The sequence below is a fragment of the Eublepharis macularius genome, chromosome 1 (assembly GCF_028583425.1).
Source record: "Eublepharis macularius isolate TG4126 chromosome 1, MPM_Emac_v1.0, whole genome shotgun sequence".
Lineage (NCBI taxonomy): Eukaryota > Metazoa > Chordata > Lepidosauria > Squamata > Eublepharidae > Eublepharis > Eublepharis macularius.
The window spans coordinates 111202831-111331769 of record NC_072790.1 but is presented as its reverse complement, the minus strand read 5'-3'; the positions used below and the strand labels follow the sequence as shown (position 1 = coordinate 111331769).

Here is a 128939-nt window from a genome sequence, read left to right as displayed (position 1 = left end):
AGGCAGCAGCCAGACTGCTGGGGCTGGCTTTCTAAAGAAGAGTAAGCTGCTTTGATTTAACTTGCTTTACTTTCAGTTGTGGCTCTTGAGTGAGTGAGAGAGAGAGAGAGAGAGAGAGAGCTCGCAAGCAGGGCTGCTAGTCTAAAGAAGGGCAAACTGCTTTGATTTAACTTGCTTTACTTTCAGTCGTGGCACTTGAGCGAGTGCGAGAGAAAAAGAGAGAGAGAGTGCTTGCAAGCAGGGCTGCTGGTCTAAAGAAGGGCAATCTGCTTTGATTTAACTTGCTTTACTTTCATTCGTGGCTCCTGAGTGAGTGAGAGAGAGAGAGAGAGAGAGAGAGAGAGAGGTTAATTATCTGGGACAACTGTATGAGTTGTTTTTTCTTAACTAAAACCTCAGTATTCAGGTTTAATTGCAGTGCTGGCACTTTGAAATAAATAAGTTGGTTTTGTGTTGCAGTTTCGGCATTCGGGCTCAAAAAGGTTTACCATCACTGGCTTAGGTGATATAGCTAAATGTTTTACTCAGTGTTGTATGTAGGCAAGAGAGTTTGTCTGTTAGGATCTTTGTGCTGCACCAGGGTCATAGGGTTACACATCATGGAAGAGGATGTTCCCGTAGACCAATATTATTATTCGTTTATTGGGTCTAGCTCCTCTTTTCTCAGGAGATATTACCCATTTATAGTTGATTACTGTTTCACTAAACCTGCTGCATATAAAAATCAGTGTTCTCTCTCTCTCTCTCTCTCTCTCTCTCTCTCTGTCTCTCTCTCTCTCACACACACACACCTTTGCAATTCAGATAGCAAATACTCTTAGGTACAAGTGCCATCTACAAATTTATTCAGTTTAAGAGTTGTAATTCTGGACTTTGCAAACAAATAATTAATGTGAACTATATTGGAAAATAAATGCACATAATAGTGATAACTGAAGGACACCCTGATAGAGAATTTTGTGCTTGTGTGTGTCACTTGTCTAAGTTTAGCTCATCAACCTAGCTTAGAGCCAGCAGTCTGCTAGCAATTTACTATACTATATAATTTCTGCAGGTATAGGAGTTTTTTTTTTTACTCCAAAGGTTAGTAGGACTGTCCATCAAAAAGCCTTGCAGAGATAATTGATTTTATTACTCATTATCTCAAGCCTCTGCTGAAATATTTATTGGCTCTGCTCGTGTGCCTTTAACAGCAACCTAGCACCCAGATTTTTAATAAATCAAGCTTTTTGGGGCTTTCACAAAAGTGGTAGGAAGAGATTTATCTATTGAATTCATGTATATTAGTTTGCTATGAAACAGACAGGATTAGGACCAGTAAAAAAGGGTGGCAACCTATAACAGCCTGATTGGTAAATGTCAAAGGAGACAGAGGAGCTGTGGTAGAGCACTAGAGAACCAGAAGGAGAGAGGGAGGGGGTCTCTTGGTGACACAACAGAGGCTTGGGCAGAGGTGCCCCTTTGGGAACATTGGGGCTCTTAGCCATGTAGAAATGTGCTCGTATGTTAAAAAACTCTTTTCATTCCTAATTTATTTTATAGCTCTGTGGAATCTGTTCTGATTCTTGCTGTGGGTAGGGCAGGAGAACCCTGAATGCAGAATCCTAAGTGTCATAGAAATGGAACAGGCCGCTCTTCACAGAATGGACATCATTTGAACTGAACAAGTAAACTGGTTTTTAATAAAAATGCACTTGTTGATCTAACTGGTACAATTGCTAATTTTCACAGCCTGTTTTGTATATAACTCAATCCTGTTACATTTGCTCTCTTTTACTTAAAGAGGATCTTCCCCTTATTAATAGGGTTGATATAATGAAAAGTATTCATTCCACTGGCCTATTTATACAATAGAGAGCCAGTTTGGTGTAGTGGTTAAAAGTGGCAGGACTCTAATCTGGAAAACCAGGTGTGATTCCCCACTCCTCCACTTCAAGCCAGCTGGGTGACCTTTGGTCAGTTACAGCTTAACGGAGCTCTCTCCACCCTACCCACCTCACAGGGTTTTTGTTGTAAGGATAATAACATACTTTGTAGGGCGTTAAATTGTCCTGAAGGGTGGTATATAAACCAAATATTATTATTATGTTGTTATTATTCATTCCACTGTCCTATTCATACAACCAACATGGTGGTTCCACCCTTCTCACAACAAGCCTTTCATTAGATTCAACTGCTTTAGCATACCAAGCGTCAGCCTAGTCTGCCCACTTCTCTTCAACAGAGCCCACAATAAGAGCTATATTTAATAATGTATATATTTGGTGGTGGTGGAGAGTGCCCTCAAGTCATAGCTGACTTATGGCGACCCTGGTGGGATTTTCATGGCAAGAGACTAACAGAGGAGGTTTGCCATTGCCTGCCTCTGCAACCCTGGTCTTCGTTGGAGGTCTCCCATCCAATTACTAACCAAGGTCGACCCTGCTTAACTTCTGAGATCTGACGAGATCAGGTACACCTGGGCTATTCAGATCAGGGCAATGTATATATTCATTATTTCATATTTTCACATTTCGTATTTAATGAATATTAAATATACCTCAACTATGGAGTTTGTGTTAATCTATCATCAGAATTAGCCTTTAATAGAAATAATCTCCATGCATTTGTATGATCCTTAAAAAAATCAAAATACATGGTTAAAATAGAGATTATACAGTTTTCACAAATGAGACATTTTCTTACAATGCCACTTTCCTCAAGTCAAGAACCTCATGTCCATATGATCGCACTAACAAATTTGTTTACAATATCAAAGGAGTAGTGTTTCAAATGCTTCTGCGCCTACACAATTGGTGGAGTTCATCATGGCACTGATCCGAACAGTAGCTTTTGGCCCATGCTAATCATTTTCTGGTTTGCTACATATTATATATGCCCAAGGGGTCATCACAGGTAGGTCATCCATCATTTTAAAATCAGCTTCTTTTGGAGCATATGCGCTGCTTTTGCGCCTGTTCAGTCGATGGTATTCATAATACTGGTTTATGCACAGAAATCACTGGATCAAACTACAATTCTTAAGCAGAAGTGCAGAAACTAGAGAAACAAGTCATGCAACTCCTCTCCATTACCTCACCCTCACCCCAGAAGATTCAATGCCTCTTCTTTGTAAGCTGTTTTCAGTCAGATAGAAAAAGGCATTTTAAAAAAACAACAACTTAATCTCAATTATTACATATTTGCATCCATCGAAGAAATCCATGATTGTGATTTTTATTTTTCATTTAAATGGAAGAAGGAGTGAATGCTTCAATTAGGAATATAAATCTTAAAACCTTGTCTGGAAATATCTGCTAGTTAACACTTTGCATCTCTAGTGACAAGAGACCCTTGATGAGTCAGGAGGAGCTGTCAAGGCCTATTCACACAGAGTAAATCAGTCAGACGAGCACCTGAGCCTTGCTTTTTAAGAGTCACCCATTTCAGTCACAATTTTATATGCTTCAGAACCAAAGGCGATTTAGGCCAATCCACTTGCTGAAAATTCCTGCAGCTCTTGTTTTTAAAGGGATAGCATAGTATGTTACCATGACAATAACATTTTGCCAGTGATAAGGTTATAATTAAAAATGAAAAACAGCTGTGGCTGCTTCGGAGATTGTTTTCAGGGAGGACTCAAGCCCTCTGTCTCTTTGTTATGTTGACTTCAGGGAACTAATTAGGGTGCATCTATGCATATGTAGTACAGCGCACAAAGGGACACCGAGCCTTCATTAGGTTTCCCATTTATTATGGCAAATGAATATATCATAAATAATTCATCCTTGGAATCGACAGGAATGGACTGCTGTCAATTAGGCAGCTCTCTAGTGAGGTGTAGTCATCTTGTTTTATACCTCCTCTACCCTACTTCTATGCCAATCCAGCAGAATGATGAAGGCTGACGATGGCAGCACTAAGGTATTGTTCCAAGGGCGTAAAGTCCCTGTACACCTTTCTCATATGTACATAAGCCACATATCAAGGGGATGTGGAACATGGAATGTTACTGTGATCATGATGATCACAAACTAGCATCAGATTTATTGTTTCCTCGTTTACTTGGTGCCCTCAGCTGCTGTTGGTGGCTTTTGCAGTTGAGGTAAAATTATAAACGCAGCTTCTTTCAAGCCATCAAGAATAGGCTAGTTAAATGCAGTATTACTTTACTAATCAAGATCTGATCTGAAGCATACCCGTTGGTAGATAATCATAAATGCACAATAATAAAGAACAAACACATACACTCACACTTGAGAGATGTGATGATCAGTTTGATTCTCCAGTCCTCCACTTGAAGGCAGCTGGGTGACCTTGGGTCAGTTACAGCTTCTAGGAGCTCTTTCAGCTCCACCCACCTCACAGGGTGTTTTGTTGTGGGGATAATAGTAGCATACTTTGTAAACCACTCTGAGTGGGCATTAACTTGTCCTGAAGGTCGGTATATAAATCGAGTGTTAAAAGAATGTTAAAATATCAGTATGCAAAAAAGAACTCTGGATTTGGCATCTGGGGGCTTGCAAACATGTTAATATGGTCTGAATGATCATGTGTAAAGCATAGACATGCACATTTTAAAAAAAATGGAGCATGCTGGCAAGAGAAGGTAAACCTATCTGCCCTGTATCTTGCTCCATTTAGCTATTTAAGCCACATTTCTTCTAGCCAGGTTCCAAAACTCAAAGAAAATATGATATTAAAAAAATTCTGAAAGGACCAGAGTATAATGGAGTAGAACAAAGAGGGTTCAGGGTTTAAAAATAGACACATAAACACCACTTGCCACTTGAGCATGCCCAAGGAAAGAAAAACAAATACAACTGTAGATTTGTACAGAATGATGTTAACAATTGTGTAGATTGTGTTACAGTTTCACTTATCTCCAGGTCTTTTGGGATTCTGTATATGAGACTTTCCATGAGTATCTCTTAATGGTGCCCTGCCACCACCTAGAAATTTTAAGTAAATTACTTAGGCTGCTTTGGTGGTGGTGGAGTATACCCTCAAGTCATAGCAACCCCTAGTGGGGTTTTCATGGCAAGAGACTAACAGAGGTGGTTTGCCATTGCCTCCATCTGCAACTCCGGCCTTCATTGGAGGTCTCCCATCCAATTACTAACCAAGGCCAACCCTGCTTAGCTTCTGAGATCTGACCAGATCAGGCTCACCTGGGCTATCCAGGCTGCAGTTGGTCAGCTTATAATTCTCCTTGTGATTGCAGTCTACATTTATATGTGAAAAAAGAAAGATTCCATCTCCTTTTTTTCCTTCTTTAGTTCGGTAGCTTGAGCATACAGCAACCAGCATGAGGAAATAACTCAGAAAGTTAGAAGTTAACGGACAAATTGCAAAACAATTTTATTCTGTGCCTAGACTCAAATAACTTGATGGGGAAATCTAAAATGTGAAGCTACAGAATACAGAAAGCAAAAAACCAGTACCATTTCTTGCTTCCCAAAATGGAAAAAGATTTCGGATACCTCTCCTTGGAGAAGGAGTCACTTTCCCTGTAGCAACTACTGAGTTAGACAAAAATGACAGACTGACAAAAGCTCACCCCTTTCTCTTTCTGTAGTTAAAGAGGTTCTTCAGAAGCAGTGAGTTCCTTTTTGGTTCAATTAGAAAGGGGGGTGTTCATTCAAACTTCCCACTAAAGGGGGGGCGGATATGACCAATGAAGTATTTTCTTAGAACCATAGTCTGCTTTGCATTGTCTGTGTGGTGATTCTCACCCCACCCCACCCCAATATAGGATGGTGATGTACTTTGCTCATCTCTGTGTAATGGATTTTGTGATTCAACTGAACACTTACATGAAACTTCAGTCTCTTTTCTACCCAAAACATAAAGGTATTCACACTATGCACCCAGTGGCGTAGCATGGGTTAGCGGCGCCTGGGGCAGGAGGTGGTGCCCTTGCCCCTGTGCACATGCATGAAGTGCACACGCGCTCCAGGCCCTGTGTCATGATGTCACTTCCATAACATCATCGTGCAGGGGCACTCCCCTGCCCGCCCAAGAGCACTCCTGTGGTTTAGGTGGCTTGCCTCACTGCCCCTTACCTCTTCGCCACAGCTGCCCACACCATTGCTGGGTGCCAAGCTGATGGCGGTGGCACAGGCAAAGAGGTAAGGGGTGGGGAGGCAAGAGCGTCTGGAACCACAGGAGCGCTCAGGGGGCTGGGAGGTGGGCCACCTGCTGCACTGCCTGTCATGCTGCTGGGACACCCAGCTCACTGGGTGCCAAGCTGGCAGCAGTGGCGTGGGTGGCTGCGGTGAAGAAGTGGGGAGGTGGGTCGCAGGGGCATGACTCCACCCCCCCAGAGCACTCCCACAGTTCAGGCTGCTTGCCTCACTGCCCTTTACCTCTTCGCCACAGCTGCCCGTGCTGCCACTGGGTACTGAGCTGACAGCAGCAGTGTGGGTGGCTGCGGCAAAGAGGTAAGGGGCAGGGAATGTCAGCAGCCTGAACTACGGGAGTGGGGAGTGTCAGGAGACGAGTGGGAAGGTGGGCCTCCTGCTGCACCACCTGCTGTGCTGCCAGGGTGTCTGGCTTGCTGGGTGCCGAGCTGGCAGCCACGTCGAAGGGGCAGGGATGCAGGCAGGGGCACTCCTGTCGGAGCTGTGGATGTGGCACCCCCTCAAAATTTTGTGCCTGGGATGGCCGCACCCCTGGCCCTCCCCATGCTATGCCACTGGACTGTGTCTGTGGCCCAATTACCAACATGTGCATGTTCTGCTGTGCATTTGTGGCAATCCTGTGCATATAATCAGCGCACAATACATTCCTCTCTACAGAATAATAGAATCATAGAATCATAGAGTTGGAAGGGGTCATACAGACCATCTAGTCCAACCTACTGCCCAGTGCAGGATCAGCCTAAAGCATCTCTGACAAATATTCATTCAGCTTCTTCTTGAAAACTGTCAGTGAAGGGGAGCTCACCACCTCCCTAGGCAGCTGATTCCACTTTTGAACTACTCTGACGGTGAAAAAGTTTTTCCTAATATCCAGCCATTACCTTTCTGCATGTAATTTAAGCCCGTTGCTTCGAATCCTATCCTCTGCTGCCAACTGGAACAGCTCCTTGCCCTCCTCCAAATGACAGCCTTTCAAATATTTAAAGAGAGAAATCATGTCCCCCCTCAATCTCCTCTTCTCCAAACTATACATTCCCAAGGCCCTCAGCCTTTCCTTCTAGGGCTCAGTCTCCAGACCCCTGATCATTCTCGTCACTCTCTTCTGCACCCTCTCGATTTTGTCCACATCCTTTTTGAAGTGATGGGCCATAGTGCTTTTTGAAGCTTTCCAAACTTCATGGAAGAGCTCATGCATGCACACTCAGAGACAACCACTGCAAATTTCATTCTCACAAGGGGTGGGAAGTGTTGCATCTGGACATTTATTTCCCATTAAAGCTGATGGAAACTACTATTAGATTAATGTCCTAATCCAATAAACTAACAACAAAGGATCTCAACCCAAGTTATAGAATTACAAAAGACCATGAGAATATGATCTAGTTCTGACCATCATCAAGTTTCATCCAGTGGAGAATGATAATTTGGAATGACCAAGTCTACATTAACAGTTCAATCCTAAGGGGGAGTGCCGAAAGCGCTCAGGGAGGGGACTAAGGGGTATGCCATTGTAAGTTGGACTTACGGGGGTGCAACTCCTCCCCTGCCGGCAGCCGGGCAAGGCACACCACCACCATGGCCCACTGGAGGCTTGAACGAGGCACAAGTCCCCGCACTGGCGCTGGGGGGGGGGGATCCAGGGGCCAGGCTGTGAGTTAGTTGACTTCCTAAGCAATTTTGTGCCCAGACACACACCCTACACTGGCAGAAAGTTACATCACAAAAAACGGGAACAGGAAAACTCGGCTCCCCTCCTAGCACCCAGCCCCACCCACGCAGCCCAGCCGAGCATAGGATGCAGACTGCCATGGCAACCAATCTGTGCATGCCCCTGCAGCAGATGAGCCCCCTCTCTGGCAGCCAATCAGTCCCCTGCCCATTCTACATAACATCTGGCTGGAATGGCCTGAGCCCCAAGTAAGTGGTGATGTGGCTGGAGGCTCTGCCCTAGAGCTCCCTGCTGTGGAGACTTAAAGTGCAAGGCAGGAGAGAGTGCATGGCAGGAGTGCACCAGGGGGACTTTGCAAATTTTGGGGAGTGCTTAGCACACTCTCAGGGCAGGAGAGCTGGGTCTTGAATGTCTACTTAACTACTTTCACTCAAGTTCTCTTGCCGGTTATCCAACTATTGATTTCTGGCCCACGAAGGGCTGAGGGCACTGACAGGTAAGAAGGAGCTGGGGAGCTGGCTGCCTGGCTTTCTCTGCCATCAGCTCCCCCTCTTTCCTTGCAGGCACCCCACCTCTGCAGGTGAGGCTCACCAGGGAGGGTGCACAGCCCCTGCATGGTCCATGCCTGCCAAGGAGGCATAACCCAAGGAACTGTACTTGGCACAGCTGTTACATGGTGGGTGGATTCTGGCAGCCCATGCTGGGCCTCCAATCCAACAACCTCAGCTGAGCTCCCCTCTCAGGCAGGGGAGAGAGAGCTGCTGCAGGTCGGGGTGGCTGGGTGCTTGTTCTTGTAATTGCCTGTTGATTGCAGGTGCACAGCTCCTTGTCTGTCTACCTCACAGGAGCAAAACCACAAGCAGCCGCAAGAGCAGACCATCCAGATACAGATGTGGAGTACTGTCCCACCAGAGGGGCCTGCATCATCTTGTTGCTGACAGCACCTGTGATAGTGGAGCAGCTGCCACTGCTCCCAGCCAGGGATATCCTCTCAGAATGTGGCAGACTGGGTTGGGGCTTGGACAAGGCTGGACCCCTTGCCAAACGTGTCTGTTTCCTTTTCAGGTGGATTGCAGTCCAACAGGAAGGCCACGGAGCATAGCTGTTCCAGCCCCCAGCAATCCCCCTCGACTGCCATTCAAGTCCAGCCCAGGGAGTGGTTCCCTAGGCAGCCCACATCTCAACCTCGCTCCTGTGAGGGCAGCACGAGGAATGGATCTCACGGTTCTGACAGCTGTGCAGGCTGGCTTTGCTCCCTTCCTGGCCTGTTGACATTGGGTAGATGCATGGCCAGACACGATCTTCACTTTTTGCAGTTCAATAAAATTTGTTTTGAACACCCCACCCCCGTTTGCTTGCCTTTGGATTTCAGTAGCCCCCCCACTTCACTTCCCTGAAGAGCTGCCATTCCTCACTTAGAAGCAGATGGTCTCTGACTGTGGACTGGGACCAGTGGGATGGTTCCAATGAGAATTTAGGTGGCTGCATGCCTTTGTATAGCTGTGCAAGCCAAAACAGCAGGTGTCCAGTTGCACCTTGGAGACTCTGGCCCTGGCCAGCTTCCCTCCCCCTTCCCTCCGCTCAGGTTCACAGCATGCAGCAGGTTGGGATTTGGAGTGTAGCCTGTGTGTGTCTGGTGGGGGGGGGTGCCACAGAGGTCCCCCATTCTCCAACTGTTCTCCTGGTGTCTAATAAGCCAGGCAGAGGGCCTCTGCATGTGGGGAGTGAAGCTGTTGTGGGGGGCGGGGAATATGGAGTGACGTCCTGGGATCTCGGGGGCTTTCCCCCTGTGAGGCTAGACATCCCTCCTATTTGCCCTTTGTGGAGGCAGGAATGTACTTCAATGGCAGCCCTCGGAGCAGGTTGTCTGATCCCACAGGCCATCATTCCATTCTGGGGGTGTCATCCCAGGACTGGAGCATGGCTCCTGAGGTCCACTCCACAGTCTCCTTGCACCTTTTTGATGCGGTGACGTGTAACGGAGCTGCTGCAAGTTAATGGGCTTTGGTTGCATCCATGACATCCAATGGTCCTTCCAATTTTCCTGACGGTTTCCAATGGGCATCCCTGTCAGTTGTTGCTGTACCCACCCCCATTCACCTCTACATAGCTGCTTCTCCTTGACCTTAGGAGGACTGCTCCTGGGTGCCAGGTCCCTCTTCGCTTTTCACATCCTTTCTGGTCCCACTTTTCAGGGAGGGGGAACACATTTCTCAGGGTGGTGGTAACGAGTTGGGGGTGTTTGCAAGCGAGAAGCTCCAGCCACCAGCCTGGCTCTCATCAGAAATTGCAGTTGGGTGGGCAAGAGGGTGGGTGCTCTGTCTGCACCTTCAGTGTAACCTTCCACCCACCCCCTGCTCCGGCAAGGATGGGGAGTCCCACGTGAAAAGTTGTATTGCTTGAAATCTGTGGTGTGTGTGTGTTTTGACTGATTGATTTCGCATGGTGACTGGTTCACACAAATGGCCGTTCATATGAAAGTAGGGTGACCACCATGTGAATAAACACAAATCAACTATTGATTTCTATATGTAGGTATTTAAATGTCCTTTGTCAGTGCTTCTGCTGCTTATCAGGTTACCAAGTAAGTTTCCCCCATATTCAGACATGCCCCCCAAATGTCTTTCTTCAGCACCATTCTTCGCTACTCTTTCATTTCTCTTCATGATAACAAGATTTTGCTACCTACCCAAGGCAATTACTAATCAGCGGATTCTGCCTTCTGTTATATCTTACTACTTAATTAACAAATGCAGTGTTGAGAACTAGCAGCCATCATAACTGACAATGTGATAGTCAGCGTAGCTTGCAAAGGAACATTTTTGCACTTTATTTCAAAAACTGCAAATGTTAATCATTATTGTTTCACACCAAGGCAACTACTTCTTCACCTCCCTACCATTCCAAATGTGAGCAATATAAATCACATGCTGAATGTGAAGTGTGGGCACAAATGACTGTATATTCAGTTCTCTGAAGTTTTTTTTTCATTTTAGCAAAAGAGGGTAAGCAATTTGTCTTCATTGTAATCTCTACACATTAATACTGAGCTGAAGGACATGTTACCAGCAGTCAGCTTGCTTTGTTTCTGCTGATGTTGGTGCCACAAGGCATTGTGACTTGCTGAAGCCATGTTGGGCTATTTTCAAGAGGAGACCAAAAGAATATGTGACAGTAGACGTCAATTGATCTCCAGCATAGCCATTATGGATGCCAATGCCATAGATACTGAAGCACGGTATGGGGAAATGATGGAAAGAAATCTTTAGGTTGGAGTCAAGTGGCAGGGGTATTTTTCAGACTTGGGGATTATAAGAGAGAAATATTGTTACTCATATTTTAAAATCCTATTTGAGTATTGATAATATTGGAACAAAATAAATAAGCATGTACACTGCGTGAACCTTGTTATTGCACTTTGAATTCTTAAAAACTATTGTCTTTGACAAAACTGTGACATTCTGAATTTAACTCTTGATGAAAAAATCAAAACACAGAGCTCTCCCTCTCACAACTTGAAGCATTTCATATAAGGAGTATGGGCTGTTCAGCTTTTCTTCTCTGAAGCTTAAAGTTGAAATTGATTTGCCCAGTTTGCAGTGGCATCATTATAGGCAATTTTCCACCTAAACCTTGATCCTGGGGAATTAGTGCAAGTGAAAAAATCAGATGAAGCTCTGCCACAGTGCTTGTTTCTGTGCATAATGTAAACTGAGCAGTGCAAACCAAAATCCAACCATAGAATTGGTTTGGCAGACTAGATGTATGAAAGACTGAACTATTAGGGTGTGAATGAGAATTGCAAACATTTGAACTGACCCACAACTTTGCCTTTAACAGTATATTGATCTACAGGAATAGAAGTGATAAACATTTATAACATTTGAAAGCTTTTCTTGCTAATTTCTGCAAACCAAGACATGGTTAAAGGGCCAGTTTAAAATTAACCTCTCTCTCCTCTCAACTTGCCTCCCAATTTCCAGTGGCAGTTTGTTCAGGATCTGCCATTTGGATTGGCAATAGAGATGGGAACAAACAGAAATACAAACCAAAATTCATGACGAACCAGGCTGGTTCGTGGTTTGTGAACCAGCAGTTCATCAGATCCCATTTCTGATGAACCATCATGAACTTTAGCCTGGTTCATTTGGCTCATTTTTTCAGTTCATCACTGCAGACAGCCTGGCACCGATCAATCAGTTTCCTAGGCAAACAGGGGATGGACTTCTTGCAGATCTTCTGCTAGCCTAGAAGTGACCTTCTGCTGACCCGGAAGTGGGTATTTGCTGGCCCGGAAGTGACATTTTCAACCGAACCAAAATGAACTGATTCGTGAACTGGGGCAGGTTCATGAAAATTCGTGGTTCGTGAAATGTGACGAACCACGAACCGCATGGTTCTTTTTTTTCTGGTTCATGCTCATCTCTAATTGGCAAAGATAAGCACAAAGGTTATTATGATACCTAAGCCACTTGCTGGTGAAAGAGTACACGAGGCACCCCCAAATTCTCTTGCTTCAAAGTATACGTTGTCTCTTAATTTTATGTAGTCCATGCACAAATGTATATATTTAGTAAAGTGGCCTTCATTTATTAAATAGCACATTTCTAAAGAACAGAATCCTTTCCCTCTTTTTACAAAGTAGGTTGTGTGGTTGTATTTAAAAGAGAAAAGAAAAACATCAATAGTGCAAATGGCAGTGTATTTTTGTGGTCTGTTTTCGCTGTTCTTTATTAACTCAGCTTTTGTTTTCCTACAAATATGATTTGTCAGCCACAGGAAGTTTGGAAATGTAGATTTAAGTTACACAGTTAGAAAAAGCTAGAACAGCACATGTTGTATGATCAAGGTTCAGACCTGAAAATATTGTGCTGTCCTGCAGATAAGAACACTGCACAGCTTAGCGCCATCGTCCTTCAGAAGAAGAGCTTCCAATGTGTTTACTTTTGCTTCATTTCCCCCCTCCCCCTCCCCACCACAGTGTTTGCTTTCAGAACTCCTCTAGCCCCCTCCAGTCTGGAGTTTCTTACATGAATCCCTGGAACCATTGGTTAGAATGTTCTGATAGGATATGAGTATAAAACAGATTCCCACTGCCCTTTCTGAGATTTCTCCCTTCTCTTACAATTTATGTAGCATGAACAATTATGCACATAGAGATATTGTGCCACTGTGGTTGCCAGGTCCCCTGGAGCCCAATCTAGGGGATGGGGGGCATGGGGACATTCAGGGGGTACTTACATCAAATCAGCCCCCCCCCAGGGGCCTTCCCTTCCTTGTCATGCCAGGAATGATGTCATTCCTGGTGCAACAAAGAAGACCTCTGGAGCACGCAGGAGCACACTCCGGAGCTCTTGGGCCCATTCCCCATGCTTTCCCCCTCACCAGCTAGGTGAGTGGTGGTGAGGGGCAGAGGCTAGGAGTGGAGGATCCCCCACTCCCACTGCGGGACTGGTAACCTTATGTGCCACTGACTTAGATGTCTTTTGTTTCATAAACAATAGATCAAAATACTTTACAAAGGAAAAGACAGCTTTTCCTGTACAGATATTCAATATATTGCTATACCTTATACCATATTGATAATTATATACAAAACTTTTAAATTGCCTCTTAGAGATGCATGGAAGCATATAATATAACAGTTGAAAATATCCCATTTAAAGTTTAAAAAACCCTTGGCTCATGTCAGTCTGTTGACTAAACTGTGACTGCATGAAGAATATAATAGAACCTATTTGGAATGTTGTTTAAGATTTAGGTGTAACAGATAATATTGTTCATTTGTGGCTTAAATGGGGAATACCGGCCCCGGGGATCTGGTGGAAATAGCAGCAGCAAAAGTTTTGAACAGTGGTGTAAGGCAATTAGTGTACAGTGCTGATGGTGATTGTGTGCAGCTTTTGCTGTTTATCCTGCGCTCTTCTTTTCTTCATCTGCATTTTACTTTTGTTTTCCCGCTGTTCTTGGTTTTGTCTTCTGGATTCTTCACCTCTGTTTTCAAGTCTGATTTCCTTGCTTTCCTCTCTCTTTAGATTTTTTCTTCTTTCTTCTCTGTTTCTTCTTCCTGAAATTAAAAGCAAGATACATTAACATTTCTTTAGAATTTGTTGATATTTTGTTCTTTAACCAGGTATTACCAAACTTTGCATTTCTAAATGGAGGGGAGTGGCTGGCATGGCTTTCTTCCTCAGACTACATGATGCTTTGAGCCCAGAACAACTGTAAGGGTACATAGCTTCCATCTTGTATCTTGATCATGACAATTTTGTTACTGCAGTATTACAAAACGGCTCTTTAAAATTATCCAAAAGACATTTCCTTCCTTCCATTTTACTATACCTGCAACTTTTGTAAATTTTTGGTAATAATTCATGTACAGATAAACTACCAGTTTTATGCAATTAATGCTATTGTTAACAGACCTGACCTGTGAATCAATACAAAATAATGACACAAATTAAATGGCATTGTAGCACTAAATATATATAAACATTGTTTTCTTTATTTGGATCAACAAAGTTACATACATTTAACTATTGGCAGTGCCTCATGATGATATTAAATGTTTTGCTACTGACAGATAGGAAAGGAAAGTGCAATCCAGCTAATGTCAAACAGATTGTAGTATGAAGTGTGCACATTTGGAGATTCAGCTATACACAGCGAAAAAAGAAGTCTGCAAAAATGAACATATTGGCTTTGAAAGTTAAAGGAATTCCTTACAATACATCAATTAAGATGGATTAGATAACATACGGCCATTGAAGAAAATGTCATCACTAAAATACAGACTCTTCTATGAAAAGAGGAAACAAACCATGACAAAATTAAACCATTGCTCTGAAGATTACACTGTTTTAGTGAACTGTCAATAAGAATCCACAAAGGGGCACCATTGAGCTTTTGAAGACCATCATTTCTATTCTGTTCAAATAAATTAGGATTCTTATGCAAGGTGAAAGGGGGAAAAACACTCTCTCTGATTTACTAGAAAGCCCTACAATTGAAACAGAAGGACAATGTGGAGTAGCTTCTTTGGCCAAAATCTACATTTGTTGCATCCTATTCTGTGTAGATGTTTCTCCTTTCAAAATGTTGTTGCTCCCTGGGCCAGTCTGAAAGGCTATAAGGAGGGAAGTATGCAAGACTATCAGTATTTTACAGTCGTTTGTGGCATTCAATTGCAGAAATGTTCTAACATACACACGAATTATTGTGTCCTATTCATTAAAAGGAAGAAGAATGGCAATAAATAGATGTCTTTCTCAACATTTGCAAACCAGAGGTGCAGAGGGTGGGGAAACTGGAAAAAAATTCTGCTCTGGGCAAAGTGACACATTGATTGAGAGATCTGTGCCTTCACATATGAAGTTCTGTGTTTATTCTGACTACTCATCTATGTACAATGAATGTCACATCAGAATATAGAAGGAGACTCTCTTAAAGCCAAGGAACAGAGTGGGGTCCTAAGCAGAGTTACACTTAAGCCCATTATTTAAATGGACTTAGAAGGGTGTTGCTATGCTTAAGATTGCACTGCAGAAGCCCTGTGAATGATATTCAGCTAACCGAGGCTTTTACTTCAGTTGAACTCCACTTAGAATGGCAGACCCAGAGTTTAAGTTATGTAGACCAGAGGGAAGTCTTGCTGCATTGCATATATCACATAGGACATGCATTGCCTACCTGCCATAAAAAAACCATTCAATATAGCTCATTAAAAAGGGAGAAATATATATAATTCCAGTTAACAACCCCTGATGGGGAAAACACACTGGAAGAGCCAACTTCTGAAAACCACTGATGGAATTCTTCTTTGCTCCTGGGTCAGCTTGAAGTCACCTATACTCCATTACTGCAGTGTTACATAAGTTCTTAGTTCAATTCTCATTTCCAAGAAGCATGACCAATTCTTTGGAGAAGGGCCAGCTTTCAAATACACTCAGACTGAACTCCACAAATGTCTGCCAAAAACATAATTTTAAGGACTCCTCTCCCAAAGCTCCTATCCACTGCAAAAGAAATCACATTTTCATCCTTGCCAATCTTTGTTCATTCAAGGAACAACAACACCATCCCATATTTAAGGCACCCAATGACCCTGTGCCTTTTAGGGCTGTCAGCCTCCCTGGGGGGCCTGGAGATGTTCTGGAATTATGACTGATCTCCAGACTACAGTTCCCCTGGCTGCTTCATTGGGTTGACTGCATGTCATCAGATCCCTGCTGAGCTCCCGCCCCTCCCCAAGCTCCACCCCCAAATTTCCAGGAATTTTCCAACCTGGTGTTGGCAACTCTAGTACTACTGCTGAAGGAGAAAGGTGAATGCCTAACTGGTTGCCTCTAATAAAGTTTTCACTGTAAAATGTTTTGTTGGATGGAAAGGGACCTATCACAGTACAGTCCCATCCAAAATCAACAGCACAATGGATGAAGCCATTAAAACATGTGCCCCCCTAGTTTCTCTCAGCAAGTGTTTGTTTCCGACTTTTTTTTCTTTAAAAGAAGAAATGAACAGCAGCAGATTCCCTGCACACACCCCAAGCTATATCCCTGTAGCAAGACTTTGCTTGCCTCTCCCTCCTAGTCAGTTTATAAAGCATAGACTGGTAATTGTTCTGTTCTGTGAGGAATAGTGCTAAGAAAAAAATATTAGTGGGACATGTATTCAGTAACTAGTGAATCACTGGGGAAAACTCATACATTTATAGGAGATGTTTCTTTAAAACTAGGCCTATCTTGGCAGTTGGAGATATTTCTTACAACATCAAAAATCTATCCCAAAGAAGTTTAAGGATATTAGTAGAAATACCTGTATCTGAAAATGCTTGTTTGGGTCTTCAACAATACCATTAGATTCCCTCCCATTAGATTCCTTGGAGGTCATGCATATTGTTCTTTTTAAAGACTTTAGGTTCAGCTGGCGCAGGCATTTGAGCAAAGCAGAAATACAAAAGTGATGCTGTATTATGTCAGAACTGCATGTTTAGTCTGCCTTTCGAGAAATAATCAGGAAAAGTTATACATGATAAGAGACAGATGCTTCTACCCTAGCAATATCTGAACTCTTTCTACTACAATATTATAACAGTGGAAAAGCAACAAAAGGAATGAATTGTGTTCATGTTAAATGGATTTGAGCCATGGGTGATGGTGGTGATTCTCTTCAAACTCTCCCTTAAGACTGCCTTAAACAAACCAAATTTTTCAGATTTTTTGTTATGTCAAACAGGCTTTTCTTATGCCAGTAAGGCTTTATTTTTCACCTTCTCACATATTGTAATGTCCAACACTCCTTATACATGGTAGAACCAAAACCATGTATAATTCCCCCTTTCTTTCTCACCCCTAGCTTAGCTAACATAATGTGGGGGTCCATATATTCTGTGCAGAAACAAGGAATCAATAACCTACTGTAGCAAGGGAGCAGATGGTTCCCACTTGCAGAGCAGATGGTTCACACTGATTCAAGAAAGAAAACTGCCCTGGACCCAGGAGATCTCAGTAACTATTGACCAGTCTCAAATGTCCCATTCTGGAGCAAGGTGATTGAATGGGTGGTGGCTGAACAACTTCAAGCCTTCTTGGATTCAGGAGATTGTTTGGATTCTTACTAGCTTGAATTTAGGCTTGATTATGAGGCTGAAATAGCCTTAGTCGACCTGCTGGGTGACCTGCACCAGGAGATGGAAAGGAGGAGTGTAATTACATTCATTCTACTGGACCCCTCAGCAGTATGGTATCCTTTTGGACTGACTTTTTGCGCTGGGATTGGGAGACACTGTTTTGCAGTGGTTCCAGTCCTACTTGGAGGGTAGACTCCTTCTGGGCAGGAGACCTGGAACTTACCTGCATGCACGCACTCCCAGGGCTATGCAATGATGTCACTTCTGGGAAGTGACATCATCGCACAGGCCACGTGATGCCAGGAGTGCTCCCGGGCTCTGCAGCAGCCCAATTCAGGCCCAATTTGGGCAGAATTAGGCCTACTACAGCGTGCAGGAGTGCACCATGCTACCAGGGAGTGAGCCCCTTTCCCCTCTGCTGGCCAGGTAAGTGGGGGTGGGGGTGGAGGATGGGAGTGGGGGATCCCCAGCCCCCAGTGGGGGACTAGCAACTGAATTTCAGAATAATGCTAGGAGACTTGGCCTTCAGCCTGTGGGGTCTGACAAGATTCCATCTTATCTCCTATGCTTTTCAACATGAGAGCCAGTTTGGTGTAGTGGTTAAGAGTTCAGGACTCTAATCTGGAGAACCGGGTTTGATTCCTCACTCCTCCACTTGAAACCGGCTGGGTGACCTTGGGTCAGTCACAGCTTCTAGCTCTCTCAGCCCCACCCACCTCACAGGGTGTTTTGCTGTGGGGATAATAATGGCATACTTTGTAAACCGCTCTGAGTGGGTGTTAAGTCATCCTGAAGGGTGGTATATAAATAGAATGTTATCATTATTATTACATGAAACCACACAGTGAGGTCATCCAGAGATTTAGGCTGGGTTATTAGCAAATTGCGGATGATTCTCAGCTATATATTGCATTTCCAGCCAATCCCAGGGAGGCTACAGGGGTTATATTCTCCTTGAAGTAACAGGCCCAGAGTCTGCAGTGCACTTGAACCCAGGCCTACTGCTGGATAACTAGTGACATGGGCACAAATCAAAATAAAAATCAAATTTCATGATGAATTGGGCCAATTTGTGTTTTGAGAAATGCGGTTCATGGGGCTGTGGTTTTCATGAAATTCACAACTTTTTAGGCTGATTCATTCAATTCGTGAATGATTCGTCATGCCAGACAGGCTGGCGCCGATCCATTGATTCCCTAGGCAACATAGGCCCGGAATGTCTGCAGACCTTTTGTTGCCATTGGAAACCCCAATCTTAGCCCACATAACTTTGATAAGCAGCTCTCCCTGCCAACTGGAGAGCTTCCATTCTGCCCTATACAGCAAGGAGCAAGGGGGTTAATCCCCTAGGCAACTGAGGAGATGGGCCTTCTGTAGCCATGGGAACACCAATCTCATCCCTCCAAACCCTGTTAGGCAGGTCTGTCTGCCAACCAGAGACCTCCTGTTCTGCTCTATGTGAGCATTTCTTATATAAGGCACAGCTCTTTGCCTCATGCTTTTCAGTTCCAGTAGACAGAGGGAGAGGGAGGACCTGTTGCTGGGATTTGGAGTGAGAGAGTGGAACTGGGAGCTTTGGGCTGGATTTGCTGCTGCTTTAAAAGAGATTGAAAAGCCTCTTTATTATTTTCAGCTCTTAGCCTTGCTGGGAAGGTTGTTGGGTGATAGGGTTGCCAGCTCCAAGTTGGGAAATTCCTGGAGATTCGGGGGATGAAACCTGGAGAAACCTGGAGAAAGTGGGGTTTGGGGAGGGAAAGGACCTTGGCATGGCATAATTCCATAGAGTCCACCCCCCAAAGTAGCCATTTCCTCCAGGTGAACTGATCTCTGTGGCCTGGAGACCAGTTGTAATTCTGGGAGATCTCCAGCAACTACCTGGAGGCTGGCAACCCTATTGGGTGAGGGTGCCTTCTTTCCTACATCCCACCCAACCCCAGTCTCAGAGCACTGCCTGGCTCTGGGGCCTAGCTTGACTGAGCCCTACCCCTTTCCCTTTAATTTTCTTTGCTTATATTTTTATTTAGAGCATTTGTTCTTGCTGGCTTGTGGGGTGAGGGTGGGTGGAAGAGAGCCTGCTGAAGTCTCCCTACGAGTTTGGCATCTCTGGGTATGAAGGGGGCTACTGAAGTGTCCTGAGTTCTGACCAATCATGAAACTAATTAATTGTTTTGCGAAACGGGACAATTTTGTGAAAGTTCATGATTCGTGATTCATGGAATGAGACAAAACATGAAACGCTCATTCCCCCACCCCCATTTCATGCCCATCTCTAATAACTAGGTGGCAGCTTTAGCCAGGAATGCCTTTTACCAGCTTCAACTAGTTAATTGGTACAGCGTTTCCTGGGCAGAAAAGATCTAGCCCCTGTGGTGCATGCCTTGGTTATATATATATTAGATTATTGCAATGCAATCTATGTGGGGCTTCCCTTGAAAAGTGTTTGGAAACTTCAGTTGGTTAAGAATGCAGCAGGCAGGATGTTGACCGTTGTGGGTCACAGGGACCATATCATGTCAGTTTTGGCCTATTTACAGCGGCTCTCAATCTGTTTCTGGGTACAACTCAAGGTGCTGATGTTAGTCTTTAAACCTATATATGATTTGGGGACAACATGTTTTTGTATGTGTATTTTAGCACTAGTGTAAATTATTTTAATGATGCGTTTTTGTTGATTTTAATAGTTTTAAGATGAGGTTTTATTATGTAAGCTTTTAATTTGTTAGCTACCTTGGTGGCTCTTATGAGGGCAGAAAGGTGGGGTATAAATTTTATAAAATAAATAATTAATACTGGGTCAGATCAGTGGTCCATCAAGTTCAGTATTATCTACTCAGACTAGCAGCAGTTCTTCAGTATCACCTGATCCTTTAATAATAAATGGGGGTGTCAGGAATTAAACAGAAACCTTCTGCATGCTAAACAGATGCTCAGCCACTGAGCAATAGTCCCATATGAACATCAAGATGATGGTAACAGTTAATATTTCGAATCATATTGCTTTTAAGGTTTATTTTACCAAAAATGTATTTATCCATCTATGTGTTTCTTTTCTAATTTATTCAATTAGTATAGGTAGTGAGGTTGTTTGCATGTTCTGTTGAAGGCATTGAGAAAATAGAATAACTACAGCTTTGCTTTGGTCATCAGCAGCATATTGTGCTAACACTGTGTGTGCACCATAATGTTAATTTATATATTTAAAAAATGTTCATGTACTTATGGAGATCAAAAATAATGAGCATGTGCTTGGGAAAGGGTGATGATCCTGTTAAGAGCCTGTTTTACTGCCTCCCGAAAGAGGCAGTAAAAGTGAATGAGAGAATAGCTGGCATCATTTCTGAATTAAAATCTTGCATGCTGAAAAAAGGATGTGCTTATTGTTATGGGTCTGTATTGTCCAGCTATCTGTAATAAGTGAAGTGACTCAGCTCCGCCATTGTTCTTTCTGCTTCTGTACTTTCTACTAACTACTGTCCTGCCGTATGCTCTAATGAGATAGTCTTCTTGTCTTATATGCAATCTTTCCTTATAGCTATAATTGCAGCTAGTGTTAAACATCAGCAAAAGCACCCAGAGTCATGTTCCATATCATACTGATTTCATTCTGCATTTTGCCAGTATTCTCTTGGAGATAAAAATCATGAGACCATGAATAAGATTTGTTTGCTCTGGTGAAAGCCCACAACCTCAAATGAGCCTTTATGTGAATTTCTTAAATGTTAGTTTGAGCCTGTTGGGCTTAGCAAAATATAGTAAGTTTATTCTTTTTAAATCCCCCAAAGAAGAACAGTGAATTTATGGTTGTTTGTAGTACCACAGCTTTTGCACAAGTTGAAATTAGCAGCCAGCTTTTATAAATAGACAAAGGGTGGATGTGAAGGATTAACATTCTGATTCATCTACATGGTGTCATAGGTGATCTCACCATTCTCTTCAACAGTACCACTTTGTGGAGTTTTAACAGTATGTTTACTAACATATTATCGAGTCTTGCACTTAGAGGAGTCTCTAAACATCATCTTTTCATTTAATATTTCATTAAATAATGCATTTATTTCCATATTACTTTACATAAAACTCAGTGAAGTTTCCTATGTTCATTACTTAATGTCTGCATCTTCAAATGATAATGTGCCAGTATAAATAGGCCACCATAAGTAAATCCCACAGACAGAATCTTCATCTGTCCTCTCGTTACTTCCAACACAATGTAATCTTTATGTGAACTTAGTCTTAAGCTAGTAATAATCTATCAACACCACTTAGTGAGGATATGGATACCAAATACAGCAGGAGTGAGCTTCTGTATGAGGTCTTCTAAAAAACTAGAATTTCCAAGAGTCCACAAAATGTGTTTTAAATTGATGAAGTAAAAGAACAAACAACAGTTAAGTCCTCAAAACAGTTAAGGCATGTCTTGCTTAAAAACATCAGGCTGAATAAGCCAAGTTCCATCATGTCTAGCATACTTTGCAAGAATTTTGCCAACCAGCAGGTACTGGTACTTCATTGGATAATGGGCAATTGTTCACAGGTGGACCTTGTACACCCCTCAAATGGGGGCACAGAGGAATACATACTAACACAGAAGATAGTTGGGCTGTTTTGACCAATGGTTGAAAACTTGCAAAATCACTTTTTTATTGTAGCTGAAGAATGATCCCATACAAATTGGTGCAGAGCTCTTTTCTGTGGTGCAGAAGGGTTGCCAACTCCAGGTAATGAAATACTTGGAGATTTGGGGGTGGAGCTTGGAGAGGGCAGGGTTTGGGGATGGGTTGAAGCTCAGCAGATCATAACCCCACTAGCAACAAAGCCTGTTGTGGCAAAAAAATAAATCAATGGGCTCTAGAAAGGGCCAGGGGCCGGACTGGGCATTTCCCCCTCCCCAGTGCCCCGATATGGGCAGGAGAAGGAGGGCAAGGTGGTCGGGTCAAGCATTGTCCCCTCCCCAGCACCCCAATCTGGGGTGGGGGAGGAGGGCAGAGCGGCCATCTCCCAGAGGATCTCCACTGCTATTGTATTTTCATATTATCCATCTGTCCCAAACACTTGCCAGTTACAGGTGTTACTTATGTTTCATTATTAGTATGATTAGTACAAGCTGACTGGCATTCCAATTTTCCCTTTACCCTCCATCGACAGAATCAACAAGGGGTTGATTCAGTAAATTAGGCTCTGGATTGAAATGCAGAAGAACTTAATGCTATTTTTTGACTCTTCCATTACCCTGATACATGGTGGTATGTACTATATCTGGAAAACAGAGATAATTGAATGTGAAATGCTTCTATTTGCAAAAGGTTTTAATTCTGCAGTTCACAGATACTATATAATGTAGTGCATACATAAGTCCATTGGAAGGCTTCAGTAAATTCTTGCACTATGTTCCATTTACTGGAAGTGAAAAAACGGCAGGAAGGGAACTTTTTCTGCATTAAGTTGCACATATTACAGTTTTGAGCACCTATTTGCAAATGTCACCCCCGTTCCGAGTCATCTACCCAGCATATGAAAACAATTTCTTACAGTTTTAACTAAATCCTTCTGGTTTTGCAATACACACCTCTGCTTAGGCAACAAACATCTGTCACCTCCCATTCATTAATATTAATTATAAATGTTTATTAGCTCAAAAGATCCAAGATCAGCAGCTGAGATTTTTCCTCAGTCTGATCTTGTTGAACTTTGTATAGACAGTGTTCTATTAAGAGGAAACCTTAAGCCCTACAACAAACAATAACCTGAGGTTGCAGGATGTAGCACAGAACCAGTATCATCAGTAACAGTGATGGAAAACCAGGGGGAGAATGGAAAGGAAGTGGGAAGAAAATGAAGCCCTAGAGGAGGCTCCCTTAAATGTTTAAACATTTTAGCCTTTTGTGTTGACATAAAAACAAGAAGAGGCATTGTCCATAATGATAGTGTGCCATCAATTACACGTTACTGTAAATGAAAGGTTGTGTGAATTAAAGGTTGTTCATCTCATGTTTCAGGAATGTACCAGTTTCATGTCTGAAGCCTGTGTTTGTTTTAAACTAAATCCCACAGATGATGACAAATAGTAAAGACAATTTGCAAGCAAACTGGCTAAAGTAATTGTAAGCTGAAGACCAGAGCAAAGGGACTGACGGAGCTGTAAATCTTCATACTGAGACTGCTGTTTTCCATAAACTTAGGAGGATTATATTTTGACCAATTAATTGTCAATTTCTTTCCTTTTTTATCACCATCTGGTAAAAGTTCCTTTGTTAATTATTTAATCTGCTGAAAAGGAAAAAGGAATCATATCATATGAATGGAGAATAAAAATGCTGCTAGCAATACTATGATTAAAATATGTTCTATATATAACTTTTTGCTAGATACTTCAGTTGAATAGTTGTGATCCACACATTCCAACCCTATTGATGCTTACTTAGAATTAAGTCCCAGTGAGAGTGAAAGTCTACATACTTAAAAAAAGAAGAAAAAGCAGTGAAGTCACACTTGAAAGCACATAATTGTATACAATTCAAACAAGCAGGGGACCCATAAGGACTTGCAGTGGGTATGTCATTTCCCCCTCCCCCACTGTGTCCTCTTTCTTTTCCTTGAAAGCCCCATAGCCTCCCCCCTTTTTTGAGTCCTTCTTACTTTCTATCTGCCAGCCAACCTACCTTTATTTGCCCCCCCCCACCCATCTTCAGCTCTCCCTCCTTCTCTTTCCATGGCAGCATCTACATGGGAAAGCTATGACCCAGTTGTGCGATGCCAGCCACTGATCTATGTCCAGTTGTTTGGTTGGGAACCCCCAAGGACTTGTAGGAGAGCACCTCAGTTTCCCCTGCATTTTGTCTCCACGCTATTTTCTTGTTTCCTCCTCCATACCCTTACATTATTTTCCTCTCCATTTTATCATCATAACAACCCTGTGAGGTAAATTACATTGTGAATGTGTAACCGGCCCAAGGTTATCCAGTAAGCTTCCACAGAAGAGTGGGAATTTGAACCTGGGCATCTCAGATTCTACTCTGAAACTCTAACCCCTATACTACACTGGTTTTTGTGGGTTTGGGCAGCTGTCGAACAAATAGCAAGCAGCCAGTCCTGGATGAATCATGCAAGTTGAATAGTAGCCAGGCCTGGCCTTAGAGGCCAAAAAACCCCTAGAAAGGGCCCTGCCCCCTCCCCTGACATTTACTGACAGAAGCAAAGGCTTGAAGGCTAGCAGTGGCTTAGCAATAGTCATCAAGGTCATCTATTTCTTATAGCTACAGGTGCTGCTTTTATTATTTGCAGGGGGGGGGGAGAGTTAATCTCCCAATATTTTTTTCCAGATTTTTCTGCAAACCTGAGGAAGACAGCTTTGACTCTTAAAAGCTTATACTCTGAAAATCTTGTTGGTCTTTAACAGGGGTGTGCATCTAGAAAGTTTCCATTTCAGTTTCTGTTCCGTCTCATTACCAGTTCTGGCTGGGGCAGTGCTGGCTTGGAACTGATCCGTTTGGGTTCTTTTGTTTCATGAATTTCAGCCCCTTGACTAGACATGGGCCCGATCCAAAAAAAAATTCTGATTCAGCTGTTCGTGGATCTGTGCTGCCGCCAAACGCAGGCCACCAATTCTAAACGATCAACTCTCGTTTCCGGTCCGGAATCGGGAATCGGGGAGGCCAGCGCCCAGGGCAACCGTAGTCAGGCTCTTGCACGCGTGCGCGCACTCCTGAGTCGCCCCTGCCCACGCAGCAAGCCAGCTGTCCCGGTGCGCTGCGGAGCTGGCGGCAGCGCGAGTGGCTCGGAGGCTGCCCGCGCCGTTCACCTGCCCTGCAAGACAACGGGCGGCCGGCTTGCCCATGCGCCCCTTGTCCTGGGGAAAGGTGAATGGCGCAGGTGGCCTCCCAGCCACCCGCACTGCTTTTTGCCTTTCCCCAGGACAAGGGGTGGCCGGCTTGCCCACGCGCCCCTTGTCCTGGGGAAAGGCGAACGGCGCAGGCAGCCTCCCAGCCACCCGCACTGCCTTTTGCCTTTCCCCAGGACAAGGGGTGGCCGGCTTGCCCACGCGCCCCTTGTCCTGGGGAAAGGCAAACGGTGCAGGCGGCCTCCCAGCCACCCGCACTGCCTTTTGCCTTTTGCCTTTCCCCAGGACAAGGGGCAGCTGGCTTGCCCACGTGCCCTTTGTCCTGGGGAAAGGCGAACGGCGTAGGTGGCCTCCCAGCCACCCACACTGCCTTTTGCCTTTTGCCTTTCCCCAGGACAAGGGGCGGCCGGCTTGCCCACACGCTCCTTGTCCTGGGGAAAGACGAACAGCGCAGGCGGCCTCCCAGCCACCTGCACTGCCTTTTGCCTTTCCCCAGGACAAGGAGCGGCCGGCTTGCCCACGCACTCCTTGTCCTGGGGAAAGGCAAATGGCAGAGGCGGCCTCCCAGCCTCCCACATTGCCTTCTGCCTTTCCTTTGTGCCCACCTCCTTCCCCCTCCCTCCTGTGGGTTGCTGCTCCATGGTTGGAAGGAAGCCTGCTAATCAAGGAAAGCTGGGCTTCCATTTGTGTTTCGGGGGTGACAGAAGGAGGGCAAACACAGCTCATTTCCCTGACTCCGTTGCCCCGGGAATAAATTACTAGCGCAAGAGTGTCTGCAATTCCAAACAGAAACTGACCCATCCGATCAAGTCCTGAACAAGCAAACTCCTGACCGCTGGATCGGTTACCATGGACAGAACCGATTAGCTGAGTCACGATGGCGAAAACGCCAAAATCGGGTTTTTTTTTAAATCGTAATTCAGATCGTACCCATCTCTACTCTTGACACACGTGTGCTTTATAAGGGGGCGAGGCTCTGGGGCAGCTGTTTTTGCATGCAGTGGCACCAAAAACGCACTCTAAACTATCAACCCACCAAGTTTGAGAACATGCAACAATGGGGGAATAGGAAAGGCGTCAAGGTGTTGGACAGTTGCGCATACAAGCACACACTGTTCTTTTCGCATTGTCCCCAAACCCGTAGGTCCAATGAGTTTCTCCTCAAGCACATGAAAACTCACACAACAATGGACCCTAAAAAAGTGAGTGTTGGTGGTGGCCAAGTGCACACTATGGCGGGAGACAACTGGCGCCATCACAGCACACAAGCAGGAAAGTGCTTCGTTGCCAACCAGTACTGTATAGCACAGCAATTTTCTTTAAAACATTCCTGCTTTAGTGACAAAGGCAGATTTTACCTTTCAGTCCTGCAGTTATGCTACGTTTCCCTGTGCCTTATAGTTTCATTTTCACAATGAGTGGCCTTTTGGGCGAAACCTCCTCCCTAATCTTCTGCAGGAGCCCATGCTGGGTTGGAACTCCCTGTTTAAACCTGCTGGTTGCTGTCTAGTCCTGGCACTGTGCGTAAAAGCACACAGGAAGGGAGGGCCAGGGTTTTTCCTTAACGGGAAGGGAGACAGAGGGATGATGACCCTATTTTCCCCCTCTTTTTCCCTAGTAAAAGTGGGATAAACAGAGTCGGACTTACCTGTAACTGCTGTTCATCTAGGTCTTCGTGCAGGCACACATTAAGGTAGCAGGAGTGTGCACTGCCCATACAAGCACGGACTCCTAAGTCATTCCAGATCAGTATTTCACATGGAAGCACTAATCTTGGGGATTTATTTAGTTCTGCCTGACACTTTTCTTCTTCTTCAATTAATTCAAGGTTAATAGTTTTAGTCGGAAAGGGAGACAGGCAGCTAGCAACCTGTCCAGTTCATCGACGGTCTTCAGTGTAGTCCCACATTGGGACTGCACTTGTGCAGGCCAGCTGCTCGTAACAGGATTTTTTCCTAGCTTTTAGGCTATTCGGGGGGGGCAACCTCCCCCTCGGACCGCTCTGAGCCGGTTTTTCCAGCTGAAATGGTCATGTAGTGTTAAGGTCACCCCCTTTCCCTCAGTTCTGTGCTGATGCAAGTCTACCCTAGTAAACTTTAGAAAGCTCACAGCAGGCCAGGAGGGAGGGAATGTGTGCCTACACAAAAACTAGGGTTGCCATCTCCAAGTTGGGAAATTCCTGGAGATCTAGGGGGGTGAAACCTGGAGAAACCTGGAAAATGTGGGGTTTGGGGAGGGAAAGGACCATGGCACAGCATACTTCCATAGAATCCACCCCACAAAGTAGCTATTTTCTCCAGGTGAACTGATGTCTGTGGCCTGGAGGCCAGTTTTAATTCCAGGAGATCTCCAGCCACTACCAGGAGGCTGGCAACTCTAACAAAGACCTAGATGAACAGCAGTTACAGGTAAGTGCTACTCTGTTTTCATCGACGGTCTTCAGTGCAGTCCCACATTGCTCCCAATAGCAAGCAACTCACCAAGGTGGTGGGGTGATGCTCTCAGGTGAATAGCAACTGTAGCACTGCTTGTCCCACTGCAGTCTCCTTACAAGAGAGTTGACATCCACTGCATAATGTTTTATGAATGTCTCTTCTGTCACCCAAGTTGCTGCTTTGCAGATATCATCCAGTGGCACTCCTTTCAAGAACGCTGCTGAAGCTGCTTGTCCTCGCGTTGAATGTGCTCTCACATTGAATGGACATGGGACTCTGGCTACTGTGTATCCCAACCTAATTGCCGACACCACCCAGCTTGCTATGGTCTGTGATGATGCAGCCTTGCCTTTATTCGGACCCAAATGACAAATAAAGAAGGTTTGACTCTGTCTGAAATACTTTGTCCTGTCCATGTAGAATAAAACAGCCCTTCTAACATCTAAGGTGTGAAGTGTGTGTTCTTGTTGTGAGATAGGGTTGGGAAAAACACTGAGAGGGACAAACTTTGTGAAATATGAAATCTAGAGACCATCTTTGGAAGAAATTGGAGGCTGGTCCGCATCACCACTCTATCTAGGAAGATTTGTGAAAAGGGTGAATCCACCCTTAATGCTTACAACTCACTGACCTCCCTGGCAGATGTCATTGCCAGAAGGAATGCCACTTTAGCAGAGAGTAGTGCTAAACTGCAGGTTGCCAAAAATCTGAAGGGTTTGAACATGGACAACTAGTGATAAGGACCAATGTGGGACCACTTGAGACATTGGTGGATGGAGGTTATATAGTCCTTTCAGGAACAGTTTTGACAAAAAGTGGCCTGATCTCCGTAGAGATACTAGATAGTCAAAGATGTCTGCTAAAGAACAAGAATCAGGGGATATACTCTTAGTATCAGCCCAAAACACAAACCTATTCCACTTCAAGGTGTATGATTTTCTAGTTGATGGCCTACATGCAATCAAAATGATATTTGCTACTTCATCCGAAAAATGTACATTTAGTGCTCTAGGAACCATGCAGTTAAATGCAGTCTGGCCAGGTTGTGATGCCACGTGCATCCAAAGTGGAGCAAATCCAGTGCTATTGGGAGATAGATATAGGTCAAATCCACATTCACCCATTACCCGCATGTTTATTGGATATCTTCCATTTGCCTCCAATCCGCGATTTTTTTCTCTTCGTTCACATTCCTGCTTCCAATCCATCTTTCTCGCACGTCCCTCCGGTCACACGGCCGCTCGAAAACCGCTTTTTTGGGCGGGACCTTTTTTTCCCGCCCATTTTTTAAAAATTTTTTGAGCGCACTTTTCTGTTATTTTGATCTTGCCTTGTAAAGAAACATCATTGAAGATAATGATGCCTCTCTTTCCCCCACTGACAGCACTGATGGCTCTCTCCCGTTTCTTTTTTGGAAATTTGGAAGCATGTGGGAAGCTTTCGTGGGCATTTCCTATGCAGGACAGTTCAGTGCCTGAATTTTACTGAAGTTTCACTTCCTTGGAGTGTCATTATTTCGATATTCCGTAATTTCGATATTACAGTAATATAAAATAAAAAAAATAAAAAACAGTTAAAAAGGAAGTTTTGCGAGTCCGTTCTGAGGATGGATTCACCCCAAAATGATTTTTCAAACTACCAGATTTGATTCAGAAACAGCATAATCAATAAATCCAATGCTATGAAGTCAAAAACAGTCTTTTGCAGACTACGGAGCACTTGCAAGTTGAATCAGCCAATAGGAACTCTCGGAACGGCTGGAGAGACAGGAAGGGGGGTGGTTTTTAAAAAAACCGTGTAAATTGTGCATTGGCCCGTTCACGGCCACCGTGAAACTCCCGTTGAAAACCTGTGACCACATATTTGGGAGAAATGCGAATGAAATGCATCTGTTTAATGGGGTAATGTGACCGGCACTTGGGATTGCGTGGGGAATGCGGGGAACATGCGACTTAGAATGAGTAATGTGGATTTGACCATAGTTCCCCTGGCCATGTTCTTGAGCATATGAAACCAAGGCTGTCGAGGCCAAAAAGGGGCTATCAGTACACATGTGGTCCGATCCATTTGAATTTTGCAAATTGTCCTTTGTATCAATGGGATTGGGGGAAGGCATAAAACAGTCCTCCTTTTCACTCTATCTGAAAGGCGTCCCCCAGGGAGTTCTGACCACTGCACCCTCTGGAACAAAACTGAGTGGATTTTGTATTTTTTTCTGTGGTAAATAGGTCTATGCTTTGTGACTCCCATTTCTTGAAGATCTCCCGTATGTATTTGTCAATTAGAACCCATTCTTGGTGGGAGCTCCCTGGCCTGCTGAGATAATCTGCTCTGTTGTTTTGGGACCCATCTATGGCCGTTTTCACACTGTCTATAAATTGCTCGAGACTCACGGAAGGCTGCCGGCTTCCTTGCGCGATTTTTAACACCATCTGATTAAAAAACACCGTAAATCACTGTTTGTGGCGTTTTGTAAACAGATAGTGTCAAAAATCATGCGAGAAAGCCAGCAGCCTTCCATGAGTCTTGCGCGATTTATAGACAGTGTGAAAACGGCCTATATGTAGGGTGAAAAGCGCAATACCATGGGAAATATCCCAATCCCATACACGTATAGCCTGTGCCACCTTGTTTATTTATATAATAGACTGTTGTCATATTCTGACAAAACTTGGACCTTTTTGTTGGATAAAATATCTGCAAGGGAGTTAAGGGCATAATATACCGCTCTGAGTTCTAGAAAATTTATGTGACACTCCTTTTCACTATCTGAACAGATACCATTAACAGCCACTTATTTACAGTGGCTACCCCATCTTTCTAGGGACGCATCTCTCATCAGAGTAACTTCATGGGTAGGTAATCCAAACTGAATTCCCTCAGTTAAATTTTTAATATCTATCCACCAATGTAAGACCTTTCTGGGAATAGAAAACTTCCCAGAAAGGGAAAGTGGTGACTGCTCCTGAGGGTGGAATCACTTGTGGAACCATAACTGTAGTGGCCTCATTCTCAAGCGTGCGACTGGGACCACTGCTGTTGTCAAAGCCATAAGACCCAATAAGATTTGAATTGCCTGATGTGAGGATCCTCCCTCACTGGCGCCCTCTCCTGATGGCCTGCCATCCTACCAGCTCTCCAGGCAGGTGTCCTCCGGGCTCAGATGGGCAGGGAAGGGGGTTGTACCACCTTGTTCCTTCTCCTGCCCTAGGAGTAGCAGCACGCTCCAGCTGTCTCTCCCTCCAAAATTCTCATCAGCCTTCACAGGAACCTGAATTTAAAGGCCTCCCCTGGCCCCACCTCCCTGGCTCTGGCCCCAATCGTCACCCCGTCTCCCTGACTGGCCCTGCTCCCAGCCTATCTGATAGGAGGGCTGGGTAGACTCTGCAGTCTCCTGGCCCCACCCACTCCGTCCCCACCTAGGGTGTGGCATTTGGTCTGCTCTCTGCCTGGCTTGCCCCTGCTGCTTCTGAACCTTCCCCAGTGGCTCCCTTGGCATCTTGGGGCCTGTGCCTGCCTGACTTGTGCTGATGGCAACCTCCTGTGAGCCTGGATGAAGTGGAGCCATCTGGGCAACTGCAGGAGACAGGTGAGTCTGTTGAGTGGCTACAGGCTGTTCCCCAGAGTTGTGCCTGGGCGTCGGCTGCAACTTGCCTAAGGGTGGGAGAGGCCTGGAGGCCTGTAGGGGCTCCTGCAACTGAGGTACTGCCAGAGGCTGTGCTGTAGGACCTAAAGGGGGTGCCTGCTGCTGCCGGGCTGGTGGTGAGGGTGGACAAAAGGCCAGCGTCGCCGGACACCTGATCTGATTGGAACTGTTTTCTTAAAAACGTGCTAAGCCTATCAGCTTGGCACAATGATCTGCAGCCTTATTAGCTGCAGAGTCCAGAGTAGCTCCAAAGAACTTTACCATTTTGCTAGGTGTCAAGTTAGATTTCTATTTCTTTTTGTTCACTATGAGACCCAAATTTCTACACATGGTCAATATTAGCGCTATGTGAGATCTTAACTCCTTCTGAGTGTGTGCAGTAATTAGCCAATCATCCAAATATGGGTAAATGGCACATCCCAATTTTCTAAGGTGAGCTACTACCACTGCTACACAAATACCCTAGGAGCCGTAGCTAAGCCAAAAGGTAGTGCTGTGTACTGAAATACCTGAGCATAAAACACAAAATGAAGGTATCTCCTGTGTTCATGACAAATAGAAATGTGAAAGTAAGTGCCCCGTAAATCTAGGACTGCAAACCACATATTTGGGGAAAGCATATTAATAACCCATGGTAGTGTGACCATTCTGAACTTTGACACTATCAGATAATCATTAAGACCTCGTAGGTCTAAAATAGGTCTTTCCTCCCAATCTTTCTTGTCAACTAAAAAGAAATGGGGAAAAAAACTCAAATGAGTTATCAGAATTTGACACTCTCTGAAGGGCTTCTTTGCTCAACAAAGACTGGATCTCCTCTTGGAGATCTGGGAGCATGTTTACAGGGGCTTGCCCAGGTAAATAAGTAGGAGGCAAAGTACTGAACTCCAAGCTGTAACCGTTTTTAATAATTGCCAAAACCCAACTATCCTCAGTAATGAACTCCCAACAATTAAACAATTGTGTTACCCTGCCCAGAAACAACTGGGGATCTACCGTCAACTAATTGCCTAGTCATAGTTGCTCCCTGCAACCCTGAGGGGTGTCCTTAGGAGCCTGAGCTTGGTGTCCAGACTTTGACCTTCCTGCAGATCGCCTTTGAGACTGATTTGAAGTTGAATACTGTGCATGGTATGGATACTGCACCTTATAATCTTTCCTGGGTTGGAAGCCTCTCCTTCCAGCATTCCTATATGGTGGTGACCCGGCAGATTGTGGTAAAATGCCATAGGATTTTGCCATCTGGCAATCTTTTTTCTTCTTTGCCAAGTACTCGTCTGTCTTTTCTGAGAACAAAGTAGTTCCCTCAAATGGCATGTCTTCAATCTTGTTTTTAGTCTCAAGGGACAAAGCTGTAGCATGAAGCTACACATGTCTCCATAGCGCAACTGCAGTGCAGAGTGCAATGCTCATACTGATTTGTTGCTTCAAAAGGACAATGGCTTCATCTTGGATCATTTTTGCCAGCCTTTCCTTGTATTGTGTGTAAAAGCGCGCAGAAAGGGATGATGATGGCAATGCTGACATTGATGGCACCATGCTGTCTGCTGCTCCCCTCTCTAGTGCGAAATAATCCTTTGATTCCTACAAGCCATTCAGTGCCAATGCCACAACCCCATTGTCCAGGAAGCACCGAAAAAAATGCGCTCATGCCCCATGCACATCCCCTTCCTGCCAATGGAGTAAACATAAAGGGCTCAGTCTCTTCCTTTTGGAGCCAATTGGTTGCATGATGAGTGCAAACAGAATTGCCATTAAAGAAAACAAGATGCTGCCAGATGGTCCCCAATTGCCTGCCCTGCCCATGTGGCCTCTGGTAGTACCAAAACGAAAGACAAACTTTTTTTGTGAGGGGAGGGGTTGTTACAGCCTCATTTCCTGGATTTGGTTAAGAGTTCTGAAAGCTGCTTTAAAAAGCCGAATCACTGGGTTCTGTGTGTAATTTCAGCTCATTTTTTCCATTATGCACACCCCTAGTCCTAAGGTGTGAATAGACTCAAATCCTGCTGTTCTGCAAACCTGGGGTTTTTTTTCAGGATTCTGGAAAGATGTCTTGTCTGTTCAGGGCTTCAAGCTCTGCTATTAAATATTGACAGATACGGGGATTTTGAAAGTTAGATATGTTGATGATGTATTTATTAGTCTCCAGGGTTAAGCTCTGAAAAAGTAGGTTGTGAAAATTTCAAGCATAATCTTGCAGTATATTGTGCTGATTGGCTCTCCTCCTGTCACGTCACCATGCAAGACTTTTAAAAATTAAAAATAAGGTGATCAGATATTCTAGAGCACAAGAGGAGTAGTAAGAATGATCACTGAACTAGTGTTTGATTCATTGGTGACATTCCATTTTTAAAGCCAGGGGCAAGTCAGGCAGCTATCTACACTGCAACTTGCAAATTCACTGTGTTTTATTTTCTTGTTACTTCTGTCTTCCCCTTGAGTATAGTCTGGCTTACTTCAAACTAACAATGGATAAGATTGCAGCCTTGATGTTATTTACTTGCCTCCTTGGGAACTATGGTTAGTAGCTGGGCTATGAATATTTTAAATAAGCCATAATAAAATATTTTAAATAAGCCATAATAAAACTATATGCATAAATGCATAAATGCAGCTGCAATTCAGTGGATATTTCTGTAAAAAGCCGCTCCTGTTATAGAAATGACTGATTCTCAGTTTCAGTGGTAAACTTCCTCACTGTACATTACCCAGATGAGTTCTGTGGTGCATGTTAATGATGTATCAAAATTTTTTGAAACTTCATTTGCCTTGGGACAAATGTCTTGCACAAATGAAGGCACAAATCTTACCATGCAGTTGTAGATATGTAGACACACAAAAACCATACACACTGTTAAGTCATTCAAATAATCATATTTCATTGCTAGGAATATCTGATTCTGTTCATAGGCTGTATGTCTATTGCATTTTGTGGAGTCTGGCTGTGGAAATGCTTTAAACTAGTGCTAACTTCCTCTTTGCCCTTCCAATTAATTCCTTTTTCCAAAGGAAATTTTTACTTTTGTAATAGCAGAGTACTCTAGCATGGGAATCCTTTTAAAAGACAAATAAGCTATGCAAAAACACCTTTAACTCTATATAAAATTAAAGTGATTGCATGTTAACTCAGAAAGCGCAGAAGGAAGACCTCAGCTACTATTTATGTTAATCCTGCCTTTTAAAAAGATGTGCTCTTAGCTGCCAATAATGCCACAATAATAAGATAAATGTGGTTTGTGTTAGGCAATAGTCTAGACTATATGATCATTTAACTTGCCCTTTTGGTCCTGCTGTCAGTGTCTGCAATAACTTCGACACTTTCTAAACCATTTCCTAATAAAGTGGAACAGACTGTGTCTTGCAAATTTCTTTTTGTGAAAGTTTTAGTCAAGGTGATGCTTGGAATTGTTTGTCTGAATGATGCTAGCAATTTAGTGATCCACTTTGATGCCAGCCCATAAAGACTCTGGCTGATAACACAACAGTAAGTATTACTGAGCTTTTTGCCTAACCGGTGCTGCAATGCATGGAATTTCTCCATGGAAAAATAATTAAACCGTGCTATATTTTGCCATCATTATTTTAAAAAAACATCCAGTCCTCTGTGGCTGACATTTTCAAAATGCTTTGTATACTTTGGCCACATTTATTAGATGTAATGATGAAATGTTTTTCCTTCTCCACCATACTGCTGTATTTGCAAGATTTGAGGACTGACATCCTAGAATTCCAGATTCAAAGCGGGATGTGCCAGCAGCATTCCCCCACTTAATCTATTCAGTTCTCTTGTTCTCCACTATGTGTCAGTATTCTCTAGGTATATAACAGTCATTTAAAGAACTAAGGGAGAGAGTGCTGATTATTCTTATTGCTGGTGTATGCCCAGTCCTGGAAAAAATGCCACGTAAAGAAAGGTGGATGTGTGAAAGTTATCTATGGGAGACTGTTTGTATGAACATGATGTGGGAATGATGTATACCATAGACCCCTTAACTAACTAAAGTTCATTCTTTCTGGTTTATGTGACATTAAAATGGCTTACATCTAAATAGGTTGCTTTCATTAACTTGTGCAACTTCCTGTTTGATCAATAATAGAGATTACAAGTGGGGGTCCCATGAGAAACTCACAAGAAAATTCCCTCACTGGTCCCTGCTTTGCCCTCTGGCTCCTCCTGACACCCTGCAGGGCTGGCGGGCCTATTGAGGCCAGGTAGGCGGTGACCGCAGGCGCGGGGTGTCGGAGGGAGCGCCGGAGGAGGCGCGGCGGCGGGAGCGCGCGCCACAAAGCACCAGCCTCCTATCCCTCCCACCCCGCGCCGCTGCCACCGCCAGCACAAGCCCCCAGCCAGGCGCAGCCACCGTGGGCAGGCATCTGCGGCGGCGCAGGCAACCGAGCGGGAGAACTCGAAGGCCGCCTGCCGCAGCAATCGGGCCAGTGGCGGCGCGTGCGCTCCTGTGATGACGTCACGCGTGATGTCATCACGCAGGCTGGTGCACGCGCACGCACGCGCACGCGTGGGGGCACCCAGCCGGCTGGCCGCGAGCATGGTAAACCCTTGCGCCGCCCCTGCACTCTGAGCCACCTTACTCTATGGTGGTTGTGGGTTTTCCGGGCTGTATTGCCGTGGTCTTGGCATTGTAGTTCCTGACGTTTCGCCAGCAGCTGTGGCTGGCATCTTCAGAGGTGTAGCACCAAAAGACAGAGATCTCTCAGTGTCACAGTGTGGAAAAGGTGTTGGCAGGTCATTTGTATCTACTCAGGAGGGGTGGGGTTGAGCTGAGTCATCCTGTAAAAGTTTCCCAGGGTGTGGAATGCTAATGGCGGGAGGCTTCACTGTATCCTGAGGAGGTTCTTTTGCATATGGATTGGTGCTTGATGTGCTAATCTTCTCTGCAGGGCTATTGTCGAGTATAGAGTGTTTTGTTAGCCTGGTGTTTTTCAGAACTGGAAACCATGCTCTGTTCATTCTTAAGGTTTCTTCTTTCCTGTTGAAGTTTTGCTTATGCTTGTGAATTTCAATGGCTTCCCTGTGCAGTTTGACAAAGTAGTTGGAAGTGTTGTCCAGTATTTTGGTGTCCTGGAATAAGATACTGTGCCCTGTTTGAGTTAGGCTATGTTCAGCCACTGCTGATTTTTCCGGTTGTCCAAGTCTGCAGTGTCTTTCATGTTCTTTTATTCTGGTCTGGATGCTACGCTTTGTGGTCCCGATGTAAACTTGTCCACAGCTGCAGGGTATACGGTATACTCCTGCAGAGGTGAGGGGGTCTCTACTGTCTTTTGCTGATCGTAGCATCTGTTGTATTTTTCGGGTGGGTCTGAATACTGCTTGAAGGTTATGCTTTTTCATAAGCTTTCCCATCTGATCAGTAATTCCTTTGATATATGGCAAAAACACTTTTCCTGTAGGAGACTGTTTTTCCTTGGTTGTTTGATTCATCCTGGGTTTGATTGCTCTTCGGATTTCATTTCTGAAGTAGCCATTTGCCTGAAGTGCGTGGTTTCCAGTTCTGAAAAACACCAGGCTAACAAAACACTCTATACTCGACAATAGCCCTGCAGAGAAGATTAGCACATCAAGCACCAATCCATATGCAAAAGAACCTCCTCAGGATACAGCGAAGCCTCCCGCCATTAGCATTCCACACCCTGGGAAACTCTTACAGGATGACTCAGCTCAACCCCACCCCTCCTGAGTAGATACAAATGACCTGCCAACATCTTTTCCACACTGTGACACTGAGAGATCTCTGTCTTTTGGTGCTACACCTCTGAAGATGCCAGCCACAGCTGCTGGCGAAACGTCAGGAATTACAATGCCAAGACCACGGCAATACAGCCCGGAAAATCCACAACCACCATCGTTCTCCGTCCATGAAAGCCTTCGACAATACACCTTACTCTGTCTTGTTCTCTTACTGCCACATCCTCCTCCCATCGTTTTCTGTCCATGCTGAACTCTTTCTCCCTCCTTAACCTCAACACTGCCTCTACTTTTCTCTTGCTTTCCTATGGTGCCTTCTTTCCTCAGTTTGACCTCTGCTTACTCACCTCTCTCCTCACCATTTTGCTACCCATCCACCCTCTCCTCATCACACTGCCCACCCCCTCCCAGTGACTTTGCCGTCTATCTAGCCTCGCCCACCCACCTCTAGGTGAGTGTATGAGAAGGAGCCTCTCGCCCACATGCCAGCCTCCAACACCATCATCTCAGTTTTGGCTATCGGCAGCTGATGGGAAAGTTTGGGGAGGGCAGCTGAGGCAACAGTGCTGGAGGCAGGCAAGTGGGTGAGGAGGCTCCTTCTCAGCTGCCTCCAGCTCGGAGGTCAGCAGCAGCAGAGGAGGAGAGACAGTTGGTGGTGCAGTGGAGGCTCCCAGTCATACTCTGCCTGCCTCCAGCAGTGCTGCTTACATTATCTGTGAGGTGAAGGAGGCTCCAGGTCCTCTTCCCCCTGCCCAAGCTGCAGCAGCGGCTTGTTTTGGTTTTTATAACTCACCCACCCTTTTTTGTGAAGGTTTCAGATTTTTCTGCAAACCTGGTTGGGAAAAAAAGTCTCCTGTCAGTGTGGTCCCTGACTGGCAAATTTAAATATTTAAGTATCTGTAGTTGGGAGTACATTTGAGAATTAGATATATTGATTTTAATTGATTTCTCTTTATTTATGTGTTCTAAAACAGATAATAGCTATCTCAAAGTGGATATTCAGTTATATTTTAATTCCAAAAACGGTGTTGGTGCAGTTTTTTTTTTATTAGAATGAACCAAAATATAACAAATAATGAGCAAGCTTTTGATTTCACTAGCCAGATCTCTTCACTGGGTTAGATTTTCAGTGAAACAAAAATCAAATAGGGCGTAGAATGGTGAAGATGATTCAGGGCATGGTGGAGTACTCCCTGACATTCAATTTGTGCAGTTCTGTTACATGGAATGCAGATGGATTGCACAGTTAACTGGAATACATTGTGCAGGTGGGCAAAACATGTTTTATGCTGCACAAAAGGCTGCTTGGATCAAGAAGCAAAAAAAAAATGCTATTCTGTCTTTAAGAATATAAAAGCTAGAAGTCAATTAGATGTCATCTTTGTATTGAGAGCTCACTAGATTCCTACACTTGATCTTAGCCAAAAGGCCAAGAAAGCTATTCTTAGAGTGCAGAAAAAATGGTTTTAATTATTTAAAAATATCAACTATTTTCCCATATAGCTATATGCTAATTTATACCAACTTTAATTCATTTTTATTCCCCTCCCAAAGAGGGGAGAATCTTTCCTTCACTATTCTTTCACCTTCCAAACTTGAGGTGCATAGCAAAAATGCTTTTTAAAAGATCATCTCAAAACATGTATATTCAGATTTTACATTGGATCCAATGAAGTCTAACAGCCATATCCTGAATCACAGCCACAGAAAGTGCTGATAAGTGCAGCCATAGCATATGAGAGGAAAAAACATAGGATATGAGACATTATAGAATTGCCAGGCCCCTGGCACCCAGACCTCAACATGCCAAAGCCTGGTGATATCATCACTGTCCTCCCACCCTCCACCAAGGCCCAAGCTGATCCCACTTTGGGGGGCCATTTTATGGCCTCCCAAAGATGCTGCTTTTAGCCCCTCCTTTCTCCATTATTTCCTATGAGGGAAATAAGAGAGGCTTGTCTGGCTAGGGGTGGCATTTTGTATGCAAAATGCCCCCAAACTTCAGGGGACCTCCTCCTACCTGTCCTCCCTCCCTCCACCAAGGCTCAAGCAGATCCCACTTTGGGGGGCCATTTTATGGCCCCCCAAAGATGCTGCTCTTAGCCTCCCCTTTCTCCATTATTTCCTTGGGCCTTGGTGGAGGGTGGGAGGACAGGTGGGAGATGGGCCCCTGAAGGTTGGGGGAATTTTGCATGCAAAATGCCACTCCTAGCCAGACAAGACTCTCTTATTTCCCCCACAGGGAATCATGGAGTGGAGGTGGATACAGGCACCTTCTTTGGGAGACCATAAAATGGCCCCCCAAAGTGGAATCTGCCTGAAACTTGGTGGAGGGTGGGGGGACAGGTGGGAGCAGGTCCCCTGAAAGACGGGTGCATTTTGCTTGCATAATGCCACCCCAAGCCACCTAGAAAAAGGACTTGTTTTTCCCCATAGAGAACCATGGAGAGTGTAGGAGGATGGGGCACCTTGTTTGGGGGGGGCATAACATGGCTCTCCAAAGTCCAATCTTTCTGAAACTTGGGGGGGGGGTAGTTAGAGGAGAGTTAGGGGAAGGTCTCCACAAGTTTGGTGTGATTCAGACAGAAAATGCCCCACCTACCCCCAGACTCCCAGAAAGTCAGGAGAAGGTTTTCTCATTGAAAACAATGGCCGAATCGTTTCGGCAATCTCTGTTTCGGTATTACCGAAATTTTTCGGTATTCAGAAAAAGTTTCAGTAGTACTGAAAAAACCCGAAATGGCCCTGATTCGGTAACTTTAACCTAATAAGAATACCGAATTGCACACCCCTAGTACTGACGTCTTTGGTTTGTGACATACAAATGCATGTTTCGTTATCCTCATATATAATGACAGCTGTAGGTATATTTAGGCCGAGCTTTTCAGTTCTTTTGAGTAGCCACTGAATTTCTCTGCATCTTAATGCTGCTGAAACATATTCAGCTTCTGCAGTAGATCCAACAGTGATGGTCTGTTTCTTACTTGCCCAGTTTATGGCTCCACCACCATAGAAGATTATGTTTCTGCTTGTGGACTTCCGGTCAAATTTGTCCCCGGCATGATCTGCATCCATGTAAAGTGTCAATTTAGGCATGTTGTCTGCTGGTAGCCTGAGTTTAAGGCTTGCAGTTTGCTTTAAATAGCTTACTAAAGCCATTAGGGCATTCCAGTCTTTTTTTGTGGGTTTGGTAAACTTTCTGCACAATAGTCCTACTGCTGAACTAATGTCTGGTCATGTCAGGGTTGAAAGACACTTCATTTTGTTTGCTATAGTTAGGCTCCTTTGGAATGTATTTGGGAGCACTGTCTTCCAATTTCAAATCTTTCAATACATCTCTGATATTTTGTTCTTGGCTGAGAAGGAAGCTTCCATTAGCTTCTCTCTGTATTTGAATGCCTAAATAGTTAGTTATGTTCCCAAGCTGTTTGATGGTGACTTCCTTACTCAGATGATCTACAACTTCTTTGCCGTCATTTGAGTTCTCATAGGCCAAAATTAGATCATCAACATAATCTAGAATGTAAGTCCATTGTTCATGTTTACATCATGTGTATAGGCATGGGTCAGACTCGCTTCTTTGGAAGCCTGCCTTTAGAAGGATGTCATTAGGTTTGTCGTACCAGCATTTTGCACTTTGTTTTAGGCCCTAGATTGGTTTCTGAAGCTTGTGTACGAGATCTTCCTTGCCTTTTTCGATGAAACCTGGTGGTTGTTTCATGTAGACTTCTTCTGTTAGGTCACCGTATATGAAAACAGTCTCGACATCTAGGTGCTTTACTTGCATTCTCTTGCATGCTGCAACACTAAGGAGTGTTCTTATCATGGTGTGTTTCACAACAGGTGCAAATGTCTCCTCGTAATCCTCATCAAACCTTTGTGTGTAGTCTTGGGCAACAAGTCTGACTTTGTAACGTTGGATTTTACCTTCATTGTCTTGTTTCAGTTTAAAAATCCACTTGCTCCCCACAGCTTTTTTATTTCTAGGGAGTTCAGTGAGTGTCCATGTGTTGTTCTTGTACATGGCATTTAACTCTGTTCTTGCAGCTTGCTTCCATTCCTGTGCTTGAGTGGGTAGCAAGCTTGAGATGTCTGTCCAGGATCTGGGCTCCAGTTCTTCCTCAGCCCTAATCATCAGGTTTAACTTTGGGGCCAGGATACCTTTGATGGAGCGTTCTGACCATCTCAGCATCTGCTATGCTTTTTTGGGTTCCCTCTGCTCTTCAGGTACTGTTTGTACATTTGGTAGAACATCTTTAGTTTCCCCCTCTGGTTCAGGCACTGCTTGTTGGGCAGCTTAATCTGTCAGGATTCCTGATTCCCTCTCTTCTCTTGTGTCTTGGATGTTGGAAATGGCAGGATATTGGAGCTGCGTCTTGGCTTCGTCTGGAGTTACCCCCTCTGAATCAGGAGGTTCTGCATTTTCTTTGAAATGAACTGATCTGCTTACTATCTCTTCCTTGATCTGAAGATTCAGGATTTTGTAACCCTTGCAGCTGGCAGCATAACCTATGAATATGCCAGCCACTGCTCTATCATCTACAAAATTACAAAAATGTATTCAGAGTGCAAAGGCTACAAAATTTCATCACTGTGTTCAAATAAATACTCTTAATACAATTTCCAGGCACATACATGAACAATACAATACTTTTTACATAATCATATAGGGCACATTGCAGTGGACATCCAAAGTTTCCACAGTCTTTTTGAAATAATTATAACAATTCTTTCCAGGGCTCCCCTTGGCAAGTGAATGGTGAAGCCCAGCTGTGAAGCAGACTCCAACCCAACGTCTGCTTCACGGCTGGGCTTCACCATTCACTTGCCAAGGGGAGCCCTGGAAAGAATTGTTATAATTATTTCAAAAAGACTGTGGAAACTGTGGATGTCCACTGCAATGTGCCCTATATGATTACGTAAAAAGTATTGTATTGTTCATGTATGTGCCTGGAAATTGTATTAAGAGTATTTATTTGAACACAGTGATGAAATTTTGTAGCCTTTGCACTCTGAATACATTTTTGTAATTTTGTAGACTAGTATTGTATTCCCTGTGGATTGTTTTTTTCCCTCTTCTATTTGCTGTTTCATAAGGGAATAGCCATTTTGTTCTGCACTGCTCTATCATCTAGCTTGTGCCCATTTTCTTTTGGAACATGTGCATAAGCTCTGCATCCAAAGACTCTTAAGTGCTCAACTGATGGCTTGTAGCCAAACCAAAGTTGGTACGGTGTAACACTGGTAGCCTTAGTGGGTAGTCTATTTTGTGTGTAATTAGCTGTAAGGGCAGCCTCGCTCCAAAAAGTGTGTGGTAGGTGTGAACTTTTAATCATGCATCTCACCGCATCCAGTAGATAGCAATTCTTCCTTTCCGCTATGCCATTTTGTTCTGGGCCTCTGGGGACAGTTCTTTGGTGAATGATGCCTTGGTCTCTCAGGAACTGTTGGAGCGCATTGGACATGTATTTGCCTCCTTTGTCTGAGCATAGGACCTCTGGCTTTCTTCCAAATCTGTTGGACACCATTGCTATGTATTCTTTGAGCCTGCAAAACACTTGAGACCTTTCCTTTAAAAGATAGCAAACATTATACCTGCTAAAATCATCTATAAAATTCAGAATGTATCTGTTTCCTCCCACTGTGGTTGAGATCGGTCCACATAAGTCTGTGTGAACCAGCTGGACTGGGGCATTTGTCTTCTCCTGGCTTCCCTTTGGGAAAGGCTGCCACACTGCCTTGTACTCTAAACAAGAAACACAGCTTTGGTTAATTTTGCAATCATTAATACACATATTTCTGACAAGCCCCTTTGTATGCATTTCCTTTATAGTTTCTAAGTTCCTGTGATAAAATTTTAGGTGCCACAGGGTGGTACATTCTTTATGGTAGCAGGTTGTAGTGAAATTTACTTGCTCTTCTCTATTTTTACAATCAGAGGACTCTTGCTGCAACATATCGGTAAAGTCTTTCTCCATCATCTTCCTCTATGTCTGATTCTTCTTGATATTTGTCCATGTAAAATTATTTTGGACAGTCTCTGATATTTTGTCCAGAATATAACATCCACTTTTGGTACTGCCTGAGAGATACACCTTTCCATTCTTTGCAAGTACGATGTTCTCTTTATCAAAGTGTCCCTCCAGGTTATGCTGTTCACAGATTTGCTTTATAGAAAGCACATTGCTTTGGAATTCAGCAGCATACAAAATATGTTGTATTTCTAGCTGTTCTTTGGAAGTGTCTCGTGGAAGAGGAATACTGATAGTTCTACATCTGATGGCAAGGATTTCATGTGAGTCAGTCAGTTTTAACTTGATGGGCTGTTCTAAGTCCTTTAATTCTTTGAAGAACTCATTAGAGTGAAAGACTGATACAGATGCTCCACTGTCTAATAGTATGGTATTTGTATTTGTAAGGCTGGTGCTGACTGAATTCAGACTAAACTTCTTTTGCTGATCTGGCTTGCTTTTAAAATTACTTGCTTTTATGTTAGAAGAGGGAGGGGGAGCTCCCATTGCTCTGGGGGAAGAGCAGTCGATTTGCTTATGGCCTAAATCCCCGCAATTATAACATGTTAATTGTTTTGCCTTTGGAGCGGTTGCAAATGAGTTTTGCCCTGTCTCATACTGGGTTGCTGAAGTGAACCTTTGTTTGTTTAAGGATTCTCTCCTTCTGGCCAACACAGTCCCATTAGGATGCTTGCCAATTTGATAGTTTGAGAAATGTCTTTCTCCAGGGCTGGATGTGGCAACTTGCATTTTTGCTCTTAGGGAAACTTTATGAACAAACCGGTCAGGCTGTTCTCATAAATTTGAGTTTAAAGCTTTACATCTTGAAACTTTCTTTTCAATGTGTATGACCGGTTCTTGAAAATTTAATTTTCCCTTTATTTCAAGTTGAGAGATTACTGGCAGAAACATGTGATCTAAAGATTTAAACAAAGCTACAACCTTGGCGGAATCATCTTTTTCTTTGCATGCTTGGGCATACTGAAAGAACAGGTCCGGTAGTTTTCTCACGTGACTTTTAAAACATTGTCTGTCTGAATATCTTAATGCTTGCAATTGATCTTGGTTGCCCAGTCATCTGTCACATGCTCTTTGAGTATAAGGTCATACATCTGCTTAGCTGTTTCACAGTCCTGAATCAATTCTAGATAATTGGTAGAGACAGAACTTACAATGGTACTTTTCGCACTAAGGTTTTAGAGTGTGTTCATATCTGTTCTGCATTCCATGTTTGCAGAGATTTTAGACTTGCAAGGCAGTCATGGGATGTGGTGCTGCTCTTTTCCCCCATTACCCCGATTTTTCCTCCTGCTGACATACCCCGATGTTAATTTTTAATCAGCTGCCCAGTCGAGGCAGACTCGATTAATGCCAATATGAATGTTTTACAGCGCTCCCCCACCTCTTCTTTTCCCTGGGAACTGATTGGTTTGTGTGGAATTAACCACACGCACATAGTTCAGCTCTCTAAACTCCTCTTTTCTGCCATTTTTTTGGCTGCGCATATCCAGTCTCTCCTACTTTATGACTCTGACATATACCTTTCCTTTGGGTGGGACCTGCAAGAGAGGGTGGGCTTGTTTTAACTTCATTCCCCTTTCTTTGCTTTATATGCTATCTCTGCACCCACATTTTCAGCACGTTTCATGCGAGCACTGCCTGTTTACTAAGCCAGGTTGGGTTGTTTTTCCTCCCCTTCTCCTCAATATGGATCCATTTCCTTTTCTCTTGCTCTCTCAAAAGTGTATCTCAATGCGCAGTCAGTCAGTGGCAGCTACTCTTTCATCTTCTCCCCCCCTGCACCCTTTCAAGCCAGCGAGAGAGAGCACGAGGTGGGGGAGGAAGAGTGAATGGAGGGGATGTAAAAGTTACATTACTGGGGAGAGGGAGAGGGAAAGAGAGAGGCATACAGAGAGAGAGAGAGAGAGAGAAAGAGAGAGCTCTCAGCTTCACACAGCCCGCGCACTAAGCCCCGGCTTTATACCTGGCCAGTGGAGGTGGGACGTGCACTTTCCTGCATGCTCTGGAGCACTCCCACGTTGTGCCAGGAGTAATGTCATTCCTTGCAATGACACAGAAGCAACGGGTTGTGCTGGGGATCCAATTGACCCCAAATACTAAATTGGGAGCTGATTTTTAAAAACTGCCCCCCAATTTATTATTTGGAATCAATAGGACCCCCAAAGCAACTTGTTTCCACATCGCGCCGGGAATTATGTCATTCCTGGAGTGACATGGGATGTTCCGGAGCGCACTACTCATCCCACAACACACAGTTCCCCGTATTTTTTTCTGGAGGACCTGCCAACGCTAGAGAGGACAGAGTACCCAGTTGGGAGGCCTGCCTCTGATGAAGAACAGACCTGGTACCATTTTGTCTGACTCTTGGGAAAGGGCAGGCTCATGTGGGTAGAAGCCTGTGTGAGAGGATCCAACCTACGGGTTAGACAGGGAAGTCTGTTTGTAACCTCAAAGGTTAAAGGAAATTCAAATCACTGAATTAAAAAAAACTGAAATCATAACTAGCTTAAGTAACTCAGCCAGGCTTCTCTTGTGACCGTTTGGAGACCTGTGCTGATGAACTCTTCTTTAAAAATAGTCCCTACATGAATAAACGTCTTTTGTTATTTTTATACAATTCATGCCTTAGTGATCTCTGTTTGTCTTGCTCACTGCAAAACTTAGCTCACAGCTGTGAACCAAAAGCCTTTATACCTGCTATCCTACATGTTTCTTATAACGAAGGGAAACAACTGAGGGAAAGGTTTTATTCTGAAACAGCCCAGTTCCTCAAAATCCTAAGAGGCTTGTGGGTTCCCTCTATTTATTTATAGGAGCCTGTCACGACTGACATCTCCAATTATTCAAATAGCAGAGTTGGGCAAAATCTCTGCCTCAGACGGTTTCTATTAGCCTGAACAGACAATTCTGAGCTAGATGGATGAAGCTCTAACTAGTACAAGGCAGCTTTCTTTGTTTGGGAGATCCGTAGAAGGCTGAGGAAGATTGTCTCTTATTCTTCCTGTCTGCTAGCGGTGTTAAATCATCATTATAAACACCTTGCTGAAACCAAAATACTACAAGTAGTCATACTGGGATCCTATGGCCAAGTTCTTCACTCTCAACAGCACTTCAAATGCTGTTGTACTATATACTATGTTAGTTAAAATCCCTGCAGGAAAAGGAACAGAGGATTTCCTGGCAGAAAAAACACATTAAATGTAAACAACCAAACTCTTCACAAGATTATAGTAGTGGCTTGGACTTACAGAATCCAAGTTATGATGACCCAGCAGTGTATGCAAAATGTCAACACTGAGATACGGTAATTAGCTTCATGTTAATTTTGAAGCCTCAGCAATCTGGGGAATAACCATGAAGAAAAGGGCATTAACCGTAACCACACTGGTGTCATTCACTTGCTGTTACTGGGGAATCATGCTATCCTGATATTTCTCAGCTGTGAACACTTCAGGACTTGTTCCAAGTCCGCCAAAGCAATGTTTTTCAGTTTGGGAAAACAGACTCAGAGTGAAATATTTCATGTTCAGTCAGACATGTGTGGTTCTCTAAACGTTAAAGAAGCCATGTGTGTGTGTGTCCTGTCAAATCACAACTGATTCATGGCGACCCCAGCAAGGGGCTTTCAAGGGAAGTGAGGAGCAGAGGTGGTTTGCTATTGCCTTCCTCTGCAGAGCAATCCTGATTGTCTTTGGTAGTCTCTCATCCACGTACCGCCCCGGCTTAGCTTCTGAGATCTCATGAGATCAGCCTATACCATGCCATTACACCACTCCAAGCATATCCATAACAAATTACAGTTTCTAGTAACACTCCATGGGATGGGGAAAAGCCCTGAAGCCCTGTGCTGTATTTGTCTCTTTTATCAAGGATGGCTATAGGTATAGGTATAGATCTTCCACCCATTTTCTTTCATGGCTCCTTCCTCTTCCTGACACTTTTGTAGCTCATTTCTTCTTCTTCTTCTTCTTCTTCTTCTTCTTCTTCTTCTTCTTCTTCTTCTTCCTTTCCTAATTGTATGGTTCCCTTCCTTTTCTTGTTGTATTTTGTGGCATCCCTTATCCGAATTCCACCTCAGTGGCCAGAGTATAACTCTTCTTTTTAAATATGTTGGTATCAGAGACAAGGCCAAATTTGACAGGCTAAATCCCTAAACTATGTCAAATTTAAGCAGCCTCACAGCATTATGAAAATTGTAATTTAGTAATTTAATTTTTTTAAAATTGTTCTTAGGCCCCCACCCACCCAAATCTGAGGGCCCAAACTGTAGCTTACTCAGCTTGTGAATAAATCTAGCTCCTATCAGAGGGACCTAACAGGAGAGTGAAATAGTTGCTGTTCTACTGATTAACATCTTATCCAACAGGAAATGTGATTTTGCCCAAGAAATGATTGTGGTACTGGGGGGGGCAGATTCTGGGGTCATTCCTCATTTACTGATGCCCAGTGGCAGTGGAGCCACTAAAGGTATGGGTGGAGAGCACAAGCACTATTGATAAGATATAGAAATGGGGGATAGGAATATTGAAGATGAATCTGAAGGAAAGCAATTCAGAGGAACAAAACGAACCATAAAAATAAGTGAGTTAAACAGAATAAATATAGAAAAATGTATTTTAACTACATTATTTATACTATATTTTAGCTAATTTATATTTTTCTTTCTATAATGCTAAGTGGTACTTCCAATAGGATTATGAGGAGTTTATGAAATTGATAAGCATTCAGTATGTCTGGGAATGGTATGTTTTTAAGCTGTGTGTGGGCTGTGAAATATCAATAAGAGAATATTATGTGGTAGTCAAATTTTGTAAGTTAGATTTAAGTTAGATTTAAGTGGTAAACAACTTATATAAGTAAAGACGATGTCAGCTTACACCACTGGCCTATTGACCAATCATGAGAAGAAACTCCAAAGAACAGTGTTATAGAAGTATATAAAAAGGGTTCACTTTTTTGGGTAAAGAAGGCCATTTGGATCCAGGGAGGAACTGTATTAGTTTCATGAAAGGCTCATTCCACTTCTACAATATTTGGCCTGGCCATCCAGACTTAAAATTCTGTAGACTTGACTGGTAAAAACAATTTATAGCAGAGCTGATCTGTGGTAAGAGTTAAGAAAAGTAGAAACTAGGGGGAAAGATCCATTTGCTAGGAGCATTGCCAAAGACTAATTATGTGTATATGAAACTGATACATCCAATTAGGGTGTAGTTATTCAGCTATCAGAACCACAAGGCTAATTTTTCAGTTCCATAGAACTTCTTGATGAAAGCTCTGCATTTACTCCTTTCAGGTTTAACATCGTGGACTAGAGTATAATAGTTTTGATCATACATGGGTGTAAGGAAAGCCCCCCATTAGGCTTTCAAATGCGTAAGTTTAAGACTCTGGTTTAGGCTTGGAGTTTGAACAGGGCCAGGACCAGGCCTGCTTAAGAAAAGTTTCTTGGCGTACTAATCAGGCACACCTGCAAGTCGTTGCTGGTTTCTTGGGAACTGGCCTTGAGAGCCCTGGTGGAGCATAGCTGTAAACACTTTCAATCACTACTCCCCGTATTTCTCATGCTAGCACTGTCAGTTAAGTATCTAAGCCCTGATTGGTTCATGCACTAGCGGACTGATGTAACTCCAGCCTGAAAATGACTGTTTGATTGCACTGAGGATCCTCTCTAGTTAATACCTGTCTACTAGCATGTCTGAGAGAGGCTTTGCCTCCATTACCCCTGCTTCCCAGCATGACAAGAACTGCATTGCATGGATTGGACTCTGTTGCTAAAGCCTTTGGTAAGGACCTTAGCCATGCAACCAATGTAGAAATTGCTAGTTAGCCAGCTTGCAGTATTTTAGTTAGGTGTATTTAGAATAGCCAAGCTTTATTTATTTTTGTGCTTGTCTTAATGCCCATCTGAAGAGCAGTGCCTGCTCAGCACATGCTCCTGAAATTGATCTATTATAAACTACAATATATTTTACCTGCCTCTCCAAATGGCATAGGGAACCTTCTTCCCTTCAGAGTCTCCCCTCCCTCCAGCCGGCTGGAAAGAGGGAGACTTTGAAGGAGGTTCCCCATGCCAAACGGCCTAGGGAACCATCTTCCCTTCAGAGTCTCGCCCCCTCCCTCTAGCTGGCTGGAAGGAGGGAGACTTTGACAGAATTTGGAGATCATAACTATGGGTAGGAACTACTAATGGCAATGTAGCAATGGGAATTTGCTTGTCTGTCTGCAAGTTAGGAAGGTGTGGACTATCATTTAAGCACGGCACACACATTACATATGTGTATACTGTACAAATATATAAATTATCCGTCCATTGGCTCCACATGACTGAGAACCCAATTTGGCCAGAGGGCATGATCCTACTCCTCATATAAGCATATTCAAACTACACATATTTAAAATGTTTTGTCTATCAGCTGTTCAGCACAATATTGAAGAGCCAGCATGGTGTAGTGGTTAGATTGTTGGACTCGCATCTGGAGAATACCCAGGTTCGAATTTCCACTCTACCATAGAAATTTTGGGGGGTGATCTTGGGCCAGTCACATTCTCCTAGCCTAACCTACTTTACAGGGTTGTTTTGAGGATAAAATGTAGGAAAGGAATGTGATATAACCCACACTGGGTCCCTGTTAGGATGAAAGGTAGAGTATAAATGAAGTCAATTAAATTAACTTGCAAGGTTGCAAGAGGAAGAGCCTGATGTAGATGTTTTTCTTGAACCTTCTTGAGATTACCTGATTCAACCTCAAGCAACATTTCTAGTCAGCCACTCCCAATGTGCATTCCTATATCCTCACTCACCAGATCAAAACTTTAAAAAAACTTTCCTGTTTTTTTTGCACTAATGAGAAAGCTATGAGCAAACTTATTATTAAGAGCCAAAAATGCCATCTGTAAGACATAAGGCATTTATTACCTACAAGAAATATATAAACCCTCACAATAACTTTGGTAAACAGAAATCAGGCAGCTGCAGGAATAATATTAAGAAGTACATACAGATAAGCTGAACCCCTATCTAAGAAAGAACTCATGCACATTTTTGAGTTTTTGAGGTTCCCACTGAATGAATGAATTCAGATTTCAGCTATTAAGTCCAGCATAGCTTTTGGTCTTTAACATTGCTAGATGCTTTGGAATATAGTCAGAGACAATGAGACTGCATCTGCTTGGATCATGATGTAGCCACTACTGTGGCTTAACTGTATTGTGTACATGTATGACAACCTGCAATATATTTTCAAGGCAGAGCACAATAAATTTCCTACCTCTCTTACATGAAGTCCAATCCTACTCAGCTGTATTGTAAATAATAGGACTTCTAGGAAATTGTGAAATCTTTGATTGCTTTATTAGGCCCCATTATGCTGTTTCTGCCGGTTCTACTTTCACTGAATGTTAATGAAATCTGTGCTCCTAAAAAAAGAAAAGTGACCAGAGATGAACTAACAGTAATGCCTTCCACATGAACAGCCTACTTTCCTTTGCAACCCATTGAATTTCATTGATGTCTGTATCTGTGCAGTATGTGAGTGGGCGTAAATAACAGGAATTTAATCACAATAGTTTAAGCCTACTGGCATTGTATTACATTGTCTTCAGCTAAAACCACAGTGACCCTAACACTGATGAATGGCTTTGAAAATTTTAGTTAAGCACTGTTTTAGGAAATCTGTTGAAAGCCCAACAGGACATCCGAGTAGACTCGTTCTGTATACACAAGAGTCAACTGCATATTTATCAAATCCAGACTACAAATATGTTGGATGCCCTACGTGGGTACATACTAATTAGGGATGGATGAACTGATTTAAAAAGAAACCTAAATAAAACTATTAGATGTAACCAGAATGTTGGCCTTTTCCTCTTCAAAAACAGAATAAAATTTATGTATGTGCTCAAATATATGAAATAACCATAAAACATTATACAAAAATGACCTTGTACCATCAGGACATTTAGATCAGTGGATGTAATGCTTTTAGAGGCCTAGTGTTCCTTGGGAGTATATCTGGAGTTCTTCAGCAAACAGTTCAGTATCAGGAGACAAACTTCCCTGAAAGCCAGGTGCCACCATGGCTGATCTTCTCCTGCAGCCACTACAGCTTTTAGGCAGTATTCTCAATTCACATAGGACAACAGTGAGGCCCCAAAGGCCTGGCTGGTACAGGTAGAAGCCCATTCCCTAGTGGGGGAAGGAGATCCCCTGCTTCCAGCCTCTGCCTCCTGCCACCTCTCATCTGGCTGGTAGGGGAAAAGGAGCAGGGACAGGTTGAGCCCCACCCCCCCACCCCCGGAGTGTGCTCCTGTGCACTCCAGATTGCTTCTGCATTGCACTGGGAATGATGTCATTTCCAGCACGATGTGGAAGGGATCCAGAGTGAGGTAGGTTATCCTGGCATGCCCTCCCAGCTACCCGCCCCCCCTTTCCCTGGTTTGAGCCCTGTGGGACCTGGCTACCCTCAGTGCATTAACTTAGCATATGGCCTAGGAAAAGATCTAAAATAATCTCCAATGTACAAAGGTCCTTAGGTCATGTGTCTATGTGAAAAGGGTTAGCAGAGATAGAAAGTATGTGCATTTTGAGCATTTACATTGTAACATTCTACCACTATGGCCACAATGATGCATGCAAAATTTTATGGAACAGTTTAAAACAAAAAGTCCACTAAAGACACTAATTAAATAAACACAAGAAAAATTGGCCTGCAGTGAGCCTGGACAACTCTTTTCCTCTCCATAGCACTGTTAGAGGACTGAAGGAACAAAGCTGACAACAGATACTACCTCAGCACTCATTTCTGCTGCTTCGACCTCTGTATTGAGCATAGAGAATATACTTCTCAATAACTGCCAAGCAATCTGTCACATACTTAAGCTGTCATGAGGGTGGGAAAGGCTTCTCTTCACACACACCACAGTTCTTAAAGCAGCCCTAACTTTTCTTCTTACTCTTTGTGAGCCATTGTTGACTTTGAAAATGTCATAGATTAAAAGCAGATATAATTGTATGCAAACCCTAGTGGGCTCAATCTAGAATGCACAAATAGTTTTGCTTCCTGATTTCCTCTTATAATGACTCCAAGCAGGATTGCAAGTCCATGTCACTGTTTTTGTCTATGAGTTTTTGCAACTGCTCCAACCAGTCACAAATAGCATTAGTGGTTATGTCACAGCCACTAGTCCATGAAGTGTCCCACATCTCAATAATACTTGGAATTTTCTGGGACTTGGCAAGCTCTGCTAGTGTTCATTAGAAAAAATCGTCAGTGCACTGTAGATCACATGCATATGGAAGAAGGTCAGAATACAAAAGTGATGTGTCAGAACTTTTTGTTGCAAGAACCAGAGTTGATAGAGATTTGGGCTTATCCAAGTTGGAAGAACAGAATAATGGGTGTGTGTGTGTGTGGAGAGACAGTAGAAAGATGCTGGGATGATATCACATAGCAGTACAAGCACGTTTCACTTGTATCACAACGTATTGCCTTATATGTTCAGACATTCTCTGGACATGAATAGAGAGGAAGCACCAGCCCGCCCTGCTGCCAGACATCTGCATTGTAATATCCTGAATATAAATAAGCTTGAGTGTTTTATTTCTGCTGGTTGTTGTGGGATTTTTAATATATTTGTTACTGTGAGTTTAAATGCAGGCCACTCAGGAAAGAAGGAAGGGGATGGTTGTGTGGTGGGTGTGTGATATGTATTGTGCGACAGATGTGTGATATGCATTGTGTTTGGACAGTAGCAGTATCCTAAGGGGCAGAATGAACTGCAGTTTTTGTCAGAGTGCTGACAGAAAAGTGTTCTTTCTGGCTCAGTGAGGCAAACTGTATGAGAACCTAAAAGGGGTCTCATTCTGTCAAGTTCAGTTAATTTGTGTGATGATTATTGATGTATATTCAATTCATTTTAATAGGATTCAGGTACAGCTAAGTTCTTCAGGATCAGAGTCTTTTATAAGTGACTGTTGCGACTAGAATTGATTCTTGCACAAGTGTGTTCAGCTTCTACATCTCAATTCAAAATATAGAGGTACATGGGTACAGAGAGGTTGTATCAGATTTCTCAAAAATATTGGCAAAGTGGGCAGAGAAAGAGAGATGCATTTGGAAAATTTATGGCTCAGGATTAGAGATGGGCATGAACTGGGAAAATTCTGAACTGTGTGGTTTGTGGTTCGTAGCATTTCATGAACCACAAACTTTCACGAACTTGCCCTGGTTTGCAAACCGGTTTGTTTGGTTCATGAAAATGTCACTTCCAGGTCAGCAGAAGGTCTGCAGAGAACCCATCCCCTCCATTGCCTAGGAAACTGGTTGTTTGACACCAGGCTGTCTGCAGTGACAAACCAAAATACGAACCAAATGAACCAGGTTAAAATTCGTCATGGTTCGTGAGAAATGAGCTCCCATGAACTGCCGGTTCATGAACCATGAACTGGCCTGGTTTGTGACAAACTTTGGTTTGTGTTTCAGTTCATGTCCGCCTCTACTCAAGATCACTGGACACTTCAGTAAGACCTGCCTCCATTTGTTTTCTTTCAGGATCAGAAAAAGCCTTTGCCATATACAGTTTTCATTAGGTGCACTCTGCTAATCTTCAAGTAGGAAAGTACCATCCTCATCTGAAGGTAGTTTTAATGGATTACAAACATTCATAGTATTTGTCTGTGAATGGAAAATGTGACTATTCACATTCACGCACATACATACAATTTTCTCCTTTTCTTATAAGCATAAGAGATGGCTGTATCCAACCCAGTGCATAATTTTTCAGAGTGACTTTCAAGAATATACTTCTAAAAGTCTGCATTGAAGAATACTGCCTCTGCCCATGGAGATTTAATGTCATTTAATAACTGAAAGATTTCTGCTTCCAAGGAAGACAGCAGTTTTATGCATACTGGTTCTGGAGTATGTTCAATTAAATTCAGAGGATCTTAGAAGTAATGTAACCTACTCGGTTCTGAGATTTGTAAAGAGAAAATCTCTGAAATGAAATCAAAATTGGCCTTGCAATACTTGCTCAGGCTTGGGTGCAAAGCAAAGGATGTAAATACTCTAAATAAATTATTAAGTATTAGTAAGTGTGAAGTTTTGTGGTTGGTTCCACCTCTTCCAGCAAAAATTTAGTGCTTGGCTCTGCCTCTTCTGGCAGCCATTTTTGCTTATGCTCACCATCCTCTGTCAGGATTCCAAAGAGGCACACAGGCCCAAAAAGGATGGGTACCCCTGCACTAGAGCTTATGTATATCATTATATATACATGTAGACCAATGTATAGAACTTACAAATAACACAAAGAGGGTAGATGATAGGATTGGCAGGTCCCCTTACCCTCCCAGCAGGAGAGAAGGAATCCAGTACTTACTTTCTGAAGTTCCTAGCACACAAGCTCCTGACGTGATGACATCACTTCCAGGAGTGACATCATTGTGCAAGCCTCAGGATGCTCCTGTGCTTTGCCATACTGGCCTGGTGCAAAGTGCAGGAGCACTCCTGGGTCTACGCAATAACATCATTCCTGGGACTGATGTTGCACCTCTCCGGGAGCATGCCCTGGGAGGCCCATTACCTGCCTTTCCCCCCACTGGCCAGGTGAGTGGTGGCAGGGGGCGGAAGGTGGGAGCAGGGAATCCTCATCCCCACCCGGGAACCGGAAACCTTAGTGGAGGAGACAGCAGGCATAACCAAATGTCCTCCCTCCATGCATAAATTCTAGCCAGTATGATTTTTTTTGTGGGGGGCTAATTACATATTGTTACATTTACAGAAGAAGTAAAAGCAAGGAATTTATCTGAGGGAAAATGGAGTAGAGTTGATCATGATTTGAATCTTAAACATGCTGTTTCTTTAGAATGTTTCTTTAGAAATGCTGTGTTTCTGACTATTATATGACATATTAGATACCTTATTGATTGTGGGGGGAAATAGCCTGCTACTCAAATTTAATGTATAAAACAGAATTTAAAAAGTACCAGGACGTATGTTTTTAAGAAGTCTAAATATGTTTTCTGAAAAGAGATATTTCCTCCCCCGCCCCCAACTACTTTTACCAACAAAAATTAGATTCACCAAATGACCCTATTGGATATCCAAACTAATTATACAGATAATGGTTAGTAATCACCACCACACGATCCTATTGGATATCCAGGAGAATGATTCTACAGATAATAGAAATAAATTATTCTGCTCAGTGACTGCCTGCCTTTGTTCTATTAAGCGATTGCACTCTTTTGGAAAGCAGTATATAATTCAGGAAGGACTAAGTCATCATATTCAACCATTTAGTCATAATTTCAAAATCCTGTAATTAATTTCAGTTGAGTTCAGCGCAATTAAGTATTATTTTGCAGTATCTTTGACTAATACTAGTGTTGTTTAGATAGTGATTTTAAAAGAATGTTTGCTATGTATAGTTTGTAAAGGATGGTTTAAAGAGACAAAAGCCACAGGCCAAAATACAAAATATTTCACATGAACCTTCAAGTTTTTATCAAGGCAAAATTGCCATTAACACCCAATGGTAGTTCTGATATGTCTTAATGAATATATTCATACGTTCAGGTATGTAAAACAATAAAAAACTTAAGTGAAATGATGAATCCATACCTTTTTCTCCTTTCTGGCATTTCTTTCTTTGTACAACACATTTTCTTGTCTCACTTGTATGTGGGCATGGGCTACCCTTTGTAGAAGGAAGTTGTAGGACTTCTCTGATCCTTGTTTCATTCCCTCTTTTGAAACCACATGTTTTCCCTTTCTTTGTGCAAAGGCCCCAGGGGCTCCATTCACTAGTTTTACAATGCACTGTAACATATAAATATAAATTTATATATATAGATAATGTATATAAATGTAACCCATAGATAGCTTATGCATATGCAAAACCTGCCTTTCACACACACATTCAATTGACAAGACGTTTTAAAAATATATGCTTTACAATGTCTTACAGATCATTTCTCTGGTTAGTTATCAACTCTATCATGGAGTGAGTATGGGTCTGCAGTTTTATTAGTGAGAAAGAACTTCACTAGCTTGGTATTTACTCAGTGTTGAAAGAATTACAGCAAATGGTATTTCAGATAAAAGTAGGATTTACAATTAAGCAACAGTAGTTCTGCTATTTCTAGGGCTATAATACCTTGCTTTTAAATTTCAGGTCAGTTACTGGTAAAAAAAAAGGAGCCACCTAGGTCTTCATTCTGGATGAGAATGCTGACCTGGCATGTATCACTGAGACCCAGCTGAAGGGAAGAGGAGTTAACCTCTCACAATTATTTTCCCAGAGTACTCAGTGATACATCAGCATAGGCCCAGCAGGCAGTAATAATAGTTCTTTTATTCTTTATCTATCATTTGCTCTTCTGGACAGATTAGTGCCCACTCAGAGTGGTGAACAAAGTCAGCGTTGTTATCCCCATAATGCAACTGGCTGGGGCTTAGAGGAATGGCTTACCCAAGGCCATCTGCTAAGCTCGTGGCACTAGTGAGATTCAAACCTGCAAAGTGCTGCATCACAGCCCAGCTGCTTAACCATTATACTATGCCAGCTTTGAGAGTGTATATATAGTGCTGGGAGAGGGAGACAGGATTGGGATTCTTTTGGTGCAATGCCCACCCTGCTGCCCAGTCATCTCCATGCTTGAATTGGTGAAGGTGATATCAGCGGTGGTGCTGAAGACTCCTAAGAGGGTTGTTTTGTGTGACTTCAATATCTATGATGAGGCTACTTTGTCATGAGCAGCTGAGGATTTCATGGCCTCCATGACAACAATGGACCTCAGGTAATAACAAGCCCCAGACACTGTGCGGGTTATACTCTTGATATGGTGTTTTACTGTGGGCAGAAGAAGTTGATCTGAAGGTGGAGGGAGGGAAATCAAAGACATCACCATTTGCTGTGGTTTATACTTACAGGGTACCAAAACTCTGTAGGAGTGGGGGATTAATTAAGATGGTCTGCCCTCCTAGCATGATGGATTGGGGGACATAATATAATCTCCTGTTGAGATGGTCAGCACTCCTGCCAATATCCTGCTTGACCCTTGGAATTAGGAAATGGCCACAGCAATTTATACAATTGCTCCTAGGTACCCTGTCTCCTGTCTAAAACCCTGGGTTGCCCCTTGGTTTACTGAAGGGCTGCGGGTGATGAAAAGACAGGAGAGATGACTAGACCATTTACATTTACAGAGCCCATTTTAAAACTTACTTCACGGTGGTGATGGAGACAAAGAAAAATATTTCTCTGACACTGTTTCATCAATACAGTGCAGACCTGCAGAACTCTTCCGATTGGTCAGGGGACTACTGGACTGTGGCCTACAAGAGGAGGAAACTGCTCTGCTAAGCACTTCATGGATAAAATCTCTTGCATCCATTTTGACTTGGACTCTACATTCAACAAACAAGATCTTCCGCACAAATAGAAGCTTATGCAATCTTTGAAAAATGAATTTCTATTATTAAGTGCATAAAGTGTACAAAGTGCACAGTGCAAGTAATAAATACAATTAAATCTATTCAATAAATACAATAAATAGAGTTAAATACATCCATTCATGAAAATGCATACAATAGATATTCAGCTCAGAAAACGCAATGTATCAATAGATCGTGTAACAACAGTTCATTCATAAGAAGTCCTTAGTACATTCCTTGTATATTTCACTTAAATCACTTCTCTACTTGAAATTCTTCTCTTGACTTGAAAACATAAACAGGTTGTTTGTTTCAAAGAGGTCTCTGTCTAAGAGAACTGCTGTGGTTCCCTCCAACTCCTGTACTCCGAATACAACTAGAAAACATAATATAATTTTCAATAGTGTATTTCAATGTGCTGTTTAACAGTGTTTCATCTTCTCCATAGGGAGTCACTGGTCAAGGCTCCACCCAACAAACCGCTTTTTTATTTTTATTCTGAGCATGCCTGTCTTTGTTGATTTTAAACTCCCAACTGTATTTATGTATCAATAGCCAAAAGAAATTCAAAAGGGCCACTTGGGTATAATTCTTAAGGCTGTTATTCAGCCTTAAGAACACCAGGCTAACAAAACACTCTATACCCGACAATAGCCCTGCAGAGAAGATTAGCACATCAAGCACCAATCCATATGCAAAAGAACCTCCTCAGGATACAGTGAAGCCTCCTGCCATTAGCATTCCACATCCTGGGAAACTCTTACAGGATGACTCAGCCCAACCCCAACCCTCCTGAGTAGATACAAATGACCTGCCAACATCTTTTCCACACTGTGACACTGAGAGGTCTCTGTCTTTTGGTGCTACACCTCTGAAGATGCCAGCCACAGCTGCTGGCGAAACGTCAGGAACTACAATGCCAAGACCATGGCTATACAGCCTGGAAAATCCACAACAACCATCTTAAGGCTGTTAGTTTACTTACCAATATCATTGCACTCCATTGTGTAATTGTTGGGTTCCAACCATTCTGGGCAGTTTTCAAGGCACTTTCCAAGATGTAAGTAAAACCCATTTTTACACTTTGTGCAGAAATTATTGTTAAAGCAGGCCTCACAGTCAGCTTTACATTCTGAAAAACGAGAAAAGAGTGATTACTTCTTGCTATCAGCCATGCTGCTTAATATGTATATATGACCAAGTCAAACTAATGTGAGATTATATGTACAACATGGTTGGTAGACAGTAGGTATGTGAAAGTGCCAGAACTAAATCTGTCCTACAGTAAAATACAATCTGGCCCACTAATTGCAAACTCAGACACAACAAACTTATTCATTTAATACATATGCTTCCTTTTCTTCCCACAAAGATCTGTGGAAGAAACAACAGCTTTGGTATTGGGAATGGACTACTATTGTAAATATCTGTGCTTTTCCTATAAAGCTTAAACATGCAAAAATCTACACTGTTGGATCAGTGTAAATAAATTTACATGTGCTGGACTGCTGCAGAAGTACATTAATCATTTTGTGCATTGATATACAGTGCCCTATCAAGGGCAGAGCTCAAGGAAAATAAGTTCTGGCAGCTTGAAGCCGAAGCCAGCTGTGTACAGTGCTGACTAGCCGCAGTTTATGACAAAACAAACCTACCCCCGCCCCATCCATCTATCCTTGAAGTAGTTTTGCATTTCTTTTAAACTAACTTTGCATTTTTGTAAGACAATGAAGCAACAGTGAATAAATGTTCATTCTGTACTTTAAACTTCAAAACTTTTTCAAAAAAGGCAGACAGCTGACCTGAAGATTGGGGGAAGTGCAATCAGACAAAAGAACAGCATTCAAATTACTGATTAGAGGGAAGAAGCTTTGTGAAGAAAGATATGTGATGAATTATTTTTTAATGTACATTCATAGACATTAAAAATATTTATTAATAACAGTCACTTTATGAAAGGTTTCCTTCTCGGTTATTATCTTAAATGTTACAGGAGTTATTTCCAGCTGTTGTTGAAGCCCTGATGCTTATACATTTGTATGTGTTCTTTTTGGAAGGAAGGAAGGAAGGAAGGAGCCAGTACTAGGGTTGCCAGTCTCCCAGTGGGGGTGGGGGAATCCTAAGCTTGAGCCCCCTCCAGCCGCTTCTGATGCATTTGGTAGTGGGGGGGGGGGAATGGCAGCCGCTAGGGGAATGCTCTAGGCAGGGCTGATGCATCCATGGAGGCCATGCCAGCAGCTGCCTTGAGTGTTGAGGTCTGAAGGAGGCACTGAGCACCCTTTGTTTCAAAATCTCTTAGGAGCATCTCAAACAATTTTGAATAGATATCTCCCCCCCCCAAACACACACACACAGTTTGAAAAACTTCAGAGCGTAATGTGCTAAAACACGACACATCAGGAGGTTGGCATGGAAATAGAGGGCCGTTTCCACACGGCTTACCTTTTGCCGGAACACAGAGTCTTCATGCGCGAAATCACGCCAGGAAGATGCTGTTATCACGCGATTTTGCACAAGAACACGCTGTTATTGCGCAATTGTGTGCAAGAACACGCTGTGTTCTGGCAAAAGGTAAGCCGTGTAGAAACAGCTGAGGTTTCAAAACCAAATACTTCAGAACATAGCAAGCAAGAACTTTAACACAGTGTACGTGTTACATTACAGAATGAATTTAAAAATAACTGACCATCATTAAGGCTACTGAACAGTTTCTGAAGGTGGATTTCCTTTCCATTCCCTCAAAGTAAAATTGAGGCAATCACTTTGCTCACAAGACTGTTCAAATTATTTTTCTGTAGCTTTTTAATTTTTTAATTTTTGTTATTTTTTCAAACATTACAGAATAACAAACATTATACTATTTACAATACAAAGGAGATAAACATCATGGAAGAAGTAATTTATTACAGAGATTGAAGGCTGACATTATCATTATTATACATAGTGTGACCTTTCAAGTTAAGCCAACAAAGCAATAAACAAAAGGGTCAGGAGTGTGTGATTGCTTTGTACTGCATGTATAATTTATGAAAGACAATCATCGCTCCAAAAAGGTTGTTTGGTACTGTGAGTTTTCAATTGAGTGGAGACAATCGGAAATTTTATCCATGATGAAAATGTCCTATAATTTTTTTTATTCCAAGTTGGTACAGATGGAAGCTTCTCTTGTTTCCAAGAAAATGCTCCAACAATAGGAGAGCAACTGCTGAAGGAAGAGGAAACAAGGAAAAGGTTCCTATACTGAACCACAATTTCAAAATCTATAATACCTTCACTTAACTGATATGCATAAACGAGATAATGTATATATCACTGCACAAGTCCCTTACAAAATATCAATACATCAATAGGACCCAATACATAAATACAAATATCATTACAACAAGTGTACATTTAATCAGGAAAGCCCCGGAGCATAATGCATTAGCAGTTCGTTTGCAGTCTGTTTGCAGTTCAACCCAAATGGGTAAGTTGATGCCACTCATACCCTAGGAGGCAAGGAACCTCCAAAAGGCTAGCGGTCAGCTGGCGTGTCCAAGAACTTGCTATCCGTCTGGCCCCAGTAGGGTAAACTAACACCGTTCGTTCCCTTATGACAGGGAGAGCTCCAACCTAATTCACGGGCAATTGGCGTTTCCAAAAACCTGGCTACGAGCTTATCTGGCCGTTATAATTCGTCTTTGCTCGTTTCGACACTATTCTTCTTCCGGCCAGTTAATTATAGAGTCATGAGTCCCTGCATTCAAAATCTCCATTACCAATGTAATCCATTGGAAATGGATTTTTGCAGCAAAAAGCATAGTAAAGGTCAATTTTTTTCTTATGTTCGGAATCATGGCATCCTCCCAGAGACATAAGAGGGTCACTTCGGGGTGCTTAGGGACTATATATCCTGTTATTTTTTGGATGTCTACTATAATTAAGTCCCAAAAGGACTGAATTTGGGGACAGCTTCACCATGAATGAAGATAATCTCCGACCAATCCACAATGTCTCCAGCAAAATGAGTAAACATCAGAGTTAATGCGGTGTAATTGGAGGGGTGTCATATACCATCTTGCCTTTAATTTGAAAGACAGAACTTTAACTGCTTTAGACTGTAAAGCTTTCCCTGTCCATATTGTGTCCCATTGAGCATCAGACAAAGAAATATTGCAGTCCTTATTCCATTTGGTTTGATATTTCAAAGGAAGATGCCCCTCCTTTGAGTTTAAGATCTCATAAATTCTTGATATCAAGCCCTTTTGGTGTAGTTGGGAGTTTTTTAACAGGATTTCAAAATTTGTCAAGTTGCGTTTAAGTACATTTTTAAGCCGGGGGCTCTCAAACAAATGTTTGAGTTGAAGGTATTGGAACCACGGGATTGTGACGTTTTTGCGTCTTGATTTAACAAAGATATGGGTCAATAGGATGTTGGTAAGGTTAAATCTTTTCCTTTTTTAGGGATTACAATAATGGAGGCTTCATACCAGGACTGAGGAAAGATACCTTGTGTTAGGACTATGTTACAGGTCATTTTAAGTGGTTCTACCAATATGTGAGCAAATTTCTTATAAAACTGGAAACCCATCCCTGCCAGGAGTTTTATTGTGTTTAAGCTTCTTAATGACATCCATGATTTCTTGATTGGATATGGGTTGGTCCATGAACTCTATATGTATTGGTGTTATTTTTTAAAAGATTTGAGGGAGGATAGAAATTCGTTAACTGCACTGTCTGATGGCTTTTTTTATCTATATAAATTAAGAAAAAAATCATGAAATGTATCCAATATTTTTTTGGATTTAAAAGTGAGGGTTCCATCCCCTTTTTTGATCATATTAATTTGATTTGATGAAATTTTCTCTTTAACTTTCCACGCTAATAAGTGTAAAGCTCTGGACTTATTGTGCCAATATCTTTGTTTTAGGAAGAACAAGTTTTTTTGAATGGAATATGTTTCTAGCGGTTCCAGTTTTTTCCTTTCCAATGTCAATTGTTTATAAATTTTGGCACTACAATACTTTTTGTTTATATTCTAAATCTTGAATTTTTGAAATTAGTTCTAACTGTTCTTCCTTCCTTCCTTCCTTCCTTCCTTTCTTATAGAATGATGCTACTGAAATGAATTTGCCCCTTACTATGGCTTTCATAGTATCCCAAATTGTAGCTTGAGAGACTTCACCTACTAAATTATTTTTAAAATAGTTCTCTAGTTCCAATTCAATTTCTGTGAAAATTGTTTATTCCAATGAAAGAGATTTATTGAGTGTCCACTGTGAGTTGTGTTTTGTTTTCTCAGCAAGTAACAATTGACTCTCTACCCCTGCATGGTATGACCATATCTTGCTCCCTATAGTAGAGGAGACTATATTATGGTATCGTTTTTGTGATGCTAGGATATAGTCAATCCTGGTATGGATATTATGTCAGGAGAAAAATAGGAGAAATCTCTCTCTGACATATGTTGGGAATGCCAGACATCTTTGAGAAGAAATTTGTTAAATAGAAGGTTGAATTTTGAGAGCTGGACTTTGTTTTAGTTTTTTGGATGTGATCTGTCTAGATTTAAGTCAGCTATGTAGTTGAGATCCCCTCCAACCAATATCTCACCATCTGCAAACATACACAGGTTAGACATAGTATCATGAAGAAATTCTAATTGCCTGTCATTTGGTGCGTAAATAGAGGCCAAAGTTATCTTGGTTTCTTCAAGGATACCTTTACAAAAATATATCGCCCTCTAGGATCAGCCTTAGAATCTATATATTGGAATCTAATTTTCCTGGGAAATAAGATTGCTAAGCCTCTGACTTTAGACATGCCAGGGGCTTGAAAGTTGGTGTGAAACCTGTTGGATTTCGATACTTGAGGCATCTTTTTCCTTTAATGAGTTTCCTGCAAGAACAGTATATCTACATTTTGTTCAACCAAAGCTGCTGTGATGTGTTTGAGCTTAATGGGATTGATTAATCCCCTACAATTTTGAGTAATAATTTTAATCTTGTCAGACATAACCAACAGCTATATATAAAATGCTATACAGATAAGATTTAACTGCTATCATAAATAGGCCACTATTTTCCATCATAGTGGTCATAATCCACCATAGTATCTTTGTGATAAGCTGGTAGTCAAAAAAGCCACCTTGCTTTTATAATTTCCAGCATCTCTGGTACCATGTACTTCAATCATGACTATAGAACCATTACCATTACCCATAAAATTTCCCTCCTACCCCCCAAACTCAAAAACTAAAAACAACATCAAAACTAGCTCCTTTACAAAAGGAGTAACAACTCCAAAAACACGAATCAAAACACTCCATGGAAAATGGGTAGTTAATTTTTTTCCCTTGGTCTGAAGGACCCTACTTAGGTTAGGAACTTAAACAAAAACCAGGCTCTCTGCAGCAGCCGCCCCTCCCCCCATTAATATGTTTTAGTCAAGGTGACTGAAAAAGGCAAAGAAAGAAAAAGGAGACAGAAAGGAGAGAGAAGGTAAGAAGAGTCAGGAGAGGTTGATTATAGGTGCAGATTGAGACAGCGTAGTTTCTCCTCCCCCCCCCCTGAATTTTGGAGAGCACTCTAGTATTCGTTTTCTTTTCAGGAGGGTAGTTTTACAGGAATTCTGCACCATTTTGTTGGGGTAGAGATATTCTGAGACTTTTCTCCAGTAGCTGCCTTGGTGTTTTCATTCTGAAGTTCCAAATTCAGTTCTTGGAGGAGATGTGAGCCAGAATCAAGATCAGCTGCTTGAAGTATTTTTCCTTGGTAAACTGTTTGGAGTTTTGTTGAAGCAATCCATCTATGTCTGATATTTGCGCTGTTTAGTTTGGATGTAATCAGCTTAAACGCCTTTCTTTGTAGGAGAGTTTCGTTAGATAGGTCTTGAAAGATCTGGATCTTTTTGCCTTGATAAATGAAAAAACCTCTCTTTCTGGCTTCTTAGAAGATTTTGTCCTTAGTACGGCTATTAAGAAATTTAATTATTATGTCTCTGTTGAATTGTGGGGTGGACCCAATCTATAAGCTGCTTCTATAATTGGTGCTACTCCATCTTCCAAATGCAGTTCTTGAGCTAACCACCCTGCACAGAAGGCTGCCAGATCTGGTCTGTCATCCTCTGACTCTACAAAACCCCTAAATTTGTGGTTGCTATTTTTTAATTTGTTTTCCAGGTCGATAATTTTGGTTTTTTAACCATTTCTCATTAGACTGTAGGCTACCTTTCGTCTTGGAGGGTCAAGCTTAGTTCTAACACTGTGTCTGCAGTCTGAATTACTTGGAGTAGCATATCTTTGATTTCTCTCAGTTGCTCAGACATGGGCTTTAAAAGATTTTCAATTCTGCTGGCAATTTTATATTCCAGCTGATCGATTTTGTTTTTAATTTCTAAGTATAGTACATGGATATCCTCTGTAGTTGTCTCCTCTTTGCTAGCAGTGGCCATTCTTTGCCATGCTGGCTCCTCGGTCAGAAAGAAGGTCTTCACAGATGGGAGAACGGGTTCAGCAGACTTATTTTTGCTTGCCCCTGTCTTGCTCATCTTTAGAGTGGGGAAAGAATAGCCACAGGTGTATTTATGGTGATCAGGAGGGAGTCAGTCAGGATCCCAATCTTCAAGCATCCGGCATGGTCGCTTTTGGTCGCTTTTGACGCCCCACACCCCTGCAGCTACTTTTGAGGAATGGTTACTGTTCCTAGTATATCCAAAACCAAAACCAAATCTATGTAGAATATTTTATTAACATCCATCGAGCTAACAACACAACATGGACATTTTAATTTCTACAGAACTCTTCATCAGGCTTGATATTAGAGAAATTGGATGAGGGAGAGTTAATATCTCTGATTTATAGTGGCTCCAGCAAGGGAGCATCTAAGGCAGGCAAGGGACACAGTTGATTTACCATTTCCTTCCTCCACTAAGTCTTCCTTGGTGGTCTCCCTCCAAGTACTGATCCTGCTTAACTTCTGAGATCTATTGAGGTCTGGCTATACCATGCCACCTTCCCTCCCAATAGTGCTCATACCAGATCTCATAACTGCAATTGGCATATTACTAATTTGTAAGTGGAAAGGCATAGAACTGCATCAGAAGCTGAGCTTGAAGGTTTCACTTGGATGGCACCTTGGAAATGTTAAGTACTGTATGATGGCAGAGACTCATTTCTGAACATGTAAATTTCTATTATATAATGACCTTATCAGAGCACAGCACCTGTACACATTCTCAGTAACATATACACACATCCAAACTTTTACTAACCACCAGAGCTGGAAGCTTATTTATTACTTTATAACATGTATAGTGCAGGGATTATTCAGGAAAAAAGCACACACATACCTTCAGTGATATATGCATATGTTAACAGCATCATATCAGAAAAGCTATTCCCACCTGCGTGCAAGAGAGAAGAGGGAATCTCTCAGCAGAGGTGGCCCTTGCCATGCATAATCTGATTGATAAATTAACAAACATTTAAGGGAGTGACAGCCCTTGTCATATTGTATAACCAAAGTAAGTACCTTTGAGCACGTGCTGAGTACCTTTCCCTGAGTGTGCCATTCATCCCCACAGCCACCACTAAGGGGCAGGACTGCCTTCCAGCACAGCTGACAGGCTTCCACACAATTCCAGAACCTCTCATTTTAGAAACAAGTACTCCCCTTGGTTCCTTTGGCTGTTTGGGTGAATGTAATTTGAAGTACTTTTTACGTTGATAAAGCATACAATAGTAGTCCAATACCAGCACTAAAACCAATGCCAGTGCTCTGTACCTGCCCACTTTTCTCCTCTGCATAGCCACCTCCATGTCCCCCTACAGACACCACTGTTATGATGATCTCTCTATGCTAAGATCTGCTTTTAACAAAGCTGGAAGTGTTCAAAATGGTAAATGCTCATGGCTGGGGGGAGGGTTGGAGTTCTGCTTTTCTAGCGAGGGTAATAAAGAATTGTCTATCCAGGGCCATGTCATCCCTCAATAGCTTTCTGTTCTGCTTTCAAAGAGGATTTTTTTGCAAAAAGATATAGGGAAAATCCACTTAGCAGGCTTGCTCAGTTGCTGTATCCTGTATTAATTATGATCAGTCCATAGCTGTTGATTGGCCAAGCCCTGATCAGTTTTCTTGGTGTAGAAGGGAAAAAAGGATGGATTTCTAGGATAAAAGCAAAACACTGAATTCAGTCTGGACACCATTCTTCCTGTTGAAGATTTCGTGAAGTCCAGTTTATAGATCTGTCTGTTTTATGGAACACACACACCACTGACACACAAACATAGGAGGCAGAAATTATGAGAAGCTAATGAGCAAATAAATATTGAACAGCTTTTTATATATCTTGACAGCTTTGACATTGGTGACATCCAAAAAAAAAATCATACAAGTGTGCTGAACCTGACAGGTTGACTTGTCTAAGGCTTTCAAGTAAGTTCATTTCTGAGGAAAAATTTGAAGCAGGTAGTTGTTATGATTGATGCTTAGGCTATTCTATTACATCATAGTAACTACAGCTGTTTGTTAGGATTCTGTGTGAGGGTGACATATGCAAAGATTTGATCTCTTATGTCTTCCCTCTTAGTTGGCAGACACAAAGGAGCACTAATGAATCCCATCTTGCATGATGACATCACTTTTGGGAAGTGACGGCATGATGCTGGCATTGGGCACGTTCCTGTGCTTTGTGTGAGGCTAAGTCTGGCCCATCTGGGGCCAAAATTGCCCCCAACAAAACACAGGAGCACACCAGCAGCCAGCGTGATGGTTTCACTTCAGGAAGTGACATCATTGCTCTCCCCAGGAGTGCATGAGCTGTTCATGTTCCTTGAGTGCCTGCTGATGACAGGCGATCTCCATGGGTGGCCCAAAACCTCCCACCAGTCACCAGCAATAGACGGGCAAGCAGATAAATTGCCGGGAGATTTCTCACCACTGGCGGGCACCTGGGACCCCTAGTGAGAAGTATATTAAAGGGGGGATTTAAAAGCAGGAAGTGATAACAGGAATGGGTGGGTTGGGGGGGAGTGCCCCAGAAGTGACATCACAGGAAGAGGTGGGGGTTTGGTGTGGTGTCCTGAAAGTGACATCATAGGAGGGGTGAGGTTTGGCAATGACCTGGAAGTGATATCACAAGACATGATATCACAAACTATATCACATTCTTGCTAAGCACCACCCCCAAAATCTCCAGGTATTTATGAGTTGGACCTGGCAACCCTAGCCAGTACACAGATATCAGGTTGTGCCCATGTCCACCAATTCCCCTTCAGGACTTGTGAGAGTCCCCTTAAAAGATGCCAGTACTGAGTACCGGTGAGTATCACCACCAAAAAAAGCCCTAGTCATTTCTATGAATGTGGATTGCCTACAGGGCTGGATCAAGGGGGGGCAGAGGGTAGCCTGCCCCCAGCGCCGCTAAAGAGGGGGCACTGGGCATGGCTGCCAGCCGCCTGGAGCACGCTGTGGCTTGCTGCACAGGAGGCTGAGCGCAGGGTTGGGAGGCCTTTGCCTGCCCCGCCGATGAGATGGCTGGCTTGCTGCGCACTCAGGACCTCCCAGCCCTGTGCTCAGCCACCCACACGGCAAGCCAGCTGCCCTGGCGCATGCCCCCACCAGCTCCACAGCGCACTGGGCGCTGGGGTGGCCGGCTTGCCACGCAGGCGGCACGCCTCCCGTCCTGCGTGATGATTTCATGGAGGTGATGTCATCACGCAGCGCTATGAGCACGTGCACTGAGCGCACATGCAGAGGGCCAGTCAAGTGTTGCACTGGGCAGAGACAACCCTAGATCTGACCCTGATTGCCTAGACTTTGTTACATATAAGACAATCTATCATTCTCGATCTGTCATTGTGTTGAGTATATCATAGATATATAACATTATATACTTTGCACAGATGTAACATGTCTTGAAATCTACCATAAAATGAGGCTCAAATAAGCACCAGCATCTGCTCTAAACAGCTGAAGAAATCCCAATAACCTTCATAGTTTGTGTAAATTCAAAAGTTCAAGATTTTTAGCATAACCAGGGTAGTTTCAATTTTCAGCTTCAACTTACTTGTACATGCATTTGGTTCAGGGAATCGTTTTCCATAATAGCCACTGGGACAGGAAGTAAGACACACTCCAGTCTGTCTTATGCCAATCCTCTCCAGAAAAAAAAAGAATCGGGGTTTACATGTCACACATCCATTGTATTCAGAACATGTTGCACATCCTCCTGGGCAAGGTTGGCTCACACTGGGATTCACTAAGAAAAAAAAAACAGCAAAAGAAGAAAATGTCTCTTAAAATGTCTTTTGAAAACCCCCTCTGATTATTATGAATATGAAAAACATACAATAGTACAATTGTGCAATAAATAAGGAAACAAAAAAACTTCCTTTAAGACAAATATAAACAATCTAATTTATTGTTAATACAAGCACATTAATTTAGAATGTCAACTATGAATTCAGCAAACAATTCCATTTTCATTTCATCAGAACTAGATACCAGGTTTCCACTAAAAGCTTATGTCTCAGATTAACTCTTAATTGCAGTCAGTTTAACAATAATAAATTCCATATCTTTTTTAACCACATTTATCTAGGATTTCCAGTGTTTAGCAAATACTAGTCTTGCTATGACATTTATATATAAATCAAAATCTTATAATGATCTCTAAAACTAAATGTTCAATAGAATTTAATATGGCAATTGTCTCCCCTACTTGGATTCCACCAATTGGACTATGTTGATCCATGCCTCAGCAATCCTAAGGTTGGACTATTCTTCATTTCTATCCCACTTTTCTCTCTAATCAGCGCCGGATATAGGGTTGCCTACGCCCAGGGCAGCGTGCGGGGCTGGGAAGCCGCCCGCGCCATTCGCCTCCCCGCAGGCGAATAGCGTGGGCGGCCTTGCAGCCCCCCACGCTGCTTTTGCCTGCCCCGCAGGACAGGGGGCGGCCAGCTTGCCGCGCACTCCCTGCCCTGCAGGACAGGCAAAAGGCAGCGCGGCCACCCGTGCTGTTCGCCTGCCCCGCAGGACAGGGGGCGGCCGGCCACCCCCTGTCCTGTGGAGCAGGCAAATGGTGCGGGTGGCCCCGCAGCCCCCCACACTGTCTTTTGCCTGCCCTGCAGGACAGGGTGTGTGTGGCAAGCCGGCCACCCCCTGTCCTGCGGGGCAGGCGAAAGGCAGCGCGGGGGGCTATGAGGCTGCCCGCACTGCAGCCTGCGCCCTCTGGCAGCTGGCAGGTGCTCCTGGGGCCCCCTCCCTGGTGGCGCCGGGGGAAGACTACCCCTCCTGCCCCCCTCGATCCGGCCCTGTCTCTAATGGGAACTTGAAGTGATTTACAACATTCCTCCCTCCTACGTTTTAACCACACAATAACCATGAAAGCGTGTAACAGTCCATCAGCTTCCATATTGTGTGCACATTTGAACCTGGATCTCCCAGATTCTACTTTAACACACTAACTGCTACACCTCACTGGCTCTCTTTAAGGCACAAAATGCTGGTACAAAATGCTGAAGCTTGCTTGTTAGCATTGTCAGTCCCTAGCAGTTAGGTCCCCAAGTTCGCCACAGTTAACACACAGGTGTTCCAGTTGAAGTAACTTTATTAGAGATCCATTCAGTACAGGTTGCAGAGACAGTGAAATTGGCAGAAGTGACATAAGTGGGGCAAGCCAGGTTAGTTATAGGGAATATTCCTGCCTTTGAGACCAGGACTGTTAACCGAGTGGGAGGCGGGGAGACATTGTTTTAGAACAGGCAGTGAGAAAGGAAGAACGTATCTGTAGTTCCCATGGAGAGTACACTATGAGCCAGCTTCAGCCAGCAATCAAAGACATTTTTACGCTGGATTTAATTATTTTATTGACTGATAAGGATGTATTGTCATTGTTATGGTCTCTGACCTCAAATAAATTCATTCATTCATTCACTGACTCTGCCGAGTAAGAAAGAGAAAGTAAACTTTTACAAGATAACCTGCTGGCATTATAGCAATAAAGAACTTCCCACACTCTCAGAGGCCATAGGCAGAACCCCAATACATTCATGGCAGATGTGCCAGAGGCATATATGACAATACATGCATATATGACAATATACATTGTCAGGAACATGCATATTACACCAGTATTAAAAATTGGCTCTATAGTTGTTTCTGGGTTTATCCAAAGTGATGATTATTACCTGTAAAGTCTTACATGGCCTTCATATCTAAGGTGCATCTAGCCTGCATCTCCCTGTATACTCTCCTATGGAAATTCTTCTAATCAAGACCTGATTCAGGTGGAAATCTAGACTCCATCCACATGGGCCAGCCAGAGCTTTCTCAGTTGCACTGCTGGGTTTACAGAATTGGCTTTCCTAAGGAAGTTTGAAATTGCCCCACGTGCTTAACATTCTGGTGCCATTATAAAACATAATTATTTAAAAGACCTTTGCAATTCCCTAAGGAGGGGTTAATGGTTTATGTCTCATTTACTCTGTTTTTAGATTTTGTTTTAATCTGTCAGTTTTAATATTGCATATTGTTTATTTATTACTGAGTTACTTTGGGAGAAAGGCGGGTAAGAAAAGTTTCACATATATAAATGAATAGTTCAAAAAATCTTGAGTTCAGAGGAAAGTGGAATTTGTAATATTTCTAAAACAGTAAACGTCATCGTATTCCAAAAAGAAACAGCTTTATTTCAAATCTACCACACATGATAAAAAAAACAGTTTTGTTCTGATGACACTACCGGCATTATAGATCTTAGCAATTTTCCATGGCTTTAAGATTTCATGATTACATAGGATTTTTTTTGTTTTTTGCTACTGGAAAAAATGTTTTGTAATCCCTAATCAGCCAATAGTAATCAATCCTAATTCAGTCAAGAACAGGATTTTAATTTAGTGGCATTAGTCACTAGAGTAAAAATGTCAATTACATGGTTCTGCTCAATATTCATTTTGGTTATGCAGCCTTTAAGCTTGTCTTGTCTTGGCTGGAGCATGGCTGTGTGTGGACTTAAACAGATCTACTAGTCATTTTCCATGAGGATGCTAGAAACTGCGGATTGTGGTAAAGAGAAGAGAACCTTAAGTGAATATTTTAGAACCCTCACCAAATTACCATTCCCAGGATTTTTTTTGAGGATTCATGAGGATTAAATTATATGATGGAAGTTTGTATGCCCTCTGATAAAACAGCTGCACAAAAATGCATCTGGTCCAGGCAGGTCCTGTCAAGACTATAAACAACTGGCATATTTCTGATCACTCTATTCTCAATCATCAGTACTCATATCCCAGAAAACGATTCTCTTCAGAAATGAGAAAATGAAACCAATCCATTGTTACATCTTACTGCTTTTTTTCATCAGTAATAATGCTTTAGGGCGAAATGCATCCTACCAGCCCTGCTGAATTCTAGTAGTTTTACAGTTGTTTTGCAGCAGTACTTTGAATCAGTGTTTTCAGCCAGTCACCTATAAATATAATAAATTAAAAGATACAGGAGGAGCTAAACTGAAAAGAAACGCTGGAGTAATGCTTCCTATAAACCTAGGCATGAGCCTAGGTTTAGCCCAGGATGGTTTTGTAGATACATTCCTGTTCAGGCACCAATGAATCTTAGGTTATGTCTGCTGTCCCTGCTATACAATATTCAGAAGAATGATCCTAAAAATATCAGTGGAGAGCTAGCATGTAAAGAACTAGCATGTAGAGTAGGATCTGGGAAACCCAGGTTCAAATCACCACTTTGCCATGCAAGTTCACTGAGTGGGCCAGTCACTCTTTCTCAACCTAGCATATCTCGCAGGGTTGTTGTGAATATAAAATGGAGTGGGGGGGGGGCTGACATCAGTTGCTTTGAGTCTTTATTGGGGAGAAAAGTATATCTTTAAATTAAAATCTTCATGCAGTATGGACTTAGGTTTCCACTATAAGTAGCAAGGAGTATCTCAAAAAGTACATGCATACCAAGTTTGACAATAATGAAGAGGGGAAGACATGATTTATCTATAGAGTTGCCAAATCCTCAGCATGCCAAACCCTGAGACTCTGTCCTGGGCTGGGGTCTGGTGATGCCATATTGAACAACAGTATTAATGATCGCATTTCTACGCACACTGAAAATTGTACCATATGGAAACTGTGCCTGTATGTAGTCCACTCACAACTGTTGTTTAGAAAAGGTTGTTCATTGTTCACGTCTTTTTTAAATGATAAAAACTATACAGAAAACAAAATGTAGTTCAGCTGTTTAGTGCCAATTTACTGCTTCCCATCTCCTATTTACATGTGCAGTAGTTACCACAAGCAGGTACGATCCTAAGAGAAGCCATTGAGTATATAGGGTAGATAGTTAGAGACTCTGAAATTGCAACCTGCTACCTTAGGATCAAAGTTTGAGACCCTGTAACCCTATTTTCCACTACAACAGATATATAAAAGGGAATTATAATTGTGGACCAGGGAACAGACATAACAGTTTATTTCAACATTGATAAACTAGCTAAGATGCCACAAAAGTATTTACATACTGCATATATTGTGTGTTTGTAGAGTGTCATCAAGTTGCATTGGACTTATGGTGACCACATAGGGTTTTCAAGGCAAGAGAAAAACAGAGGTGGTTTGCTACTGCCTACCCCTGTGAAGCAACCCTGGATTGCCTTGATGGTATCCCATCCAAGCACTAGCCCAGGACAACCCTGATTTAATTTCTGAGATCTGACAAGATCAGGCTAGCCTGGACCATCTAGGCTAGCCTGGGCTAGAGGACCAGTAATATGCATTACATTATATTAAATTACAATATATCGAATAAACAAGGACTGACCACTGTCTTACCACTGTATCCTACCTTTTTGAGCTTCCAAGAACTTTTGGAATATTGTCACAGGGTGATGGGTGCAACTGCAAAATGGCTGCCACACAGGGTTGTCAGGTCCCTCATGAGTGTGCTGGATGGGCAGGAAGGGTGCTGGTGCTCCTTGCATGTATGTGTGTGCGTTGTGCACTCTGTTGATTTTCCATTGATGTCACTTCCAGTTCAAACTGGAAGCACTGTAGTCTCAGTGGGGCCAATTATTTAGGAATATAGCATTTGCAGTATTTTGGGGATGATTCCTAAAGAATTTGCCCCACTGAGACCCCATCACTTCTGGTTTGAACCAGAAAGGATATCATCAGAAGTCCTGTGGAGTGCTCACAAATAATTTCACTGCATGTTCTGGCTGCCTCTCCACACACACACACCCCGCACCAGCCAGGTGAGTAGTGGGGTGGTAGCAGCTGGGGGCGGGAGATCCTCTTCTTCCAGTAAGGGGCTGGCAACCCTATTGCCTCAGGAGGTAGAGCCCAGCTCAAAACAGCTGACACAGGAGGTAGAGGCATCCACAAAATGTCAAAGAGTGATGTTATGTGTAACTCTAATTGTAATTCTTTAACATCCCTGGCAGAAGTTCTGTTTACTGGGATGCCTTTTAAAATGAACATACTGTTTAAAAGTATTTTCTTGCTTACACAGAACTTACTTTCAGCTATGCAGTGAATATTTTTGTGCTGTGATGGCAGCTGCTACCAAAATAATTTATCATCATCATCATCTGCATAACCAATCAGATCAGAAGCCTTCATGGGCAAAAGACACACTTCATCCCATCCAGTTTTTAATAAAACTTGGTGGGTGCCAAGCAGGGCTTTTTTTCTGGGAAAAGAGGTGGTGGAACTCAGTGGGTAGCCCTCAGAGAAAATGGTCACATGGCTGGTGGCTGCGCCCCCTGATCTCCAGACAGAGGGGAGTTTAGATTGCCCTCTGTCTGGAGATCAGGGGGCAGGGCCACCAGACGTTACCATTTTCAAGAGGTTCCGGAACTCCATTCCACCGTGTTTCAGCTGAAAAAAGCCCTGGTGCCAAGAGAGGTGTTGGTGGGTGCCGGGTGCCCACAGGTGCCATGTTAGGGACTCTATACAATGGAGGCCAGCCACAGCTATGTTATATAGTTCTGTAAATCTGAAGAAAACCTCAGTAAAATCTTACTCCTTGGGAAAAGAAGACCTAATTTGGGGAAATCCACTGGCAAGTTAATAATGACACCAGGACAAATGAAAATATCACATAAAAAGTCCTGCCAGAGTTTAGATGGCATTTTAGGTAGTTATAGCAATTCAAAATGGCATTGAAAAATGTAGCTGTGAAAAAATGTAGCAGGAGGGAAAAATGGCTCCAGGTTCCTTTCTCCCACTTGACTTCTGTCCCCTATTAAGTTGCCAGTTGGGTATCTGCAACTGTTAGGAGGTTTAGGAATGAGAAAAGGGGAAGGGGCATATATTACAGGGATGTTACAATTAGAGATGGGCACAAACAGAAAAAAAATGAACATGATGTTCGTTGTTCGTTGCCATCCACGAACAGGGACTCACAAGCACTTATGATCATGACCTGTTCATGAACATGTTTGTGGTTGGATATTTGTGGGGGCCAGCAGGCTCTCCTCCAGCCATCATCCAAGTTTGGTCAAGATCCCTACTGCACCATTCCCAGAAACCTGACCTGAACAGGCACCAATAATAAATAATAGCTTGGTCCCAGAGCCTGGCAGCAGCCCCGGAACTTGAAGGGGTAGATCCCTACCGCACCACTCCCAGAAACCCTACCTGAGCAGGCAACAGGAAAGGTACCAATAATAAATGATAGCTTGGCCCAGAGCCTGGCAGCAGCCCTGGAACCTGAAGGGGTAGATCCCTATTGCACCACACATAAAGAAAATTGAAGTTCCAATGCACTCTATCAAAATGCCAACAGCAGCTGTCTCTCCCTCTCCACTGTCTGCAAAGCCAGAGCTGGGAGCCCCCCTTCCCCCTGGTCTTTGCTCCCTTGTAAAAAATTTCGAGCTCCACACTTGAAAGGAAGACCTGCCTATCAAGCTAAATTGGGCTTAGATTGGGGTTTCCAGGGCAACAGCAGGAGTTCAGACAGAGTTCAGACAATCCCTGCCTAAGTTGCCAAGGGAATTGATTGCAGGTGCCAGACTGTCTGGCTTGACGAACAGCAATGAACGAGGCTTGCAATGACCACCTGTTCGTTTAGAATGGGGCCTCACAAACAGCTTGTTCTCAAACAGCAGATTGGGCTGTTTGTGGCTTTTTTTTGTTCATATTGCTGTTCGTGCCCATCTCTAGTTACAATATCACTTCTGGCAAGATTTTCAAAGTGATGACATTGAGCTGGCACAACACCATAGTTTTAGTGGAATCCTAAAGCTGATTCCACTTCCATGTTTGTGCCAGTAGTGTTGTTGCATCATTGGCACTATGCCTCTCCCCTCCCCCAATTCTTCTTCACCACTCAAACAAGCAGTTGTGGGAACTCAGGGGTTTCCCTAACCCCTTTCTGTGCCATGACAGGCAGACATGGCATGTCGGAGGTGCTGATATGGAGGGGGGAAGCAGAAAGTGGACATGAAATGGAGAGAAGCCAGTAGCAGGGAAGGCAAGATGGAAGTAGAAAATTTTGCCTCATACAATAGACATGTTTTTATTCAACTCTCACCCTGGTTTAGCCTGCATTTTAGTCAGCCCCTCATTCAAGCCTCAGCAGCCACCAAGGTGTACACATTACACATTGTACACATTACATCTCACCCCCGCCCCTGATAAGTTTTTACTGAACTTCCAAACCAGAATACACTAACGACAATACTATGAAGAACATGAAGAACTTTATACAACATAACCCTTTAAATATGTAGGAGCAACTCTGACGTATAGGTCACATTGCCATCTGAACAGGTGATGAAGTTCCCAGTGGATCTGCAATTGTGGGAGACACAGAATGATCAGACTCCTCCTTGTTCTGCACAACAGGAGACACAGTTTTGTCCAGATTCTCAGTGTCAGTTACCGGGCTCCCAGAGAGATGTATAGTTGAACCTCCTAAGTCCAAAAGAGACACCAGATGGTTTGGGCCCGTGGCTTGCTGCTTGGAAGCAATGTTAGGAACAATTGAGGACAAGAAAACTCACCTCCTCAATTGATCCATATGTTTTTGCACACTCTGTCCATCCTGTAAAGTGACAGAATAGGACACTGAGCCTTTCACTGTTTGTACTGTAGCAGGTATCCACAATGGACACAAGCCAAAGTTTTTAACATAAACTGCATCTATCAGAAAAAAAGTCCCCTTGCTTGCCTGTCATGGTGTCATTTCTGTTGTTGTTGTTTGTGATGCATACATCCTATTGGGTATGGGTGCAACAAATTAAACCTGGACCTCAATTTCTGTCCTATCAACATTTCAGCTGGAGATTGATTTGTAGTAGAATGTGGCGTAATCCTATAATTGAACAAAGATTGAGTAAGCTTCATATTGAGACTTCATATGGTATTCTGGAAAAACTTTCCTTAAAGAACTGCACTGTACGTTCTGTTAGTCCATTTGATTCTGGGTGATATGGTGCAGACATAACATGCTGCATGCTGTTTTGTTCCATAAATCTTTTGAATTGTTGACTAATAAAAGAATGTGCATAATGTGTCACAAGCGTTTCAAGCAGTCCATGTATACTGAAACACATCAATTTCTCAATGATAGCTTCGCTAGTTGACATAGACATAGGACAAATCTCCACCCATTTAAAATGTACATCCACCAATACAAGGAACATCTTACCATGAGTTGGACCAGCATAGTCCATATGTAATCATCTCCAGGGTTGTTCTGGCCACTCTCAAGGATGTAGAAGAGCCACAGTAGGCATTTTATGATTTTCTTGGCACAATGCAGATGCTTCTACCATATGCTGAGTTTCTTGGTTCATTCCCAGCCACCACAGGTAACTTCTAGCTAAACTTTTCATTTTTGTGATTCCAAGGCAAGCCTGGTGCATATTTTGTAACATGATCTCCCATCCCAATTTTGGAATTATTACACGGGCACCCCACAATACACATCCATCATAGAAACTCAATTCACATTGATATTGACAGAATAATACAAGTTCTTTGTCCTTCAAAATATGTGGCCATTCCCACAAAATCAATTCCCTGACTTTGGCTAATATGGGATATATATATATAGAAAAATTCCTTTTCCATCTTGAAAACCTGAAACTGTTCATCAAAGTTTAAACCCAAATTAGCTAACCATTCCCTTCCTAGTAAGTTGGAGCCACTGCCAGAAACAACTACCAGTGGTAACATTTTTACATTACCTTTATAGGACACGGTGACCTAGTAACTTAAGTGTTTCTCCTGTATATATTCTCATTTGTACTAGGCTGCAATAAGGGTGCCTTCTCCTCCTATCATAACGCCTCAAATGAGGTTTGACTCATGAGTCACACTGCAACCTGTGTCCAGTTCAAAGGATACCTTTTTGTTGTTTACATCCAATGTAATACAAATAGGGTCCACCTTAGGAATTTTTGTCCCAGTCAGATTGTAAATGGTATAGGCTATATCCTCAGCCACACTTACAGGACTTTCATCTTCTACTGCATGCATCCTATGAGTTAAGGGTTGATGTTTCGTATTATTTTGTGTCATAGCTCTGCAGACTCTTTTAATGTGGCCAATGAGACCACAATTGTAATGCTGTGCATTTTTAAATCTACAAGCTGTGGAGGCGTGGAATCCAGTATGATGATAACAGCTGTCTTGACCGTTCTTTCTCTTTTCTGGTTCTTTGACAGCTTCAGTAGTCACTTTTGGATTTCCTCATCATTTACTCTACAAACTAACCAATCCCTTAATATCCGTATCAATGTGGCACTTTGGAGATAGCTTCCTCAGTTTAGCCACAAACTTCGTTATGGACTCCGCAGACTTTCTGGATCATGAATTAAATTTAAAATGCTCCACAATCTCACTAGGAGCAAGATTAAAGTGATTCTTCAACAAATGTACTAACTCTCCAAAAGTTTTACCACTGGGTTTTTCAGGTAGTGACAGATTTCTCATTAAACTATAAGTGGAATACACCATACTGTTGAGCAGAATTGCTTTCTTTTTATCATCATTTGTTACATTATTTGCAGTGGAAAAATGTGTGATAATTTCACAGTATTCTACCCAAGTTTGTTGCCAAAGATCAAATTGTGACACTGTTCGAAAAGAGGTAGCCATTTTCTCCTATCTTGGGGAATCGCTTACAATGTCAACTAAAGAACAGAGAAACACCCCATTCTGAGGCTGGTTGTTTGCCAATATGAGGCCTCAGTTTAGCCTCGTCACCATATGGTGTATCTTAAACACCATGACAAGCCAGCTTTATATACAAATAACAGGTTTTTATTCAGCTCGGGCTCAGCCTGCATTTCTCGTCAGCCTCTCAGTCCAGCCTCAGCATCCACTAATTTGCTACAGGAGCCCTGAAGGGCCAAGACTGAAAAACACACAAAGCAGGAAGCTGCCCCCTAGAGGCTGCTTGTACACATTACAACAATTCAAGCATTTATTTATTTGTTTGTTTCATTTAAACCTGTCCTTTCTCTCCAATGGGACCCAAAATGCCTCACATTCTTCTTCTTTCCTCCATTTTAACATCACAACTAGACATGGGCACAAACAGCATTACGAACAGAAAAACCCACGAACAGCCCAATCTGCTGTTTGCGAGCAAACTGTTCTTGAGGCCCCATCCTCAATGAACAGGTTAAAAGCCTTGTTTGTTGCCTTTGGCAGCTGTTCGGCAAGCCACACAATCTGGCGCCTGCTGCAATCAATCCCCTTGGCAACCGGAGGGAGGGAGGGACTGAACTCTGTCTGAACTCCTTCTGGCTTTCCTTCCAGCTTTAACCCTTCAAAGTACTTCCAGCAGAGAGTCCCGTTTTTGCCACTGTGAAGAGAAAATGACAGCCAATGGGAAGACCCGTGGATCATGCCTTTCCCGGGGTGCAATCTCTCTGAAACTTGGGGGGTCTTCAGAGGACAGTGAGTACTATGTCCTATGCAAATTTGGTGGGTATTGGACATTGGGAAGATCAGTTTGTGGGATGCTTAAAGGGCTCTGCTCCTTGCACGTGGCAGGAAAGGGACCTTTAAACTATCAGCTGGCAGGCAGTGGGGGGAATCCCCCCGCCGCCTGCCAGCTGATAGTTTAAAGGGATATTTAAAGGGCCAGGTAAGTGGGTTTGAGGGGAGGGGGGCTAAGTGGGGGGGTTGGGTGGGAGGGTTCTGGCCCCCATGAACAACGAACATGTCCGGGAACAGTCCATGTTCATCCATGTTTGTTGTTCATTGTTTGTGGATGGCACCGAACGACAAACAGGGTGTTTGGGTTTTTTTTCCCATTCGTGCCCATGTCTAGTCTCAACCAAAGGTGAGACAGTTTAGGATGAAAGTATGTTCATTCAAGCATACATGCTCAGCTGTGTGGGACCAACGTTTTGATGCTCTCCCATTTTGTTGCAATATATGTGTACATGTGTGAGCCTAGGCTTAGTATTTGCCTGCTTATGGCAGGAGGAGTCCTGCTGACGGGCAGGCCTTCCACCCTTGCTCCCTGCTGGGACAGGAGGTAAGTACTACGAAGTTTGGGGGGATGGCTACATTGTTTTCCAATGCATTTACATCAGCTCCAGGTTTTAGGATGGATTTTATATCATGTGTTGCGAAACTTCATCTCCACCCATTGCCCAGCGCCTAAACCTCCTGGGTCTGCCAGTCAGCAGCCTGGCATCCCTAGGGGGGGCTGATAAAGTGCTTCCCCCCCCCCAGTCTATAGCACCTCATTCAGATTTGACATTGAGTAGTGAAAATCTGCATAAATATGCATAACCAAATGGCTGCGGCCACATGTAACAGAACCACAAAGAAACAGCTTCCAGGCAGCCCTTGTGGATGATGTTTCCACTCTGAACTTTCTGAGCTCTTTCTGTTAGCACAGATCATGTTTGAGTAGGTATTATGGTTTGTCCAATTACCACTCCACAAAACAAAGGTTGTTTATTTATTCATTCCAATCTAAGGCACCTTTTGAAGGAAGATCCACTTAAGTTGGAGGAAGGCTTCTCAGGCTGGAGAAAGGTTACTTGGAGAATGGTTGGCTCCATTCCAGCAGGCACAAATCATAGAATCATAGGATTGGAAGGGACCTCTGGGGGGGGGGGGGGGTCCAGTTAAAACAGAGGCATTTAAAAGAAGGTGTAAATAGTTAAATCTTTTTTTTTTATATAAATTTTTTTATTGGAATTAGAATCATTTGATTTCATATTACAATCAATTCCCGTTTCCCAATATCTAACCCCCTCCCTTTCCCCCCTCTTTTGTAGACTTCCAACAGTTTTCCAACCCTTTGTCCCTTTTCCCTTACTCATTTTAAATTCATCTATCTAACAAACATATACTTTCCCTTTAATCTACGCAATAATTCTTTAACTATTTTTAACACTCTATACCCTATCTTTAAGTCCCTTCTTCCGTATTAGACAAACAATTTGTCCCTTTTTCCATAATTTCAGAATTTCCTGGTTTCAAATATTTCTATAAACCATATACCATATAAACCATATAATCCATGCGTTCATATAAGTCAACCAATTTAACTTATATTCTGTATATTACTTTTTCTACATATCTTGTCTTCATTCTACTTTAGTTATATTTAATTATATTATTAATTTCCTCTTTCTTTAATTATACATCTATATAACTATCATCAAAAGTTATCAATCAATTTGATCCATATGTTTCTTCAGGTAGACTTATTCAGTTTAACATGTTACACGTTTATACCAGAAACAGTATTAATTAGTCGGTCCTTATAGTTAGTTATTTTCTATCCATATTCTATATATTTTTCTATATATAACAATCTAACAAGATAACTGCTTAGACATTTTCATTTCTCTCTCTACCCTCCGGTAAAGTCACCCCCCTCTACATTTTGTCATGTTTCAATAGTTCTCAAACTGCCACAGTTCTCCTCCCACCTCCCATTTCTTCAACACATATTGCTTCAGCTTCTCCCAGTCTGTGTTGAACTGTCCTGGGTCCAGATCTCTCAATTTTCTTGTCATTTTGTCCATTTCGGCCATATACAGCAATTTATAAGTCCAATCCTCAATAGTTGGCACTTCTTGTACTTTCCATTTTTGCGCATACAAAAGTCTGGCCGCTGCTGTCATGTAAAATAGCAATGTTCTATATTGGGCTGGAATGTTCTCCATTCCCAAGTTCAGTAGCAGGAGTTCTGGGTTCTTATTGATTTGAAATTGTAGAATCTCACTTATTACTTTTATTATTTCTCCCCAGTACTGCCTAGCTACCTCACACATCCACCACATATGGTACAGAGAGCCCTCATGTTTTTTACATTTCCAGCATTTATTAGAAGTGTTCGAATTCCCTAGCGCAATCTTCTTTGGTGTCATGTACCAACGATAGATCATTTTGTAAATGTTCTCTTTAATATTAGTACACGTTGTAGTCTTCATTGTGTTTTTCCACAAGTGTTCCCATGCCTCCATTGTTATTTCTTTGTTAAAATTTATGGCCCACTTCACCATTTGTACTTTAACTATTTCATCTTCAGTATACCATTTCAGCAGTACTTGGTATACCTTGGAAATTTCCTTCTTATCCTCTTTTAAAAGTGTCTGCTCTAGTTCCGAATTCTCTGTTCTTATGCCTCCCTTTGCACAGTCCGAGTTGTAGAGATCTCTGATCTGCCTATACTGAAACCAGTCATAATTGGGTGATAACTCGTCCTGTGTCTTTATTTTAAGTTTGGAAGATTCTATTCGTGTTATCTCTTTATATGTTAAACACTGTTGCTCAGTATCGACAGCTCTCGGATCTATTACTTCATATGGAACCACCCACATGGGGGTTCCTTCTTGTAGAAAGTCTCTGTACTTCTTCCAAGTTGCAAATAGGCTTTTCCGTATGTAATGATGTAAGAACATAGAGTTCACTTTCACTTTATCGTACCATAGGTATGCATGCCATCCGAATATTTTTTTATATCCCTCTAGGGCCAATAATTTCTTATTCTTCAGCGTCATCCAGTCTTTCAGCCACACTAGGCAGATTGCATCATAGTAAAGTCTTAAATTGGGCAGTTGCATTCCGCCTCTTTCCTTTGCATCTTGTAAAACTTTCATTTTCACTCGAGGCTTCTTGCCTGCCCAAACAAAGTCTGATATTTTCCTCTGCCATTTTTCAAACTGCTTAGAGTCTCGGATAATTGGTATTGTCTGTAACAAAAACATTACTCTTGGTAACACGTTCATCTTAACTGCTGCAATCCTTCCCAACCATGACAAATTCAATCTATTCCATTTGATCAAATCTTGCTCAATCTGAGTCCATAATTTTTCGTAGTTATTTTTGAATAGATCTATATTCTTTGCAGTCAGTTCAACTCCCAAATATTTCACCTTAGTTGTTACTTCACAGTCCGTTATTTCCATTAACAGTTGTTGTTTTTGCTTAGTCATATTTTTGCATAGTATCTTTGACTTCTTTTTGTTAATATAAAACCCTGCCAAATCTCCGAACTCCTTGATCTTCTCTATCACTTTTGGCATATTCTCCATTGGGTCTTCCACAATTAACATTATATCGTCCGCAAATGCTCTGACCTTATAAGAAAAGTCTTTTATTTTTATTCCGCGGATTTCTTCATCTTGTCGTATTTGTATCATCAGTATCTCCAATACCAAGATGAATAACAGCGGAGACAACGGGCAACCTTGTCTTGTTCCTTTACTTATAGTCAATTTCTTAGTAGTCTCATCATTCACCACAATTGCTGCATTCTGGTCTCTGTAAATTTCTTTAACTGCTCTTATGAATCTTTCTCCCATTTGTAGCTTTTCCATAGTGGCAAACATAAAGTCCCAGTTCAAATTGTCAAACGCTTTTTCAGCATCAACAAAGAAGAAACCAACCTCTTTGTCACAACGCTTATCATAATACTCAATAGCATTGATCACTGTCCTTAAATTGTCTCTGATTTGTCTACCAGGTAAAAAACCTGCTTGTTCCTCCTCAATAACTTCCGAAAGCCATCCCTTCACTCTCTCTGCCAGTATCTTCGCAAAGATTTTATAGTCATTATTAAGTAAGGATATGGGTCTGTAATTTTTCACATTAGTCAGATCTTGGCCCTCTTTGGGGATCAATGAAATGTTAGCTTCCTTCCAGGTATCTGGAATCCGTTGATCCTTTAATACTCCATTGATCACTTCTTTTAGGAATGGTACCAGTTCGTTGGCCATTGTCTTATAAAATTTGGCTGTAAGTCCATCTGGCCCTGGCGCCTTTCCCAAATTTGTTGATTGTATTGCCATTTTTATTTCCTCATCCGTTACTTCGTTGTTCAGTCTGTCTCTCCACGCTTCCGAGATTACTGGGAGCTTCATTTTCTCCAAATATGTCGCTATTGATTCTTTATTCACCTCTTTCTTATTATACAATTTAGCATAAAATTTATAGAAGGCTCTACTAATGGATGTCTGTTCCAAATACGTTTTGTTATCTTCACATATTTTGTTTATTATTTTCTTTTCCTTTCTCTTTTTCAATTGCCATGCCAAATATTTCCCAGGTTTGTTTGCACCTTCAAACCCTTTTTGATTCAGTCTTTTAAGATTCCACTCCAATTCTTTATTATTCATTGCTGTCAGCTGTTCTTGTAATATTTTAATGTCCTGATAAATTTTCTTTTTCCCTGGTCTCTTCTTTAACTGTATTTCTTTGGCTTTTATTTTCTCCATAATCTCCTGTCTCTTCTCCTCTTTCTTTTTTCTGGCTCTTCCATTTAAGTCCATTAGTATGCCCCTAATTACCGCCTTGTAAGTGTCCCAAACCTTGTTGGTTGGTACTTCTTTATTCATGTTGTATTGTATGAAGAACTTTGTCTCTCTTCTCAGCATCTCCATATTCTCTCCCTCTTGAAGTAAGTCCTCGTTTATTCTCCATCCTCTCCTTTTGCTCCTTCTCCCCAATTTCCACATAATTGGATTATGATCCGAGCCTATCATCGGCATTATTTCCACTTCCTTAGTCCATAACGCTAAGTCTTTTGAGGCCCAGATCATATCAATTCTCGATAATGTAAAGTGTCTTGCGGAGTAGAACGTAAATTGTCTGCTTTTTGGGTTTTGTCTTCTCCATACATCTTCTAAAGTTTCCTGTTGTATCAATTCAAAAAACAACTTTGGTAGCAATCCTCTCTTCTTTTGCACAGTTGATGATTTTTTGTCTAAATCCAAATTTGTCACTCCATTGAAGTCTCCAGCAAGTATTATCTGGTCATATGAAAGTTCATCTAGTTGCTTCCTTAAATCCTCAAAGAAGTTTTCTTTTGCTCCATTAGGTGCATAAATTCCAACTACCAGCACTCTCTTTGAGTTCCATACGCATTCCACTGCTATAAATCTGGCTTCCACATCTTTCATTACAAACTTTGGCTGCAGCTCCTCTTTAATATAAAGCACTACTCCTCTTTTTTTCTTATTAGAGGCCGCTGCAAAATCATTGCCCAATTTTTTTGATTTTAGATACTTTACATCTTGTTTTCGAATATGGGTCTCTTGCAAACATACAATATCACATTTTTGTTTTAATAGCCAGTGAAAAATGCTTTTTCTCTTATTTGGTGAATTAAGTCCATTTACATTCCAAGATAAAACTTTACACTCCATAATCATAATCTTGTTGCTGGTAAGTCCTTTTCATTGTCTCTTATAAATCGCTCCATCTCTCGTTCGGATCTGATGCGTTTTTTGGCCCCTCCAAATTCAAAGGACACTCCTTCTGGTAATTCCCATCTGTACCTGATTTTCATGTCCTTCAAAATCTGAATTAGCGCCTTATATTTTTTCCGGTCCAATAACACCGATCTGGGTAATTCCTTCATAATGATAATCGTCTTGCCGTCAATCTCCAATGGATCTTGAAACTGTTTAGTCACAATCTTCTCTTTCATATTTCGGGTCGTAAATTGCACAATGACATCTCTTGGTAATTTCCTCTGGGTCGCAATTCTTGAATTTACACGGTATACCACGTCCAGGATAGCCACAACTTCCTCCTCCTCCTTCCCCAGGTATTCAGCTAACACCTCAGTCATCTGTTCTTGCGCTGTCTTTCCTTCCACTTCCGGCAAGCCGCGAAATCTTAGCTGCTTCTCCATATGTTTACTTTCCGCAACCGCCATTCTCCCCCTCATCAGTCTCATCTCTGTTTGTTGCGTGTCAGCTAGATTCTCCACCACGCCTTCTACTACTTTAACTCTCTGCTGTGTTCCTTGCAGTTCATTTTGCATTGTTTCCATACCTTTCTTTACTTCTGACAGCTCACTTTTCACTGTCTGCTTAACCTCTTTGATCAGCTCCGGTTTCATGTCCTTAAGTTCTTTAATCACTTCTAAGAGTTTTTTGTCTAAGTTCTCTATTGCCGATTGCCACTCTTTTTTCGACATCGTGGGGCTTGCCTTAGCTCGCTCCCACGAGTCCGCCCTCTTCCTTAACTCCGTGGCGTAAAATTTAGTGTCTTTTTAATTTTTAATTTAAATGTCCCGGTCTTTTTGCAAAGAAAAAACTTTTAGAAAATCCAAAATGTCGGGCGTCTTTTCTCTATGGTTCTTCTATGGTTTTTGTAATCCAAAATGGCTTACTTCCTCTTCCGCTGAAGCCGCGGCTTTTCCCCTTTCAAAGATGGCGATTCCCTTCTTCCTGCCCTCCGGCAGGGGCCGCTTCTCTCCAGCAACTCTATTGTTATTACGTACTTCCTGTCTCCCGACTTCCCGCAGTAGCTCTTGCGATGGTAAAATTTTCTCACAGCTCCATAACCGCAAGTATTCAAAACAATAGTCCAAATTCTTTAATAACTTCTTTAAACTTAGTCTTTTTTCTATTTCGACTCTTGCCGAGTCTTCTCCTCCTTATAGTTAGCCTGTTGCAGTTTTAAAATCTACTTTTAATCTTCTTTACTTTTAACAATCTGTCCCGTATCAGAAGATAGTGATCTTTACCTTCCCATTCACTTTCTGTGGGTTGTAATCACTGTTTCAATCTTCGTTTCTCCTCTACTCCTCTTTCCCCTGTTGAAGCTTGGGTACGTAGGTCTTATGCCAACCGCATTGGCCCCGAAACTGCCGCAGAGATCATAGCCGACCTGTCACAGGGTGGGACCTCAAGGGTCATGAGGGGGCCCGTCGCGTAGAGCCCCCCCTCGCCCGAGATCAACGCGCCCTGAGGTCTTGAGCGTTCTTTGCCTGCTCTCCACCTGAGAGCAGTCGGCCGCGGGCTATTTTGCCCCCGCCGGCCGCTTAAAACGGCAGTCCGGTCAGCTCCACAGTTGGAGCTGCGTCAGACCTCCATGAATCCCAAACCGGAAGTCGTAAATAGTTAAATCTAATGTTAAATAGTAGTATGGGTATTTCTGCATCCTCCCATTAATATTACTACTACATTACTCCCTACACAATGTAATTAATATTTTATTCTAAACAAGTATACTGTCTATGAAGGATCTGTGAGCCAAGCTACAAGTGACGCCTGACACAGGTTGGACACTTGTCAGCTTCCCTCAAGTTTTGATGGGAAATGTAGGCATCCTGGTCTTGCAGCTGTAATGGAGAGCCAAGCTGTAAAACCAGGACGCCTACATTTCCCATCAAAACTTGAAGTAAGCTAACAAGTGTCCAACCTGTGTCAGGCATCACTTGTAGCTTGGCTCTGTGATTCATGGATTGTGGTATATAAATATGAACAAAAAGCTAGGAAGCAGAATTATTATCCCTTGAACCAAGATACCGCTCTGCCTTGGTTATTCTTTATTAAAATGGGCAAGACTTGCCATTTATAAAGGGCCAGGCCGCTATCTGCTTCACCTTTTCATTTGCTTGTTCAGCTTATCTGTTAACTGAAAATACAAGGCATCATGAATCCATGGATCATTCATACTAAGGATGCATTTGTATTTCTGAAATATTCTGCATAAAAAAAATAATATCTAAAGGCTTCGCCACATAAAAGCATGGCCATATGAACTGGCTCTGAATGAATCTACTTGTCAATGAAATGGACTAATTACCCAATAATAAGTGGTATATTGTAGATACATTGTAGCTAGGCTTGCCACTCCCCTGCCCCAACTGCTTCCCCCTATCTTGCTCACCTGGCCGGCAAGATGGATAGGCATGGGAGGGGGAAGAGTGTATACTTATGAGCTAAGGGTACTACCTACACAACTCCACTTAAATGTACAATGTAACAAATTTAAGAAATATTTATACAATGATACTCACACAATCAAGGTTTCTTCAATACAAAAATATCAGTTTTTAAACAGACTTGTATTAACATTCCACAAATCAGCTGTCTTTCATCAGTGTACAAATTATAAACACAGACTGTATAACTCAAAAGGTCTCTCAGTGTAAAAAGGTTCAAAGTCCCAAATTCTTAAACTGTCAACAGTACCCAAAACACTGGAGACCCTGAGAAGTCCTGAGAATTCTTGTCCAAATGGAGGATGGAAACAAACTGCTGGGAAACACCATCCCCCTCCCTTCCTCACTCACACGAAGCAAAGAGCAGGTGAGTCCAATTACGTGATCCCGATTGTAAATTCTTGTTAGTTTAACTCCTCTCTTTCTCATCTCTTTCAGGTGGAGTCGTAAAGATGAAAAGGGACCCCAAAGGGTCCATCCCCCACCCTACTAGTGGCCGGCAAGAATTATCTGTTTGTTTCATAAGGTGTCTACTTCTGCGCTGAATTGTATGCATGTGAGAGTTCTTCTTTTCATTGTCCGAAAGTTTATTGTTCTGGTGTTTACCAGCCCCTGAGGAAGTGAACACCTTATGAACCAAGCAGATAATTATTGCTGGCCGCTTGTAGGGCAGGGGGACGGACCCTTCAGGGTCCCTTTTCACCTTTATGACTCCACCTGAAAGAGATGAGAAAGAGAGAAGTTAAAACTAATCGGGATCACGCAATTGGATTCACCTGCTCTTTGCTCCGCGTGAGTGAGGAAGGGAGGGGGACGGCGTTTCCTGGAAGTTTATTTCTGTCTTCCATTTGAACAAGAATTCTCAGGACTTCTCAGGGTCTTCAGTTTTGGGTAGTATTGACAATTTAAGGTGTTACCATCTACTTGGGACTTTGAACCTTTTTACACTGAGAGACTTTTTAAGTTATGCATATTCTATACATATTTCTTGAATTTGTTACATTGTACATTTAAGTGGATATAATTCCTGGGAGTTGTGTGGGTAGTGTTATTAACCAGATCCCTTGGGAACGCCTCTATTTTTGTTGCACTTATGAGCTAAGGGTTGCACTGAAACCAGATTAAATAAAAATCACCCATTTGGAGGCAATTTTTAATCAATAAAGAGCACTTCACAAATTTTATATAATGAAAGGTAAACAGAAGGTACATTGAACCTGATAATGAGATTTAAATTAAGTCAGCAAAGTATGATCCTGAATTTCCTAAGAAATTGTTCCAAAAAGTTGAGACAGAAAAACGCCAGGGAAGGATGCAGAATTTAACTCAGTCTGCTAGCTTCTTTAATAACCTTCAGATTAGCCACAGGAACCACAACTGGCTTGCTCTTAGTCCAAGAATCTTTATAAATAAACTGAGAAGAATTCCTTTTATACAGAGTAAAAGGAAATTCTTTTCTCCCATGCACTGCACCTAGTTCCTGCAACATTTATAGGAGGTCAGGTAGGGCAACAGCACACAGAAATCTACAGGATAATGGTATTTTATTAGGTCAATATACCTTGAGGTTCTTTTGAAATGGAAAATCTACAGTGTATCAAAAAAACTTCTTACATAAGTACTAATAGAGGCATTTACAATTATCATTGCGTAGATGACTTTCTTTTCCTCTCCAGCCTAAACTGATCCTGATCTTGTCAGTGGACAAGGCCCATAAATAGAATCAGCAGCAGCAGCAGCACATCTCATTTTCAACATGGCCAAATAGGCAGGTACTTAAATCTGGAGATTTAAGTCAAAGGCAGAAATTTCTACAAGCCCAAGAAAAGTCCAGGTTTACAGAAAAATCTGAAATCTAAACAATAATACTCTGGGAAGTTAACCCACCACCCTCCAAATAACAGAAACAACACCTGGAGCTTTAAGAAACAAATGCCTTCTGTGGCCATTGCTAGACAAGTACAACTATATTGCCAGTTGAAATCTAGTGTGATGGACAGGGCTGGTTCCAGCTTCACATCTCCTGAGAAACAGCCAGTGGGAGTGGGCAGAATGCTGGGCCAATGGGAGTTAGAGTTGGTTGGAGGGAGGGAAAAGAGGAGGAAGGCTTTTGGAGCTGCTGAGAGGAGGTAGCAGAGAGATAGCAAGCCATTAAACCTGTTCTGTTACCTTGAAACTCTCCCTGTTTAACCTCAGGTAAATATAGGGAATGGGCTGCCTGTCTGGTAGCCTCTGGAAGAGGAGAGATGGAACCCTGTGAGGAACTGGGCCAAGGCTTTCTGCCTGCTAAAGTTGGAGACTAGCCAGGTAGCAACCTTTATCTGCCTGAGAGCCCCAACTTGTGAATGGAGGTTTAGAGTGGGTGGCAGGGTGAATGAAAGGCTTTGCGAGGGGTCTACTATACCTTGATATCTCTCAGCAAAAAGCAGAGGGAGGGAGCAGGGCCTTTTCTAGGGTTGTTTTCGCTTTCGAGGAAGGACTTCTTGGGTCCAACCCAGCAGCAGCCTTGATGACTTATATAATTCAACCAGGCCTGGCTGCTTGCTACTGTACAGCAACAGTCATCTGAAAATAGCAAGTGTGATGTAGTGGTTAGAATTTCAGTCTACAACCTGAGAGATTTGAGAGAGCCAGGTTTGAATTCCCATTCTACCATGGTGCTTATTGAATGATCTTTGGCCAGTCATGTAATCTATTTCATTTGGTTGTTGTGAGAATAAAAACAAATGAATGAAGAATGATGCAAGCTGCTTTGACTCCGCATTATGGAGAAAAATGAGTTGTTAATGAAGTAAATAAATAATAAATAGAGCTGAAGATGAGGAGCAGATAAAAGGTAGGTTGGGTGGTGGGTGGGAAGGATAGAAGAAGGAAGAAAAAGGAGAGAGGAGATGGGAGCTGCCAGGAAGAGGGAAAGAGGAAATAGTGGAGGAGGAGATACAAGGGGAAATGTGATGCCCCTGCAAGACACTGCGGGTACTCCATGTGTTCCTTATACCCGAGGACTGCTGATGATATTTGTATCTTCATTTCAGGAAAGAGATTATAGTATCAGCAAAAGATTTGATATAGTAAAGATTTACTTTAGAAAGACTCGACAGTATACTAAAGTATACTAAAGTACAGTAAAAAGCTTAGCATAGTAAAGATTCAGTATACTTTTCAGATTTCTCAGCATAGGCCTGTTGAAATTATCTTTCTGGATACATTTGACCACTCATTTTCTCAACTGCATGGAGCTGATAAGATTGTCCAAGCTGGTTATATGAAAACTTCCAGTTTTAAAGAATTGTTTATTTAGTGCCAGTTTCTGCTGAAAGATGGCACTGTGAGTATCTTTAGTCATCTAGATTTCACCGTCTAAAACATCTGGTTTTGTTTATTGTGGCACTGCTTTCCTCCACACATTAGGATTTAAAGAGCAAATTAGGGGTGGCTGTGTGTTTGTGCACATCCAGTGGGATTCTAAATATTTTTTTTCTTTTTCACCATGATGCCCCATCACAATTTGCTTTGTGGCATGAATACCATACTTTGGGATTCTTAAATAAAGATTCTCACTGTTACTGATTTCCTACTTGTCTGTTCTTTGCCTTTTAAAATGTTTTTCTCGAAAGCTGTTCTCCTGATTTGCATCCCTTTTTAAAAAAACATTCTTGTATTTTTGACTTGTAGATTTTAGGTTTGTCTTGAATGTCCTTTTTTGTTAATCACCTTGGGGCTTTTACAAACCAAAATGCAGAATATAACAAGCTGATATCATGTGAAGAACAGTGTGAGGGAACACTTTGGTAATCTCCTCCCCCCTCTCCAAATCTCATCTCTAGTATTGTATATAGGTGTTCAGAGGCTGAAACAGAATAATTTACTCTCCCCTCAACTTTTCCCTCAACTTTTCTCTCAGCATTTCAAGCTCATTGAATGTATTCAGTTCTTACTAGGCTATTGTAATTACGGATTTCTTTTCCTTTTGCTAATTTTACGAAGTATTTCTGTGTGGAGTCCCATGTATAAAGATTGGTGTTTATGCGTGTGTAGGTAGCCCAGTTTTGCTGCTTTTGTGACTAGCACAAGGGGTGGCCAGCCAGTTTTCTATTAGATATAGTGAGCCTGTAACTTACTATACCTACACCTCTGAAGATGCCAGCAGCTGTGACTGGCATCTTCAGAGGTGTAGCACCAAAAGACAGAGATCTCTCAGTGTCACAGGGCAAGGTAATTAGCTTAATTAGAACAAAGTAGAAATGCTTAGGGGTAGGAAATACAGAAAATTAGCATCTTTAGTTGGGGGATGGCACTCGAGAAACATGTCTATAGCTCAACAGTTGTAAAGACAACTATATAAATTCTAGAGCCCTGTGCATTCTCTTCAGTGAGAGGTAAGTGTATTTTGTACTTGCATGGATGCATCTCATCACTTATGCCAAGTATTTCTTTCACATACTGGGGAACAAGATATTCCTATTTAGTCAGGCTTCCATATGTACATATGCAGTTCACTGTTGGACTACGACCATTAATAAAAGTCAAAAAGTCTGTTTTAAAAGCCTGTAACCTTGTTTTAGAAGCTGGAAGGTGATCTAACATACCAACAAAAAGATTTGTATAGGTACTTAGATTTATTGTAGGCCTACACATTTGAGACCACCATATAGAACATAACCCAACAAACATGAATTGTAGTTTCTCTGATGCCAGCCCTGGATATTTTCAAATATTCCTAAATGTTTCTGGAAATATTTGGGAACTGGATATCAGTATTCCTGAAAATCCTGAATATCATCTGGTTTCCTGAATATACCTGAAAAATACTGATAAGGTATATTTCAGGTATGTACTTGGACCAGAAATACCAGAACACACATCCCTAGCCTCAACTATCCAATTCTGGCTAATGCTACATCCTGTGAAAATCTCTTTCCAACATATATGATGTCCATATTTGGTTCACTGTTTTGCAGTGTTTTCATTTTATTTTTTGTTAAATAAGCAGTCCCATATTTGGGGGAATAAATGTCTGGGATGACAATAAGCTGCTGGAATGAAAATCTGACAACCACTATGCAGAACTGTTATATGCACAATACTGAACAATATGAAGATCATTATAATATAAAGGCATTTCATTTTTGTGAAATTCTTATATTTGGGTTTTTTTTAGCAAAACGTAGAACATATTCTTTAAAAGACTTTTATATAAAAATTTTGGTAATGTTATTTATCAATTTAGATTTGCTATTTAGTGCAGCTGCTTAGTAAGCAACTATAGAGATCTGCCAGCTCACAATATGGGCATAATTTAATGGGCTGCTTGCCGTAGCACTGTTCATTTACAATAACCACACACTGAAGTTCATTGCACATAGTTCTGGGATTTGCCTTTTTATTATGATTACTTTCTTAAGGCATGTTATTGGAGGTTTATATAATTCAACTGTTATAAATGTTATTAAGATTTAGTTTTTAGGACCATTTATTTACATGCTGCTTAATCTATAAAGGATAGGGTTCTGTTTAGGGTTACCAGGTCCCCTTACCCTCCTGGCACTTACTTTTGTTGATCTATTCATATGCATTCACTCCCAGCAGGAGCAATGACATCATTTCCAGAAGTGACATCATTGCGCCCATTGGCTGACATGCTCCCGTGCTTCCTAGGGGCCAATTTGGGCACCTGTGAAGGGTGGAAACATGTCCACTAACCGGCACGTTGATGTCACTTAAGAAAGTGATGGTGTTGCTGCACGCGAGAGTGTACCCACTGGGCAGAAAGGAATGTATCCCCCATTTCTGCCCTTTCTCCCAGTTTTGCAGCCTTGAGGGAGATAATGCCACAGGTGGCCGACCCAGCTTGCTGCATAAATCAGTTTCTACAAAAAGCTCTCTGGTACTGATTCCTATTGGAATCCTATAGAACAATATATCATATGTGTAATATTTCTATAAGTGCATCTCTACAAGCAGTATATTTTTTAGTCAGCATACATTCTTCTCTGTTCTTCTTGTTTCAAGTGTCATATTCTTACAGGTTGCATTACAAATACTACATTGGCTCCTGAGCATAGAAAAAGTGCAAGGCATGTAATACTGAAAGGCACAGAAGTAGTATATAAAATCCCTTTCTTCAAATCTATATCCATCAGTATCAAGTACATTTCAATGCAGTATCAAGGACATTTCATAAACAATACCATAGGGTAAATAGATATAAGTATAGAGCATTACAATAGTCAAGCCTTGATGTTACCATAGCATACCATACCATTCAAGTGGCCAAGTCAGCTGTGTCAAGATAAGCCATCTTCCAGGCTAGAGTGAGGTTGTAGTAAGCATTTTTTGCGCTGTCTTAACTTGTTTTTCTAGTAATAACGCTGGATCCAGTATAACCCCTGGGATCTTAACTGAGTCTGCAAGGGTCAGACAAACTCCATCAAAAGTGGGGAGCACAATGTTCTTCAAGATCTCTGCTTTCCCAACAAGCATCACTTTGGTCTTGTCTGGGTTCAATTTCAATTTGTTGTTCTTCAACCATTTCACTACGGCTGTCAAGCAGTGATCTAAGATTTCTACTGCATCCTGCAGGGACCTGGATATTGAGATATAGAGTTGGGTGTCATCTGCATATTGATGACCTCCAACTCCATAGCTGTGAATGAGTTCTCCTAAAGGTTTTATGTAGCGGTTGAATAACATGGGAGATAAGATTGCGCCCTGTGGAACCCCGCAAGATAGTTCCCATTCTGGAGATAGTTGATTTCCAACGGCCAGCCTTTGATGCTCCAAGAGAAATGATTTAAACCAGTCCAGGGCACATCTTTTGATGCCCACTTCTGTTTCCAAACACCTCAACAGGATGGCATGGTCTACAGTATCAAAGGCTGCAGATAGATCCAATAGAAGCAATAAAGAGGCATGGCCTTTATCTACATTCAGACAGATCATCCACTAATGCTACTAGTGTTGTCTCTGTCCCATGCCCTGGTCTGAAACCTGACTGGAAAGGGTCCAGAGTGCTAGAGTTATCCAAGAAGGTCTGGAGTTGGTCAGCTACTGCTCTCTCAATCACTTTGCCCAGAAAGGGCAGATTAGAGACTGGGTGATAATTGGCCACATCATTTTTGTCTAGGGATGGTTTTTTAAGTAGCGGATGGATAACCACCTGTTTGAGCTGCCAGGGAAAGCTGCCCTGAGTTAGTGACTGATTTACAATAGACCAAAGACTTAAAGGTCGCTGTGGTTCAACAGAAACCTTTCAAAAACAAAATCCAACGGGAGGCTGCTGAATTGGAATTCATATGCAAATTTGACTCTGTCAAGCTGGGACTGAATAGAGACTATGAATGGTTATCACATTATCACAGGTAACAGATTCCCTTTACAGAGGCGTGGTCTGGGGGAGCCCAGTGACGCCTGGTGTGGGCTTTCGGGGACCACAGTTCTCTTTGTCAGATGCAGCTGGCAGGGAGAGCTGTGGTCATCGAAGGCTTATACTACATAGGAATTGGATACTTTCACTGCTACAAACTAATACGGCAAACTGACTGCACACCAAAAGGAGATGTTTACATTTCCAAGCAAAGGAATGTTTTGACTGCCTCCACGCTAATTGCATTCTGTCTCGTGATATATGTCCCCTTCTTTCTCCCCTCTCTCGCCTCCTCTTCTGTATTTGACCAGTTCGGATCATGCATCTGATGAAGAGAACTTGATTCTCGAAAGCTTATGCTACAATAAAATTGGTTAGTCTTAAAGGTGCTACTGGACTCTTTTTGATTTTGCTACTACAGACTAACACGGCTAACTCCTCTGGACAATAGACCTCAGTGGTTCACTTATGTGGTCCTTACTTGATTTTAGCAGCCAGGATGGGCAAGGATCAAGCGCACAAGGAGTGATTTTCATAGACATCAAGATCCTGTTAAGATCTGTCATTGTGATTGGTTCAAAGCAATCCAAATATAAGCTGGATGGTGCATTTATCATTTCTTCTATCTTGCTTGCATTGCAGCTAGCATCTCAGTTGTTGTTCTATTCTAGGCCTCTCTACTCCCTTTGTGGCCTGTCTAGTTATGGGGCCTGTTTCTGTGTGCAAAGCTATCTTAATTAACTTCCTTGGTCATATCCAGCAACTGTTCCCCTATAGTTCTGACTATATCCATGACAAACATGTAAAAAAACCAAAATCCTATCAGTATAAGCATTCAAAAATCACAACATGATGGTCAACGTGTTGCCATTCAGAGCAACATGTACATCCTATGTGCCAACACTTCATGAAGTACTGCTCAGTTACCCCCAGATGTCTTCCTAAATAATTCAAGTTCTACAGATCCTCTGGAATGTCATTGAGAGTGGGAATTTCCTGACCTCTTCTTAGAGCCTTTCTCAAAGTAGAAAAGCAGAGAAACTGAAAATGCCCATATTCTGGAAGCCACCAATTACACCTAGCCAGGGAGGGGGATGGCAAAAAGGCCCTGTTGGAAAGAATGGAATTATTGCATAAATGCATACAGGGTGAGACTGACTATGTGTTTTGTGAAGAACTTTAAAGGTAAGAATCAACACTTTGAAATGGAACTTCAAATGGACAATTTTTATTGGACAGGGCTTCAATGTGCTCCACGGCTCCTCCATCACACTGGAAAATGATGTCTTTTCCAGCATGATGGGAGAGTATGAGAGCACGCACAAGCATGCAAGAGATAACTACTCTGCTCCTCCCTGCCCTCTAGCCCCCTGCACTCCCACTTTGGCACCTGGCAACCCTAGATGTAATATTAATTAGTAGCACTGGAAATAAACTAAGGACATATACAATAAGTTAGGAGCTCTATAAGTAGGAAAACCAGGAGCAGCAGTCATCAAACTGAGCTGATTTTCTATAGGCTACTGAGCACTAGGTAAACATTTGGCTTTTTGTAGAAGGTGACTCTCTTAATTAAGGTTGCCAGGTCCTCTTACCTCGTTTCTCTTCACACTTATGCAAAAGTCTCAGCAGGCCAAAATCAGCCTGCTGTGAAGCGCAGGAGCACTCTCAGGGTGGTGCCATGATGTCACTCCTGGGAGTGATGTTGTACGCTGCCCTGGAAGCATGCCTGGGAGGCCTATTTCCCCACCTTTCTCCCCCTCTCCACACTGGCCAGGTGAATGGTGGTGATGGGCGGAGGGTGGGAGCACAGGATCCCTTGCCCCCAACGAGGGGCCTGAGATCCCTACTTTTAATTCATATTCATGCAGTAGTAGTAATAGAATTTATTGTCAATGGCTATTACAATCTTAAACATAATTCAAATTCACAGCCTTGAATTCACTAGCTTGTCCTAGGTAAGGTGCTATTTTAACCTCAGGGCCCTCTCCCTATTTTTGGTATTATTTGGGTATAATAATAGTGACCTTCTTTACAGGTTATCTGTACTGAGAACATGCCCATGTAACCCTGTGAATGCTCTGAAGTGCTGTGTGCATTTTAAGGGTCATTACTACTAATTCTTGCCCGAAACAGCTGCATATATGTAGAATTTACAGTCTTTGAATACTATATAATAACTAAACAAATTGTCTCTCTTATACAAAAAGTTGGAGAAAGTATATGCATATACGTCTCTTGGGGGGGAAAAACAAATGTGAGAAAAGTCTCATTACTTTTGTATTTTGCCAACATAAACTTTGGAGCATTTTATAAATTAATTCTGCTCGTATTTATTTTTCTTTCAGAAATTCTCAAAAGACACTGTTCAAATCATCTTATTGACAGCAGCATGTTTTTAGAGGGGTAAGAAAATTAGTTAGAGCCCTGAACTGGATGGTGCTTGATATTTTTCTGTGAAAGTATTCTTCCCTTCTGACCTGGCATGTTATATAAGATTTATACTTCTGACCTGACATTAGGTAGTTAAGATTTATTCTTCTTTATTAACTTTAGGATGTTTGCAAGCTATTTATTTACAACATGAGGGATATATTTATGGCAAAAGAAAAGAAGATTATACATAAAAAATGGTAAAAATATGTTAGGGAGGGTCCCATGGATTGGTGAAAAAAGCAGAGGCCCCTGCAGCTGCTCCCCCCCCCCCGGCTCTTGGGGTATTTCCTTCCTTGTTTCAGCATTATAATCAGAATATGTTTAGCCAATCTGACGGAGATTTAACTTTTGATGGTTCTAGTATATCCAAATATTGCAGTGTGATAAACCAGTGATTCACCAGGTAATTTGTAATGTTCTATTGGCAATAGTATACTGGTTTGGGATACCAGTATACTGGTTTGGGACACCAGTATCCAGTCCAAATAAAAAAAACTTTGGTTGGATCATGCCCATTTTTCCAGTGCTGGTTTTGCTTGCTTTTACAATTTTAAACAAAATTTAATTTCACCAAGGAATGGTTCACAACTGCATGAATGATGTTTGTTTTTACGTTCCTTTGTTTAATAACATTTAACTAAATGCATGAAGTGCTTCCACTGAAAAGTTTTGTGCTTAAAGAGATTCTACAAAAGCTTTGTCTGTGGGGTTTTATTTGTGATTATGCTTTCCTGCAAGCAAGTCACTACCTGAAGTTGCAGTCATGAAGTTCAGCTGTGTACTCAGCATAGAAAGGATAAGAACAGAAGCATACCTGTACTATCTTACATTCTGAAGTTCAAATCCTACTAGGTAAGAGAGCATTGGAGACATGAGTGAAAACCTGGATGTCTTTGATAGCTGTACAGACAAAGTAGGAAAATTAAGCATTCATCTCCTGTTGAAATTATGGGCAAACATGTCACTGCACAGTTAAGGCCATCCTTTCATGAAGTGATATGAAGCAGTTTCTACAAGCACCAGATTTCAGAGCAGGACCCATTTTGCTTCTCCAGCCTCCATCTCTGTACTCCAGCCCAAAGCAAGAGGTTATTCTGGTATTTACTTTAAGCACAAAAATGTCAGCCCTAAGGAGAACAAGCTAATTACCTTGAGGGAAGACCAGAGTTTAAGCTATATGAGTAGCTGATGTCTATTTTGTTCACGTTTACCTAACTCTTTAAAATACCTTGGATCATTAGATGGCAACAGAGATATAGGAAAATTCCTTGTGGCCACAGTCATTTTAGAAATACAGTAAAAGGGGTATTATGCACACTATGACATTATGGCTATACCCAGAATGACTTTTGAAACCTAAAACGTATAAAATAGAAGTTAAGATTGGTTGTTGTGGATTTTCCGGGCTGTATAGCCGTGGTCTTGGCATTGCAGTTCCTGACGTTTCGCCAGCAGCTGTGACTGGCATCTTCAGAGGCGTAGCACCAAAAGACAGAGATCTCTCAGAGATCTGTCTTTTGGTGCTACACCTCTGAAGATGCCAGCCACAGCTGCTGGAGAAACGTCAGGAACTGCAATGCCAAGACCACGGCTATACAGCCCGGAAAACCCACAACAACCATCGTTCTCCAGCCATGAAAGCCTTCGACAATACATAGAAGTTAAGATTCACTGGAAAAGGCAATAGTGCTAGGCAAGGTAGAAGGCAGCAGGAAATGAGATGGCTTGATTCAATATTGGAAGCCATGGTCTCCGGTTTGCAAAATCCTAGCAAGGCTGGTAATGATGATATGACATTTAGGGGGTCTTTAATTCATAGGATTGTCATAAGTAGGAAGTGACTTGATGGCACATACATGCCATTATACACATACAAAACACACACAAGGCAGCAATATAAGCCATACAGATGTGAAAGCAATGCTATAAAATAATAATTTTCTTTAAAAGATACTCTAGAACTTGTGAAAAAATAAGCCATCTATAACTTTTGGATATTTTATTATAAAATTATGGCAACCCAGAATCATCATAGAGAGCTTCATCAACATGTAATTCTATTTCAGTAACGGCTGACCCAGTAGACCGTTATAGAAAAACATTGGTTTGGATCCAAGGCACAGTTTGGATCCATGAGCACAGTGAGCTCATGGAAGTGATTATCTTTTTTTCCCCTACCCACAACATCCCTTCTGCCTACAGAAAAGCCACTGCTGAGTGTTAGGGGGCCCTATACAACAATATTGTATTTAACATGGGGTGGGGGAGACTGCAGCAAGAAAGAGGAATCAGTTCACAGTACCCCTCCTCAAGTAAGCTTTGTTAACAGAGGAAAAGTTTGCGTGAGAGTAAACAGCACCCTGAGAATCCTGAAACATGATGTCTGGATAAAAGAACCCCACAGCAGCCAGGAGCTGTAGCAAGAATGAAAATCTGGTGAGATCTCTGCTCTCCCATGTCACTTCAACATCACCTGGATATAACCCAGTAAAATTAATGCCTCCTCTAGTCCCCTGGCATGCCCAAATACTGTTCTACATCCAATAAAACAGTTTGATTCTATATTTGTAATCCCCTTTCCTCTTGAAATCTGTTAAACACTTTTTTAAAGTATTTGTTCTTGAAATCTGCTGAGCATTGTGCATGCTGAAGCTCATTTTTCTCAATTCCTAGCTGATAGATTTTCTGAAGACAGCTACGTATGTCGATATCAGGTATTACTGATATCTTTTCTAGTTATACAGCAATTATAATGATTATTTTGTTTGCGTTTATAAAACAACTGGTTATTGTACTAATATTATGGCATTTAGTGTGATTATTTGATTTGTTGTAAAAGCACCACTATGTATGTATGCAAGGTAGCCACTGGTCTTGTTGCCGTAGTCGTCACAATAAGAGGAGATTTTTGCCTCAAATAAACCAATGTTTTCATTGTTGCATACTTGGCATAAATGTGTTAACTTTGGCCAATTAGCATTGTAATCTAAGAACAGTTTTCGATTAAATAAATTTGAGTAGGATTCTGAGTAGGATTGATATCTGTCTATGGCTTCTAACAGCGCAGTCCTTAGCAGTTACACCCTTCTAAATCCATTGAAGTTAATGAGTTTTAGAAGGGTGTAATTCAATTTAGGATTGAACTGTAAATACACTAACATGGGAGTAAGTTCCATTCAACTCAATAGGACTTACTTCTTATATGCTTAGGGTTTTAAAGTTAGCTGCCTTGGTGACCCTATGAGGGGAGAAAGGTGGGGTAAAAATCTTGTAAATAAAGAAAATTAAGTGATCAAGGATCTTCCCAAGAAAGGCTAAAGAAGACAGAGCTGTTTAGAGTTTTTTTTTAAATTACTATGCAGGAATATAACAAATGTTTGCAAACTTACTAGCACATATTTCTCTTCAGCATCTGTGCAAGTGGTGAGTCAAAAGGGAGATCTGGGAGCATGGCTGGTCCCTGCCACTGCTCAGTCACCAGTTCTAGCAAGACTCCTGGAGCATCCGGCCTCATTCAGAAGCATGTTGTTCAATGGACTCCTCAGACTGTCTCCCTAGTTTTGCCAGGGAAGGGATGAGCATCCTGTTAGCCACACAAGTTTGGGGAGGGGGGGGCACTTGGGCCACTTGCTTGTTGGGATTGCACTCATGTTGTTTGCTGGCTTTCCTTATCTGCTGGCTCTCTGTGGGGAGAAGTGTTATTGAGGGGCAGTGGCAGATAGACAAATGGTGATTGGCTGTACCTGTGTGTGCCACGCACCGGGGCATCATCAGCTGCTGTTGTCTAATTGGTAGATGTTGCTAGGGTTGCTATGCTGTCTGTGCCTTGTGGAGGGGCATGTGTTGTTATTTCTCCCTGCAGAATATCCATAGGCATCACAATGCTTGGTCACCTTAGAAGCCCTCAGGATTTTTTGCTGCCCAAGCGCGAATCATTCCACTGACACCAAGAGGCATGTTCTTAAGTATTTAGGTTTTAATTAGTGTTAGCTGATTTGGGGTTTTTTTAAAAAGCATTTATGTCATAAAAGTTTAAGGATGAGTTATGATGATGTCATGGAAGAAAGGCACTGCTGGATAAGCATTTACATAATGTTTACGGTTGCTAAGCATGTGTGTGTACAAGGAGGGAGACCTGCTGCAGACAACCTGGCTGGTTTACTTTCCTTTGGCCCGTAGAGCTGATAGGAATCAAACATCATGTTGTCAACATTCCCTTCAATAAACTCTGTTGGATTGCTGAATATGCTGATAACAAACATAAATTTTATAAAATACATTAAAATGCCAAGGTTTTTTCGGTTTAAATTTGTGCATGAGAATCCTGAGATGCAATGCAGGTGTTCCTTTATCAAGTTGTCATTTCTACAACTGTGATTTATATTTGGGTTAAGTTCAAATACACTCCAAAGAAAAACAAAGCATGATGTTTCCAGCAGGACTAGGAAATTTTATTTAATTTGTTTATTTAAAATGTATATCCTGCTTTTCACTTTGGTCAGTGGCTTACAATATCAAGGTTAAACAAACAAAGTAGAATCAAAACTTACACAAAATCAACAACAATTATACAGTGATTTCATCTTCAAGAACCAAAGTTCAGAATTTCCCAATATAACAGTTACATTAAACATTAAGGTCTACAAGGTCTATTCTGCAACAAAACTACCTTGCAGTGTTTGCAGAAGCCAGGGAAGGAGTCTTTCCACATTTTAGGAACCAGGGTCATTTCCACACATCCCGGCTGAGCGCTAAACAAATGCAAGAAAGGTGTCTTCCTGGCATGATCCTGTTTTCATGGCACGATGATGTCAGAAATGGCGCCAGGAAGACACCCTCTTTGTATTTGTTTGGCACTATGCTGGGACATGTGGAAACAAGCCAGCACTAGGCACAGACTGTGCATGATGGAAAGTGGCAGGAGGGAGGACCAACATCAACAAATAGGATAATATAAATTGGCGTGTGGTATAGAGAGAGGTGGAGCTTCATGTATAAGGGTTCTATGCTGTAACGGTTAATATCAGACCAGTAAAAATACTTGATCCCTGCCTATGCTACGTATTCTTGTAGTTAACAAACAACAGACATTCTGCCACAAAGGTAGTATTTGGACAGTCACTTTGCAGAGGAAAACTAAATAGATCCCATTCTTATTAGTGAGGTCGACCTGTGTCTTTTTCTACCCAACCCACATATGCTAGACAAAGCTCAAATATCAGACATGTCAGTTTATACAGGCAAGACAATGGACAAATGGTGAACCCATTCAAAAGCATATATCCCATACACATCACTACTGTATAGCAGAAACTGGAAAAGGTATTGTGTGAATTAACTTGAATCTATATGATTTTTTGTAGCATAGATTATAGGTACCAATGACAATTAGTTCTAAATAGCTGAAAGTCAGACAGGCTCCCTCTCTCTATACATACATTCTACCCTTCTATTGATCTGATCAATCCATTCAAACATGGCAGCATCCAAATGGAGCCAGACCCTATGTGTGTAGGTTTAGACAATGTGACTGGTCTCCCAGAAAAACATATGTGAATAAATTGCATGATCTGAAACTCTGCACATAGGAGTTGGCCCCATTTGGATGTTAAACCACATAGATGTATGTGGTATCAAATGTGAAGCCAGCACTCTCATTGGATGGGGAGATAGCCTCACAGGAGGGAGAAACTATGTGCTTGTGCCAGCAGCTGGGGAGAGTATTTAGAACACATATAACAAAGGTAGGACTGCCAACTCCAGGTTAGGAATACTCTGGAGGTTTGGGTTGGAGGATGAGGAGGGTGGAAGGTAGGGACCTCAGCAGGGTACAATTCCATACAGTCAAAGCAGCCATTTTCTGTAGGGGAAGTGATCACTGTTGTCTGGTGATGATCAGTTGTACTCAGGTCCCAGTAGGAGGTTGGCAACCATAAAAATAGGTTTACTCATTAGACAGCCAGAACTACTTGCAGTTTCCTATCAAGTTTCCACCCAACTGTAAGCTAGCAGCAGACAGGCCATATAACGTAGAGCTCAACTCAACAGTATGGGTTACATAAGTTGGGTCTGTGTCCCTGAACCAGACTCCTGTCATACGTAACATCAGGGAACTAACATTTCCAAGCAATGTGGGAATTCTAATTCTCACATTGCCATTAACCTTTCTGTTTGCCATTGCTAAGAAAGTTGTATACACCATGAATCAATTGCTTTCAGTAATATATTATTGAGACTTCCACACATATATATAACATATATATGCAGAGAACTGTATACATATATCCATCAATTAAATGTTTCTTTTTAACATGGTGGAGGTTAATAACAATCACTGTATATTTCAGCCGATAGACACCTAGCCTCCAAATGTCTGGAATATATTTTCTCTAGTACAAGAAAACCACACTTGCCAGCAAAGCATTTACTATGATAAAACAATAGTATAATAATCAAGAAGACAATATCAGTAGAGCACTCAAAGTACACTTTGAAACAAAATCCACAATGGTCAATTTAATCCCATCCAAGGACAAATTCATCTAGTTTAGGAGCAGATAACTACAGTACTTTAAAGCCTTGTTGTAATAGCATAGTATCTTTGCAATCAACAAAGGTGACACATTCTTAAAAGCTCTTCTTGCTATCAGTGAAGAACATGTACACAGTTACACTTGTAGGTATCTTCTTCAACTTTCTGTTGATTTGTCACATTTGTGTCCTGCTTGTTTGCTATGAATCTCTGGGAGCAAACACTAGGTTCCTACAAAGTTTTCCATCCAAGACCATTCCTCCTAGCAATATAACTGAACCATATGCACATCATATGGTAAGCTTAGGTAAGCTTGTCTATTTTGTAACTGATTCTTTCTTTGTTAAATTCTAACATTGTCACTCTAGAGCGTAATAAAGAAACAAAGGTCAGGAAGAGAAATGTCCTTCTGAAAGGCAGTTCTAAGTTTGCAGGAGAAACTCCTGGGTAGAAGAGCATTCCTCTCCACATTCTCTCCTCCTTGAGCCCTTCTCCTCTCTCTCTCCTCCTGTTTTAATAAAGAAACTAAAATAAAGAAATGTCCAAACACAGCTAGCAGACTGTTCAACAACCTGATGGGGGTGAGCTTCTGTGTATCTATTTTTTTTTTAAATCCTGTCTTTGTTTCAATGAAGGTAAGATATCCTGTGTATGGCTGAAGTTCTAGTGAGTTAAAGGTGAACTGGGGATTTGAACCTGGATTTCCCCATTTCTAATCCAACAATTTAGACAATATACCATACATCCCTCTCAGAGGTCTTTATTGGGGGATGGGGAGAGGTGGGATGAGGAGAAGTATAAAAGGGATGAGCAGGAGATAGAAGTGGTGGTGGTGGCAGTGATGGTACCAATAGGGTCTGAAAAGGAAGAAGCGGAGAGCAATGAGAGAAGTAAAGGGATGAAGCAAGAGAGATAGAACGGGCAGGGGCAAGTTGCGTGTAAGGTGGAAGAGGCACCACTCCTTACCTTCCTCTCTCCAAAGTCCTCTATTCAACCCATCAGACTGAGACTGACAAACTATAATCAAATGAAATAATCTTTTGATACACTCTGGTTTTCAGCCTATGCAAAGCTTGGAATGAACTACGTAGAATATAACTGCACTCCCATTTAGACATTTTGTATTCCAAAATGCTAGAAGAAGAAATGTTGATGTGATATAAGAGAAATTCATGCTGACCTCTCTCCTGTCATATGAATTGCCTTATGATGGTCCCAAACCTATGCAAAATGAACAGGAAAACTCTCTCACTCTCACTCTCTCACTCTCTCTCTCTCTCACACACACTTGTCTATCCCAATTTCTGTTTAGTTTCTACCACCTGGAAATTGCAAAAGTCTTTGTGAATTTAAGTAAGTAAAATGGAAGAAAACAATGTTTAGTGTTTGCTAAGTTTCTAATAATTTTTGTGGTAGCTGTTTGCCGCTCTAAATATTTTTCTCTTCAATGTATTCACGGTGGGAGAATATCTGTATATACAGACTATGCAACAAAGCCCCTGAATTTATCTTGCTAAATTATGCACATATGTGACAAATCGATTGCCATATTTGGCCATTATTTTGGAGGTTTCCACTCTAAAGAATCTCTTGCAAAGACTAAACAGTGTAGTGTGTTAATCTTAAAAAGTATTAACAAAACACAAAACATTTTACAGACTATGTTTGAATTGTCATTCATTGCACTACACAAAGCTCAATAAACAAACACTGAGGTCCTTAGGAGTAGATCAAAATGTGAGTAATTCAGTTAGCAATACAAGCAATTGATATTTATCAGACTTAACCCCAAAATATTTTAATGATCCCCAAAACAAAAGGGGGTCTTGTGACAATTCCAAAGCTTACAAATTTACTGAAGCATAAGGTTTCATAGGCTATAGCCCACTTAATATGATGCATGAAGTGAATAACAAAATAGACTCTAACCATTGAAAACTAGAGCCCACTTCCGTTATTCTTTAAGGTGCTGCAGGAATCTTGTCTGTTTTTGCTCCAACAGACTAATATGGCTACCTCAATGGAATCTGAACGATCTCAACGTATCTTTTCCTTCCCACAAGTGAAAATAATATTTTTAAAATCTCTGAAAGACCAAAATTGCCCTCTAGTATCTATATTGTACAACAGACATCACTACAAAGGGAAATATCCTTTCAAAGAAAGAGAACACTTTTCTTCTCTTTTTTTGCTTTAGCTAATCATTGATTATTCACATGGCTGGTGTTACCCTGATCTATTTGGAATGCATCAAAAACTGACAGCTGAAAGTTCGTTTTTGGTTTGCATAGAGAATGCCAAACCACCATGAATGTAGACTGCAATTCTGCTTAGATACTTTTCTGTACTGACTGCCACTGGATGAGGATGTCTTGGCCACATATCACCATTTCGTGGTGCTGTGGTCAGTATTGTTTCCCTGTTATTCTACTGGTTGTGGCTTGACTATCCTAGTCTTTTCAGTCATAAATCAAAAAATCTGAATCTCAAAGTGTTTCAAATAGCAATTTGTGGTATGTCATAAAGAGTGGTGGTCTGTTTTTCAAACAGTGCTCTGAAAACCCAGACAGTATGCCTGAAGTAGTTTCTGGGATCCCAGTTATGAAAAGCTGAGGAAAGATCCGTGAAATTTGTGGAGTGGTTTGGAATAAAGGTGCAGCTGTGGCTCTTCTCCAATTTTTTTTTTCACACCTTGGCTGCCTTCTCATCCCCCTGCCCCACTATGAAAACTTCTGAATTGACGTTGGGAGCCTATGAAACAATTGCCCTCTTCTTTTCCCCCATAGTCAAGTCCTCCATGGGGCAGTGGACTGTGCATTCACCCCCAGTACCTAGCATTCTATCCTGCAGATGCTACACAAGGAAAGTTGAAGGGAAGTTCCCTAAAGAGTCCAAGAATTGCATAAACTAAAATTGATTGGTTTAATTATTGACAATGAGGCAGCGTCGTTTGGAAAATACCAGCACAATGATGAATAATGAGCTATACATTGTTACAGCCCCAAGGTTAATTTTATAGGGCTGCCACTATTGCTATTTATTTAGTTTCCTAAAGAATGCAGATGTAGCAATCCGATCCTAGTCACATTCTAAAATTGCACCCTGGCTCTCTGAAGTCAAGTGATGGGTGAATCTGCCTTTGAAGTTAATCTTTTGCCTAATTTACATTGCTCGATTCGTTTGTAGGAACGATAAGAAGTGATTCTCTATCGTGCTGTTTAAACATCTGCTCTTTGTCATTTGATCTTCTCCCTCTTTTTTATTATTTCTGTTATTATTATTCTCTCCAAATACAAGTTTAAGGGCCGAGATCGTTCCCTTTGAAGTCAATGGCAAAGCTTCCGGTGCGGAGGAAAGAGATGCACCCTCGCGCCATGTGTGGGCAAATTAGTTGCGTGTCTCTTGTATTTCCCCACAGCAGTGCATCTTGAGCAAGCGTCCCCGCACCTGCAGAGGACGGCGGAGTGTGTTATCGCACAGGACACCAGGGGTCGCACCTCTCACGGCACTGGAGCTTCGACGCAAGAAGCGACTGGAAACGAGGGGAGCGAAGGCAGAAGCAGACTCCCGTCGGCAGAAAGGCAAACTCCTACGAACATCTTGCGCGTCTTGTATCTTTCAGCTCGCTTCCCCACAAGCACAGTCCTTCCGAATAAAAGACGAACGGAAGGGATTGTTGTTGCTTGTTTTCCTCATAGACCCATCACGACTGGGGAAAATCTCTCTCGTTGCGTATAGCGATGTGGGCTTGTACAACGAGAGAAGCCAGGAGAGGAGACAGATTCTCTCCTCTCTACTGGTTAACGCACGCAGGTATCATTTCTCTGCACCTGTCTGATATGCGACAGCTGAATGGGAGAGCCGAATCCCCAGCAAAAAAGATTCGAAAGATCTGTGTGTCCGTGCTAGACCTGTAATGACCCGTTCATCCAATGCAGATTGTCCCTTGACGTTACAGTCACCAAGCGATAAACATATTTGTGAACCAGCTTCTTCTCTCTTCACACACGCACATGCAGGGGAGAAGAAATCAAAGCTAGTTTGGTGCCGGCGGAGCACGCGCAGCCGTGGGACTGAAGGAAGGTCCCAGCGCGGCCTTTCCTTTTCCTACCAGCGACCCTGGATCATCAAGGATCTGGACGCCTGCGCTGGGTGCTTTGGAAGAGCAAAGATTCCCCTTTGGGACTACGCCTGCGCTGCTACCTAGGCGAAAGGAGAGGGGGAAGCTCTGGAAAATAACAACTCTTCCGTCGCCAAGGGCAATAAATCGGTGGCTGGCCATAGTCCTTCCCGCTTCCCTTTCTCGGCGATCTTGGGGACTGTAGGATGTCCAGAGATCCCTCTTGTACACATGCATAACGCAAAAGCTATATTTTCAAGGCACCTTCGGTGAATCAAACCTTGTTTTCCAGAGACCAATAGTACAAAGAAAGCTTTCAAGCAATACGCGTGCCAAGGTGCGGAAAGGGAAGGCTGGGGAAAACCTGGGAAATAACCCAGTGTACTTTTTTGATTGAATACAGACTGCCGTGTGTTCTGACATTTCCCTCTTCCTATCAGGCTGGAGCTGTCAAGCAAGAGGGAAATAAACAGCCCTTTTCACAAAACAGAAAATGCCAAAGGAAGCCCAGAGGGCAGGGGCGGAAATAACCGAGAAATATCCTAAAGTGCATACAGGCTATCTCGGAAGGGGCACCTTAGAGACAGGATGGGGGAAGAGGATTCTGGTTAAAAGCCTGTTGTTGTCTACGATCCAAACGTGAGTTAAAGCTGAAAGCACAACACCACAGGATGCTAGAACGCTCTTCTCCAATCCTTTGCAAGAATTAAACAGAACTTCCTCCCATTCTTCTAGGCATGTCTCGTCCCCCTCTCCCGAGTCTGATCTCATTAACTGGTAAGCTCACTTAAGTCCTAACCGTATCTAGCTGGGTGGAATCGCTTCATATACCACAAACCATCAATTTAGATTCTTGTGCCATCATATCACACCAACTCAAAGAGCGCGTTCCGCTCTGCCTGGATGGAAACCACCTGGGACTCACCTACAAATTCCTCTGAACATCTTCGAGGAAGATCAGGTCATAAGTATAATAGGAAAATAAGGATAGATCCATACAAAGTTAAAGCAAGTTTAAAGTCTCATTGATTTAATCGGAAGAGCACAAACCTTTGACATTAATGGGACTTAAATGGAAACCATCGGCTGATTCCTGCCTAGTGATGCTGCCGGCACTCTTCAGGTTACACCTCTTCTGGTTTGTCATCATTACCTTCGCTCTATTTCTAACCACAATACATGTTTTGGGGTTTTTAAAAAGAGAACAGTTTCTTCATTTCAGGAAGATTAAAAAGAACTGGAGACCAAGGACTGGTAGCGCTTTTTCCTCTGGACTAGTATTTGTTCAAATTATAGTATGTTCCCTTCCTTACTCTTTTCTTACTAGGTACAATGTAGAACCATTCAGGCTGAGTATCATTTTGCCAGTGGGAGAGAGGCCTCCAGTTCTGTGGGAGAGGCCACACACTGTCGACCAAAGATCAGAAGTGCTCCTAAATTCAGCTGCACATCACAGCACAGCTGGAAACCTAAAGAACTGACAGGAACATACAAAGATGCGGGACAATGAATCTTATTGGATCCTAAATGATGGGCTAAGGTCAGTAGGAAAGCATGGGACCAAATTAACCTGAGTATGAATAAATGCTACAGTTCTAGTCTTTGGTAGGAGAGAAGGTATTTAAAGTAAGTTTCCCATTCAAAGAACGCCCCATGATCTTTCTCTGGTCCACACTGGTTACTCGAAAGTAAGTCCCACTGAGTTCTGAAATCCTTCTGTGGAAGTGAAGCCTTGTTTTGCACAGCGAACCTTAGAAACATAGCTGGATGGAACCCCAAGGGTCATCTAGTCCAACTGCCTGCACCATGCAGGAAATTCACAGCTACCTCTCCCTGCACTCCCTAGTGATCCCTGCTCTATGTCCAGAGGGAGGCAAAAAACTCTCCAAGATCCCTTACTTTATGAATGCTCAGGGTCGCTTTGCATAGTGGAACAAACATCAGTTCCATTTAAGAGAGCCATTCGAGTCTTCCCAAGACCTTTCCGCCGGGCTAACTTCAGTCCTATCCTGACAGACAGCATCCCGAATAGTGGGCGAGAGACCCCCGACCCCTTCGGTGAGACGCAGTAGGAAAAACGCACACTTACTTCTTCCCTGTCGCCGGACTCTGGAAGGATGCTGGCTGCCAACGTATTCCATCAAGTTCAAAATGATAAAGAACCAAGAAACCAGTCGCAATTGCATAGTAACCCCGGGAAAGTTCACGTCTCTTGTCCTTTTGGGGAGGGGAGAAGTGGGGGGAAGGGGAAGAAGGAAGAGCAGCAGAAATACCTGCCTCGGCTATTGGCTCGCGATCTTCTTTTAAGATGAGAGAGGCTTAGGAGGAGGAGGAGGGTTGCACTTGCAAGTGGCCCCAACGCTTGCCTCCGGGCAGTCTCATCAGAAGGGTGGCAAGGAAAGGAAGGAGCCCTGAAGCAGGAGCGAAGGGTCTCGTCGTCGCCGAGGCAGGTAGCATGTTGCAGGGCTGGGCGGCAGCCGAGGGTGCAATGGTAACGACGGAGGGGCTGACCCGGGCTCCCGCGCCGCTCCAGCTATACACCGCCGGGCCCGTTCAGCAGCTCCATGGGCAGGTGTGACTTCCTCGCTGCGGCGCTCAACCCTGCAGAAAGGCGCCGGGAGAGACCCCCATAGGAGGCGGCAGGAACCGCGGTGGGACGAGCGAGGCACCGGCTAACTTCTGGGGAGCCCCTGGCGGAGAGCTGCTGCCTCCGCCGCCTCTAGCCTAGCAGCATCTCTGGCAGAAGCGCAGCCCGGCAGCCGCGCTGGAGAGAGGCGGACCCGTTAGGAGAGTTGCCCCGTTCCCCTTGACGCTGAATTCAAAAGGCGGCGGCGGCGGCTTTTCCCTCAGCTGCGAAACTCCGGCTGACGCTCCGCTGTGAGGAGAACTGCTGGTGGGCTCTGGCCGAGAGCGAGCGAGCGAGCGAGCGAGCACTTCGTCCTCTCTCGCCCGCCCTGCAGTCCAGGCGGATTTTTGAAGCCCCCACGAAGTCTGGAAAGCAAACGCCAATAGGACGCTCCGCAGCCCGGGCGAGGACCTTCCAATCGCCGACTGGCGGGCGGCTCTGGCTGGCGTGAAGAGGACGCGGCGCGAGGGGATGGGAGGGCTGGGGGGCGTGTGCGCGCCCCCGCGCCCGGGAGCCTGGACTCGCCAAAGCCGCTGGATTGGTCGTCCCCCTGTCAGGACTGAGGGCTTTTCACAGGCCACCAGAAAAGGAAGGGGCTGTATGTGTGTGATAGAGAGACCCTAATGTGTGTTGGGTGTGTGTGTACACCATTCAAGAACCCACAGTTTCTTCTCTGCCAAATAGGAAGAGGGTTATAATATCTTTATTAAAGCCAACTCAAACCACAACCCAGACAGACAGACTTCCACAGACTTCTTCCTCAGGCACAATGCAAAATGGAAAGCAATGGGGTGCAAACACAGTTTCCAACATTTAGCTGGTAAAATAAGCACATGCTTGGCCCCTATCCCCACGACAAGGATCACTTCTCTAGCCCCACCCCTTTCAATATGCTTTGCCAAAGGGTCTTCTTCTCCGCTTCCATTTACTTTGACAAGAAGCTAGTTGTTCTTTGCGTTCAAGAAAGGACTAAAAATCTAAGGGCACTATAAGGTTATTAACAGTTCAAAATGAAGTTCCCTGGCCGCAGCGTGATATGGAAGATGGTGCACTGGGACCTTTGTTCAAACATCATGACAAGCCATCACTAAGCTTGTTCCTGTGTTTGCCTGTGACCCTGGATCCTGCCAGCTCCCCACCCCAATTAGGATGGGGTTTAATCTAGGTTTAAAATCTTGAGATGGGGGGCACTTGTATTGTACCATAACTTTGTGGGACAAACAGGAAATAACCTCTTTTCTCTTAAATGTAGTTTTATTTGGATCTGATTCTGGCATTTGCTGATTCATTTATAAAGGACTTAACAAAATTAAATCTTCCACCCTCAACCACATCTTTTATTTCCCTGTCTTGCCTTTCTTTCAAAACATCATGCTAGATGAAGAGTTCTGTGACAGATGATCAAATAAAAATATTTCAGACAGGGCAGTTTTGACTTCTCTAATTGATCATCAGGCCTGTTTACATTCACAGACTGATCTCATGCCTGATCATTTATATAGAGGGTTTTTTAAGATGGTAGGGGCTCCTGTGCCAATAACAGCTACTTGACAAGTTGTTGAACAGGTAAACTCTTTCCAGCAAGACATCTTTATGTTCATAAAAGCTGCACAGGTTGACTTCAAAAAGACACTAAAAAACACCACCAGACAATACACTGCAAATCTAAGGCTGCAATTCTAAAAGCATTTTCATGGATATAAGCAGTATAAAATTGGAATTACATTTGAGTTGACCTGCTTAGGACCCTTAATATCCTATTCTCTCCAAGGGTCTAAGCAATGTGCATAGTGGTTAGAGCATTGACCTACAATCTGGGGAAAACAGGTTTAAATTTAACCGGAATAGTCACACACGTTCAGTCAAGCCTACCTCACAGGGTTGTTGTGAGGGTAACATAGTGGAGAGTAGAATGATGTAAGCTGCTTTGGGTCCCCATTGGGGAGAAAGATGGGGTGTAACTGAAGTAAACAAAGTCTACTCAAAATCCTATTTAGTGGGTATATTCAGTGCAGTGCCCAAGCAAGTGTTCTTAGGTTAGTAATAGAAATTAGGATCTGACACTCTAACCAGTATACCAAAAAGTGTATCGTTAGTTATCTCATTTACCTGACACTAGGGTTAAAGATGGTGACTTGTGCAAGATCATCCAGTGAGCTTCATGGATAAGTAGATGTAGTTTGAACTTAAACCTTCCAATCCAAACCCAAATCCAATCTATTGCATTCTTCCACCTCCAGAACTTTTCTCTGTATATAGCACATCTTGAGAGGCATTCAAGGAATATAGTAAGTTAAAGCATCAGTAATCTTTAAGCTGCATATCCTGTTGTGATCCCAGTGAAGTCTCATAAGCAATTTTTGGAGTAATTGGTTTGCAGCTTGTGAACATAATACAGCAAAAATTATTTATGATGCATAGCCTGAACTTATGCACATTTACTTGGAAGTGAGTCCAATTGAGTTAAATGAGGCCAAGTCCTAAGAGCGTATGCATAGGACTGCAGCCTGTTGAAGATAACAGAACAGGCTGAAACTAATTATTGTTAACTAAATTTATATACAAATGAAGATAGATGTAGGCATCTTCTTAGCCTAGAGATTGTTCTTAAGTACATATACGTTCTAGTCCCAAATTAATTTATTTGGGATTGATTTCACCCCACTTTCTTGCTCAGCAAACTTTCCCACTCGCTTCCTTCAAATGAACGCTTTTGTAAAACATTTTTTCTTCCTTGGCACATGTATGAATTGACAATATATAAAAGAAGACATTTTACCTTTTGTAAACCACCCATGGTATTCAGAAACCATAAACTGAACAACCAAGTAAAGAAATACCTCTTTGGAGTATTGCTTTCCCTCTTCCAATGCATTGTTAAATATCTGTGTCATAAAAATGTGAGAGATTTAAAGGTCTGTGGGAGGCTCCCTTTGAAAAGGAATCCAAAGAAAATCTTTCTTATCCAGGATACTTGAGCCGGATGGGATGAGGCTACTAGACAGACATTAAAAAGGACTGTTCAGTCGTTCACTGCAGAGATACATGCATTGACAGAAAAAGAATTTGCATTATTTGGTGAGGCTGTAGGGTGAGGATGGAGGAGAAGACATAATTTTCTCCCTGTCCCTTGAAATCTTAGCATAAATCCAAGGAATGGTGTTTCTAAACATGTATGGGGGGGGGGGTTGCCGTTCAAACTGACTTAGAGCGCTCATCAGGAGAAGTGTTAACATTACAAGTACGTTTTTTAAAAAGAGGAATCTTGGGGAAACAAAAGGAAAACACTATATACAGTGAGTATATTCTCTCCAGTGACAAGGTATTCCAGGCTTTCAACCAGAGCACTTCAGCTGTATTACACATACTACACTTGATCTTAGCCAAAAGGCCGAGAAGCGATTACACATGACAACAGATTAACATGTAACATGTAGCAGTAGCTTACATTCACTATACAGATCATATCGAAACTTTTTCAGCATTCTTCAGTGCTTTTTCTATAGCCATAAAACTATCAAAAGCAGAGTACAAAATACTTATATTCATTCAGAGAATCAATTTTCTTGTTTAATTTCATTTCCTTCCTTCCCTCCCTCCCTCCCTCCCTACATTGCAGGAATAAGCTTGGAGGGGAAAAAAGGATGAAAACTTCCCCAAACCAGACAGAAGGCACTGACATAAAGAAAATGTCCATTGTATTTTTATGGTTGTTTGAAATGAGCCCCGAAGTTCATTTAGTTTTTTTTTTTCAAACTTTTAATGTTGAAGGAAATGCTATACTATTGAAGAAATGTCACAAGGACTGGGTGCCTTGGCATCATCCATGAACATAATTGAAATATTTTTTAAAATCACCTTGTTTTCCTGCCTCGGGCAATTTTAGCCAGATACGTTGAACAAATTTGTCACTTTTTCCTTTGTTTCTAAATATCAGAGGGTCAAAGAGGGGAAAATAACTGTCAGAAATATAAGCAAGCATGATTTTATTGGAATAAAGGGGAAAGGTGGGTTAATGTAAAATTAGTCTATTTTAGAGGAAACCTGTTATACTTGGAGTCTAAAAGTGGAAGATTTGAACAAATTTCCTCACACTTAAGCAGCGTTATTGTTGTTGTTAGTTCATCTTTCTCACTGAGACGCAAAGTGAATTACACACGATCCATGGCTGGGACATTCAAATAGACAATACATGAGGATATAGATTGCAGAAATTGAAAACAAGCAGAAAATCTGATATGGAGTTGATATGATTCTGAAGCAAAACATGCAATTTGACATAACGCATTAAACGACATGGAAACTACTTGGTAGGAACCTACTTACAGAAACAGACAGCACACATTAGTATAGTCTCTATCCCTCTCTACAGTCTTTATCCTTTTATTTGAACCATTTCCTTACAGCACAGCCTTATTATCTGTGTAAAAAAGTCCTCCTGAATAATTTGGTTTTGCATAGTGTGTGGAAAGTCAGGAGAGTGGGAGGTCTCCTGAAGGCCACCACAGAGAATGCACCTGTATGGGCAGCTGTTGGTTTTGACCATGTAGATATGAGGGACCACGGCCATGAAGGACTATATATGTGATAGCCAAAACCTTGAACTGAGCTTGGTAATTGATGGGTAAAGAACTACAGAATGGGAGTAACATCCATGCACTGCCTAGCTCCTGATGATAATTGAGCTATAGCATTCCACACCAACTGGAGTCTCTGAGTTGACTTTGAGGTGAGTATTATAGTAGTCTAATCTTGATGTTACTGTGGCATGGATCCAGTGGCCAGATCAGCCTTGTCAAGGTAGAAGGCCACCTTCTGGGCTAGAGTTGGAAAAAAGCCTTTTTTGCAGTTGTATTAAGTTGCTTCTCTGGAAGTAATGCTGGATTCAGTATAACCCCATGGTTCTTAACTGACTCTGCAGCAATCAACTCAGCCCTATTGGAAGTGGGAAGCATGATGTCCTTCAATATCTCCACCTTCCCAACCAGCAACACTTTTGTCTTGTCTGGGTTCAGTTTCAATTTGTCTGTTTTCAGCCAGTTGACCACAGCTGTCAGGCAATGACTTAAGGCTTCAACTGCATCACCAGGGTATTTGGATAGAGAGAGAAATATGGGTATCATCTGTGTATTGATGACATCCAATTCCATAGCTATGAATGATTTCTCCTAAAGGCTTTACATTGAGGTTGAATAATATGGAGGATAAGATGTATCCTGTGGAACCCTGCAAAATAATTCCCATAATCAAGATAGCTGGTCAGTAACAGCAATCCTTTCAATTGATGAAGAATTATTTAAACCAATTCAAGGCACATCCTCTGATACCTACATCTGCCTCCACATGCCTCAACAAGATGGCACGATCTACTGTGTCAAAGCCTACAGATACCTCCAAGAGGAGCAACAAAGAAGCATGGCCTTTGTCTAAATTCAGGCAGAAGTTGTTCACTAAAGACACCAGAGCTGTCACTGCTCAGCGTGAAGCCAGTCTGAAAAGGATCCAAAGCACTAGAATAATTTAAGAAGGCCTGGAGTTGGTCTGCTACTGCTCTCCCAATCCCTAGAAAGAGTAGATTAGAGACTGGGTGTTAATTGGCCACATCATTTTTGTCTAGGGATAGTTTTTAAAGTAGCGGGCAAATAACTGCCTCTCTGAGTGACTGAGGGAAGGCACCTTGGGTTAGTGATTGATTTATGATAGACATCAAGGCCTCATTTATTCAAGCCAGATGATTCATTATGATGCCTGTGAATGTGCCTTCAGGTCAAAGCTGACCTATGTCAGCCCCCCTAGGGTTTTCAAGGCAAGAGACATTCAGAGGTGGTTTGTCATTACCTGCCTCTGCATAGCAAACTTGGCTTTCTTTGGTGATTTCCCATACAATACATTCGTTATCAATAACTGTTAAGACAAACACAGGAATAGGAAATGATAACAGTTTGAATAAAATGCTAGAAATAGGTGATGTTAATGTTCTTTCTAGATAAAACTGTCTTTCAGTGTCCTTAAGGGATTTTGTGGTAATATGTAAATAGCTTATGCTTTAGTACTTGAAAAAAGGTAATAATTTAATATTAATAAATACACAATATGAAAGAAAATATGTAGGCACTAGGCAGTAATTAGGTAAGTCTTCTCTAATCACTTGCTCAAGTGATTTTATAAATGTATTCTCCATGAGGCCCGGCTGAGGGAGGTGGTGGCAGGGGCAAAGGACGACGGTGAGGAGGAGGCATGGGAGGCCCGGCAGCGGCTTTCACTCAATGTATTCTAAGGTAAGTGAAGAAAAGAAAATATTGCACTTGCACGTCTGTCATTCAGAGTTCTAAATGTGAAATCCTGCAAGTAAAACAAGCATTTTCTTAGGTAGCTCCATGAGCAACTTTGATTCTACCATGTTGGAGAACCAATATTTTACCCTTTGTGAGTTATATTTCTATAGCATGAGATCAGATAACTTGGTTGTTAAACTCTGTCCATAAATGAAACAAGGTGTTGAGAAAGTTTTATTCAAAGGCATGAATTGGTACCTTTACCAACAAGACAGAGAAATCCCGTCATGTGGGTACCTGGCTGCAAATAGAAAGATAATGGAAAATTAGTGGTGTGTTCAGGCCGGCGCCACCGTTGAGGCCGTGAGGCGGGGGCCACGGGGCCGGAGGGGGCGCTGGAGGGGGTGCTGGGGGCGGAGGCACGTGTAGTGCCACTGCCAGCCAGTCCTGCACTGCCGCTGCCGCCACCGCCACATGCCCCTGGGCGGGCGCAGCAGCCGCGGGCCAGGGATGGCAGGAGGCCGGGGTGGCATGTGGAGCGCGGGTGGCCTCCTCACACCGTCCCAGCCACCTACTGGCGAATGGCCTCAGTGTCTCTGCGCAATGATGTCATCACGTGGTGACGTCATTGCGCAGCCCGGGTCATGCGGGCGCAGAGAGCATATGCAAGGATTGCCTCAGGCACCAGTAACCCTGGCGCCAGGGCTGGGTGTATTATAACTCTTTTAGAGACTAATCATGAGAAGTCTACTCAGAAACCGACTTAGGATGAGGTTGCTGCTGGCTCACAACGTCTGTGGCCCAATTCATACAATGTTTGTGTGTGTGTCAACTGCCATCAAGTCACAGCTGACTTATGGTGACCCATCGTGTTTTCAAGACAAGAGACAAACAGAAATGGTTTGTCATTGCCTACCTTTGCATAGCAACTCTGGACTTTCTTCATGGTCTCTCATTCAAATACTAACCAGGCTGACCCTGCTTAGCTTCTGAGGCATCCATGTCAGGATTATTATCCATTCCCCAGGCAATAATGTACAATGCATGGGATATAAAAAACATGTCAAGGTGAATGGATGAACAAAACCATACAAACCAAAGTCGGCACTAGTTAGCCTGTTGCTGTAATAACTGGAACAGGAAAGGAAAATCAGAGAGATGCAAAAGCAATAATACTTTTGTGAATTAACACCATGCAAGTTTAGAAAGTGCCCAATATGCCTCTTCAGGCAGGGAAAGAAGATGAGTAAAATAGGAATGCAATTTGAAGCTTGGACATGTGTGCAAGGGAAACTGGCTTGAGATCATGGCATCATTTTGATGTCTCTACTTGGACATAATTTTACCAGCTACCAATTTGGTAGAGAGCATTTATTTGTTTTATTGCGGGGGGGGGCAGGGGGGCAACCTCCTTTCTACCAGAGAAGAATGAAAGACTTAATTCACTCTCATTTAGTCTTGGATAGTTGATACAAATTCATAAAAAATAAATAACGTTAAAGCTATATTAGCTACATCCTAAAGTACCAGTTCCCACCTTCAAGAGTATGTAAAATGTCCAGCTGTCACTGCAAGATAAGTTTCAATGAAGATTTGTTTCATCTTTCACTGTTGCTATCCCTTAATGTAGGAGACTAATACAACCTGGTCTTTCTACAGTATTGATTTTATTGGGCCATAAATACATATTTGAGATGCCTTTCTTATGCATGTTGTTCATATCATATCTCAAAGCTCAATAATTTTGGAGGTGAGGGAATTAGATACTTCTCCCAGATCACACAATTCATTACAACGGTGCTCTACAATATGTGTTTGTCTGAGCACAGGCTACTACTAGATATTTGTGTTTTAATTTGTGACGACAGACCCACCTCTTTCCCCTACCATGCCTTTGAAAATCTTTAATAGAGTTACAAATTACTTATGGCTGTACCAAACTGCAAGGATAGCTCTAGGATTATGCATCAATCAACAAGACTGTGGGCCCATCTATTGGGAATGGATAGGACATCATGGTACTGCATTGAAAGGGCATTTGTGGAAGTTCCACACAAAGGATAAAAATTGACTTGGGGCCTGCTTTTACTGAGCTGGGTGCAAAAGCTCAAGGTAGATTTGTATTTACAGGGATTAAAAGACCACTTGTTCTCTCTGGAAAGGGCATATGGTCAGATAATCATCCTTTCTAGCATTCCATCACAGGATTGTGATCTCTTAACAAAGACACCAGAATTGCAAAACAGCTTGACTTTGCTTCAACTGGTAATTAATGAGGTGCTAAGAGTGGCCAAGCAAAGCATCCCAGTCAGAGAATGCATGGCTCAAGAACAGGAAGAAACCCCCCATCATTTCAAACAACAGTGTCATTTAAATAAACAGAAAAGCCAAGAAATTGGAGGCACCCAACACCACTTTATCTATTCAAATTTGCCTGACATTCTACACAGGATGCCTTATGATTGGCCTGGAAACATCTGTTTTTGTTCCTGCTCCACCTTTTCTTATCATCCAGCCTGATGAAGGGTTCTGGTGAACTCAAAAGCTTGCACAAAGTTTTGTCTCATTTTGGTTGGTCCTAAAATAATTAGATGGCTTTTGTCTTGGACCAATGCAGCTGCTTCCAGCCTTTGCAGATTCTAGGGGGTAGTCAGGATGGATTAGTATTAGTAGACAGGACTGCACTATCTAATATTGATATTATTTAACATATTTTATAATTTGTAGACACTCTGATCTATCCTATAAAAATGCAGAAAGTAGAGTCTGTTCTAATCCCTAACCCTGTAAACATCACTTTAACTTATCTCCACCAGGAAAGGTCAATTTCTGTAGCTTTGGCTGACTTTCACTTCTGTAGGCCATTGTCTGCAACAGGGGCTGGACCAGTCAGATTCATAGTAATAAGGGCACCAGGTAGCAGTAAAAGCTTCTTAATTATGGAACATTGTGCTCAGGCCCAGCATATTACATCCAGATATGTACATATTTATCTATCATGTACAAAATCCAAGACACAAGGATAATGTTAAAATATAGAATTTCTTACTTATAACTGAAAATTATAAGTAATGACCATTACTAGGGATCTATCATATACTAATAGCAAAGTGGATACTTAAATCTGGAGGCTGGAGCCATGAACAGACAAGGAAGATCATCCCAACACACCTGAAAAATGCCACAGATTTGGAGAAAAATCTGAACTCTGAAAATTGGGGAAGAAATACAGTGGAGGTTAAATACAAACCTTAAAATGATTAAAGGAATTCCTGTAGCTTTAACCAGATGCCCTAAGTAACTGTGGGCACTGTGGAGAAAGGCAGTATATAAATAAAGTAATTAATAAATATAGATGAAGATGGGGAACAGACAAAAGGTGTTTAATGGGTCTGAAATTGAGATGGGCACAAAATGGGAAAAAACCCAAAACAAGCGTTTCGTGTTTTGTCACATTCCATGAATCACAAATCATGAACTTTCATGAAATTCTCCCATTTCACAAAACGATTCGTTAGTTTCATGATTTGTCAGAAGCCAGGGCACTTCAATGGCCCCCGTCATACCCAGAGATGCTAAACTCGCAGGGAAACTTAAGCAGGCTATCCTCTACCCACCCTCACCCAACAAGCCAGCAAGAACAAATGCTCTATATAAGAATATAAGCAAAGAAAATTAAAGGGAAAAGAGATAGGCCTCAGTCAAGCTAGTCCCCAGAGCCAGGCAATGCCCTGAGACTGGGGTGGGGTGGGGTGAAGAAGGCAACCTCACCCAATGACCTTCCCAGCAAGGCCAAGAGCTGAAAATAATAAACAGGCTTTTCAATCTCTTTTAAAGCAGCAGCAAATCCAGCCCAAAGCTCCCAATTCCACTCTCTCACTCCAAATCCCAGCAACAGGTCCTCCCTCTCCCTCTGTCTACTGGAACTGAAAAGCATGAGGCAGAGAGCTGTGCCTTATATAAGAAATGCTCACATAGAGCAGAACAGGAGGTCTCTGGTTGGCAGACAGACCTGCCTAACAGGGTTTGGAGGGGTGAGATTGGTGTTCCCATGGCTACAGAAGGCCTATCTCCTCAGTTGCCTAGGGGATTAACCCCCTTGCTCCTTGCTGTATAGGGCAGAATGGAAGCCCTATATGTCAATAGGTTTAAAAGGTGTAACTTGGTTTAGGATTCCTATGTTGATTACTTCAGTTATTGTCTCTCTGCTCATTGAGACTAAAACGTAATATTTTATATTGAACAAAATTTATATCCTACCTTCCCACCCTAAAAAAGGGCCACCAAGGTGGGTAACAAATTAAAAATACATACAAAATTATAGTATAAGCCATTAAAATCAACTAAAACACATAATTCAAACAGTGAAAACAAGAGATTTAAAAACATAAAAACAAACAGTTAAAACATTAGGCATGAAGGAGAGTTCAATGAGCACATGCCAAATGAAACATTGGTGGAATACGGCAACAGAAGGGGACAGATGAATCCAGAGTTCTGATGCTACAATTGAGAAGGCTTTCTCCCTTGTTGCCCCTCATCTGATCTCAGAAACCAGGGTCACCTGAAGGAGCGCATCTGACAATGACTACAGTTATTGGGCAGATTCATAAGGGGGTAGCCAGTCATTTAGGTGTGTTGGTCCCAAACCATACTGGGCTTTAAAGGTCAGCACTAGCAACGTGCATTATACCCAGAAACAAATTGGGAACCAGTGTAGATGGACCGAGACTGGAATGATATGGTCCCTATAACACATTCCAGCAAACATCTTGATGGCAGCATTCTGCACTGACCGAAGTTTCTGAATACTTTTGAAGGTCAGCCCCATGTAGAGGGGACAGATGAATCCAGAGTTCTGATGCTACAATTGAGAAGGCTTTCTCCCTTGTTGCCCCTCATCTGATCTCAGAAACCAGGGTCACCTGAAGGAGCGCATCTGACAATGACTACAGTTATTGGGCAGATTCATAAGGGGGTAGCCAGTCATTTAGGTGTGTTGGTCCCAAACCATACTGGGCTTTAAAGGTCAGCACTAGCAACGTGCATTATACCCAGAAACAAATTGGGAACCAGTGTAGATGGACCGAGACTGGAATGATATGGTCCCTATAACACATTCCAGCAAACATCTTGATGGCAGCATTCTGCACTGACCGAAGTTTCTGAATACTTTTGAAGGTCAGCCCCATGTAGAGTGCATTGCAGTAATTGAATCTAGATGAAATGAAGGCATGAATCACAGTAGCCAGATCTTTTTCTGCCCAAGAAAGGCTACGGCTGGTACAAGGCACTCCTGGCCACAGCTGCCATCTGCCTAGCCAGCTGTAAGCCTGGGTTGAACAGCATTTCCAAACTAGAGACTTGTTCCTTCCAGGGGAGTGCAACCCATCCAGAAGACACCTTAAATCTTGGGTCAGACCATCCATTCACCAGTAGCACTTCTGTCTTGTTGGGAATAAGCTTCAGATAAGTAGTCTGCATCCAGTCCAAAACCACCTCTGGTACTGGTTCAGGGTTTCTACAGCCTCCCTGGAATCAGTTGGAAGTGTAAGATCGAGCTGAGTGTCATCTGCGTATTGGTGACAATGCAGCCTTAATCTCTTAATAACCTCACCCAATGGTTTCATGTAGATAGGCATAGGGCATAAGATGGCACCTTGCAGGACCCCAAAGGCTAAAGGTAAGAGGCTGAGCTACAGTCCCTCAGCACCACCTTCTGATACCTACCCTCCAGGAAGGACTGGAACCACTGCAGAATAGTGCCTCCTAATTCCAGCTCAGAAGGGCTGTCCAGAAGGATACCATGATTGATGGTATGGAAAGCTGCTGAGAAGTCCAGGAGAATCAACAGAGTAGCACTCCCTCTGTCCATTTCTCAGTGCAGATCATCCACCAGGGCAACCACGGTTGTGTAGCAGTCCTATAATCAGGCCTAAAACCAGATCAGAAAGGATCTAAGTGATTTGCTTCATTAAGGAAAACCTGAAGTTGTTCATCCACCATCCATCCAATCACCTTGCTCAAGAATGGAATGTTTGAGACTGGTTGATGACTGTTGCTGAATTTGAACAAGAAAATCATAGAAGATATCTTTACACACAGAAACAGGGCTAGCCCAGCCACATAGTAGACAGGCTCAGATCAGCCATCAGTTTAGGTTAACTGATTCTAGTGGGATTAAAAAAGAGTCCAGTAGCACCTTTAAGACTAACTAATTTTATTGTAGCATAAGCTTTCAAGAATCACGTTCTCTTCGATTAAATGCACCCAATTTTGTGCTGGATTATGGCCTATACTTTTTGCTTAACCATTTAAATTTTTAACAATGCCCTTTTAAAATATAATCTTAACCAACGTTATGTTTAGTGTTCCTTGCAATATTTTTGCTTTATCCACTCTGAATACAAGTAATACTGATTTTTAAAAAAATGTCTAGGCTGGGCAAAATGGGAACATTTTTGTGGGATTACTACTGGAATGACTTGATAATGAAAATGAAACCTCTGTATGAGCTTTTCCCCTAAAAATACTCTAGAGGGAGTCAAATCTAAGAAAGTTTATTTATGTTTCTTGCATTTCCACCCTTGTGCCTTTCTAAAAACATTCTGTGCGCTTCCTGTTTATCTGATTTATCCCTGCCTATTAATAAGTAGAATTTGTTTGTACATATTTGTACATGTTCAAAATGGTTGAATACTAATGGCATTCAAAAAAAGGCATTATTTAAAGTTGTGTGTCACCATTGCAGGATTAAATAGCCTTTGAAGAAAGTAAGGATCTGTTTTAAGTTTTAACTAAACAGGGCCTTATTCAACTAACAGCTGAAAGCAAAGACATTTTGTAAACCAAATAAATGGAGGGAGATACTGTTTTGAAGTTGGGTCATTTCCTTGGGTACTTAGACAACTTTAGGATGTTGAGAAGATAAATGTTTATATTTCTTAGGTGTTTGGATAGAGACTTTAAATCAGTTTTGCAAGTTGCAAAAATAGTATGTCTTCCTTTGTTGGTTTACATAGATTACAAGAAATCTATGGCCCATCAACTGTCCATGTACCATGTCCTTTGAAAAACTGTATCTAGTAGTGACTTAAAACATAAGATCCTTGTTGTATCAGATCACAGTTCACCTAGCTCAGCATTCTCTTTCAGGGCCAAACAAGCCAACGCCTCTACAAAAGAGCAAGATTTCTGTGGCTACCCTCTGCTGCTTGCTTCAGGGTCTGGTATTCAGAAGTACACTACACTGAGGCTTTATGGATAACAGTGTGGCTCTATGAGAGCCAGTGTGGCATTGTGGTTAAAGTGTCAGATTAGGATCTGGGAAGACCATATTTTAATTCCCAGTCTGCCATGGAAGCTTGCTGGTTGACTTTGGGCCAGTCACACTCCCTCAGCATAACCTACCTCACAAGGTTGTTTTGAGGATAAAAATGGAGGAAAGGAGAATGATGTAAGCTGTTTTGGGTCCCCATTGGGGATAAAGGCAGGGAATAAATAATAAACAGTAATAGTACCCCTGTGAAGTTGCTTGATTCATTCAAGGCGCTAGCAGCCATTACCATCCTTTGAATTAGTGAATTTCATGTTAATAATAAACTTAAATGAACTATAATTCGTTCAAAGCAGTTCATTCTAACATTAATTTAACTGGATAACACCCCTCCCTGCCTGAAGTCTGGCATTATGAAAAGGAAGAAATACTTTCCATGCTACAATTTTACAACACCATTTATAATTTTATTAACCAGCAATGTAGTTCCATGTTGCTATTTTCTTAGTCATTGTCTTCTAGAATATACTTCATTATTAATTTTGAAAAAGAGTTTGTGAGTATTGGAAATGGCAAAGGCTTTGAAGTTTTACTGATTTCAGTGTAATAATTAAACATGGGCATAACTTTTCTCAGTGAAATCAGTATGACTCCAAAGGAAATTTACTTGAATGCATCTCATCACTTGTCTCATGTTCGACACGCATGTTGGCTTCCTATAGAGCTATATTATCTCATGATGATGAATAAGATGGACAGAAGTATAGGATTGGTCTAAGAGTAACACAAGAAGAGCGCCATTTGTTGAACAAAACATCTCTGTCTGTTTCTTTCACTGCAGCTCATTGGGTCTCCCCACAAACTGCTCTTGGACAGAGCTGGGTGTGATATGGAAGTCTGCTGTAGGAAGGGGAAATTTGCAAAAGCTAGCTCCCTCATCCTCCAGCAAAATTGCCCCTCTGCTGGCGTAAATCAAATGTTGGATCCAAACTGAACTGTTCCAGAAAACATCTGTAACTTTAAGGGGAGGTAGTTTTAGGTGAGCAGATACCATATCCGAAGAAGGGAGTTCTCTCAAAAGCTCATATGCTTGCCTTTTTAACTGTGATAATGTATGTTATCTTGCTCTTCCAATTTACAAAGCAAATGTTAATAAATTATCCAACAAAAATAAATATTCTCATTGTGTAACATTTTCCCTGCTCGAAAGTAGATAAGATACATGGGACAAAAGGCAGATAAATTGACTCTATCATCTTCCATTGATCTCAGTTGGAGAAAGTTAAGCACGTGATTAATTTTCCCATTGAAATAATGGAACTTAGACTGGCTTCCCTTTGTATGGATTGTACCCCATGAACCATGCCAAATTATGTTTTAAAAATGTAAAGGTTCTCAGAAAATACATTTTCACTATGGAAGCAATGTAAATACTGGTAGGTACCATAAGAATCAAGCCAGCACATACTGTAATTTTTTAAAAAAGAAAAAAGGTCAGTCCACTATGGAAACCTAATTTCTATGCTTGAGTTGGCAAATGCTGCGGTGTGGTTTTGGCCCAACCAAGTAGCAATTACTACTGTTTTAAGAGCCAGGGTGGCCCAAGATTCCAATCCCCATCAGTTCACTGGGTGGCCTTAGGTATGTCATTCTCTCAGACACAGTTCTACACCTTCAACATGAGAATATCAAGCAGCGGCCTCTTAACAAATTTGTGATGCTGAATAACACCAGGATTGTAAAGACTACTGAAGTTGCTAGTAGGGAGTGCCATGTTAACTGCAGTAAAAATATTGTTCAACAAATAACGATTGTATTTTTAACACAATATATCAGGGTTTATACAACAACTAGAACTTCTCAATCACTAGAACTTATGAAGAAAGGTTGAAGGAGCTCGGAAAGTTTAGCTTGGAGAGGAGAAGACTGAGAGGTGATATGATAACCATCTTCAAGTACTTGAAGGGCTGTTGTATAGAGGATGGCGTGGAGTTGTTTTCCGCTGCCTCAGAAGATCGGACCAGAACCAATGGCTTGAAATTAAATCAAAAGAGTTTTCGGCTAAACATTAGGAAGAATTTTCTGACAGAGCGGTCCCTCAGTGGAACAGGCTTCCTTGGGAGGTGGTGGGCTCTCCTTTGGAGGTTTTTAAGCAGAGGCTAGATGGCCATCTGGTAGCAATGCTGATTCATGAGGGGGAGGGCAGAATGGGTTGCATCAGTGCTAGTTCTCGCGGCCTTTCTTAAATGCCCAGGGTAATGCCGATTGCCACCTTGGGGTCAGGTAGCAATTTTCCACAGGCCAGTTTGGCTAGAAATCCTGGAGGTGTTTTGCCATCTTCTGGGCATGGAACTGGGAGTCACTGGGGCAGTCGGGGGGTGTAGTTGTGAATTTCCTGCACTGTGCAGGGGGTTGGACTAGATGACCCTAGAGGTCCCTTCCAACCCTATGATTCTATGAATCACTACAACTAAGAGCCTTCTTATGGCTGCCAAATGCTTGAAAATATTTATTATGTAAATATATCAGACCACATGTATTCCCGATCTGAAAACAGCTAAGAATCAACAAGGCAGTTTTTAAAATATCATAATAGGAAGTCCAGGAGCACCTTAAAGACTAACAGCATTTATTCCAGTGTGCGGTTTTATGAGTCAGAGTTCACTTCCTCGGATAGAATAGAAAGAAAATCATTTAACTCATTTTTACCTATAGAACTTTAACTCATAACATCATAAAGAGGCAGATCAAACCAACAGCAATTCTAAAATAAACACAAATGGGACAAAAATGTAGAAGATACCTCAAGGACCACATTCTTCCATATGAATCTACCCAACCACTACAGTCATCATCAGAGACTCTGCTTCGAGTGCCTCCACCATCTGAAGTAAGATGAATAGGAACCCAAGAACAGGGTTTCTCAAACATGGTACCAAAATTATGGACTTCCCTTCCCAGGGAGCTTCTTTTGTCTCCCTCTGTCACTACCTTCTGCCAAAGGGAGAAGACTTTTCTGTTTGGCATTCCCTCAATAACCCTCATTGACTATGTATGACTATGTTTTTGTGTTATGCTGAATAGTTTTATTGTTATATATATATGCATTTTAAATTTTGGTTTAACTTTTTGCCTTTTTTTGGGTTTTTTTGCCAGTTTGAGGACCCTGGACTGGATGGGAAAGAGGCATAACTATGTTTTATAAAATAAATAAATAAATAGTTAATGGCATTCACTGAGAGAAACTAAAACTTCTTCAGCTTGTGCATAAGTAGAATCCTGCTGAGGCTAGCATAGCAAGTTAATGTTGTAACCTTTCACCTCTGAAAACTAGTTTCAATCTTGTGTACAGGTAATAAACGGAAATTGAGTTTGATGGTGTCAAATTAGTCCCTAGTGAACTTTTCTCCACATCACAAAATCTACCACACATGTGGCTGAATAAATTTAAGAGTGCTGTAGGGTGAGTTTAGAAGGACTATTGGAGCTAGCGTTGATATATATTGATATGAGTATTTGAGAGGAAAGATCTTAGAAAATATTGTCATAAATAAATGGGCATGCGAGCCTTAAGAACTGAAACCGATAGAAATAACAGTATACATTTTTCAATCCAACATTAGGTTTTCATTTATAGAATTTAAGATTTAAAGTCTGATTGGCCTTTCAATTCAAGACTTCTTTTTCTTGCTGATGGAGGAGCTACTCTGGATCTGGAATGTCAGCTTCCCTGGATTTTTTTTTGTAGAAGTGGTTAAAGGAAATCAAGACATTTTCCCACAATTGCATCTTTTCATACTTTCCTCTATGCTGCCCCCCCCCCCCCCGCCACAAGCCTTCAGAGCGGCAACAGAAGTGCACCTTGCCTGAGGAATGCTCTTCCCATGGAGACTTGCCTAGTTACCACACTACTTTCTTTTAGGTTCCAGGCCCAAATATTTCTATTAACCCAGGCTTTTAATTAAGAGATGGATATTTAGTGAAAATTTTATAATGTCTTTTTAGGCTCAAAACTGTTAAATTCATTTTTAGGGTGGAAAACTGTTTTAATGCGTTTTATGCACTGTCTTGAGTTCTTACTGCTGGGTTTTAATTAACAATGATTAGTGTTTTGTATTTTTATTATGTTTTATTTTGTAAGCTACCTCAGGCAGTTTCCCTGGAGAGGCAGCATAAACATTTTCTAAATAAATAAATGTGATGAAATGTGCTTATTGCAACTGTGAATATGTGGAATAATTAAGCATAAAGACAACAGTCTACATTTAAATGACGTTACAGTTCTATATTTTTCTTATACATTTTATTTGGTTACGTGCTTAATTACAAGCATGCAACCAGCACTGGATAGAATAATGTTAAGAAAAGCTGATACTTTTAAATAGTTTGTTAAAGTAAATCGAGACATCTTTTCACAATTACATTTTTCAGACTTTACATACATGGTTTTCCTCACAACCCCTGTTCTTCATGCCTCTGCCTTCAGGGGGTGAAAGGAGGAAGTAACTTCTTGCCAAAATACTTTGTTTTAAATAAATAGTTGTAAATAATTAGGAAACAAGGTACTACTACACTGCAGAGCTCCCCCTCCCCATTCGTCCTCGGCATCATTTAATTATAATGCTTTTTCCTAGAT

The 128939-nt window shown here is 42.1% G+C and overlaps 1 protein-coding gene and 1 non-coding gene across 2 annotated transcripts; both read right to left on the bottom strand.

Annotated features, from left to right (window-relative positions):
• Positions 1-12427: 12427 nt before the first annotated feature.
• Positions 12428-111137, bottom strand: RSPO3 (R-spondin 3). The gene is made up of 5 exons (XM_054983242.1): positions 110216-111137; positions 68558-68749; positions 58497-58643; positions 55697-55894; positions 12428-13858 (listed from the first exon to the last, which is right to left on the bottom strand). The coding sequence occupies exons 1-5, from the start codon at positions 110310-110312 to the stop codon at positions 13659-13661; spliced, it is 834 nt and encodes a 277-aa protein (XP_054839217.1). The 5' UTR covers positions 110313-111137; the 3' UTR covers positions 12428-13658.
• Positions 111138-113955: 2818 nt separating this feature from the next.
• Positions 113956-114155, bottom strand: LOC129345835 (U2 spliceosomal RNA). The gene has a single exon (XR_008598622.1). It is a non-coding gene; the product is annotated as a U2 spliceosomal RNA (small nuclear RNA).
• Between the last annotated feature and the right edge of the window lie 14784 nt (positions 114156-128939).

Excerpts from the sequence above, each read along its gene's own strand:
- RSPO3 (XM_054983242.1), bottom strand. The coding sequence starts at position 110,312 with ATGCAATTGCGACTGGTTTCTTGGTTCTTTATCATTTTGAACTTGATG. Across the intron at positions 68,750-110,215 it reads AGTCCGGCGACAGGGAAGAA|TGAATCCCAGTGTGAGCCAA; the intron begins GTAAGTGTGCGT and ends TTTTTTTCTTAG. Across the intron at positions 13,859-55,696 it reads ATGCCAGAAAGGAGAAAAAG|GAAGAAGAAACAGAGAAGAA; the intron begins GTATGGATTCAT and ends TTTTAATTTCAG.